A 144,179-nucleotide genomic window follows, 5' to 3' on the forward strand; every position below is an offset into this window, starting at 1 on the left:
GCATCAGTCCACATTGCATTTTTTACGTTGCAGTGATTATCTATTTGCATCAATAAAAATGTTGGGAGCTTATCGTTTAATTTATAGCTCCCCTGCGAAGCGTCGCATTAGGCAGCGACCAAGAGCGCAAGCCATTTCCGACCCACTGTGCACCTAACCGGCTGGGCAACAACCTGTCATTTCAGGGAGCCCCACACCTGGCCCCAGCTGCTATGACAATCATGTTGTGAGTTTCTCAGTCCTATACTGTCATGTTCTTTCAACAACCCTCTATCCCCTATACCTGTTATACTGTTGTTTACAAATAAACCAATTTGGTTGTTTTCAGCATTGTAATACCTAATGCATTGCAGAAGCTACTCAAACAGCCAGTTAAAATAATACAAAATACATTTTATTGTGAAGCGTTTCATGTTGGTCATTGTCCCATCAAGTTGCTACCATTCTGTATGATGTACAGAAGAGACCTGAGAGTGATGCAGATTGTAACCTCTACTTTCCGTACATTTTCAGGTCTCTGAATACCCTTCTCTGTAAATGTGTTTTCTTCCCACCACCCAGATAATCACTCCTTCCCCTCAGAAGTATCAGCAGGACAGAACCTGGTGTAGTGTACCCTCTTGGAAGAACCCCCTTCAACTACACCACAAAGAGGTTCAGGACCAAGCCTGTTACAGCTGACTCCAACCCAGGGTGAGTGTGTGGTTATTGGCAATGGCACTCTCCAAACTGTCCATGATAGGAAAACACTGATTATCTATTGTATAAATGCATTGCATGTATCAACCTTCAAATAGATTGACCACTAACAGCTGTTTTTTCTGATGCAGCCCTTGGGCATATGCTCATGACACTACTCAGAGCCAGAAGATTTTTTGGCCTATGAACTTTGGCTCCTCAGACTGGGGTAGACTGCCCCCGACTCAAGAGGAAAGCCTTGAGAACAGAAGTGGGTTTATTTTACTCTGCATTACTATACAAAGTAATAGAGATTCTTGTAAATGTATCTTCAGCAATAACATCTATGCCATTGCATGTTTGTCTTACATAGCTGCTTTGTGACAAGGAGTTTGCCAAGCAAAGGACATATCTACAGTTGTTGTACTCCTAACTCTGCAGGGGGTCAACCTGACAAGCATAAATAAAGTGTTTTTATATATCAGCTTTAATATAGATATTCACCATTCTCTCCAGGTATACAAAGTAAACAACAAAGTTGCCGGATTTTTGCCCTCATGTGTATTTGGTGATTGGCTAAAATGTGTCACTTGGGTAAATTAAAGGTTTTCATGTTCAAATACAAATCAAAACATTGATTTCCTACTCATTATTTATCAATGACTGAACTCAATTTGGAAATGTTACATATTTTCTTTCACGACAGAACCACTCCACAAATTTGAAAAAAAAAATGAATGGCAAAATGTTTTTTTCTCATGAATGTAACTAGTGAAGAATGTCATATTGAGCAGTATTTGCCCTGTAGAAAGCTGAGAGGTGAGAGTCGCTCACTACAGATGTCCACTTCTCATAGAGGCACAGAACCGTTGACTGCTTCTTACAATTGATCCTTTGTTGTGTCTGACAGATAGAAGTCCGAATTAGTAGCTAAGTGTAGTAAACATTCACTTCTTCCTCCTCACTTTGGGTTTCTTGACCGGCCTCAGGTATGGATTGTCAATCATGTTTTCTTCACTGGCCTTCACTGAGGGAACCACACCCCCAGGGGGCAACATGGAATTCTCCTTATCAGCTCCAGGATCATCCTGAATTTGAAACGAGGGTTAGATGAGGGAAATTAACTTAATTTAAAAAATAGAAACTAATTTACAACTAGCCATGCCATGGACTCCATATTAGAGATGGATACTAGCAGTGTCATCCCAATAAGGATGTAGCAATCAACACCAGCTACAGTTGAATCATACATTGTGTATACCAAACATTAGGAACACCTTTCTAATATTGAGTTGCACCTCCCCACCCCTTTTGTCCTTAGAGCAGCTTTAATTCATTGGTGTTTCAAAAGCGTTCCACAGGGATAATGACCAATGTTGACTACAATGCTTCTCACAGTTGTGTCAAGTTGGCTGGATGTCCTTTGGGTGGTGGACCACTCTTGATACACTCGGGAAACTGTTGAGCATGAAAAACCCAGCAGCGTTGCAGTTCTTGACACAAACTGGTACGCCTGGCACCTACTACCATACCCCATTCAAAGGCACTTAAATCTTGCCCATTCATCCTCTGAATGGCATACAAACACAATCCATATCTCAAAGCTTAAAAATCCTTCTTTAACAAGTCTCCTCCCCTTCATCTACACAGACTGAAGTGGATTTAACAAGTGACATCCATAAGGGATCATAGCGTTTGCCTGGATTCACCTGGGCAGTCTACGTCAGGGAAAGCAGGTGTTCCTTGGTTTTTCTCATGAAAGGTTCATTCTGTATAGGTGTAACCACATTGCACAGCAGATAATATAACTCTGGGTTAAATATTTCCCTTGGCCCCGACTCACATTGAGGTTGTTGCCTGGCGTGTTCTCGCTGTCGGTCTGGTCGTCCTGTTCAGAGGAGTCCGTCTCCTCCAAAGTCTGCAGCTCCAGTTCTGAGGGCAGTAGGGCACTGAGATACGGGATGGAGCTGGGCCGCGCTGCGATCACTGGCAATCACAATAACAAAGGCACAAGTATTATTACCAATGCAAACACAGACACACAACACTGTCTGTACTAAGAAATTAGATTAGTGGGAACTGAAAACTTTTTTTACAGATTGAGAAATAATGAAGGGAAACATATAACAGAATTAGAATCACGTGTGACCACAACGACGAGCGCTCGCTCACAAGGAAAGGCAGTGATGTCATCCTTGAAAAGGCTCTGTGTTTCTCCGGTCTTGGCCATGAAGCGTGTGAGAGCTCGCTCCACGTCTCTCCTCTGAGAGGCTGCCTTCTCTCGCACCACCTGGTAATCTGACACAGGCTCCCGAAACGTCTGTGACAGAAAGACAACAGGGAGGAAACTCACTCATCTTTCAAATCTTTTCACTAGACTACTGAAAAAAGTGCAAAAGTATATTAATACTAAGATAAGTATGTTTCTGGCTGGGAAAACTAAGAAGTGTGGTTAACTCACTGGAGTTTTGATGTAGGTGTGGGGATCAGGGAACTCAGGGAAGTGGCTGGGTATGTGGGAGGGATGAGTGCGTTTCTGTCCAGCGATCAAGGCCTTCGGGATCACAGGAGCATTCGTTACTGGAGCTGAATAATACACACAAATTGTCAGGTAGGCAACTAGGCATCACAATTACTTTCATTCTAGGACCAGTCACTAGTGCTCTATAGTGTTCTTGTGTTTTGTGCTCAGTTCTAGTCCAAGGGTGTTCACCTGGTCTTCTTAAAAATAACTGATCTCAGTCCTCTTAAAGTTAACTTTTCCGCTTAAAAAAGGCAAAATTACTGTTCTCTTTGTATTCACACTGTCCTTGCCTTTGAATGAGGACTCAACTCTTTTGCAACTACAGTACACCCATTTTGTGGTCCGAGTCCTATTTGCATCCACATTGCTAAGTTTAGAAAGGAACCAATATCTTTTTCCAAAAGTATCTATATCCACAGTAAAACGAGTCCTATATCGTTTTTGTCGGCTGAACTGAAAAAGCGTGTGCGAACAAGGAGATCAACAAACCTGACTCAGTTACACTGTCAGGAGGAATGGGCCAAAACTCACCCAACTTATTGTGGGAAGCTTGTGGAAGGCTACACAAAACATTTGACCCAAGTTAAACAATTTAAAAGGCAATGCTACCAAATACTAATTGAGTGTATGTAAACTTCTAACCCACCTGGAATGTGATGAAAGAAATCAAAGCTGAAATAAATCACTTTACTATTATTCTGACATTTCATTCTTAAAAAAAATTGGTGATCCTAACTGACCTAAGACAGGGAATTTTTACTAGGATTAAATGTCAGGAATTGTGAAAAACGGAGTTTAAATGTATTTGGCTAAGGTGTATGTAAACTTCTAACTTCAACTGTATATATATATATATATATATATATATATATATATATATATATATATATATATATATATATATATATATATATATATATATATATATATATATATATATATATATATAAATAATATATATACACCCTTTTTTTTCTTTTTTAAAACTAGGTCCTTGACTTTTCCTAAATAAGTCTATATATAAATTTAAGATCTGGAGTTTTAACCAGTTTGAGGAATGCATGCACGCACACACACACACACACACACACATATCTCTTTATGTTTTTTCTCCATTGCCCCTCCTTCTCCCAACAGTAGGGCCTGCTCTGCTCCTTCTGACAGTTGAAAGTGCAGTGCCCAGCTGATATTGCCTCGAAAGTGAACCTAAACTATACTGAAACTAATTTCACACATAAAATAAAAAATGAAGTAAATTATGAAGGGGAGAATGGGTGAGCTGATGAGCGAGGGGATACGAACGATGCATAATTATGTAATCACCAATTGTGAATGAAGAACAGGGTGGGCCATTCTATTGTATTGATCCATTCTAATTATAGTCTTAAAATCGTGTGTACCCAATATCAGTCCACCGAATCCAAGCAGTTATCAGTCTACTCTGGCCTGCTTGGAGTAGATTACATAGTGAGAGCGTGCATAACTGTACACGCTGAACAGCTTTCAATATCTGGGAAAATATCCACATCTGGCAGCAGGTGAGCGAGTGTCAGAGACCTTACGTTGGCAAGGCGAGAAATGTCACCATGGACATTTCTTAACTTCACTATGATTGGATAACAATATGCTTGCAAAGAAAACAAGTCTGTCCAGCACCATGAACAAAGTGAGATGGGACCTCCCTCTGCACAAAATAAGGCACCAGCACAGCTGTTGTTACAACGGTGCTGAAGAACGGCAAAACTATTGGAACACAATAAAGAGAAAACCGGAGACTATTACGCACTACAACCAAAGAAAGGTCCTGTGTAGCTCATGTGGTAGAGTATGGCGCTTGCAACGCCAGGGTTGTAGGTTCAATTCCCACGGGGGACCAGTACAAAAATGTATGCCCTCACTACTGTGCGTCACTCTGGATAAGAGCGTCTGCTAAATTACTAAAAAGGTATGTCAAGCAAAAGTTACAAAAATGGGGTCAACTGTTAGGACAAGGGATAACAGCTAAATGAAATCAAATCAAAGTTTATTTGTCACGTGCACCGAATACAACAGGTGTAGGCCTTCCAGTGAAATGCTTACTTACAGGCTCTAACCAATAGTGCAAAAATGGTATTAGGTGAACAATAGGTAAGTAAAGAAATAAAACGACAGTGAAAAATAACAGCAGCGAGGCTATATACAGTAGCAAGGCTATAAAAGTAGCGAGGCTACATACAGACACCGGTTAGTCAGGCAGATTGAGTTAGTATGTACATGTAGATATGGTAAAGTGACTATGCATATATGATGAACAGAGAGTAGCAGTAGCGTAAAAGAGGGGTGGGTAGTGGTGGTGGCAGATGTGTTGCTACCTATTAAAATCTCTGGCCACTAGGGGTGAGTGGTTTCCTGTTTGCTTATTTCCTTATACAGCTGACTGAGTGCTGTCTTAGTGCCAGCATATGTCTGTGGTGGTAACTAAACAGCCACGAAAAATATAGCTGAAAAATCTTTAGGTAAGTAGTGTGGCCTGCAATTTATTACAATATACTCTACTTCAGGCGAGCAAAATCTAGAGACTTCCTTACATTTCGTGCACCAGCTGTTTACAAATATGCACAAACCACCCCCCTCATCTTACCGGAGGGTGCTGTTCTATCTTGCCTGTGCAGCGTATATTCCACTAGCTGAATATCCATGTCATCATTCAGCCACGATTTCGTGAAACATAGGATATTACAGTTTTTGATGTCCCGTTGGTAGGATATTCGTGATCGTACCTCATCTAATTTATTGTCCAATGATTGCGCGTTGGCGAGTAGTATTGACAGTAACGGAAGCTTTCCCACTTGCCTTCTCCGGGTCCTCACGAGGCATCCGGCTCTTTGTCCTCTGTACCTGCGTCGCTTCCTCTTGCAAATAACGGGGATGTCGGCCCTGTCGGGTGTTTGGAGAATGTCTTGTGCGTCCTGCTTGTTGTAGAAAAAAATCTTCCTCTAATCCAAGGTGAGTGATCGCTGTCCTGATATCCAGAAGCTCTCTTTTGCCGTAAAATACAGTTGCAGAAACATTATGTACAAAATAAGTTACAAATAACGCGGGGGGGAAAAAAATCACATAATAGCACAATTGGTTGGGCGCCCATAAAACTGCTGTCATTTCTTCAGTTGCCATTTTAGGAATCTAACTTTTGCCATTGCATAGAAATGCACACAATATAAGCACGAGCTGACAATAATTGACTGCTGTCATATCGACATTCATTTTAATACTATTATTGTTTGTGTCGAGTTTCACTATTTATTTAAGGCCACTTGGCCTTATAATGGTGTTTAAGCCACTGATGTTTTTTGCCGCGTGTATTTTGACTGTGCGTTCTGGTGGCTGGGGTATTTTTTGGGCATTATAAAAATTAACTTACTGTGTTCCAACGCATATGCTTTCTGTCTCATAGTTTTTAACAATGGCACTCCATGAATAACATTGATTGAACACGTATTTTATATATTTTTTTATACATATCTTATTCTTATGTTTTTTCTTATTTTTTTTTATTCAACTAGGCAAGTCAGTTAACAACAAATTCTTATTAACAATGACGGCCTACCACCCGGCCAAACCCTCCTCTAACCCGGAAGACGCTCGGCCAATTGTGTGCCGCCCTAATGGAATCCCAATCACTGCCGGTTGTGATACAGCCTGGGAACGAACCAGGGACTGTAGTGACGACTCTAGCACTGAAATGCAGTTCCTTAGACCGCTGCACCACTCGAGAGGCCAATGTTACCTAAGAACTTCATAAACACAACCAAATGATTCCTAACAGTAAAGACATACTAACAGTAAAGACATACTCACGGGCAGTTATAACCATCCTCTGTGATCTCTTGGCATACACTGGCAAAGTGTTCACATTGAAACCTGTTGTGATACATGAGAGATAAGTTGATGAAGGCAAATTAAATAGAGATTTCATTTTCAAGCTGCAATTAGCATCTTTCCTGAAGTTAAACTCACCCATTTCAATGAGTGTGACCACAGTGTCAGAAAGGGTGGGAGTGATTCTGGCTGTGTGTTCACAGTACGCCTTGGCACAACGTCCCACTTCAGATATGTCTCAAAAAGCATAGGGAATAGACACCAATTAGTGGTCAGTAATACATACAATTCTGATTATTTCTTAAAAAGCCTAGTCGCTTGACATGGCTTGTTGTTTAATTCAAGCCAGCAAATGGTTATTGTTAGTTTAATCCCAAAATGAAAACATTTATAACATTATCAATAACAACAAAACAATGCTTTGCATACAGCTCTGGATCATCTCAGTGAGTGATTCCACGGCCGCCTTCTCTGCGCTTTCGAACCCACACTCTGTCAGCAGCGAGCTCACCACCACTTGGAGGGTGCGACGCCGGGCAAGCTGGTAGTTCTCTGCCGGACTGGACGTCGCCTTACCACCCCCTGAACGCTGTAAAACAAACATATGTGGTGAGTGAGAAAACCCTTTCAATCAGGGATAGCAAACTACAATAGCTAGTTATACGTTTAGTCAGCATTGTTGACGTCAACGCCAGTTTACAAAACAGCAAGTCAGCCACCAAAGCTACCTACAACATTCGTTTAAACGTAACGTTAACTAGTGAATGGCTTTCATTTGATGAGCCCCCCCAAATTATAGCGTATTTAAATTTGCTAGTTAACTATCGGCGTTACATAGCTATGACAAAATATTTTATTTACCCCTACTACAGCACTGAATCCACCCGCCATCACTGCAGGGTCTGCCATCTGCACGGTATATGGTGATTATTTGCTATCAAAAAGCTACAGACTTCACAAATGTACGCCTTTCTGACTAACTAATAAATTATCTAGCTAACGTTACTGTAGCTAGCTAGGTACAGCCAGAAAAAAAACATTAACGTCATTTCCGGCAGGACAGGCAGTTTCTGCTTATAAAATAGATTTGCTGCCACCTACTGCATGAACTGTCTAAAAGCAATTATAAACTGGGTGGTTCGAGCCCTGAATGTTGACTGGCAGCCGTGGTATATCACGCTTATGACAAAACATTTATTTTTACTGCTCTAATTATGTTGGTCACCAGTTTATAATAGCATTTAGGCACCTCTGGGGTTGTGACATATTGCCAATATACCACGACTAAGGGCTCTGTCCAGGCAATCCGCGTTGCGTCGTGCGTAAGAAAAGCCCTCTTATTGGCCATACACTACACCTTAAGCGTTCCTGTCCCTTTTCAAAATGTGTGTCCTCTCTGAAACCTATAGTATATAACCATTGGATTGCTGATGCTATGTATTGGCCAATGATAGTCTTTGAAGCCACTGACCTCCATATTGGTACACATCAGAAGGAGCAGTCCTTCAATGCAATGGATGGAATTCTACAATATTTAAATTAAATGTTTCAAGGACAGAATTACATGTTTTTATGTATTTCTTTCTTGTAGGGGGAACAGTAACATTGGACCTCTCTAAAAAAATAAATCTTAAGATTTTTTTATATATCTTTTTATTTATTTATGTTCAGTTCATATAAGTATGCATGAAGGTGTCTGTAATAGAATATACTTGGCAAAAACGAATGTAGACATTTATAAATGCATTTCTATAACTTTTTACACTAGTGGAGGAGTACAAAAATGCCTGTGCAGTGGCCTTAAAACAGAGCCCCATGTCAATCATCTAGGGTATATATACATTATTGGGAAGGCTACCTTGGGTTACTCAAAACACTGTTTGACATGAACCACATCATGACCCAGTGGTAACATAAAATAGGTTTATTAGGTCGCCAAAAGAAAATACAAATTCTCAATCAGTCATAGAGCTTCTGCTGCCCAGCAGCCAGTCATAACTGTAGCCTGTTGTTGCATCAGTCCATCCATCCATCCATTCAGTCTCTTCTCTTCTCATTGCTAATACGTCAAGGTGTCCCTAAACATGGCCAAATTATCATGATAAAATCACCAAGTGCAATCCATTTTGATTGCCAGGTGGATTTAGCTTATTTCACAACATTTTGTGTTCTAAGTGTTGGTTTCATTAGTGTGTGTAGAGTTCAATCAACATGAGAAGGAGATGCAGTGCATCTTCAACAGGCATGTGACCTAATAGACGCCCTCCTCTGACGACTTTCCAGTGGCTTCTTAGCATCAATCTCCGTTTGCAACTCATCCACAACATCAGGTTTGTCAGTGATTATCTCTGGCTCCAGCATTTGCCTCTTCTTCTCCTCTGTGATCAACTTCATAATTTCCTCGTCTAATGGTTCCTGTTCACAAAATGGCATGCAGACTGTTTCCACCAGCCCACCGACCACTCCAAACAATGCCAGGGTAGAACCCAGCAGGTACACCTTCATCATGCCCCGACTCGGCCTCTGGCTCAAGATCTCTTTAGCGAATGGAATGATCTCGTTTATGGTCTCCATTGTCTTAAGTTGAGTCTATGGAGAAAAAAAAAATACATTTAATAATTAATAGCCTATTCATGGCTCTGCAAACAAAAAATAACTAATTTGCTAAATGATTAGTATTGACCGCCGATCATTTTATGATCATCATAATGCATTAAGTAATATATCAGTGAAAATATCTCAAATATTCTGACAATGTAGATTCCACTGTATAATTCTAAATTAGATTGAATGAAGATTCCACAGAAAAGAGCAGAAAATATTTTAATATACTTACTTGTATAGGAACCTGTTAAATGATTTCCTTAGATTTCGTCTTAGTCGAGCATCCACAAACGAAGATGCAATGAGATGTGCTGGGTTTTATACACAATGAGATCCATGTCAACTCCCAAATAGTGTCAAATTATGAATATTCATGACGTTGGGTGTTTAGAGCAAGTGCAGTGGTGGAAGCAACTGCTTTGAGGCAATGTCTTCAATGTCTGGTGCAATTGGCATTTGTCCAGGGCTGTTTTAGAAACAGCCAGGAGTGGGTACAAAGGCAAGGTCATCGAAAAACCCCATCTTGCCAAAATATATTGTGCAAGTAATATCACGTGAGTCAAATGTGTTTGGGTCATGCAACATAGATGCAATGGTGTGGTTGGACAAGTTAAAGTGATGCTCTAGAGGTTTTGTATAATTTCAGCTAGTAGTTTTGAAAGTAGCGCTCACGAGGCAAAAAGGGTCCCTGAAAATTGTGCATAATTGTGTACTTCGTCATCCATTTCATATGATATGCTACATCCTGCAAAATATGATATGCTATGAATTCCAATTTGTATGATATGTTACGAATTTGTAAGTACTTAAGCTCCCGGACTGCATCTTTATTAAGTGTAGTAGTGCTGAAAAGGGTACTGTATTACTGCAGTCTTATCACATGAAAAGCAGTCATCACTAAGCCCTGAGTGTCAGCTTGACAGTGTATGATGCTACGTAATACAACTACAGAAACTCATTGATCCTGCTGCTTTTAAACACTGCTACGAGTGTGGCCTGTTAGTTCTACACTGACGTGTCATCAGAAAAAAATTAAGTTAAATATTAAATAATGTCAACGGTGAAAGTCCTGACCCTCTTTTGTGGGTCTCATCTGCCTGCAAAACTTTGAAGTTGAACTAAGCAAATAGTTCATCATAAGAGTAAAACTTGTGTTGCCTACTATTCTTTTATATTCTGGAATTGACAACTCCACAATGAAGAATAAAGATCAAATCAAATCAAATGTATTTATATAGCCCTTCTTACATCAGCTGATATCTCAAAGTGCTGTACAGAAACCCAGCCTAAAACCCCAAACAGCAAGCAATGCAGGTGTAGAAGCACGGTGGCTAGGAAAAACTCCCTAGAAAGGCCAAAACCTAGGAAGAAACCTAGAGAGGAACCAGGCTATGAGGGGTGGCCAGTCCTCTTCTGGCTCTGCCGGGTGGAGATTATAACAGAACATGGCCAAGATGTTCAAATGTTCATAAATGACCAGCATGGTCAAATAATAATAATCACAGTAGTTGACGAGGGTGCCACAAGTCAGAACCTCAGGAGTAAATGTCAGTTGGCTATTCATAGCTGATCATTGAGAGTATCTCTACCTCTCCTGCTGTCTCTAGAGAGTTGAAAACAGCAGGTCTGGGACAGGTAGCACATCCGGTGAACAGGTCAGGGTTCCATAGCCGCAGGCAGAACAGTTGAAACTGGAGCAGCAGCACGGCCAGGTGGACTAGGGACAGCAAGGAGTCATCATGCCAGGTAGTCCTGAGGCATGGTCCTAGGGCTCAGGTCCTACGAGAGAGAGAAAGAAAGAGAGAAAGAGAGAATTAGAGAGAGCATACTTAAATTCACACAGGACACCGGATAAGACAGGAGAAGTACTCCAGATATAACAGACTGACGCTAGCCCCCCGACACATAAACTACTGTAGCATAAATACTGAAGGCTGAGACAGGAGGGGTCAGGAGACACTGTGGCCCCATCCGATGATACCCCCGGACAGGGCCAAACAGGCAGGATATAACCCCACCCACTTTGCCAAAGCACAGTCCCCACACCACTAGAGGGATATCTTCAAGCACCAACTTACCATCCTGAGACAAGGCCGAGTATAGCCCACAAAGATCTCAGCCACGGCACAACCCAAGGGGGGGCGCCAACCCAAACAGGAAGATCACGTCAACGACTCAACCAACTCAAGTGACGCACCCCTCCTAGGGACGGCATGGAAGAGCACCAGTAAGCCAGGGACTCAGCCCCTGTAATAGGGTTAGAGGCAGAGAATCCCAGTGGAGAGAGGGGAACCGGCCAGGCAGAGACAGCAAGGGTGGTTCGTTGCTCCAGAGCCTTTACGTTCACCTTCACACTCCTGGGCCAGACTACACTCAATCATATGACCTACTGAGAGATGAGTCTTCAGTAAAGACTTAAAGGTTGAGACCGAGTCTGCGTCTCTCACATGGGTAGGCAGACCATTCCATAAAAATTGAGCTCTATAGGACAAAGCCCTGCCCCCAGCTGTTTGCTTAGAAATTCTAGGGACAATTAGGAGGCCTGCGTCTTTTGACCATACCGTACGTGTAGGTATGTACGGCAGGACCAAATCGGAAAGATAGGTAGGAGCAAGCCCATGTAATGCTTTGTAGGTTAGCAGTAAAATCTTGAAATCAGCCCTTGCCTTAACAGGAAGCCAGTGTAGGGAGGCTAGCACTGGAGTAATATGATCACATTTTTTGGTTCTAGTCAGGATTCTAGCAGCCGTATTTAGCACTAACTGAAGTTTATTTAATGCTTTATCCGGGTAGCCGGAAAGTAGAGCATTGCAGTAGTCTAACCTAGACGTAACAAAAGAGAGGTTAGACTAACACTACACATGTTGCTGAACATTGACCATCATTTGCATTTGGTTGATTGGTTTGTGTCCAGTGTCTGGTTGCTGAACATTGACCATCATGTGTGGTTGGGTGGTTTGTGTCCAGTGTCTTGTACATTAAACATCACCAGGAGAGGTTGACTTGTATCTAATGAGAATTATTTGATGTTAAAGTACCTCCCCCATAAAGATCAATCAAATTATCTCTGTGGCTACCCCTTTATTGGTTGGAAAGCCCTAGCTGCAGTGCTAGGTTCATTCCTAATCAAACAAAATTGTACAGATAGCTTTGTGTAAGTCCCAATGTTTCTGAGACCTCCTGTGTCAGTGCCTTAGCCTATGGGTGTCCACAATAAATGGGTGTATATATTGACATTGATGATAAATCGATGAGGTTACGTTGGATGTGTGTGAAGAACCATGCCCTTTGACATGATTTCCAAAAGGAGGACAAGAGGAGGAAGGCAGTCGTCTGGTTCTGTTGTGAAATAGTCTGTTCCCTATCACTCGTCACAGAGGGCCATGTGTTGTCATTTCAGCATTACTGAAATGGCACTGATGGCGATAATAAAATACGGATCATATTGTCAGACCTGGGTGACCGTTGAAAAGGCTTTTTCACACTCCAGACCCACTGACATTCTTCAAAATGTGACTGCCAGTCAGACCAAAGGTATAAAGTCCACTGTAAAATTGCGTTGTCACACATTGCTATCTGAAATCCTGGGATGCACACTCATGTTCTTTATTCTCATGCTATGTGCACAATAAACTCAACCTTTCCCTTCTCACTGGTTCTTGTCAATGGTAAACTCCCTATAAGTAATGTTGCATAATGTGGCTGCAATTATGCTGTCAGAAATACCCCTACGTGTAAGAGGAGAGCTCCACAAACTCTACACAGACTCTCTGTTTTAGTAGAGGCTCTGAACTGGCATGTATGTGACTGTGAAGAAACTGGGAGACTGGGGACCATTGACCCATATTTCTGGGTTCTGTGCCACGCTCTTTTGCCTGAATAGGAAGTCTGTCTCGCTTGCTGTGCTCCAAGTCAACTATCTTGGGGTTGGGAGGGGAGGGAGTTGGGGTGGGAAAGAGGGATAACACGCTGCATGTAGCGCTCATGTGGGGACCTTTTCATCCATACCACATGAGAAGAAAGGACAAAAGTACACCAACTGGGGTCAAACATTTTGTGTAGCCTTCCACAAGCTTCCCACAATCAGTTGGGTGAATTTTGGCCCATTCCTCCTGACAGAGCTGGTGTAACTGAGTCAGGTTTGTAGATCTCCTTGCTCGCAAAAGCTCAGTTCTGCCGACAAATTTTCTATAGGATTGAGGTCAGGGCTTTGTGATGGCCACTCCAATGCCTTGACTTTGTTGTCCATATGCCATTTTGCACAACTTTGGAAGTATGCTTGGGATCATTGTCCATTTGGAAGACCCATTTGCGACCAAGCTTTAACTTCCTGACTGATGTCTTGAGATGTTGCTTCAATATATCCATCTCATTTTTCTGCCTCATGAGGCCATCTATTTTGTGAAGTGCACCAGTCCCTCCTGCAGCAAAGCACCACCACAACACAATGCTGACACCCCCGTGCTTCACGGTTGGGATGGTGTTCTTTTGCTTGCAAGCGTCCCCCTTCTTCCTCCAAACATAACGATGGTCATTATGGCCAAAGAGTTCTATTTTGTTTCATCAGACCAGAGGACATTTCTCCAAAAAGTATGATCTTTGTCCCCATGTGCAGTTGCAAATCGTAGTCTGTCTTATTTATGGCGGTTTTGGAGCAGTGGCTTCTTCCTTGCTGAGCAGCCTTTCAGGTTATGACGATATAGGACTCGTTTTACTGTGGATATAGATACTTTGGTATGTGTTTCCTCCAGCATCTTCACAAGGTCCTTTGCTGTTGTTGTGGGATTGATTTGCACTTTTCGCAACAAAGTACGTTCATCTCTAGGAGACAGAACACGTCTCCTTCCTGAGCGGTATGACGGCTGCGTGGTCCCATGGTGTTTATACTTGCGTGCTATTGTTTGTACAGATGAACGTGGTACCTTCAGGCATTTGGAAATTGCTCCCAAGGATGAACCAGACTCGTGGAGGTCTACAATTTTTCTTCTGAGGTCTTCGCTGATTTCTTTTGATTTTCACATGATGTCAAGCAAAAAGTCACTGAGTTTGAAGGTAGGCCTTGAAATACATCCACAGGTACACCTCCAATTGACTCAAATGATGTCAATTATCCTATCAGAAGCTTCTAAAGCCATGACATAATTTTCTGGAATTTTCCAAGCTGTTTAAAGGCACAGTCAACTTAGTGGATGTAAACTTCTGACCCACTGGAATTGTGATACAGTTAATTATAAGTAAAATAATCTGTCTGTAAACAATTGTTGGAAAAATTACTTTTGTCATGCACAAAGTAGATGTCCTAACCGACTTGCCAAAACTATAGTTTGTTAACAAGAAATCTGTGGAGCGGTTGAAAAACGAGTCTTAATGACTCCAACCTAAGTGTATGTAAACTTCCGACTTCAACAGTATCTGATTTAATAACATTGGATTAGCTAACTGATTTAATAACATTGGACGACATAGCTGATTTAATAACAATGGATTAGCTAGCTTCTTTAATAACTTCCGCCGAAGTCGGGTCCTCTCCTTGTTCGGGCGGCGTTCGGCGGTCGACGTCACCGGTCTTCTAGCCATCGCCGATCCACCTTTAATTTTCCATTTGTTTTGTCTTGTTTTCCCACACACCTGGTTCCTATTCCCTCATTACTTGTCGTGTATTTAACCCTCTGTTCCCCCATGTCTTTGTGTGAGATTGTTTGTTGTAAGGACATGTGCACTTATGTCTGGTTTTGCGACGGGTTATTTTACCTGTATTTTATTGTTCTGGGTACAGCTTGTTTTGTGCATTATTAAAGTGCTCCAGTTGTTACCCATTTCTGCTCTCCTGCGCCTGACTTCCCTGCAGCCAGTTACGCACCGCTTACATATATATATATATTGTAACGGCTTTCGTCAGTGGAAGAAGGAGAGGCCCAAATCGCAGCGTGGTTAGTGTTCATCTTAATTTAATGATAATCAAAAACTGAACACTACAAATTACAAAACAACAAAAGTGAAAACCGAAACAGTTCTATCTGGTGCAGACACACAAAGACTGAAGACAACCACCCACAACACACAATAGAACACAGGCTACCTAAATATGGTTCCCAATCAGAGACAATGACTAACACCTGCCTCTGATTGAGAACCATATCAGGCCAAACAAGAAACCCCACATAGAAACAGAAAACATAGACTGCCCACCCCAACTCACGCCCTGACCATACTAAAAACAAAGAAAAACCAAAAGAACTATGGTCAGAACGTGACATATATATATATATATATATATATATATATATATATATATATATATATATATATATATATATATCGTGTGTATATACAGTATATACAGTGGGGAGAAGAAGTATTTGATACACTGCCTATTTTGCAGGTTTTCCTACAAAATGCCTTTCCAAAGCATGTAGAGGTCTGTAATGTCATAGGTACACTTCAACTGTGAGAGACGGAATCTAAAACAAAAATCCAGAAAATCACATTGTATGATTTTTAGGTAATTAATTAATCTCCATCACTCTCCTTCTTGGTAAAATAGCCCTTACTCAGTCTGGATGTGTATTTTGGGTCATTGTCCTGTTGAAAAACAAATGATAGTCCCACTAAGCGCAAACCAGATGGTATGGCATATCGCTGCAGAATGCTGTGGTAGCCATGCTGGTTAAGTGTGCCTTGAATTCGAAAAAGAAATCACAGACAGTGTCACCAGCAAAGCACTATCACACCTCCTCCTCCATGCTTTACGGTGGGAACCACACATGCAGAGGTCATCCGGTCACCTACGGTCTCATGGCGGTTGGAAGCAAAATTCTCAAATTTAGACTCATCAGACCAAAGGACAGATTTCCACCGGTCTAATATCCATTGCTTGTGTTTCATGGCCCAAGCAAGTCTCTTCTTCTTATTGGTGTCCTTTAGGAGTGTTTTCTTTGCAGCAATTTGACCATGAAGGCTTGATTCACCCAATCTCCTCTGAACAGTTGATGTTGAGATGTGTTACTTGAACTCTGTGAAGCATTTATATGGGCTGCAATCTGAGGTGCAGTTAACTCTAATGAACTTATCCTCTGCAGCAGAAGCAACTCTGGGTCTTCCTTTCCTGTGGCAGTCCTCATGAGAGCCAGTTTCATCATAGATGGTTTTTGTGACTGCAGTTAGTGATAATGGCGCCAAAGAACCAATTGTGCTATTGTGTGAGTTTTTTCACGCTATTTGTAACTTATTTTGTACATAAGGTTTCGGCCACCGTGTCTTATGACCTAAAAGAGCTTCTATATATCAGGACAGCGATAACTCACCCCGTACTGGATGAATACTTTTTCTTTAACGAGTCGGACAGGAAGGATTTACTTCAGACACTCGACAAGGCCCTCATCCCTGTCATTCGCGTGAAGAGAAGACACAGATACAGGGGACGCAGGTCTGGGTGCCCTGTGAGAATTCTTCGGTGAGCGGGTAACCCACCTCTACCATCCTTCTTATTGGCCATCGTCCAATCACTGGAGAATAAACTGGATGAGCTCCGTTCAAGACTATCCTACCAATGGGACATTAAAAACTGTAGTATCTTATGTTTCACCAAGTCGTGGCTGAACGACGACATGGATAATCTACAGTTGGCTGATTTTTTTCCATGCATCGGCAAGACAGAACAGCTGCCTCTGGTAAGACAAGGGGTGGCGGTCTGTGTCTATTTGTCAATAACAGCTGGTGCGAAAAATCTACTATTAAGTAAGTATCAAGGTTTTGCTCGCCTGAGGTCGAGTATCTCATGATAAATTGTAGACAACACTATTTACCAAGAGAGTTTTCCTCTGTATTTTTCGTATCTGTCTATATACCACCACAAACCGAGGCTGGCACTAAGACCGCACTCAATGAGCTGTATACGGCCATAAGCAAACAGGAAAACGCTCATCCAGAGGCGGCGCACCTACTGGCCGGGAACTTTAATGCAAGGAAACTCAAAACCGTTTTACCCAATTTCTACCAGCATGTTAAAAACTTCAAAGGGCTAGACCCCTTTTTTCTTCACTTCCTGCCTGAATGACGTGCCCAAAGTAAACTGCCTGTAGCTCCCGAAGCCAGGATATACATATAATTGGTACCATTGGAAAGAAAACACTTTGAAGTTTGTAGAAATGTTAAAATAATGTAGGATAATATAACAATAGATATGGTAGGAGGAAATCCAAAGAAAAACCAACAGAAATGTTTTTCTTTTGAGAGATCATCCTCTTAGAAATGCAAGACAAAGGTCATATTGTAAATAGCTCCCTTGATGCAATTCCTATGGCTTCCACAGGGTGTCAGCAGTCTATGTTCAACGTTTCAGGCTTGTAACTTCAAAAACTTATAAGAAATATCAGTTTTGGTAGAAGGTTTCGTGTTTGCGCGCGCCATGAAGACATTACGCACCTGCTAAAATCGGTTTTCTATTGAACATACTTCTTTCCGAAAAAAATATATAGTTTTATTACATTTTAGGGTATCTGAGGAGTAAATATAAATGTATTTTGACTTGTTGAAACAAAGTTTAAGGGTAGATTTTCGGATTCTTTTCTCTGCAAGTTGAACAACTGGATTACTCATATCGATGGCGCCAACTCAACAGACTTTTTGGGATATAAAAGAAGGATTTTATCTAACAAAACGACACTACAAATCATAGCTGGGACCCTTTGTATGACAAATCAGAGGAAGACTTTCAAAACGTAAGTGAACATTTTCAATGTAATACCTACTGTAAATCGGACAGTGCAGTTAGATTAACAAGAATTTAAGCTTTTAGCCGATATAAGACACTTATATGTATCTAAATGTTTAATATCCATAATTTTTATGATTATTTATTTGAATTGCGCGCCCTCCAGTTTCACCGGAAGCTGTCCCGCTAGCGGGACACCGATTCTTGAGAATTAAATGTGCAACCAGAGGGAAAAAAACTTTAAACCACCTTTACTTCACACACAGAGATGCGTACAAAGCCCTCCCTCGCCCTCCATTGGGCAAATCTGACCATAATTCTATCCTCCCGATTCCTGCTTATAAGCAAAAACTAAAGCGTGAAGCACCAGTGACTAGGTCAATAAGAAAGTGGTCAGATGAAGCAGATGCTAAGCTACATTACTGTTTTGCTAGCACAGACTGGTAATATGTTCTAGGATTCTTCCGATGGCATTGAGAAGTACACCACATCAGTCACTGTCTTCATCAATAAGTGCTTCGATGATGTCGTCCCCACAGTGACCGTACCTACATACCGCAACAAGATTACAGGTAACATCCGCACTGAGCTAAAGGGTAGAGCTGCCGCTTTGAAGGAGCGGGACTCTAACCCGGAAGCTTATAAGAAATCCTCAGACGAACCACCAAACAGGCAAAGCATTAATACAGGACTAAGATTGAATCGTACTACACTGGCTCTGACGCTCGTCGGATGTGGCAGGGCTTGCAAACTATTACAGACTACAAAGGGAAGCACAGCCACGAGCTGCCCAGTGACACGAGCCTACCAGACGAGCTAAGTAACTTCTGTGCTCGCTTTGAGGCAAGTAACACTGAAGCATGCATGAGAGCATCAGCTGTTCCAGACAACTGTGTGGTCACGCTCTCTGTAGCCGAAGTGAATAAGACCTTTAAACAGGTCAACATTAACAAGGCCAGAGGGCCAAATGGATTACCAGGACGTGTACTCCGAGCATGCGCTGACCCACTGGAAAGTGTCTTCCCTGACATTTTCAACCTGTCCCTGACTGAGTCTGTAATACCAACATGTTTCAAGCAGACCAACCTAGTCCCTGAGCCCAAGAACATTAAGGTAACCTGCTTAAATTACTATTGACCCGTAGCACTCACGTCTGTAGTCATGAAATGCTTTGAATGGCTGGTCATGGCTCACATCAACACCAATATCACAGAAACCCTAGACCCACTCCAATTTGCATACCACCCCAACAGATCCACAGATGATGCAATCTCTATTGCACTCCACACTGCCCTTTCCCACCTGGACAAAAGGCTTCTAAACAGCTTCTACCCCCAAGCCATAAGACTCCTGAACATCTAGTCAAATGGCTACCCTGCATTGCACAACTCCCCCACCCCCTCTTTACACCACTGCTACTCTCTGTTGTCATCTATGCATAGTCACTTTAATAACTCTATCTACATGTACATACTGCCACAACTAACCACTTTTACGCTCTGTTTATTATCTATGCATAGTCACTTTAACTCTACCTACATGTACATATTACCTTAATTACCTCGACTAACCGGTGGCCCCACACATTGACTCTGTTCCAGTATATCGCCTCGCTATTGTAATTTTACTACTGCTGTTTAATAATTTGTTACTTTTATTTTATATTTTTTACTTATCTATTTTTTCCTTTTTTCCTTAAAACTTCTTAAATTCTTGTTGGTTAAGTGATTGTAAGTAAGCATTTCACCATAAGGTCTACATCTGTTGTATTCGGCTCATGTGACAAATACAGTTAGATTTGATGAAGCTTTCAAAGTTCTTGAAATTTTCTGGATTGACTGACCTTCATGTCTTAAAGTAATGGACTGTTGTTTCTCTTTGCTTATTTGAGCTGTTCTTGCCATAGCCCTATATGATAAAAGACCAAGTCCAGGTTATCTTCTGTATACCTTGTCACAGCACAACTGATTGGCTCAAATGCATTAAGGAAATCATTTCCACAAATTAACTTTTAACAAGGCACACCTGTTAATGGGAATGCATTTCAGGTGACTACCTCATGAAGCTGGTTGAGAGAATGCCAATAGTGTGCAAAGCTGTCATCAAGGCAAAGGGTAGCTGCTTTGAAGAATCTCAAGTAGAAAAAATATTTTGATTTGTTTAACACTTTTTTGGTTACTACATGATTTCATGTGTTATTTTATAGTTGTGATGTCTTCACTATTATTCTACAATGTAGAATATGTGAAATAGGTGTCCAAACTTTTGACTGTTACTGTGTATAACATATAGATTACAGTGGGGGGAAAAAAGTATTTAGTCAGCCACCAATTGTGCAAGTTCTCCCACTTAAAAAGATGAGAGAGGCCTGTAATTTTCATCATAGGTACACTTCAACTATGACAGACAAAATTAGAAAAGAAAATCCAGAAAATCACATTGTAGGATTTTTAATGAATTTATTTGCAAATTATGGTGGAAAATAAGTATTTGGTCACCTACAAACAAGCAATATTTCTGGCTCTCACAGACCTGTAACTTCTTCTTTAAGAGGCTCCTCTGTCCTCCACTCGTTACCCGTATTAATGGCACCTGTTTGAACTTGTTATCAGTATAAAAGACACATGTCCACAACCTCAAACAGTCACACTCCAAACTCCACTATGGCCAAGACCAAAGAGCTGTCAAAGGACACCAGAAACAAAATTGTAGACCTCCACCAGGCTGGGAAGACTGAATCTGCAATAGGTAAGCAGCTTGGTTTGAAGAAATCAACTGTGGGAGCAATTATTAGGAAATGGAAGACATACAAGACCACTGATAATCTCCCTCGATCTGGGGCTCCATGCAAGATCTCACCCCGTGGGGTCAAAATGATCACAAGAACGGTTAGCAAAAATCCCAGAACCACACGGGGGGACCTAGTGAATGACCTGCAGAGAGCTGGGACCAAAGTAACAAAGCCTACCATCAGTAACACACTACGCCTCCAGGGACTCAAATCCTGCAGTGCAAGACGTGTCCCCCTGCTTAAGCCAGTACATGTCCAGGCCCGTCTGAAGTTTGCTAGAGAGCATTTGGATGATCCAGAAGAAGATTGGGAGAATGTCATATGGTCAGATGAAACCAAAATATAACTTTTTGGTAAAAACTCAACTCGTCGTGTTTGGAGGACAAAGAATGCTGAGTTGCATCCAAAGAACACCATACCTACTGTGAAGCATGGGGATGGAAACATCATGCTTTGGGGCTGTTTTTCTGCAAAGGGACCAGGACGACTGATCCGTGTAAAGGAAAGAATGAATGGGGCCATGTATCGTGAGATTTTGAGTGAAAACCTCCTTCCATCAGCAAGGGCATTGAAGATGAAACGTGGCTGGGTCTTTCAGCATGACAATGATCCCAAACACACCGCCCGGGCAACGAAGGAGTGGCTTCGTAAGAAGCATTTCAAGGTCCTGGAGTGGCCTAGCCAGTCTCCAGATCTCGACCCCATAGAAAATCTTTGGAGGGAGTTGAAAGTCCGTGTTGCCCAGCAACAGCACCAAAACATCACTGCTCTAGAGGAGATCTGCATGGAGGAATGGGCCAAAATACCAGCAACAGTGTGTGAAAACCTTGTGAAGACTTACAGAAAACGTTTGACCTCTGTCATTTATCTCAAGTATTGAGATAAACCTTTGTTATTGAACAAATACTTATTTTCCACCATAATTTGAAAATAAATTCATTAAAAATCCTACAATGTGAATTTCTGGATTTTTTTCTCTCATTTTGTCTGTTATAGTTGAAGTGTACCTATGATGAAAATTACAGGCCTCTCTCATATTTTTAAGTGGGAGAACTTGCACAATTGGTGGCTGACTAAATACTTTTTTGCCCCACTGTATATACACACATATATAGATATATTCACAACAGGACCGAGATTGGAAAACCCAGATCTAGGTCACTGTCTGAATTGGGTCAAATTATAACGACACAGGGCAAGACCCAGATGTAGACACATGAGGCAGATGGTTCGAGTCTCTGATATTTATTGAACAACAAGGGGCAGGCAAGAGGCAGGTCGAAGACAGGCAAAAGTTCATAAACCAGGTCAGAGTTCCAAACGGTACAGGGCGGCAGGCAGGCTCGAGGTCAGGGCAGGCTGAATGGTCAGGCAGGCGGACTTAGTGTCAGGGCAGGCAAGTGGAGAGAACTTTCTGCTTTTCTTAGAGGGACAGAAGATATACAAGCAAAAGCAATGATGTAGGATTGTTTATGTACACATTTTATTTGTTGATAAAGCTACAGAGAAAAAAAACTATGAGGACATATAGAATATATACAAAACAAGCTCCACTGAGCTTGGGACAGAAGCAACTCACTACCTTGTTTTAAAGGAGAAATAATACTATCAATAAAGTAATAAAATCATAATAATATTGCTATTATCGTAATCTCTTCAGCACACTATATTTGCAATGATATTTACAATCTCACCCTTCATTAATGTGAGTGCTGGAGTTGGTAAGTCAATAACTATGTATGAATGATATTTAAAATCAAATCAAATTGTATTAGTCACATGCGCTGAATACAACAAGTGTAGACCTTACAGTGAAATGCTTACTTACGAACCCCTAACCAACAATGCTGTTTCAAAAAAATACAGATAAGAATAAGAGATAAAAGTAACAAGTAATTAAAGAGAAGCAGTAAAATAACAATAGCGAGACTATAGACAGGGGGGTATCGATACAGAGTCAATGTGCGGGGGCACCGGTTAGTTGAGGTAGTACGTACATGTAGATAGAGTTTAAAGTGACTATGCATAGATGACAACAGAGAGTAGCAGTGGTGTAAAGAGGGGGTGGGGCAATGCAAATAGTCTGGGTAGCCATTTGACTAGATGTTCAGGAGTCTTATGGCTTGGGGGTAGAAGCTGTTTAGAAGCCTCTTGGAAGCCGCATGGTACAGAAGCCACATGGTATAGAGGTCCTGGATGGCAGGAAGCTTGGCCCCAGTGATGTACTGGGCCTTTCGCACTACCCTCTGTAGTGCTTTACGGTCAGGGGTCGAGTCGTTGCCATACCAGGCAGTGATGCAACCAGTCAGGATGCTCTCGATGGTGCAGCTGTAGAACCTTTTGAGGATCTGAGGACCCATGCCAAATCTTTTCAGTCTCCTGAAGGGGAATAGGTTTTGTTGTGGCCCTCTTCATGACTGTCTTGGTGTGCTTTGACCATGTTAGTTTGTTGGTGATGTGGACACCAAGGAACTTGAAGCTCTCAACCTGCTCCACTGCAGCCCCGTTGATGAGAATGGGGGCATGCTTCGTCCTCCTTTTCCTGTAGTCCACAATCATCTCCTTTGTCTTGATCACGTTGAGCGATAGGTTGTTGTCCTGGCACCACATGGCCAGGTCTCTGACCTCCTCCCTATAGTCTGTCTCATCGTTGTTGGTGATCATGCCTACCACTGTTGTGTCATCGGCAAATTTAATGATGGTGATGGAGTCGTCCCAGACCATGCATTCATGAGGGAACAGGGAGTACAGGAGGGGACTGAGCACACACCCCTGAGTTGAGGATCAGCGTGGTGGATGTGTTGTTACCTACCCTTACCACCTGGGGACAGCCCGTTAGGAAGTTCAGGATCCAGTTGCAGTTGCTGAATACTTTCCGAATGCACTGTACATCTGTATTCCCAGTCATGTGAAATCCACAGACTAGGGCCTACTGAATTTATTTCAATTTACTGATTTCCTTATACTGTATGAACTGTAACTCAGTAAAATCTTTGAAATTGTTGTATGGTGTGTTTATATTTTTCTTCAGCATATATTTCCTCTCCAATGTTTATTTAAAACATAAATACATTTGCACAATGAGCACTTGTTGTCTCAAACACATCGTTGCAGTTGTTAGTTAGCTAGCTTGCCATATTAGCAGAGACATGACATCAGTCAAAACACCTCAAAACAAGACAGCTGAAACGAACCACCTAGGATTCCCCACATAGCTGCTTCTTGTCATTGTTGCTAGCTATCTGACCATTCAGAATCATAACAACACACGGCCCTCCTGCCTCATCGATGTGCGTGCATCTTTTTCGTGACGTTGTCAGCCAACCCGTCTATATCAAAGCGAAACCATTACCATCATGATAACCTACAGGCAGTGAGTGCGGTATAGCAATACCAATCCCCCTGACTGAAACAAATGCAGACCCAAACAGATGGAGGCTGGGGTGGTGATGGGATAACAGACATGCATAGCGAGTAACGCATGTTACAGCAACAGCATGTCACCAAGAAAACCCAGGGTATGACTTGCGTGCCGAAGCCATCAGGGAATGTGTGTGGAGAACGTGGTCAACTAAATAGATCGCCATATTAAGGTAGAGTGAGTCATCCAATTGGCGAAAAATCAGCTGATACAAACACTCTGAACTGGCTTTGCTTTATTCATGTACAGTAGTCCTAGTTCTTCTTTACCTGTCTTTAAACAACATGGCACCACATCGCATCATCATGACGCAAACAAACCATCCCTGACATCCTCCTTCTTCAGGGGTTATAACACTAATTCTTATGTGACGAATTCTTTGTCCTTGGTATAATACATACAACCCCCAGTCCCTAGTGAGGTTATTGCCCCTCCTCCCAGGGATGCTGGACATCATAGAATACCTTGTGAATATACATGTATGTATATGTGCATCTGGCGGTGTACAGAATGTGTGTGTTCAGGGAATTCTCTAGGCACTGTTCAGAATTCTTTGGATTCTGGATCTCACTGGCCACCCTTGACCGTCATGAGAATCCACTTGCCAGTCACAGTGCCTGGGCTGGCCCACACAAAGAAAGCAGCCATGACCAAGTCAGCTGACTGACCTGCAGAGAAGAGACATACGCTTAGTCAAATGGAACAACACCTTGAGTTGAGATTATCTATATCTAATAGGTTATGTACATTATCCATATCTAGTAAGGAAGATGTCCTGTAAGATGATTTATTACATTCAATGAATCATGAAATAAATGTTATAAAGCCTTTGTACATCAACAGTTGTCACAAAGTGCTTATACAGAAACCCAGCCTAAAACCCCCAAAAGCAAGAAATGCAGATGTAGAAGCACAGTGGCTAGGAAAAACTCCCTAGAAAGGCTGGAACCTAGGAAGAAACCTAGGGAGGAACCAGGTTCCGAGGGGTGGCCAGTCCTCTTCTGGCTGAGCCGGGTGGAGATTATAAGAGCACATGGCCATTAAGGCCAGCTCGTTCTTCAAGATGTTCAAACGTTCATAGATGACCAGCAGGGTCAAATAATAATGACTGTATAGCACTGTAACAGACAATCTAATGTGTAGTATTTAAATATCTACCTAGTAAAAGTTTTCCACGCAAGCACCGTCCATAGACCCTTCACATGACAGAGCACACTCCAGTCTGGAAAGCCTGGCCGTTGCAGTTGGCCATCACCCTGTACCTAAAACAAGGAGAGGCCAAGAAGTCATCCATTAGAGATCACATATGGTTTAAATCTGGGCTATTCCCCACAATCTTGGATATTCCACACTGTTCAATGGTCATTCAGGCACAGTGAATGGAGGCTAGTCATCTTTTTAAGTAAATATGGGAGTCAGGGTTAGTGTTAGTGCTTACGTATTAAGGTTCGCAGGCTCAAAGTGATAGGTGTGTTTGCCCGTCTCGGCGAGGGTATGTATAGGCTACTGTAGTGAATAGTTGATTTCATGAATGTAAAATGTAATAAAATGTATGCACTCTACTGTAAGTCGCTCTGTGCTGGCTCGCTTTGGCTGATCTTACGGGGCTGGTGGCTCTTTATGTCTCTGGGTCTGTTCACTGACTGAGTGGTAGATATCATGGCTCTGTGCCATCTTTCCAATGATCCTGAAGGAGAGACAACAGAAAAGAACATTGTAATCTCCTGATGGTTTTAGCCTGGAAATCCAGACTAAATCCCTCATTAATTCAGTCTGGCATTTCTGTCATAGAAACTGAAACTGTTTCCAGGCCAGCCTGAATACACCTCACACTGGACACCTCAGAGTGCATGTTGTTGTAGATGTTACAGACAAAACAGATCTAGGCAATTGATGTTGTTAATCAAGGCACTCGCCAGGGATGCCTGAGAGCCTGCTTTGTAGTGAAGCGCATCTTAGGGTTCTTCTGCATCATGTTACGGATAAAATCTTTGGCTGATTCAGAGATGTCATTCCAAAAGGGAGAGTCAAACTCGTACTGCGCCTTCATGATCTTAGAGAACAGTTGTGTCTCAGTGTCCTCATAGAAAGGGGGATATCCACAGAGCCTAGAGAGACCAAATAATAATGTTGTGTAAATGTGTCATTAAGAAATTGTAGACTGTGTGTGTGTGTGTGTGTGTGTGTGTGTGTGTGTGTGTGTGTGTCATCGTTAAATGTCCACAAGGTGGAGCTCTAACCCCACCACGTTGATCATCCTAACGAGTCATCATTCTGAAAATAACCCTTGATTAGATGAACAAGCTTGGAGAACAACAAATGCACTTTTGCCTGCAAAGACCTGGTGACATACATAGTCTTTACATGAAATCAACTATTCACTACAGTAGCCTATACATATCCTGAGGTCTTCAATGATAGCAGTACTCACAGGATATAGGTGATGACTCCAATAGACCAGCAGTCCACTGCCTTGCTGTAGGGTTTCTGTGCCAAAACTTCAGGGGCTGGAGGTTGGGAAACATTAGAGTAAGTAAGAACGATTCTCCAAGTTCAGATAATTTAACTCAACTAGTGTTATATACTCTGTGTTTGACAGATAGATGATAGGTATAGGTTAACTATGTAGGTTTTGATTTGTTCTTCTTGTCTCCCCTATGTTTTTTAATGTGTTTCCTCTGACCCAGTTTCTCACCCATTCACACAGTTAACTATCTGTAAGGCCAAACATGTCTCCTTCCTTAACCACATATCCTGAAGTGCCGCAGGCTGTGGACACCATTATCCTCCATCTTGGACAGGCCAAAGTTACTGATCATGATCTTGGAGTTCTCATCCTGGCTGTAATACAGTAGGTTCTCCGGCTTGAGGTCGCGGTGCACGATGCCATTCTGATGGAGGTATTGTACGGCCTGGAGCACCTGTTAGACAACCCTGCTGGAATCCTTCTCTGAGTACATCCCCCGGTCCAGGATACGTCAAACAGTTCACCCCCAGCAACGCTACTGGGAGAACAACAACAACAACCGATAACAATTAGCCCTTAAAGCTGGCTCAACCTAATCTTAAACTCCAACCATTAAACTCCAACCATGAGCTAAGCATGGAAACATTACTCAGCCTAAAATGTTTGGATGACCAAGGCTGCATTTACACAGGCAGCCCAATTCTGATATTTTTCCACTAATTGGTCTTTTGACCAATCACATCCAATCTTTTCACATCAGATATTTTTCAGAGATGATTTGATTGGTCAAAATACCAATTAGTCAGACAAAGATCCAAATTGGGCTGCCTGTACAAGCACAGTCATATGCCCCTCATGAAGTAAAGGAGTTTAAGTCAACTAAGTCAAGTCAGCCTAACTCTAAACTCTATCCATGAGCTTCTGCTCATGTTCAGGCTCAAAGTTGGGAACATTCAGTATTATGCTTCTGCATTTGACTTGAGTGCTAAGTTGCGGTCTGATCCCAAACTCTGACAGGCAATTGTGGCTGTCATTAAAAGTGGAAATAACTACTATTTGTGGAGTGTGTGTAGGCTACTCAAGGGTATTTACAGGACATAATTAACATGATATTTTCCCCCTTCTACTGTATTATAAGGTAAAACGTATTGAACTTACAGCTGCATGACAAGGTAGAAATGAGAGCGACTTTCATAGACATCCTCCAACCCAACAACGTTATCGTGTTTGATCCTGGGAGAGAAGATCATGTTTAGCATGTGAGATGAAAATACAATGAAACATACAGTAGTTAAAGTCATGACTCATTCAGTTGAAATGGGGAATGAATTAAAACTAGTTTGCAACTCTTACTTTCTCAACACGGCAATCTCATTCTCCAGATTCTGAATACTCTTCTGCTTCTTCTTCACACACTTTATGGCAAACAGCTTGCCTGTCTTCTTCTCCTTCACCATGAACACCTCGGAGAACGCCCCCCTGGGAGAACACACAAACACATAGCCAAAGGGTTAGTTCAACTATTATAATGGTGCAATTACTACACAGGATCTGTGAAAACATAATCAAGTCTCTTGCTGAGAAAAACTCATCCACTTTCCCCTTTAGGAAGACACTGTGGGTCATGCACTCATAGGAGTTGATTGATGTCATGAAACTGAGGTGATATGTGAAATGAGATTAAATGTAATTTTCTGACATTCCTTTTAATTCTATTTTTTTGTAATTTCTTACAAATGAATTATTTTTGCTGTGGTGTAGGCTACAGTTCTTGTGGACCTGCAATAGGTTATAAATGTTTGCAATACACTGTCCCTTTCTAGGGAGTTTTTCCTAGCCACCGTGCTTCTACACCTGCATTGCTTGCTGTTTGGGGTTTTAGGCTGGGTTTCTGTACAGCACTTCAAGATATTAGCTGATGTACGAAGGGCTATATAAAATAAACTTGATTTGATTTTTGATGGTTTCTGTTGCACTTTAGGTACAGATGTAGGATGTTAATTTGAGCCAGTTTGCTACAGCAGGAAAATAGTCCTGCAGCAACAGGAAATGTGAATTATTATGTGGATTATAATTCATGGATTTTGTAGGTTTCTTTTTTTCGTCATGGAAAATCAAATCTGAAATTTCAAAGTGGAAATTACAAAGTTCAGAAGCCTTTTTAAACCTCAAGTACACGACAAATATCCTGCAACAGGGTGATCAAATTAAGATCCTACATCTATATCAGGTGGCCTCCAGTACATGCACCCTTTGAAATTACATCGGAGAGAGCTGCGTGATATCAAGAAAACATAAGTTAATACTGTGAAAAAGGTCCTATTAAGGTGTTAGATGGGGTTGAGTGGCTTAAGGGCTCACTCAATGTTGTGTCCTGTACAGTTTCCCAGCTATCTTCAGCATCGTCTGAGAATAGCTGTCCTGCCAACTGTATTAGCATGTTTATCCCTTACACAATGGAAACAGTGGCAGGCAGGCAGGCTCTAGGTGTAGATGGACTGAGAATGTGCAGCCAGCATGGATAGACCTCCGTCCCAAGCAACGACCAGGTCAAAGGGTCATACACAGCCTTGAGAGAGGGTCTGACTGACAGTAAATACTGTTCCGCAAAAGTGCTGCCCCCTTTCTGTTGAGTTACGCCACTGAAGCCGGTCTAAGGAACACGTGCAAGATGAGTGCACTGCAAGGTTTAGGTTACATTACCTAACTTGATTAGAAAGATAATTAGCAAACATTGCTTCAACTGCGGCAGCCTAAAAATAGTCAATACAAGTCCGAACAAGTCTCACTGCATGAAGGCAGGTGGAGTTATTATGACATCATTTCACATTGTCTCATTAACTCAGTAGTGCACAGAGCCCCAGGACCAAGGTCAGACATGCTGACGTCTTTATGTTTTCCAAAAACCACTGCATATTTTCCCAGAGAATCCCAAGATTCTCATTATGACCTTCAAGGGGTATTATCAATCAAACATCATCCGTGGCAATCCATTGGAATGCAAGGCAGCTATTAGTAAGCTTGTTGTCAGACACTCTCCTCACGCACAGTTTGAAAACACAAAAGTGAGACAAAATACACCATTAACTGTTGAAATAAAGTTAATATTTTCCAACCATGATAAGGGTAAGATCATGATAGGGATGATATCTACACCAGAGAGTAACAACAGTCTGTTTTTGTTGATGGTGCCATGTGGGTTTAACTTTATAAAGCCTAATCCAATGGACCTCCCTAATTCCCCTAGATAGATCTTTATGATAGAACATAGGAAGGAAATACAGTAGGGATTGCAGTCATTTGTTATGCTGATATATTTATCATCAAAGATAGTGTGTATGCTAATTAAATAATGAACATTTTCAAAGACACCTACATGTCCTGTCTCTCTAACATCGTGCTGGTGTTGAACAACAAATAATGGGATCATTTTTGTCAAATTGGTTACTTTTCCATCCATCAGTTTACCAAACAAAGTGGCAGGGTCATGCTGTTACAATTACAGATTGTATCTTTGATCTATACATTTGTATTACCAGACCAACATGTGCAGTAGCCTATTCATTGAAATAGGAATAGGATTTATTACTTTTCATCAAGGTTACATCATGCAAATGTATGTTTAGTATTTTACTGTTGATGCATTCATCTATACTTTTCATACACATGCAGAATACTGAAAATGGCACTGCATAGCCAAATCGCAATGGGTTTATGCATGCTCTCAGTGCATGTTGATTTGGCAAACATTAATTTTGTCACACCCTGGCCTTAGTATTCTTTGTTTTCATTATTATTTTTAGGTAGGTCAGGGTGTGACATGGGGAATGTTTGTGTTTTGTCGTTTTGGGTGGTTATATGGTAAAGGGGGTGTTGGGTGTAGTGTATGAGTTTGTGTTGAGTGAATGTTTCTAGGTATGTCTATGTGTAGTGTTTGTGTCAGCACTATATGTCTGTTTAGCTTCACGGTCGTCAGTTTTGTTATTTTGTTTAGTTCGTTTATAGTTGTTCGTTTCTTGTTTGTTTCTCTCTTCTTTTAATAAAGAAGATGTATTTTGCACACTCTGCGCCTTGGTCCAATCTCTCACAGCAAGACGATCGTCACAAATATTACTGTCAGACATTGAATATCAGTAAGTATTATTTGATAATTATAAATTATATATCAAGCTTTACAGCTAGCCATAGCCTATGTGCTCACACAACACCACAATGCAAGCACAGCACTCACAAGAAACAGGATGCAAATTGTTAATGACCACACTGGATTATAACAGCATATTGCAGATGTGAAGGACTCCTTCATGCCCTTGACCCTTCACAGGTTTATAGTATACATTAATCTTTCATAGGCTTATCCGGTACGGATCATTTGACAACTTGTCATAGCACTATGCAATGACAAAGGAGAAGCAATGTCAAACACAGCATCAATTAGTCATGTAAGGAAAACAAGGCATACCAACACATTTCTATGCAATGATTATAACACATATTAACCATTGTTTCTTTCCTGTTCAACATCAGAACTCGGTTTAACACACTTTAACCCTAAAAGCAGCAACATATATCTTTTTTTACCCCAAATTGGTAATGATTGAAAAGAGACACTTTGGAACGCTATGGGCTATCAAATCAGTTCCAATTGTATCTGAAAGATGAGACTCTCAACTTGGTATAGAGACATTGACTGGAAGCTAAGTATGTATTTTCCAGCAGCATACCACCCTGCATCCTGCTGCTGGCTTGCCTCTGAAGCTAAGCAGGGTTGTTCCCTGGAAGGGAGACCAGATGCTGCTGGCTTGCCTCTGAAGCTAAGCAGGGTTGTTCCCTGGAAGGGAGACCAGATGCTGCTGGCTTGCCTCTGAAGCTAAGCAGGGTTGTTCCCTGGAAGGGAGACCAGATGCTGCTGGAATTGGTGTTGGAGGGCCAGGAGGAGGCACTCTTTTCTCTCGTCAAAAAAAAAAATCACACTCCCCCAGGGCAGTGATTGGGGATATTTCCCTGTGTAGGGGTGCCCTCTTTCGGATGGGACGTTAAAAGGGTGTCCTTACTATCTGTAGTCACTAAAGATCCCATGGCTAAATTCCCAAGCGGGCCCTCATACAACCATGGCCACCTGTATATAGGTTTAACCTTGGTTGCAGAGATGAGTACTTGGATGCAGAGATGAGTACTGAAGAGCTGTTACATGATAATAATGATGAGGGTACAGTATTATCCTGTACTGAGCTCACCTCAGCTGAAGGGCTCACACTCGAGCCATACCAAGTTACCCAAGACCTGACGAAGAAGTTCACCCTAAAATAAATCTGTTGTACAACCTCACTGACAATCAAACCAAAGGTCCATTCTAGAGCTCATCTGTACCTAATAACACTGACTCAAAAATGACCATCACTTGTGTACTAGTAAACTATGCTTAAAGTCCCAATGCAGTCCCTAAATTGTGTTTTTAAATCATCACTGTATGCCTAATAAATCCACTGTGGGTTTATTTAATGAAAATAACTCCAGCATATATTTTGTTTCATTTATTTCACTTAGCCTATTTTGGCCATTCAAATGCTCAGTCTTATCGTGTGGGTGTTAGGAAACACATTTGAAGATATTTACATACACCGTTCTGATTGGCAGATGAAAAGTCATTGGTCTATTATAATCAGATCATATTGTGATGTCATGATCTGGGTCAAGAACTCCATCCCACCTGAACAGGCTGAAATTACAGCCATTTTTTTCAAACAGCTCTTACCCTTTTTGTGTATCATCATAATCTTCACAATTTCAGTGTTATGTCGACCTCATATTGTGAAATTGTCATAACATTTTTGGAACGTTTTGCATCCTTCCTCGCCCAGATTTCCAAGATGGCATCATACGCACTTGCCCAGCTTGCCATACTCACCCATTCATACTTAGAGCCCAAGGTTAATACTTTGGAGGACCCTTTGTAACTTTGGCCAGGTAATGTATATTGTAAGTGTTGTACGCAAGCACTGTAATCAAGGGTTCCTGTTAACATCAAATGAATCTCATGACCTCTTCTCCCTTTGCTGAATAATAAATATAGAGGATGAGGGTTCATATTTATACTAATAAAACCTGCATGAGATTAAAAAAATAGGTACATGTAGGAAATTCACCTTGGAAATGTACATGATTTTGCAAGGAAAGACAATTAGCAATAAAGGTTATAATAATAAAGAAACATTTGTAGTATAATGCTTCACCTGCCATCTTCATTTGGCCTGCAAATGGGGCTTTGTTTGGCATCAATTAGGCTGTGTTTACACAGGCAACACAATTTGGATCTTTTTCCAATAATTTGTCTTTTGATCAATCAGATCAACTCTTTTGGCCAATCAGATCAACATTATGCCAATAATTGGGCAAAAGATCAGAATTGGGTTGCCTGTGTAAACGCATCCTTGGTGAATCTGGCACATGATTATACAATAATTGAGCATCTAACTCATTAAGGCTTCAGGTCGGTTCATTTAGTTTGGTTGCAGAGAGTGGAGACATTTGCATAACACTTTAATAAGAGGCCTATTTCTCTGCAGGGTGGTCGTGTTGTGTGGCTAAGTGAGTTGGTCCACTTTGAGCTCACCTCTGCACCTCAGAGCACCAGCTCCTTCAGTAGGTGGCATAACCTCTTTTATTACTTCCAGTATTATATTCAGGTTATTAAAAAGAGTCCAAGAGGCTGGATATAGTTGTTTTGCACTGCTAGCAGGCATCACTGAGCATGTTCAATTTGATGTGAAACAAAATACAATACTTCTTTATACTAGATTATGTCTTGAAAGTCAATTCAATGCCAGTGCCATCAGAATAAACTGTAGATTACAGCCAACACTCGCTGAATTTATAGTTCATGGGCAATTTGTGAAGTCACGTCTCTACAAACTCTGTCACACAATGTATGTATGCTCTCTAGTGGTAACCATTAGGACCAACAACAAAACATGGAAACATGATGGAAAAACAGTCAACACACGTCTTATACAGCAAACAACTCCAATCCAATACTGTAAATATAATCTAATAACTAAGGGTTCTAGTCTATTCAATCTGTATTGTGTGGAAGTTCAGCATTACAGCATGATTGACATTTAAAGGCAAGGTTCCCGCGTTAGCGGAGACTGCATTCACGGCAAACGCTGCATATGTCCGATAAATCGGAAATTACCTTTACATTTCTATCAAACAATCTGTAACGCTTCAGCGATACATAGAGCCCTTAGTAAAAGGAGCTGAAACTGCATTATCTTTATTTGATTTTCTGCAAAGTACTGTCCTGGCAGCATAATAAGATACATAGGCCTAAGGCCGGGTCTCACTCACAACAGTTTTCCCTGTATTAAACTTGGCCATACTGTTAACATATATTTATTTACAGAGATTTGCAAATGACAAATGATGGCTAATGGTTATAGTCAACAACAAAAAAATACCCGGTCACTTCAGAATGTATTTCACCCATACACTATCATAGGCTGCGTTTAGACAGGCAGACAAATTCTGATCTTTTGACCAATCAGATCAGCTCTAAAAAAGATTGGTCAAAAAACGAATTATTGAAAAAGGGTCAGAATTGAGTCTTAGTACCACACATATCCACGAAGTGACCAATATATAAAATCCATCCAACATGGATTCCTAGAGAGCACCATTAACCCCTGAGAATATTTTATTTATTTTTTATTTAACTAGACAAGGCAGTTAAGAACAAATTCTAATTTACAATGACGGCCTACACCAGCCAAACCCAGACGACACTGGGCCAATTGTGCACCGCCCTATGGGACTCCCAATTACAGCCGGTTGTGACACAGCCTGGATTTGAACCAGGGTGTCTATAGTGACGCCTCTAGCACTGAGATGCAATGACTTAGACCACTGCTATATTGTAATTACTTTGCCACCATGGCCTATTTATTGCCTTACCTCTCTTATCCTACCTCATTTGCACATGCTGTATATAGAGTTTTTATACTGTATTATTGATTGTATGTTTGTTTATTCCATGTGTAACTCTGTGTCGTTGTATGTGTAGAACTGGTTTGCTTTATCTTGGCCAGGTCGCAGTTGCAAATGAGAACTTGTTCTCAACTAGCCTACCTGGCTAAATAAAGGTTAAATAAATAAAATTAAAAAAACTGTGCCACTCGGGAGAATAACATCAACTATCAATGTAACATGCAAAGCAATCCACAACATGAGCCACTGACAAGTGCTAACGAAGTAAAAAAAAAATATATATATATATAGTAATATCATATTATTTAAAGCCCCCATGCAGTCTTAATGTTCTTTTTTTTTTAATCATTACTGTACGTCTAATAAAATCACTGTTTTTATTTCATGAATATAATATTTTCTTTTTATATGCTCAGTCTGATCGTGTTGATACAAATGTTTGATACAAATATATTTACATACATAGCCTGATTGGTGGATAGCATCGTCTAGACAAGGGCTCGCCAACCCTGTTCCTTGAGAGCTACCGTCCTGTTTTTCTAACAGCTCTTACACAAAAAGGGCACTATCATTTCATAATTTCAATGTGTAATTTTGACATCAGTGTGGAAATATCATTTAAAAAAACTGGAAAAATCACATTAACTGCATATATATAATATATAATAATATATTATATATACACACACACACAACCATTCAAAAGTTTGGGGTCACTTAGAAATGTCCTTGTTTTTTAAATAACTTTTTTGTCCATTAAAATAACATCAAATTGATCAGAAACACAGTGAAGACATTGTTAATGTTGTAAATGACTATTGTAGCTGGAAACGGCTGATTTTGAATGGAATATCTACATAGGCGTACAGAGGCCCATTATCAGCAACAATCACTCCTGTGTTCCAATGGCACGTTCTGTTAGCTAATCCAAGTTTATCATTTTAAAAGGCTAATTGATCATTAGAAAACCCTTTTGCAATTATGTTAGCACTGAAAACACACTAAAACTGTTGTGCTGATTAAAGAAGCAATAAAACTGTCCTTCTTTAGACTAGTTGAGAATCTGGAGCATCAGCATTTGTGGGTTCGATTACAGGGTCAAAATGGCCGGAAACAAATAACTTTCTTCTGAAACTTGTCAGTCTATTCTTGTTCTGAGAAATTAAGGCTATTCCATGCGAGAAATTGCCAAGAAACTGAAGATCTCATACAACGCTGTGTACTACTCCCTTCACAGAACAGTGCAAACTGGCTCTAACCAGAATAGAAAAAGGAGTGGGAGGCCCGGTGCACAACTGAGCGGCGCTTAATTGGAGCCAATTTATTCCTACAACAGGACAATGACCCAAAGCACAGCTCTAAACTAATCAATAGCTATTTACGGAAGAAGCAGTCAGCTGGTATTCTGTCAATAATGAAGTGGCCAGCACATTCACCGGAACTCAACCCAATTGAGCTGTTGTGGGAGCAGCTTGACCGTATGGTACGTAAGAAGTGCCCATCAAGCCAATTCAACGTGTGGGAGGTGCTTCAGGAAGCATGGGTTGAAATCTCTTCAGATTACCTCAACAAATTGACAACTAGAATGCCAAAGGTCTGCAAGGCTTTAATTGCTGCAAATGGAGGATTCTTTGAAGAAAGCAAAGTTTGAAGGACACAATTATTATTTCAATTAAAAATCATTATTAATAACCTTGTCAACACCTCGACTATATTTCCTGTTCATTTTGCAACTTATTTCATGTATGTTTTCATGGAATATAAGGACATTTCAAAACACATTTTTATGGTCCAATCTCAAACTACAATTTTTTTTGTATTATATCTAATTTTGTCACTACATTATACAAAAGTAGAATTGCGATAATCTCATTACCATTGTGCTTAGCAGAACTAGCTGATTTAGGTTTACCAAAATAAATGAACATGAATCCAGAATCCATTTGAAACAATACTGTCCAACCCACAGAATATAATATCTCCACAATCCACCATGTGTTAAGAACATGCGACTTTGGGTCCTTGGCTTTGTATTGTCAGCAGGTCCTCAGTGAGGTTGGTGTGAGTTCAGCTGGCTGTGGTGGTCTCTCTATCCTGGGGCTGCTGCTGGAGCAGGACTGCCTTGACTGCGGATGGACTGCCCATGGGGACAGGCCAGGAAGGACAGCCAGTTCTCCAGGCCAGGGTCTGTGTCGTTGCATCTGGTCAGTATACTGTGCCTCAACACTGAGCACAACACTTGTTGAGAAATACCTTCACCAATCTTTGGCTTCACAAATGCAACGTTATGGGTCTGTCTGTAAGCAGCAAGTCTCTACTAATATATTTAAGTGGGTATGTAACTGCACATGTATTCATGTGTGTGTGTGTGTGTGTGTGTGTGTGTATGTATGTATGTATGTATGTATGTATGTATGTATGTATGTATGTATGTATGTATGTATGTATGTATGTATGTATGTATGTATGTATGTATGTATGTATGTATGTATGTATGTATGTATGTATGTATGTATGTATGTATGTATGTATGTATGTATGTATGTATGTATGTATGTAATGTATGTATGTGTGTGTGTGTGTGTGTGTGTGTGTGTGTGTGTGTGTGTGTGTGTGTGTGTGTGTGTGTGTGTGTGTGTGTGTGTGTGTGTGTGTGTGTGTGTGTGTGTGTGTGTGTGTGTGTGTGTGTGTGTGTGTGTGTGTGTGTGGCAGTGGGTGTACCTGTACGTGTGTTTGTGCATATACACTGAGTGTACAAAACATTAGGAATTCTTTCCATGACATAGACTGACCAGGTGAATCCAGGTGAAAGCTTTGATCCCTTATTGATGACACTTGTTAAATCCACTTCAATCAGCGTAGATGAAGGGGAGTAGTCAGGTTATAGAAGGATTTTTAAGCCTTGAGACAATTGAGACATGGATTGTCTATGTGTGCCATTCAGAGGGTGAATGGGCAAGATAAAAGATTTAAGTGCCTTTGAACGGGGTATGGTAGTAGATGCCAGGCGCACCGGTTTGAGTGTGTCAAGAACCGCAACGCTGCTGGGTTTTTCACGCTCAACAGTTTCCCGTGTGTATCAACAATGCTCCACCACCCAGCCAATTTGACACAACTGTGGGAATCATTGGAGTCAACATGGGCCAGCATCCCTGCGGAACGCTTTTGACACCTTGTAGAGTCCATGCACCAACAAATTTAGTATGTTCTGAGGTGTTCTTAATGTTTTGTACAGTTGGTGTATATTACAGTCCAAGTCACCCTCACGCCCAGTACACCTGTGCCCCCGCTGAGGCTGTAGGGTGTCTCTTGACCTCTAGCAGCGAGGTGGACTGCTGCTCATCAGTCTCCATCTCTTGTAGTCTCTTCTCGTCTAGGAAGGCCACCAGAGAGTTCCTCATGTCCACCACCTCCAGCATATCCTGCAGCACACGCTCCTCTTCTGCTTGCTGCTCCACCGTCTTCTCAGAATCTGGGGTGGACACGGACAGAACGAAAATGACAAACTTTGAACAGGAGCTGAACAGAAAGAAGTCTATCCGCACACTGTTTGCTGCTCCCGATAAGTGATCTTTCAACAATGCTATCAGTAGCTAGGTTTCCATCCAATTGGCGACAGACTTTCATGCAAATATTCTCAAATCCGCATAAAGAAAATATGTGCATTTTCCCATTAGTGGTGTATTTCCAAAAAAACTGACTTGTTACAGATAAAAAAATCAGTGCCTGATGATGTAGTGCACAAAAAATGTAAGTTTTCATGTAGCGAATAAAAATCTAAAGTTCAATGTGTTTCTATCACATTTTCTACTCTAGCAGTGTGTTAAATAGCAAATGTGCCTACTCTGGTCATGGCACATGTGCTCTAGCCAACAGCTGGCAGATAGTGCAGGTAGGCTCTGCGGCAGTGGAGGCTGGTGGGAGGAGCTATAGGAGGACAGGCTTATTGTAATGGCTGGAATGGAATATATGGAACGGTATCAAACACATCAAACATATGGAAACGACATGATGAGATTATGGATTATGACTGTCAAAACGGCAGTCAAGCATCGATCATCATGTCACCAAAATAAGACATTCAACACTGATTGGAAAGGGGCATCAAGCTCATACCATGCAGTTTCTCCACTGTTTTTTATTTGATTGAACCTTTATTTAACCATGCAAGTCAGTTAAGAACTAATTCTTATTTACAATGACGGCCTACCCCGAAGAAACCCGGATAACGCTGGGCCTATTGTGCGCAGCCCTATGGGATTCCCAATCACGGCCGGATGTGATACAACCTTGGTGAGATGCAGTGCCTTAGACCACAGTGCCACTCGGGAGCCACTGTGAAGTTCATCATAACTTATTTAATCTGTAGCCTAATTTAAACTGCATGGTTTTCCTGAGTCATAGCGTGAGGACCACACACCATGTCATCGTGTGACTCCAAGTTTACTTCGATATAATGGTTATTATATAAATATTTGCGCATAAAGGCATTTACACTGCCATTTCTCGCATAGTACATTTTTACACAAAAAAGATCCCACCATATTGAACGAACAAATTATCTGTCTGCTTTTATAAAATTGTACCGAAACTTCCTCTTTCCATCACAGCTCTTGTGATTTATTTTATATTGTATGACTTTAATCGCATAAAAACTGGATGGAAATGTGGTTAGTGACACAAATGCAACGTTTCGGTCTGTGTTTCACATTGAAATACAGTGAACATCATTAATATAAAGAAAATAAACAGTTTGTGTAGGCTAATTTACCATCCAGCTCGTATTGTCTCAGCTCCATCTCTAGCGTGCTCTGTTTGTCCTCCAGCTCTAGCTGTCGAGACCTGAGGGGCCAAGAGAAGGAAACACCAGCTGGATAAGAACAGGGTGACTCAACCTAGAAGACTGCTTCCGGCTGTTTACATTCAATGGAGCCTTAAAGTAAGCTGTGAGCAAACTCCCACACTGCCAACAGCTCACGAGGCAACAATACAAGGAAGTAACTGTTGAATAAGGGTCAGCATAAACAATAGTGACAGTGTGGAGAGAGGGACGTCTGCTGCTTTGTCCCCACTGGCTTGCTGGGAACTTATGTGCTAAACAGAAAACAAAGCTTTACTCAATATGTATTGAAATGTGATGAATAAAAACAAACAAAAAATAAAACAGGGCTATATACTTACGCCACTATAAGGTCTGACTCCTCAGAGACCAGAGTGTTCTTCTGGTGACCCAGATGGACCCACTGGTCGATCATCCCAGGAGAACCACAGCTGTCTGGGGGAGGAAACAGAGGGTGAATGTCAAAAGTATTTTCCACCATTTGTTGGTGAATATATGGACGAGGATTACAGTGCCTTCAGAAAGTATTCATACCCCTTGAATTCTGTGTTACAGCCTGAATAAAAAATTGATTAAATATAATTGATTAAATACCCCATAATATCAAAGTGAAAACATGTTTAGACATTTTTGCTAATTTATTGAAAAATACAGAAATATCTAATTTACATAACTATTCACACCCCTGAGCCAATAAATGTTAGAATCAACGTTTGGCAGCGATTACAGCTGTGAGTCTTCCTGGATAATTCTCTAAGAGATTTGAACACCTGTATTATACAATAGTTGCACATTATTCTTAAAAACAATTATTCATTGGTTGTTGATCATTGCTAGACAGCCATGTTCAAGTCAATTTAAGTCAAAACTGTAACTAGGCCACTCATTGTCTTGGTAAGCAACTCCAGTGTATATTTGGCCTTGTGTTTTATGTTATTGTCCTGCTGAAAGGTGCATTGGTCTAGAATTTCCTCTCTGATTTTGCCTTTGCTTAGCTCCATTTCATTTCTTTTTATCCTAAAAAAAACTCCATAGTCAAATTAAATCAAATTTTATTGGTCACATACACATGGTTAGCAGATGTTAATGCTTGTGCTTCTAGTTCCAACAGTGCAGTAATATCTAACAATTTCACAATAACTACCTTATTCACACAAGTGTAAACGGATGAATAAGAATATGTACATATAAATATATGGATGAGCGATGGCCGTGCGGAATAGGCAAAATGCAGTTAATGGTATAGAGTACAGTATATACACATATGAGATGAGTAATGTAGGGTATGTAATCATTATATAAAGTGGCATTGTTTAAAGTGACTAGTGATACATTTATTACATCAAATGATTAATTATTAAAGTGGCTAGAGATTTGAGTCAGTATGTTGGCAGCAGCCACTCAATGTTAGTGATGGCTGTTTAACAGTCTGATGGCCTTGAGATAGAAGCCTTTTTTCAGTCTCTCGGTCTCAGCTTTGATCCACCTGTACTGACCTCGCCTTCTGGATGATAGTGGGGTGAACAGGCAGTTGCTCGGGTGGTTGTTGCCCTTGATGATCTTTTTGGCCTTCCTGTGACATCGGGTGCTGTAGGTGTCATGGAGGGCAGGTAGTTTGCCCTCGGTGATGCGTTGTGCAGACCGCACTACCCACTGGAGAGCCTTGCGGTTGAGGGCGGTGCAGTTGCCGTACCAGGCGGTGATACAGCCCGACAGGATGCTCTCGATTGTGCATCTGTAAAAGTTTGTGAGTGTTTTCGGTTACAAGCCAAATTTCTTCAGCTTCCTGAGGTTGAAGAGGCGCTGTTCACCACACTGTCTGCGTGGGTGGACCATTTCAGTTTGTCCGTGATGTGTATGCCGAGGAACTTAAAACTTCCCACCTTCTCCACTACTGTCCCATCGATGTGGATAGGGGGTGCTCCCTCTACTGTTTCCTGAAGTCCACGATCATCTCCTTTGCTTTGTTGACGTTGAGTGAGAGGTTATTTTTCTGACACCACACTCCGAGGGCCCTCACCTCCTCCCTGTAGGCTGTCTCGTCGTTGTTGGTAATCAAGCCTACCACTGTAGTGTTGTCTGCAAACTTGATGATTGAGTTGGAGGCGTGCATGGCCACGCAGTCATGGGTGAACAGGGAGTACATGAGAGGGCTGAGAACGCACCCTTGTGGGGCCCCAGTGTTGAGGATCAGCGGGGTGGAGATGTTGTTTCCTACCCTCACCACCTGGGGGCGGCCCGTCAGAAAGTCCAGGACCCAGTTGCACAGAGCAGGGTCGAGACCCAGGGTCTCAAGCTTAATGATGAGTTTGGAGGGAACTATGGTGTTAAATGCTGAGCTGTAGTCAATGAACATCATTCTTACATAGGTATTCCTCTTGTCCAGATGGGTTAGGGCAGTGTGCAGTGTGATTGTGCCGTCTGTGGACCTATTTGAGCGGGAGGCAAATTGGAGTGGGTCTAGGGTATCAGGTAGGGTGGAGGTGATATGATGCTTGACTTGTCTCTTAAAGCACTTCATGATGACAGAAGTGAGTGCTACGGGGCGATAGTCATTGAGCTCAGCTACCTTAGCTTTCTTGGGGACAGGAACAAGGGTGACCCTCTTGAAGCATGTGGGCACAGCAGACTGGGATAGGGATTGATTGAATATGTCCGTAAACACACCAGCCAACTGGTCTGCGCATGCTCTGAGAACACGGCTAGGGATGCCGTCTGGGCCAGCAGCCTTACGAGGGTTTACACGTTTAAATGTTTTACTCACGTTGGCCATGGTGAAGGAGAGCCCACAGGTTTGGTAGCGGGCCGTGTCAGTGGCACTGTATTGTCCTCAAAGCGAGCAAAGAAGTTGTTTAATTTGTCTGGGAGCAAGACGTTGTTGTCTGCGACAGGGCTGGTTTTCTTTTTGTAATCTTACTTTGTCTCTATACTGACGCTTAGCTTGTTGATTGCCTTGCGGAGGGAATAGCTACACTGTTTGTATTTGGTCATGTTTCCGGTCGCCTTGCCATGATTAAAAGCAGTGCTTTGCGCTTTCAGTTTTGTGCGAATTCTGCAATCAATCCACGGTTTCTGGTTAAGGAAGGTTTTAATAGTCACTGTGTGAACAACATCACCGATGCACTTGCTAATAAACTCGCTCACCGAGTCAGCGTATACATCAATGTTGTTGCCTGAGGCTATTCGGAACATGATCGAACACCACATGATCGAAGCAATCTTGAAACGTGGAATCCAATTGGTCAGAACAGCGATGAACAGACCTGAGCACGGGCGTTTCTGTTTAAGTTTTTGTCTATAGGCTGGGAACAACAAAATGTCGTGGTCAGATTTGCCCAAAAGGAGGGCGGGGGAGGGCTTTGTATGCATCGCGGAAGTTAGAGTAGCAATGACCAATAATGCTGCTAGCTCGAGTCATTCGATATGTTGATGAAATTTAGGGAGCCTTGTTTTCAGATTAGCTTTTGTTAAAATCCCCAGCTACAATACATGCAGCCTCAGAATATATGGTCTCCAGTTTACAGAGTCTAGTGAAGTTATTTCAGGAACGTCGAGGTATCTGTTTGGGAGGGGGATATACACGGCTGTGATTATAATCGAAGAGAATTCTCTTGGTAGATAATGCGGTCGGCATTTGATTGTAAGAAATTCTAGGTCAGGTGAACAAAAGGACTTGAGTTCCTGTATGTTGTTATGATTACCCCACAAGTCGTTAATCATAAGGCATACACCCCTGCCCTTCTTACCAGAAAGATGTTTGTTTCTGTTGGCACGATGCGTGAAGAAATCGGGTGGTTGTACCGACTCTGATAACATATCCCGAGTGAGCCATGTTTCCGTGAATCAAAGAATGTTACAATCTCTGATGTCTCTCTGGAAGGCAACCCTTGCTCGAATTTCGTCTACCTTGTTATCAAGAGACTGGACATTGGCGAGTAGTATACTCGGGAGCGGTGAGCGATGTGCCTGTCTATGAAACCTGACCACAAGACCGTTCCGTCTGCCCCTTCTGTGGCACCGTTGTTTTGGGTCGCCTACTGGGATCAGATCCATTGTCCTGGGTGGTGGTTATTCCTGGTCGTAATGTTGGTAAGTTGACGTTGCTCTTAGATCCAATAGTTCTTCCCGGCTGAATGTAATAATACTTAAGATTTCCTAGAGTAACAATGTAAGAAATAATACATAAAAAACAAAATACTGCATAGATTCCTAAGAACGCGAAGCGAGGCGACCATCTCTGTCGGCTCCATCTTGCTATTCCTTGCCGATGACAAGTATACCCATAACATGATGCAGCCACCACCATGGTTGAAAATAGGAAGAGTGGTCCTCAGAGATATGTTGTGTTTGACCCAAACATAACACTTTGTATTCAGGACAAAGTTAATTCCTTTGCCAAAGTTTTTGCAATTTTACTTTAGTACCTTATTGCAAACAGGATGCATGTTTGGAATATGTTTATTCTGTACAGGCTTTCTTCTTTTCACTCTGTCATTATGGTTATTGTGGAGTAACTAAAATATTACTGATCCATCCACAGTCTTCTCCTATCCCAGCCATTAAACTCTGCACCTGTTTTGAAGTCACCATTTGCCTCATGGGGAAATCCCTGAGCAGTTTCCTTCCTCTCCAGCAACTGAGTTAGGAAGGACACCTGTATCTTTGTAGTGACTGGGTGTATTGATACCCCATCCAAAGCGTAATTAATACAGTGCATTCGGAAAGTATTACAGCCTTATTCTAAAATGAATTTTACAAAAATCAATCTACACACAAAACCCCATAATGCCAAAGCGAAAACATGTTTAGACATTTTTGCACATTTATTAAAAATACAAATCAGAAATACCTTATTTACATAAGTATTCAGACCCTTTGCTACGAGACTCCAAATTAAGCTCAGGTGCATCCTGTTTCTATTGATCATCCTTGAGTTGCGTCTACAACTTGATAGGAGCCATCTGTAATAAATTCAATTGATTGTACATGATTTGGAAAGGCACACATAAGGTCCCACAGTTGACAGTGCATGTCAGAGCAAAAATCAAACCATGAGATCGAAGAAATTATCCTAAAGCTCCAAGACAGGATTGTGTTGAGGCACAGATCTGGGAAAGCATTGAATGTCCCTATGAACACAGTGCCGCCCGGACAAACTGAGCAATCGGGGGAGAAGGGCCTTGGTCAGGGAGGTGACCAAGAACTAATTGTCACTGACAGAGCTCCAGAGGTCCTCTGTGGAGATGGGAGGAGCTTCCAGAAGAACAACCATCTCTGCTGTCCTCCACCAATCAGGCCTTTATGCTAGAGTGGCTAGATGGAAGCCTGCTTGGAGTTTGCCAAAAGGCACCTAAAGGACTCTAAGACCATGAGAAACAAGATTCTCTGTTCTGATGAACCCAAGCTTGAATTCTTTGGCCTGAATGCCAAGCCTCACGTCTGGAGGAAACCTGGCACCATCCCTACTTTGGAGCATTGTGGTAGCTGCATCATGCAGTGGGGATGTTTTTCAGTGGCAGGGACTGGAATACTACTCCACATCGAGGGAAAGATGAGCAGAGCAAAGTACAGAGAAATCCTTGATGAAAACCTTCTCCAGAGCGCTCAGGACATCAGACTGGGGCAATGGTTCACCTTCCAACAGGACAACGACCCTAAGCACACAGCCAAGACAATGCAGCAGTGGTTTCGGGACAAGTCTCTGAAAGTCCTTGAGTGGCCCAGCGAGAGCCCGGACTTGAATCCGATCTAACATCTTTGGAGAGACCTGAAAATAGCTGTGCAGCAAAGCTCCCCATCCAACCTGACAGAGCTTGAGAAGATCTGCAGAGAAGAATGGGAGAAACTGCCCAAATACAGGTGTGCCAAGTTTGTAGCATCATACCCAAGAAAACTCGAGGCTATAATCACTGTCAAAGGTGCATCAACAAAGTATTGAGTAAAGGGTCTGAATACTGATGTAAATGTGATATGTTTTTATTTTATTTTTTATAAATCACCCCCCAAAAATATATATACACATTTTGGCTGAGTCATTATGGGGTATTGTGTATAGATTGACGAGGGAAAAAACGATTTATTCCATTTTAGAGTAAAGATGTAACGTAACAAAATGTGGAAAAAGTCAAGGGGTCTGAATACTTTCCGAATGCACTGTACCATGTTCAAGGGTATATTGCTGTTATTTTTTTTACTCATCTACCAATAGGTGCCCTTCTTTGCGAGGCATTGGAAAACCTCTCTGGTCTTTGTGGTTGAATCTGTGCTTGAAATTCACTGCTCGACAGAGGGACCTTACAGATAATTGTATGTGTGAGGTATTTATTGAAAAATCATGTTACCCACTATTACTGAACACGAAATGAGTCCATGCTAACTGACGTGACTTAGTTAAGCACATTTTTACTCCTGAATTTATTTAGGCTTGCCATAACAAAGGGGTTTAATACTTAATGACTCAAGACATTTCAGCGTTTCATTTTTAATTAATTTGTAAACATAATTCCACTTCGACATTATGGGGTATTGCACCTTTTTGCTGTGGAATTATGTTTACAAATAAATTAAAAATGAAACGCTGAAACGTCTTGAGTCAATAAGTATTAAACCCCTTTGTTATGGCAAGCCTAAACAAATTCAGGAGTAAAAATGTGCTTAACAAGTAACATAATAAGTTGCATTGACTTACTCTGTGTGCAATAAGTGTTTACCATGATTTTTGAATGACTACCTCATCTCTGTACCCCACACATGCAGTGACACAAAATCTAAATGTAATCAATTTTAATTTCAGGCTGCAACGTAACAAAATGTGGAAAAAGTCAAGGGGTCTGAATACTTTCGAAGGCACTGTATATGATTGCTGAAGATTGAAAGAATAAAAAGTCCAGCTGTACATTGCTGGCTTACTAAAGTTAACCAAATACCAATGTTTCGGTGTAATTACTTCCATCAGAATATCAAAGGATCAAAGATGAAAAGTCAAATCCCTGTTGTTCAGGGCAAGCTTAGGTCAGTATTTTCCTAGTTATTGTTAGTGGTCATTGTGTTAGTTAGAGCAAATGGATCTGTCTGGGTTCCCACCTTCCTCTCCTCTGAGTACCTGCTCCAGCACCACACCTTTATCCTCCAGCTCTTTATACGTCACCTCGATCTCCTCCAGTCGCCTCTGGATAGACTGGAGAGTACAAGCAGAAGATGGGTAATATTGGATAAGCAGCAATCGTCAATACTGCGTCCAGTGTTAACTTCTTATGGCTGCAGGGGAAGTATTGAGTAGCTTGGATGAAAGGTGCACAGAGGTGCCCAGAGGAAACGGCCTGCTCCTCAGTCATAGTTGCTAATATTTGCATATTATTATTAGTATTGGATAGAAAACACTCTGAAGTTTCTAAAACTGTTTGAATTATGTCTGTGAGTATAACAGAACTGATTTGGCAGGAAAAAACCTGAGAAGTTCCACTTCCTGTTTGGATTTTTTCTGAGGGTGCTAGATTTTCAACCAAGCTCTCATTGAAATTACAGCGAGATATTGATGAGTTTTCACTTCCTACGGCTTCCAGTAGATGTCAACAGTCAATAGAACTTTGTCTGATGACTCTAATGTGAAGGGGGGCCGAAGGAGACAGGAATTAGTCACCACTGCCACGAGCTGACCATGCTTTGACCACGCGCGTTCATGTGATAGGCAGCTCTGTTCCATCGCTCAACTGAAGTCAATCTAATTCTCCGGTTGGAACGTTATTCAAGATGTATGTTAACAACATTCTAAAGATTGATTCAATACATCGTTTGACATGTTTCTACTGACTGTTTTGGAACTTTTGGACATTTTCGTCACGTTATAGTGGATGCGTTTTGTGACTTTGGAATTGTTTACCAAACGCGCTACCCAAAGTAGCTAATTGGACATAAATAACGGACATTATCGAACAAATCAAACATTTATTGTGGACCTGGGATTCCTAGGACTGCATTCTGACGAAGTTCATCAAAGGTCAGGAAACATTTATCATGTCTTTTCTGGTTTCTGTTGACCCCAAAATGGCGGCTAATTTGGCTATTGTTCTGAGCTCCGTCTCAGATTATTGCATGATTTGCTTTTTCCGTAAAGTATTTTTGAAATCTGCACAGCGGTTGCATTAAGGAGAGGTATATATATAATTCCATGTGTATAACTTGTATTATCATCTACATTTATGATGAGTATTTCTGTTGAAACAATGATGTTTTTGGAACTAGTGAATGTAACGCGCCACTGTAAACTCAGATTGTTTTAATATAAATATGAACTTTATCAAACAAAACATGCATGTATTGTGTAACATGAAGTCCTATGAGTGTCATCTGATGAAGATAATCAAAGGTTAGTGATTCATTTTATCTCTATTTCTGCTTTTTCTGACTGCTATCTTTCGCTGGAAAAATGGCTGTGCTTATTGTGGTTTGGTGGTGACCTAACATAATCGTTTGTAGTGCTTTCGCTGAAAATCATATTTGAAATCGACACTTTGGTGGGATTAACAACAAGATTACCTTTAAAATGATATAAAACACATGTATGTTTGAGGAATTTTAATTATGAGATTTCTGTTGTTTGAATTTTGCGCCCTGCACTTTCACTGGCTGTTATCATATCGATCCCGGTAGCGGGATTGCAGCCATAAGAAGTTTTAAAGGGATACTGCGAGATTCTGACAATTTTTTTTACTTACCCAGAGTCAGATGAACTCGTGGATACCATTTGTATGGCAAATCAAATTTTATTTGTCACATGCACAGAATACAACAAGTGTAGACCATACAGTGAAATGCTTACTTACAAGCCTTTAACCAACAATTCAGTTTTAATAAAATACCTAAAAAAGTAAGAGATAAAAGTAACAAATAATTAAAGAGCAGCATTGAAATAACAATAGCGAGGCTATATACAGGGGTTACCGGTACAGAGTCAATGTGCGGGGGCAACGGTGTTGAGGTAATTGAGGTAATATGTAGGTAGAGTTATTAAAGTGACTATGCATAGATAATAACAAAAAGTAGCAGCAGCGTAGAAGGGGGGGGGGGGCAATGAAAATAGTCTGGGTAGCCATTTGATGTCTCTGCATGCAGTATGAAGGAAGTTAGAGGTAGTTTCACGAACCAATACTAACTAGTGTTAGCGCAATGGCTGCACGCAGAGACATAAAAACTGTATCCACCACGAGTTCATAGGACTCTGGGTAAGTAGAAAAATGGCTTAATTGCCAGAACCTCGCAGTATCCCTTTAACTATCCCAAAGCAGAGCTGATTAGATAACTTGGTGAACTGGGAACTGACCTGGGCTTTGTGGAAGCGCTGCATCTCAGATGTCTTGGCCCGACGCGCCAAAGTCCTCATCTTCATCAGCTGTAGCTTCTCAGCCTTCACAGGGTCTGAAGGGACGATCTGGAACTAGACACAGCAGACTAAGTGTGAGTGTGTGTGTAGCTAATAATAATAATAATAATAATAATAATATACAGTACCAGGCAAAAGTTTGGACACACCTACTCATTCAAGGGTGTTTCTTTACTTTTAATATTTTCTACATTGTAAAATAATAGTGAAGACATCAAAACTATGAAATAACACATATGGAATCATGTAGTAACTAAAAAAACTAATCAAAATAAATTTTAGATTCTTCGAAGTAGCCACCCTTTACCTTGATAAAACCTTTGCACTCTTGGAATTATCTCAACCAACTTCACCTGGAATGCTTTTATAACAGTCGTGAAGGAGTTCCCACATAGGCTGAGCACTTGTGAACAAAAAAATCGAAAATTTGGACTCATCAGACCAAAGGACAGATTTCCACTGGTCTAATATCCATTGCTTGTGTTTCTTGGCTCAAGCAAGTCTCTTCTTATTATTGGTGTCCTTTAGTAGTGGTTTCTTTGCAGCAATTCGACCATAAAGGCTTGATTCACGCAGTCTCCTCTGAACAGTTGATGTTGAGATGTGTCTGTTACTTGAAATCTGTGAAGCATTTATTTGGGCTGCAATCTGAGGTGCAGTTAACTCTAATTAACTTATCCTCTGCAACAGAGGTAACGCTGGGTCTTCCTTTCCTGTGGTGGTCCTCATGAGAGCCAGTTTCATCATAGCGCTTGATGAAACGTTCAGAGTTCTTGAAATTTTTCAGATTGACTGACCTTCATGTCTTAAAGTAACGATGGACTGTCATTTCTCTTTGCTTACTTGAGCTGTTCTTGCCATAATAAATTGCCCTAATTTACTAAATAGGGCCATCTTCTGTATACCACCCCTACCTTGTCACAACACAAATTATTGTCTCAAATGCATTAAGAAGGAAATAAATTCCACAACTTAACAAGGCACACCTGTTAATTGAAATGCATTCCAGGTGACAACCCCATGAAGCTGGTTGAGAGAATGCCAATAGTGTGCAAAGCTGCCATCAAGGCAAAGGGTAGCTACTTTGAAGAATCTCAAATATAAAATATATTTTGATTTGTTTAACACCTTTTTGGTTACTACATTATTCCATATGTGTTATTTCATAGTTTTGATGTCTTCACTATTATTCTACAATGAATATGTGTGTCCAAACTTTTGTCTGGTACTGTATATATAATGAAATTCCATAGATGGAATTAAAATGCCAGCTAAACAAGTCCCAGTCCTTACCTTATCATCATATAAATCCATGCCATCTACTCCAAACATATCCAACTCATCATCATCATCATCATCATCATCATCATCATCATCATCATCATCATCATCATCATCATCATCATCATCATCATCAGCAGCAGCAGCAGCAGCAGCAGCAGCAGCACCACCATCTTCGGATACACTGTGGTGATAGTGTACTTCTGTGAAGATAGAGAAATAAAACAATTCATTCAGGACAGATATGAAGAACATGGGAATCAACAACTGCTGGTTGCTCTTTGGGGGTCCAGGTCAGGTATCTGGAAAGCACTTTTGTGACAACTGTTGCTGTACAAAGCCTATACAAATACATGCTATTTTTTAATAGATAGATAAATACTGTGGCAAAGCTGAGACAGTCCAACCACACCACTTTACAGGGAGCTTTACCTGGTTGGCTATTGAGGACGCTGAAGCGGTAGTCCCTCCTCGGCCGAGGGGAGGAGAGGTTCCAAGGGGAGAACTTGGAGCGGACCCTGCCGTGTTGACCCTGGCCCTCCTGAGGCTCCTCTTTCCTTCTGAAGCAGCGGCGGTTCCTGAGCTCCCGGATGTGTCCCGCCGGCCTCGGGCCCCCAATCCAGTAGCCCTCCTCCTCCTGGCAATCTGCAACTCAAATCAAACTCGATTTAACCCTCAAGCTACCAACTGTGGTAATTTTGAACATAACTTATCATCATACCTCAAAAGGAGTTACAGTGCATTCGGAAAGTATTCAGACCCCTTAACTTTTTCCACATTACAGCCTCATTCTAATATTGATTAATATTGAAATTGACCTCAGGTGCATCCTGTTCACATTGATCCTCATTGAGATGTTTCTACAACTTGGAGTCCACCTGTGGTAAATTCAATGTATTGGACATGATTTGGAAAGGCACACACCTGTCTATATAAGGTCCCACAGTTGACAGTGGATGTCAGAGCAAAAACTAAGCCATGAGGTTGAAGGAATTGTCCATAGAGCTCAGAGACAGGATAATGTCGAGGCACAAATCTGGGGAAGGGTACAAAATCATTTCTGCAGCATTGAAGGTCCCCAAGACCACAGTGGCCTCCATCATTCTTAAATGGTAGAAGTTTGGAACCACCAAGAATCTTCCTAGAGCTGGCCGCCCGGCCAAACCAAGAACCTGATGGCCACTGACAGAGCTCCAGAGTTCCTCTGTGGAGATGGGAGAAACTTCTCTGCAGCACTCCACCAATCAGGTCTTTATGGTAGAGTGGCCAGACGGAAGCCACTCCTCAGTAAAAGGGAAATGACAGCCCGCTTGGAGTTTGCCAAAAGGCACTTAAAGGATTCTCAGACCATGAGAAACAAGATTCTCTGTTCTGATGAAACCAAGATTGAACACTTTGGCCTGAATACCAAGCGACATGTCTGGAGGAAACTAGGCACTGCTCATCACCTGGCCAATACCATCCCTACGGTGAAGCATGGAGGTAGCAGGATCATGCTGTGGGGATCTTTTTTAGCAGCAGGGACTGAGCAATCTACAGAGATCCTTGATGAAAACATGCTCCAGAGCGCTCATGACCTCAGACTGGGGGGAAGGTTCCCCTTCCAATAGGACAACGACCCTAAGCACACAGCCAAGTCAACGCAGGAGCGGCTTAGGGACAAGTCTCTGAATGTCCTTGATTGGCCCAGCCAGAGCCCGGACTTGAACCCGATCGAACATCTCTGGAGAGACCTGAAAATAGCTGTGCAGTCAACCTGAGCTAGTCCAACCCAACAGAGCTTGAGATGATCTGCAGCGAAGAACTCCCCAAATACAGGTGTGCCATGCTTGTAGTGTCATACCCGTGAAAACTCGAGGCTGTAATCGCTGCCAAAGGTGCTTCAACAAAGTACTGAATAAAGGGTCTGAATACTTATGTAAATGGGATCAGTTTTCATTTTTTATACATTTGCAAAAATGTAAAGAAAAATGTTTTTGCTTTGTAATTACAGTGTATTGTGTGTAGATTGATTAGAAAAAAACAACTATTTAATACATTTTTGAATAAGGTTGTAACGTAACAAAATGTGGAAAAAGTGGAGGGGTCTGAACACTTTCCGAATGCACTGTATATTCAATCCTCCGCATTTAAAATCCTAACACTTTTACAGTTAAAACACAGTAGAAGAGATCAAAACAAACAAAAGCAATAATAGAGAGGAGGAATACCTGGAGATTTGGGTGGGCTGGGACCCCCTGCTGTGGCTGTTGAAGAGGAGCAGGAGGAAGAACCAGGTGTCTCTGAGTCAGAGTCCAGGCTGAAGCTCAGGTTGACTAATTGGTTATTCTCCTTGTCAGTGAGCTGCAGCTTCCGCTGGGACTGCTTCGCCCTGGAGTCAGAGGCTGGGGTTGACTTGGGGGTCCCTTTCTCTCCTGCTGCTCCGAGGGACCCCTTCTCCCCTACATGGGCCGGTGACATGTCCCTTTTTGGGGTGGGGAGGACGGTGCGTGGTTTGGGTACAGGAGGGGAGGCCTGAGGGCTGGAGATTTCCGAACAAGACAGACGAGGTTTTGGGACAGGGGTCGGGGGGTATGAGGGGGGATCCTTGACCCTCTCCTTCCCCTCCTTTTCTTCCTCCACCTCACTGGCCTTAAACCCTTTCTCCAGGAAAACGTCTATGGGTGGATTTGGTGGGACATGGGGCTCCTCTACAGGATTCGATTGTTTGCTGCTGGGGTGCTCCTCACCCTGAGGAGCCATTGGTTTAGGAAGACCCAAGTCTAGAGAGTACTCTTCATCATCATCTTCAGAGGGACAAGGTGAGTGCTCTTCACTGGAGATCCCATTCACACCTCTCTCCTTCTCATTGTGATCTTCTATTGTATCCTGGAAGGGAAGAAATTCAATGAATGGAAGAAGCACTGTATCATTGGCATTGTATTATGTGATTAAACATTCCTCTATAAATGAATGGTTAAAGCACAATGTCCTGTGAAATGAACTAGTCTTGTGAGTCAAAAGCAATGTATTACATAGACAAGTAAGCCACAAGCTGGCAACATGGTATGCAACAGAACGGTTTAATTTCCCATCTGCTCAAACTCAGAACAGAGACCCACCTGAACGGATGGGCATTGTTCCCCGTTCTCCATCTCTAGTTGTTCAGAGTGCAGCTCACAGTAGAACTTCCCTGAGGGCACATGAGAAGGAAAACAGCTTTCAGAGAATCTGGATCATGTTAGAGAGAGACGCTACTTGATAACCCTTTCTCCTGTTCCCCTTTTCACATGAACCATAAAACATGTAAAAGGGTATCTTTCATTAATCTTTCATATGGTGCATAAATAAATAAAACTGTGCTGTATATATCACCCGGAAATGTAAGTTTTAACTTCCTACAGGTACGACAGCTTTTAGAATAGACATAGCTATATTCTGTTTCTGTATTGACAAAAGAGGGAGTAATTTGCAGCCTTTTTGCGAACAGACCAAATTTAACATAACATTTCACACAAAATATTTTCCATGCTTGAGTAAATAATAACCATGGAAGTCCCACTTGTACAATATCATGATGTTCCATTGTACAGTAACATGACGTTCTATTGTATAGTAACATGATGTTCTATTGTACAGTAACATGACGTTCTATTGTATAGTAACATGATGTTCTATTGTACAGTAACATGACGTTCTATTGTTCTACTGTACAGTAACACAACGTTCTATTGTATAGTAACATGATGTTCTACTGTACAGTAACATGACGTTCTATTGTTCTACTGTAGAGTAACATGCCGTTATACTGTACAGCAACACAACGTTCTATTGTATAGTAACATGATGTTCTACTGTACAGTAACATGAAGTTCTATTGTTCTACTGTACAGTAACATGATGTTGTATTGTTCTAGTGTACAGTAACATGATGTTCTACTGTACAGTAACATGCTCTATTGTACAGTAACATGATGTTCTACTGTACAGTAACATGTTCTACTGTACAGTAACATGATGTTCTATTGTTCTACTGTACAGTAACATGATGTTGTATTGTTCTATTGTATAGTAACATGATGTTCTACTGTACAGTAACATGACGTTCTATTGTTCTACTGTAGAGTAACATGCCGTTATACTGTACAGTAACACAACGTTCTATTGTATAGTAACATGATGTTCTACTGTACAGTAACATGATGTTCTATTGTTCTACTGTACAGTAACATGATGTTCTACTGTACAGTAACATGACGTTCTAGTGTTCTACTGTACAGTAACATGCTCTATTGTACAGTAACATTATGTTCTATTGTTCTACTGTACAGTAACATGACGTTCTAGTGTTCTACTGTACAGTAACATGCTCTATTGTACAGTAACATTATGTTCTATTGTTCTACTGTACAGTAACATGACGTTCTATTGTTCTACTGTACAGTAACATGATATATTGTACAGTAACATGATGTTGTATTGTTCTAGTGTACAGTAACATGATATATTGTACAGTAACATGATGCTGTATTGTTCTAGTGTAAAGTAACATGACGTTCTACTGTACAGTAACATGATGTTCTACTGTACAGTAACATGCTCTATTGTACAGTAACATGATGTTCTACTGTACAGTAACATGATGTTCTACTGTACAGTAACATGACATTCTACTGTACAGTAACATGACGTTCTAGTGTTCTACTGTACAGTAACATGCTCTATTGTACAGTAACATTATGTTCTATTGTTCTACTGTACAGTAACATGACGTTCTAGTGTTCTACTGTACAGTAACATGCTCTATTGTACAGTAACATTATGTTCTATTGTTCTACTGTACAGTAACATGACGTTCTAGTGTTCTACTGTACAGTAACATGCTCTATTGTACAGTAACATTATGTTCTATTGTTCTACTGTACAGTAACATGACGTTCTATTGTTCTACTGTACAGTAACATGTTATATTGTACAGAAACATGATGCTGTATTGTTCTAGTGTAAAGTAACATGACGTTCTACTGTACAGTAACATGATGTTCTACTGTACAGTAACATGCTCTATTGTACAGTAACATGATGTTCTACTGTACAGTAACATGATGTTCTACTGTACAGTAACATGATGTTCTACTGTAAAGTAACATGACGTTCTACTGTACAGTAACATGATGTTCTACTGTACAGTAACATGCTCTATTGTACAGTAACATGATGTTCTACTGTACAGTAACATGATGTTCTACTGTACAGTAACATGATGTTCTACTGTACAGTAACATGATGTTGTATTGTTCTAGTGTACAGTAACATGATGTTGTATTGTTCTAGTGTACAGTAACATGATGTTCTACTGTACAGTAACATGATGTTCTACTGTACAGTAACATGACATTCTACTATACAGTAACATGACGTTCTAGTGTTCTACTGTACAGTAACATGCTCTATTGTACAGTAACATTATGTTCTATTGTTCTACTGTACAGTAACATGACGTTCTAGTGTTCTACTGTACAGTAACATGCTCTATTGTACAGTAACATTATGTTCTATTGTTCTACTGTACAGTAACATGACGTTCTATTGTTCTACTGTACAGTAACATGATATATTGTACAGAAACATGATGCTGTATTGTTCTAGTGTAAAGTAACATGACGTTCTACTGTACAGTAACATGATGTTCTACTGTACAGTAACATGCTCTATTGTACAGTAACATGATGTTCTACTGTACAGTAACATGATGTTCTACTGTACAGTAACATGATGTTCTACTGTACAGTAACATGATGTTGTATTGTTCTAGTGTACAGTAACATGATGTTGTATTGTTCTAGTGTACAGTAACATGATGCTCTACTGTACAGTAACATGATGTTCTACTGTACAGTAACATGATGTTCTACTGTACAGTAACATGATGTTCTACTGTACAGTAACATGATGCTGTATTGTTCTAGTGTAAGCAACATGACGTTCTACTGTACAGTAACATGTTCTACTGTACAGTAACATGATGTTCTACTGTACAGTAACATGTTCTACTGTACAGTAACATGATGTTCTATTGTTCTACTGTACAGTAACATGATGTTGTATTGTTCTAGTGTACAGTAACATGATGTTCTACTGTACAGTAACATGGTGTTCTACTGTACAGTAACATGCTCTATTGTACAGTAACATGATGTTGTATTGTTCTACTGTACAGTAACATGATGTTCTACTGTACAGTAACATGATGTTCTACTGTACAGTAACATGATGTTCTACTGTACAGTAACATGCTCTATTGTACAGTAACATGATGCTGTATTGTTCTAGTGTAAAGTAACATGACGTTCTACTGTACAGTAACATGATGTTCTACTGTACAGTAACATGATGTTCTACTGTACAGTAACATGTTCTACTGTACAGTAACATGATGTTCTATTGTTCTACTGTACAGTAACATGATGTTGTATTGTTCTAGTGTACAGTAACATGATGTTCTACTGTACAGTAACATGCTCTATTGTACAGTAACATGATGCTGTATTGTTCTAGTGTAAAGTAACATGACGTTCTACTGTACAGTAACATGATGTTCTACTGTACAGTAACATGCTCTATTGTACAGTAACATGATGTTCTACTGTACAGTAACATGTTCTACTGTACAGTAACATGATGTTCTATTGTTCTACTGTACAGTAACATGATGTTGTATTGTTCTAGTGTACAGTAACATGATGTTCTACTGTACAGTAACATGACGTTCTATTGTTCTACTGTAGAGTAACATGCCGTTATACTGTACAGTAACACAACGTTCTATTGTATAGTAACATGATGTTCTACTGTACAGTAACATGATGTTCTATTGTTCTACTGTACAGTAACATGATGTTCTACTGTACAGTAACATGACGTTCTAGTGTTCTACTGTACAGTAACATGCTCTATTGTCAAGTAACATTAAGTTCTATTGTTCTACTGTACAGTAACATGACGTTCTATTGTTCTACTGTACAGTAACATGATATATTGTACAGTAACATGATGTTGTATTGTTCTAGTGTACAGTAACATGATGTTCTACTGTACAGTAACATGGTGTTGTATTGTTCTACTGTACAGTAACATGGTGTTCTACTGTACAGTAACATGCTCTATTGTACAGTAACATGATGTTGTATTGTTCTAGTGTACAGTAACATGGTGTTCTACTGTACAGTAACATGGTGTTCTACTGTACAGTAACATGGTGTTCTACTGTACAGTAACATGATGTTCTACTGTACAGTAACATGATGTTCTACTGTACAGTAACATGATGTTCTACTGTACAGTAACATGATGTTCTACTGTACAGTAACATGCTCTATTGTACAGTAACATGATGTTGTATTGTTCTACTGTACAGTAACATGATGTTCTACTGTACAGTAACATGATGTTCTACTGTACAGTAACATGATGTTCTACTGTACAGTAACATGATGTTCTACTGTACAGTAACATGCTCTATTGTACAGTAACATGATGTTGTATTGTTCTACTGTACAGTAACATGATGTTCTACTGTACAGTAACATGATGTTCTACTGTACAGTAACATGCTCTATTGTACAGTAACATGATGTTCTACTGTACAGTAACATGGTGTTCTACTGTACAGTAACATGATGGTCTACTGTACAGTAACATGATGGTCTACTGTACAGTAACATGATGCTCTACTGTACAGTAACATGATGCTCTACTGTACAGTAACATGATGTTCTACTGTACAGTAACATGATGTTCTACTGTACAGTAACATGATGCTCTACTGTACAGTAACATGGTGTTCTACTGTACAGTAACATGATGTTCTACTGTACAGTAACATGATGTTGTATTGTTCTAGTGTACAGTAACATGATGTTCTACTGTACAGTAACATGGTGTTCTACTGTACAGTAACATGATGTTGTATTGTTCTAGTGCACAGTAACATGATGTTGTATTGTTCTAGTGTACAGTAACATGATGTTCTACTGTACAGTAACATGATGTTCTATTGTACAGTAACATGATGTTCTAGTGCACAGTAACATGATGTTGTATTGTTCTAGTGTACAGTAACATGATGTTCTACTGTACAGTAACATGATGTTCTAGTGTACAGTAACATGATGTTCTATTGTACAGTAACATGATGTTCTAGTGCACAGTAACATGATGTTGTATTGTTCTAGTGTACAGTAACATGATGTTCTACTGTACAGTAACATGATGTTCTACTGTACAGTAACATGATGTTCTATTGTACAGTAACATGATGTTCTAGTGTACAGTAACATGATGTTCTACTGTACAGTAACATGATGTTCTAGTGCACAGTAACATGATGTTGTATTGTTCTACTGTACAGTAACATGATGTTCTACTGTACAGTAACATGATGTTCTATTGTTCTACTGTACAGTAACATGATGTTGTATTGTTCTAGTGTACAGTAACATGATGTTCTACTGTACAGTAACATGATGTTCTACTGTACAGTAACATGATGTTCTACTGTACAGTAACATGCTCTATTGTACAGTAACATGATGTTGTATTGTTCTAGTGCACAGTAACATGATGTTGTATTGTTCTAGTGTACAGTAACATGATGTTCTACTGTACAGTAACATGATGTTCTAGTGTACAGTAACATGATGTTCTATTGTACAGTAACATGATGTTCTAGTGCACAGTAACATGATGTTGTATTGTTCTAGTGTACAGTAACATGATGTTCTACTGTACAGTAACATGATGTTCTACTGTACAGTAACATGATGTTCTATTGTACAGTAACATGATGTTCTAGTGTACAGTAACATGATGTTCTACTGTACAGTAACATGATGTTCTAGTGCACAGTAACATGATGTTCTACTGTACAGTAACATGATGTTCTACTGTACAGTAACATGATGTTCTACTGTACAGTAACATGCTCTATTGTACAGTAACATGATGTTGTATTGTTCTAGTGCACAGTAACATGATGTTGTATTGTTCTAGTGTACAGTAACATGATGGTCTACTGTACAGTAACATGATGTTCTACTGTACAGTAACATGTTTTATTGTTCTATTGTACAGTAACATGATGTTCTATTATAGAATCTTGTTTAAAAAAAACTATCCTGCTTCTAAAAGATTCAAAAAGCTCATTGGGACCCTATAAATAACATTTGTTACTAAAATTGCAGATTACCCACTAGTCTATTGACCTGAAAAAGAGTACCCGAGTATAGCCTGTGGTACAAGCGGTGCTCACTACTCACCAGTGTGCTGGTTGAAGGTATACCCGCCCAGTCTAAGGGTGGTGCCGCACTGATGGCAGGTGAAGCAGCTACGGTGGAAGAACTTTCCCTCAGTACTGATCCTCTCCAGAACATAGACCCGCTGGCAACAGAAGTAACACTCCTCATTGCTACTGATGCCTGGCGTCAGGCTCGGTTCAGGGTCAGGGTTCACAGGGTCAGGGTTCACCGTAGGGGCTGAGAGAGGAGCTAAAGGCTGGGGGGGAAGAAATTGAGAGCAACGGTAATATTTTTACAGTAGTTCAATAACATAGCACAAAAACACCTGCTTATGGTTCAACATTAGGGAGTTGTCCTGAAGGCCAAAGAAAGACGCACAATACCAAATGACAAATCTGATGGGCTCAACAACTCTTCACTCTGTACATGTCTCTGGGTTCTGTATCCCAGTAGTAATCAAATAGAGGAACAAAGCATAGAAACACATTATAGTATAGCAGTTGGAGTAGTCCTGAAGTCTGCAGATACATCCATCAATAAAGGGAAAGGTAAGCTCTGTACTGTATGTGAGCCTCTGATAATAAGGATATCATTTGTATTCTAGACACTACTCACATCCTTTTCCTCTCCCATCATCCTTTTTTCTTCTTTCTTGCTTGCCAGTCTCTCCTGTGTAAAAGAGAAAACAGTCATGTGACCACATTTATGGTTTAAATTACAGTAACTGAATAACCTCAAAATGACCAATGCTTTAGATATTATCTTGCATGTTTGAAAAGTATCTTTGCCATTACAGTTGATTTTGGAAAAGGCCAAAAAAGGCCCAAATAAATTGTAAACCTCATGCAGTATGGTCTTATTTATAATACAGAACTAAAACAATCAAATGATCATTAAAAATACTGTAACTAGTGAAAATTGAATGTACAATGAAAGTATAATCACAAGAAACAAACTCAAATGACAAGGCATAAGAATTTGAGGTTCTCATCTAGAAAACTCTGATATTAAGTACATAATCTAGCTACAGTAGTCTCAGCAACAACATGCAGCTGCTTGTTTAAGCTCACCTCGCGGCTCTGCAGGGAGTTGCATGAAAAAGAATGACGTCCATATGAACTTGAGGTTGGCCTACTCTCCTTTTCACCCAAAAGACAACTGGTTTTGCACAAATGTTCTTATCCAGTCGATCCCCGATATTAAATAAACACTAAACAGCCAACTACAGTGGTCTCAGTGACAACATGCAGCTGCTTGCCTGAACCTTACCTTGCGTCGCTGCAGAGAGTTGTGCTTGAGGTTGTTGAGGAAGACCACAGCAGCCCGAAAAGACAGGGTCTTGGATGGCTTCAGGGGAAAGCTCTGAGGTTCTGCAGCAGAGAGAGAAATACACACAAGCTTTAGTGTCCTCCTGCTCTGTTCTGGCGGAACAACAAACATGCTCATCTGTGTGTCAGCCAGCCAGCCGATCCCCTTGCATAGTGATACTCTACCTCCAGCATCACAGAGACAAGACAAAGCCAAGCGGAGCAACCGCTCTCCAAGCCTGCTTCCAAATGCTGGATCCCCACTGAAAATCTCTCTCCTACACACTCTGCTAGTATTTACCAGAAATTGCTCCGGCAGCAAAAACAGCCCGGGAAAATCTGTACTCCTCACAGGAATAGTAGCTAGATCTCTTTTAGGTGAGGCTGAGGCTAGTCCCACCCGAGCCTGATAAGCCATTTCCTCAGAGGCTGATGCTGTTTGCTTTGGCTGCTGCCTGGCTTACCCACCGACCTCAGGAGAGTGGCACAACCCTGGCAGCCAATCAGGGCTGGTTATGAGCTCAGCCCCAGCTACTCTAATCATAGGCATGCTGGGTAATGCTCTTAAAGTGACAATGACAGCCCTCTCCCTTTTATCAACATCAAACACATTTCAGAGGGAAAAACACCTGAGCCCTTATACAAACGGGGTTACATAAGCTGTGTACTCTCTAAACAACTGACTTGGGACCAGATTCAATTCCTCTCACTAATAATACACTATTGATACAGTTAATCTTGCTCCAGCGTTTTAAGAAATGCCAACTAGAAATATGCCAATAAACATCTTCATGTAATGAATACAACTATGCTCAATGACAAGATAACAATGTCACAGTAACAGAAAAGTATATAAATATACATAATGTAGTCTCGTGAATACAGACCAACACCACTTTCTTGTTCCAGATAGCTGGAGTCAAGGCTACAAGTGATCAAACAAACAATCACAGTGATTATTACGTAACATGTACGACAATCATTGCCCTAATGCAGGTATTCCCAAACTGGGGCATTGTAGGGGGTACGCCAAATTACGTCGGGGGTACGCAGTATAAAAATGTGATTCACATTTTTTTTAATGTAAAAACAAACAATGGGGCTATACATTTGGGTGAGGTTTTTTTCTCGCCTGAGTAGCCTCGTTTCACTGCCGAAAATGAAATTAAACCATCTAGTGTTCAGAAAAATAACAACACAATGTTAAATACAGGTATCCTAGTCAAATAATGAACATCCAATCACATTAACCGCTACTCTCTCGCGGAAATTCCACTAACGGTCAGTATGTAGCTAAACGTAGCTGCTGCTCATGTTGGTATCTGTACTGATGGCGCAAAAGCCATGACAGGGAGACATAGTGGAGTGGTAACGCGTGTGCAAGCAGTTGCTCCCGACGCCACTTGGGTACACTGCAGCATCCACCGAGAGGCTTTTGCTGCCAAGGAAATGCCTGACAGCTTGAAAGACGTTTTGGACACTGCAGTGAAAATGGTTAACTTTCTTAAAGCAAGGCCCCTGAACTCTCGTGTATTTTCTGCACTATGCAATGATATGGGCAGCGACCATGTAACACTTTTACAACATACAGAAGTGCGCTGGTTATCAAAGGGCAAAGTATTGACACATTTTTTTAAATTGAGAGACGAGCCAAAAGTTTTCTTTATTGACCATAATTTTCACTTGTCTGACCGCTTGCATGATGATGAGTTTCTCACACGGCTGGCCTTTCTGGGTGATGTTTTTTCCTCGCCTGAATGATCTGAATCTAGGATTACATGGACTCTCCGCAACTATATTCAATGTGCGGGACAAAATTGAGGCTATGATTAAGAAGTTGGAGCTCTTCTCTGTCTGCATTAACAAGGACAAGACACAGGTCTTTCAATCATTCGATGATTTTTTCAAGCTTACGGAGAATGTCTAATGTGATGTAGGGAAGCACCTGAGTGAGTTGGGTGCGTAATTACGCAGGTTCTTTCCCGAAACGGACGGAACAAACAACTGGATTCGTTATCCCTTTCATGCCCTGCCTCCAGTCCACTTATCGATATCTGAACAAGAGAGACTCATCGAAATTGCAACAAGCGGTTCTGTGAAAACTGAATTTAATGAGAAGCCACTGCCAGATTTCTGGACTGGCCTGCACTCAGAGTATCCTGCCTTGGCAAATCGCGCTGTTAAGACACTGATGCCTTTTGCAACCACGTACCTATGTGAGAGTGGATTCTCGGCCCTCACTAGCATGAAAACTAAATACAGTGTGCGGAAATTATTTAAGACTGAGACTCTCCAATACAACCCAACATTGCAGAGTTATGTGCATCCTTTCAAGCACACCCTTCTCATTAACCTGTGGTGAGTTATTCACAATTTTCAATGAACAAATAAGGTTTTATATGTAAGATGGTTAAATAAAGAGCAAAATTATTGATTATTATTATTTGTGCCTTGTCCTATAAGAGCTTTTGTCACTTCCCACAAGCCGGGTTGTGACAAAAACTCACACTCATTCTTATGTTTAATAAATGTATCGTATAGTGTGTGTGTGGCAGGCTTACAATGATGGCAAAAAACAACATTTGAGAGTGCGCTGAGCCTGGTGCTAGAGGGGGTACGCTGCTGGAGGTTGAATGTTTGAAGCGGTACGGGACTATAAAAAGTTAGGGAACCACTGCCCTAATGCATACCTTTAGTAGGTGTCCTTTCATTGAATGCATCGTGGATCTGTGTGAGGTAGTGCACCATGGAGAGCTTGTCTAGCTGTCCCTTGAAAGACATCTCACTGGCTGACATTATGGGAGGGATGCCCAGCTCTCTCTCCAGGAAGTTGAAGGCCAGCTGGTTATTGTAGACTGCATTAGACTCCTCCAGAGAGGACATGTCACTGTGGAGGGAGAGGTTAGGGATAGCTACTATGTTGACCGAGGGCATGTTCAGGAGGGCACACAATAGAACAACTATTTGTAACAGAACACAGAAGTTTGTTTTCTTATTGGACAGTTAGTACCATGAATAACTTGAACAGGAAAAGTCCTTCAGACCAATTAAATTTGACTAGGCTTATGGGTAAGTTTTTCCTTCTGTAGTACTACTTGTGCATTTGCTTTGCTACATAGGTGGTGGATACGTTGACTTGACCCCCTTGTAAAGCCCAGAGACTCACATGACATGGGGTCTGAAGGTGTTGATGAGGGCACACAGGGCCAGGCCAGACCTCCAGGACTGGTTCAGATCTTTCACCTTCACCCTGTCGTGCCCTGCAGTGTGCTGCTGGCACCACTTCAAAAGCACCTCAAATGCTCCAACTGAATCTGGGCCATGAACACACATAGGAACACTGCATTAGGACGATGAAACATAGTGACATTGCATCAAGGCAGGCATTGAAATAATGCTGTGATTCATACACAGACAGTTTCCATTCCAAGTTGGGCATCTAAGGATGCAACAGAAAGGTCTTAGCCATTGCTATTTAATTCGGAATTTTAACACCCCTTGAATTATCCCAAAAAATATATACAACAATTATTTGATTAAAACAATTATTTGGCCGCTATGCCAGGGGTGGGCAATTCCAGTCCTCGAGGGCCTGATTGGTGTCACAGTTTAGCCCAAGCCCCAGCTAACACGCCTGACTCAAATAAATCACATAATCATGATCTTCAGTTTAGAATGCAATTTGATTAATCAGCTGTGTTTGCTAGAGATGGATTACCTGAACGTGTACTCAAATAATGCGTGGACCAACTGGCAAGTGTCTTCAAAGACATTTTCAAGCGCTCCCTGACAGACTCTGTAATACCTGATTGTTTCAAGCAGACCACCATAGTCCCTGTGCCCAAGGAAGCAAAGGTAACCTGCCTAAATGATTCCTGCCCCTTACCACTCACGTCGGTAGCCATGAAGTGCTTTGAAAGGCTGGTCATGGCTCACATCAACACCATCATCCCAGAATCTCAAGACCCACTCCAATTCGCATACCGCCCCAACAGATGCACAGATGACACAATCTCAATCGCACTCCACACTGCCCTTTCCCAAAAGAACACCTATGTGAGAATGCTGTTCATTGACTACAGCTCAGCGTTCAACACCATAGTGCCCACAAAGGTTATTACTAAGCTAAGGACCATGGGACTAAACACCTCCCTCTGCAACCGTATCCTGGACTTCCTGACAGGCCACATCTGCCACGCTGATCCTCAATACTGGGGCCCCTCAGGGGTGCGTGCTTAGTCCCCTCCCTGTTCACCCATGACTGCATGGCCAAACACGACTCCAACACCATCATTAAGTTTGCTGACGACACAGGCCTGATCACCGCCAACGAGAGACCTGGCAATGTGGTGCCATGGCAATGTGACGAAGACAAAGGAGCTGATCATGGACTATACGAAAAGGCAGGCCGAACAGGCCCCCATTAACATCGACGGGGCTGTAGAGTTTCAAGTTCTTTGGTGTTCACATCACCAACAAACTATCATGGTCCAAACACACCAAGACAGTTTACAAGAGGGCACGGCAACACCTTTTCCCCCTCAGGAGACTGAAAAGATTTGGCATGGGTCCCCAGATCCGCAAAAAGTTATACAGCTGCACGATCGAGAGCATCCTGACAGGTTGCATCACCGCCTGGTATGGCAACTGCTTGGCTTCTGACTGTAAGGCCCTACAGAGGGTAGTGGGTACGGCCCAGTACATCATTGGGGCCAAGCTTCCTACCATCCAGGATCTATATACTAGGCGGTGTCAGAGGAAGGCCCCAAAAATTGTAAATGAGGCCAGTCACCCAAGTCATAGACTGTTCGCTCTGCTACCGCACAGCAAGCAGTACCGGAGCGCCTAGGACCAAAAGGCTCCTTAACAGCTTCTACCCCCAAGCCATAAGACTGCTGAACAATGAATCAATCAAGTGGCCACCCAGACTATTTACATTAGACTATTGACACGCCCCCCCCCCCCCCCCCCCCCCCCCCTTTGTTTTCACACTGCTGCTACTGGCTGTTTATTATCTATTTATAGTCACTTTACCACTACCTTCATGTACAAAATAACTCGACTAACCTGTACCCCCACACATTGACTTGGTACCGGTACGCCCTGTAAATAGCCTCGTTATTTTTTATTTAACTATTTTTATTTTAGTTGAATTAGTAAATATTTTCTTAGATCTTTCTTGAACTACATTGTTGGTTAAGGGCTAAGGGCTTGTAAATAAGCATTTCACGGTAAGGTTGTATTCGGAGAATGTGACAAATAAAATGTGATTTGATTTACTGCTACTAGCCCATACAAACGCATTGAATAACAAATTCACTACATGGAACAGATAATCGCCCCCCCCCCCCCCCAACAAAAATCTAAGGGCAGTTTGACCTGAAGTGTCTGACCTATATCTATTTGAGAGATATAACTAAGATCAGGAAACATCATAGAATTTTTTTTTTTTTTACATGTATTTAATGGGTTGTAGTTTCTGCGTGCCCATGATCTCAGCACAGCACACCTGTGCCAAAACCAAAATGAATCACACCCCTGCCCCTCATGCATTATTGCTTTAGTAATGTGAAGCCAGACTGACCTTGTCGCAGGTGAGACCACTTGCCTTTCGGCTTCTTGGTGGGTCGGCCAGGATTAAGGTGTTCTTCCACGTCATAGAGGCGTTTCACCTTCGTAATGTATGCAAAGAGAGGGAATACCAAGAAACAATAGAGTTGAGATCAACTTCACACCGAAGCCAGAACATAGTAGCCTGGTAACATATGCGTTTGTTTGTGCTGTCTTGCCAACCTCTATGGTCATTGTCAAGCAACAAGCATAGGAGTTGGCTATACAGCACAAACAGATCTGGTACTAGGCTAAGAACACAGCAGGCTTCATAAAGGCAGAAGCTGGGGTTTGGTTTGATGCAGTGTAATTGATCTGGTAGCTTGTGAAAACTCTCCAAAGCCTTTTAGATCAATACTCCTCTAGTGGGGGGGGGGGGGGGGGGGGGGGGGGGGTTCGGCTCACCACAAAATACAAACACACAGCAGTTTCCTGACAATGCATGAATACTATAGGAAATATACACCAAAATGGGGGAGCAGCACTGATCTATTTCAAAACGTGTTTACAATGTTACACAGCACAATATACAGTATATTTATTTTACTAGCGTTGATACAGTGAGGAAGTCATACCCTTTCGTACTATCGTACCAACCCAAACCTTACTGAGCTGACCTGGTTACGCATCCCCTATAGTTGCTGTAACCATGCTGAAAAAAGGAAATGTCAAAGCCAGCACTGTGCATTTCTAGGCAGCCCAATAATGTGAATCAGGCATGAGTGTAGCTTTGTGTCGGCCCTGACTACAGAAATAGAAGGAATAGATTATATTTATGTTTTTGACCTGGATGGCCTTGACGGAGTTGAGGTTGACGTGCTGGTAGCGTGTAGCCGGGTCTATGCTGAAGGCGCTATATTTCTTACAGGTGTTCTCTGGCGTGGTCTGGGACAAGAGCTGGTAGATACTCTCTCTATTCAGTCAGAGGGAAAGACATTTTAAGAGATAGTTCTACCTCAGAAACTCACTATGGAACTGAAGAAGCTCAAACTAAGGAACAGAAGATTCCGATGGGTTTGTACAGTAAGAATTTTTACAAGCAGCTGCCTGTGAATTAATGGATGTTCAAAGATATACAGTTACAAGACTAGAGTTGCATTACTAGTTGAAGAATTCTTTCTGAAAGGCCCAGCCAGTGTAGTCCCTTCTATACAGTGAAGAGGGATGGTCACATGCTTTTAAAGGTGGTGTTATTGATCATATAGGAAAACACTTCTTTACCGTTCAGCAAGGACTTCCATGTGGGGTCTTCCCTTGCCCCAGCTCCTAACCATCCATGCTGTGTCGAAGGCAGCCAGGAACCCACGGGCAATACCTGTTCCCAGAGGCCAAAACGGCTATGAACACACACACACACACAAACACAAACACAAACACACACACAACCTTTAGAATTATTAATTGACATGATAACTTGTCAGATTTAAAAGGAAATAAAGGTAAAGGAAGGAAATAAAGGTATGATGCTCTGTGCTGATCTAAAATAGATTAAATAAATACAAATCCTCAATCTACACACAATGCCCCATAATGATGAACCAAAAACAGGTTTTTAGAAATGTTTGCAAATGTATTAAAAATAAAAAACAAATACCTTATTTACATAAGACCCTTTGCTATGAGACACGAAAGTGAGCTCAGGTGCATCCTGTTTCCATTGATCATCCTTGAGATGTTTCTACAACTTGATTGGAGTCCACCTTTGGTAAATTGAATTGATTGGACATGACTTGGAAAGGTACACACCTGTCTATATAAGGTACCTTAGCAAAAACCAACCATGAGGTGGAAGGAATTGTCGGCAAAGCTCAGAGACAGGATTGTGTCGAGGCACAGATCTGGGGAAGGATACCAAAAGATTTTATGTGGCCTCCGTCATTCTTAAATGGAAGAAGTTTGGGACCACCAAAACACTTCAAAGAGCTGGCTGCTGGGCCAAACAGAGCAATCGGGGGAGAAGGGACTTGGTCAGGGAGGTAACCAAGAACCTAAAGGTCACTGACAGAGTTCTAGAGTTGCTCTGTGGAGATGGGAGGACCTTCCAGAATGACAAACATCTCTGCAGCACTCCACCAATCAGGCCTTTATGCTAGTGGCCAGACAGAAGCCACTCCTCAGTAAAAGTCACATGACAGCCCGCTTGGATTTTGCCAAGAGGCACTTAAAGGACTGACCATGAGAAACAAGATTCTCTGGTCTGATGAAACCAAGATTTGGCCTGAATGCCAAGTGTCACGTCTGGAGGAAACCTGGCACCATTCCACATTGAAGCATAGTGGTGGCAGTATCATGCTGTGGGGATGTTTTTCCATCGGAAGATCTTGGGATACTAGTCAGGATCGAGGGAAAGATGAACGGAGCAAAGTACAGAGAGATCCTTGAGTGCTCAGGACCTCAGACTGGGGCAATGGTTCACCTTCCAACAGGACAACAACCCCAAGCACACAGCCAAGACAATGCAGGAGTGGCTTCGGGACAAGTCTTTAAATGTCCTTGAGTGGCCCAGCCAGAGCCCGGAAAATAGCTGTGCAGCGACGCACCCCATCTAACCTGACAGAGCTTGAGAAGATCTCCAGAGAAGAATGGAAGAAACCCCCCAAATACAGGTGTGCCAAACTTGTAGCGTCATCCCCAAGAATAATCGAGGTTGTAATCGCTGCCAAAGGTGCTTCAACAAAGTATTGTGATTTCAGTTTTTTTATTTCTAAATTAGCTAACATTTCTAAAAACACAATTTTGCTTTGTCATTATGGGGTAGCGTGTAGATTGATGAGAGGAAAAAAACATTTAATCAATTTTAGAATAAGGCTGTAACGTAACAAAATGTGGAAGAAGTCAAGGGTCTGAATACTTTCCGAATGCACAGTGTACACTAAGTGTACAAAACATTAGGAACACCTTCCTAATATTGAGTTTCACCCCCTTTTGCCCTCAGAACAGCCTCAATTTGTCAGAGCATTGACTCTGCAGGGTGTCAAAAGCGTTCCACAGCGATACTGGCCCATGTTGACTCCAATGCCTCCCACAGTTGTGTCAAGTTGCTGGATGTAATTTGGGTGGTGGACTATTCTGATGCACACAAAAAATTGTTGAGCATGAAAACCCAGGAGTGTTGCAGTTCTTGACACACTCAAACCGGTGTGCCGGCACCTACTCCGTTCAAAAGCAATTCAATATTTTGTCACACATAAACAATCCATGTCTCAAGGCTTCTTTAACCTGTCTCCTACCCTTCATCTACACTGATTGAAGTGAATTTAACAAGTGGCATCAATAAGGGATCATAGCTTTCACCTGGATTCACCTGGTCAGTCTTTGTCTTGGAAAGAGCAGGTGTTCTTAATGTTTTGTACAGTGTACAGTTGAAGTCGGAAGTTTACATACACTTGGAATCATTAAAACTTGTTTTTCAACCACTCCACAAATGTATTGTTAACAAACTATAGTTTTGGCAAGTCGGTTAGGACATCTACTGTGTGCATGACACAAGTAATTTTTCCAACAATTGTTTATAGACATATTATTTCACTTACAATTCACTGTATCACAATTCCAATGGGTCAGAAGTTTACATACACTAAGTTGACTGTGCCTTTAAACAGCTTGGAAATTTCCCGAAAATGATGTCATGGCTTTAGAAGCTTCTTATAGGCTAATTGACATCATTTGTCAAATTAAGGTGTACCTGTGGATGTATTTTAAGGCCTACCTTCAAACTCAGTGTCTCTTTGCTTGACATCATGGGAAAATCAAAAGAAATCAGCCAAGACCTCAGAAATAAATGTGTAGACCTCCACAAGTCTGGTTCATCTTTGGGAGCAATTTCCAAACACCTGAAGGTACCACGTTAATCTGTACAAACAATAGTACGCAAGTATAAACACCATGGGACCACGGAGCCGTCATACCGCTCAGGAAGGAGACGCGTTCTGTCTCCTAGAGATGAACGTACCTTAGTGCGAAAAGTGCAAATCTATCCCAGAACAGCAAAGGACCTTGTGAAGATGCTGGAGGAAACAGGAACAAAAGTATCTATATCCACAGTAAAACAAGTCCTATATCGACATAACCTGAAAGGTCGCTCAGCAAGGAAGAAGCCACTGCTCCAAAACCGCCATAAAAAAGCCAAACTATGGTATGCAACTGCACATGGGGACAAAGATCATACATTTTGGAAAAATGTCCTCTGGTCTGATGAAACAAAAATAGAACTGTTTGGCCATAATGACCATCATTGTGTTTGGAGAGAAAAGGGGGAGGCTTGCAAGCCAAAGAACACCATCCCAACCTTGAAGCACGGGGGTGGCAGCATCATGTTGTGGGGGTGCTTTGCTGCAGGAGGGACTGGTGCACTTAACAAAATAGATGGCATCGTGAGGAAGAAAAATTATGTGGATATATTGAAGCAACATCTCAAGACATCAGTCAGGAAGTTAAAGCTTGGTCGCAAATGGGTCTTCCAAATGGACAATGACCCCAAGCATACTTCCAAAGTTGTGGCAAAATGGCTTAAGGACAACAAAGTCAAGGTATTGGACTGGCCATCACAAAGCCCTGACCTCAATCCCATAGAACATTTGTGGGCAGAACTGAAAAAGCATGGCCTACAAACCTGACTCAGTTACACCAGCTCTGTCAGGAGGAATGGGCCAAAATTCACCCAACTTATTGTGGGAAGCTTATTGTGGGAAGCTACCTGAAATGTTTGACCCAAGTTAAACAATTGAAAGGCAATGCTACCAAATACTAATTGAGTGTATTTAAACTTCTGAACAACTGGAAAGCTTAAATAAAAAGTTGTCTGTACTATTATTCTGACATTTCCCATTCTTAAAATAAAGTGGTGATCCTAACTGACCTAAGATGGGATTTTTTACAAGGATTAAATGTCAAGAATTGTGAAAAACTGGGTTTAAATGTATTTGGCTAAGGTGCATGTAAACTTCCGACTTCAACTGTGTGCACGCATGCACGCACGCACGCACGCACGCACGCACGCACGCACGCACATGTCTGTGCCGGAGCATAAGTGTAGGTGTACGCATAAGTGAATCAAGTCCTCCAACACACTGACATGACCTCTCACCTCTACCAGGCAGTCTCCCACCAGGCCCATGAGTAGTTTCTTGCCCTTTCTCTCCCTGACCAGAGAGGCGTTCTCAGCTCGGTGCATGCAGGTGAAGTCGAACATGGCCACGTCAGGCTGGCCAGCGTGGTTCTGGGCAAACTGCATGTCGGGCAGGCAGTGGCCCGTGGAGAACTGGGCAGCATCGTAGGTGTAACGCAACAAGGCCTCCTGGTCCACATTTACCTGGGCCAGAAGCTTATCGGCATCACTAAAGTCCTGGAGGCAGAGGGAACATATTGGAGGTGGTCACCAAAGAGATATATAACTGTTTTATATCTATGCTGGTCACAGAGGGAACAACATCAGTAGTGGAAAAAGTACCCAATTGTCATACTTGAGTAAAAGTAAAAGATACCTTAATAGAAAATGACTAAAGTAAAAGTGAACGTCACCCAGTAAAATACTACATGAGTAAAAGTTTAAAAAAAAATGGGTTTAAAATATACTTAAGTATCAAAAGTAAAAGTATGAATCATTTCTAATTACTTATATTAAGCAAACCAGTAGGCACAATGTCTGCGTTTTCTTTACATTTACTGATAGCCAGGGGGACACTCCAACACTTAGACATTGCTTACAAACAAAGCATTTGTGTTACGGAGTCCGCCACATCAGAGGCAGTGGGGATGACCAGGGATGTCCTCTTGATAAGTGTGTGAATTGGACCATGTTCTCTCCTACTAAGCATTCAAAATGTAACAAGTACTTTTGGGTGTCAGGGAAAATGTATGGAGTAAAAAGTACATACTTTCTATAGGAATGTAGTGAAGTAAAAGTACAAGTTGTCAAAAATATTAATAGTAAAGTAAAGTACAGATACACCCAAAAAACTACTTAAGTAGTACTTTAAAGTATTTCTTACACCACTGAACAACATATCATCAAATAGAATAGAAATCGTAAATGAATACATCTCTATAGGGGACATATTGGAAGTGGTCAGTGCTTGAAGTGGAATAAAATGGGGATACCTAGTCAGTTGTACAACTGAATGCCTTCAACTGAAATGTGTCTTCTGCATTTAACCCTCTGAATCAGAAAGGTGTGGAGGGCTGCCTTAAAATCGACATCCACAAGGCCCGGGGAACAGTGGGTTAACTGCCTTGTTCAGGGGCAGAAGGACAGATTTTTACTTTGTCAGTTTAGGGATTTCGATTCAGCAACCTTTTGTTTACTGGCCCAACGCTCTAACCACTAGGCTACCTGCTCTAACCACTAGGCTACCTGCTCTAACCACTAGGCTACCTGCTCTAACCACTAGGCTACCTGCTCTAACCACTAGGCTACCTGCTCTAACCACTAGGCTACCTGCTCTAACCACTAGGCTACCTGCTCTAACCACTAGGCTACCTGCCACCCAGTACTTATTTTAGGGGCTGGTACTCATTTACATTTTTACAGTACTGGTGTTGTTACTAGCAAATAATCTATAAGAAGTGCCAGTACTCAAGCAGAAGAAAATTGGAGGAGCTGGTACTCTGTACAACTGAAACAGACAGGCCTAATTCAAGTACTGGGGTGGTGGTGGCACACATCTGAGATGTCTATCACTGACTAGAATCTAGATGCTGCTTTATGTGAAAACATTGGGTATAATCCTTCCACGTAGTCTAGCCAAGCATTATATGCTCCACATAAAGAAATTAGCATACACAGTGAATCAATTGGAAAAAATAGAATACTCTACTGGTATGTCAATATGCTTTTTTTAAACAAAATGGAACAGTGACAAGAACTAAAAAATAAAAACATAATCATGCACAAATACTGTATATAGAATGATTACTTAACAGTTATTGAGCAGAACAAGAGGACACAGAGGAATATATATATATTTTTTGGGGGAAAGTCAGTTTGAGCTCTAATCATTGAAGACAAAACAAGATGATCTAGCTTAGTCCCTCCAGACTTGTAGTGTGAGAAGAGGGAGTGAGCAGGTATACAGTAGCATGGCTGGGGAGACCCAGTGCTGACCCTGTGCTGCACAGACATCCATTCCATTACAAGTGTTTATTAGCATCTAATCCCTTACAGCAGGAAAGGCCCCCAGCCTGTCTGGGGAGGACTATATTGGGAAGCAAAGGTCAGAGGAGCCAGAGATGGATAATAGACTAGAGAAATAGATGGGTTGGTGGTTTAGTAATAAAACCGACACATGCGCAACTATGGGGCAAAACAGACGGAGCTGGCTTAGACTGTTGACAACATGTAAACTATATTTAGTCTAAAATACATTTGCACAATGAGTATTTGTTGTCTCTCAAATACATCGTTATAGTTGTTGGTTAGCTAGCTAGCGAATTCTAGCCATATTAGCATGGATGTGACATCAGTCAAAACAAGACACGGTATCAATAACAAGATATGAGCCACCTATGATTCCCCACATGGCAGCTTCTTGTCATTGTTGCTAGCTATCTGACCTCTAGAGGCCTAGTATGGAGGTGCTGCTGCTGGTACTAATGGATGCATTTTCCTCACCTGTTTAATGACCCCCATCTTTAACAGGCTCTTCTTCTTGGCAGTCATGACAAAGTAGTGGGTGTCGTCTTTATAGTAGACTATGTTCTCCAGATCAATACCTGGAGGGAGAGAGAGAGACACACACACAGAGAGAAAGACAAAGAGAAAGAGAGAGAGAGAGAAAGAGAGAGAGAGAGAGAGAGAAAGAGATAATGAGAGAGAAAGAGAGAAAGAAAGTGAGAGAGAAAGAGAAGAGACACACACACAGAGCAGACACAGAGAGAGAGAGAGACACAGAGAGAGAGTGATTAAGAGGAGGATAAAGAGGGACTGAATGAGTGAAATAAACTAGTTACAAGACAATGACAGGACAAGTGAAACAGCAATGGAACACAGGAAATTACACAGGAAATTGACAAAAAGAGGAAGAGGGACAGCAATTAAAAGACAGCACTGTCACTCCTTCTCTGTCACCATGCTCACCCAGCCTGTATGTTATTCTTTATTCCGATCCCCAGTCGCTGACACCATAGCAACCACCAGTAGAAGTGTTGGCACTCGTAGCCCCAAACCCGGGACGTAGAATATAATAGAATCCTACCCGTCTCTGTGAGCAGGTCCTGGAAGAACTTCTGGTTGTAGATACGTGCCACACCGCTGATCTCTGCCACCTGGGCTTCGGCTGCAGTGTGACGGTTGATGAAGTTACACGTGATGCCAATGGCCAGCTTCCCTCGCAGCTCCTTCCTCTTGAAGCCTGGGGAGTGGGGACAAGGACAGAAGCACATGCAGCCTGAAATAAGGTTCATATAATTGAGTGTTTCGGTTGAATACATCCGTTCTATCGGAGCTACAGTAGAGTGTGTCCTATCTCCTCACCATCAGGGATGAAGTCATATGATAACATACTGGTCTAAAGTGTGTACAGTCTGTTCGGTAGGAGGACAGTGTGAGTATGTCCTCTCTCCTCACCATACGGGACAAAGCTTCCTCCTCCTGCAGATATGAAGACATCAAACTGGAACTTCCCAGCAGAGTGATTGTCAGGAAACAGCTTTGCCATCCAGCCTGATGGAGACATACAACGACAGAGGGAGAGAGACAGGAAGAGCAAAGAGTTAAGGTATATTTCCACTCACAGTGGACACTCCGGACAAATATTTAAAACTGCTCTACAAGCTTTTACTACCACAGAAATATTTTGTATTTTATCCTTTAATACATGGGGGGAACGGGTCTAGATGTACCTGTGGCTCCTGAGGGCTCCACAAATCCTTTGAATTCCACCCCTGTGTGAACCTCCACCCCCAGGAGAAGACACACTTTCAGCAGTATCAGCTGGAGCTGACGGATGCCTGAAAGATACAGACGCGTACAAATATGTATGATATTGTCACACAGGGAATTAAAACAATCCTCTTCAATTCAAACAGTTGACTGATGTACGATAATACAGACATACTCAGACACTATGTTCAAGAACCTTAATAGCATCATAGTAAACTGATAAGAGATTGGTTTGATTTAGTCATACGTAATAAATAAAGAATTTTGATTGGCATTATGACACCAACAAATCAGGTTGATCTAGTATGGTACTGGTGGACATACTGATGTGATCCAGAGCTCCCGTGCAAAATTTGCCGTAGAACTTCTTGGCAGCCAGCCCACGCAGGTCATAGATGGTGTAGGGCCACAGGTGCAGCACGTTATTCCGGGAGAAAGAGTCTCTCTTCTCTAGTACCACCACATGAGCCCCCAGCAGAGCCAGCTCTATGGCTGTCCTGAGCCCGCACGGCCCTGCACCTAGCACCAGGCACTGAGGAGAGGGGAGAGAGAGAGAGATGGGGAGAGACAGAAGAGAAATAAAAAAGGAGGAAGAAATGAGGAAGGAGAGACTAAGCTCTGCAGGGATGAATGCACCTTGACAGTATTAAAAGGAGAGACGGTACTCTGCCAAAGTAGATCCACAACACTGATGTAGAAACCTTAACCACTACATAGCCACCGTCCTTGTACAAACATATTTTACTTCAGAGAACTTCCTGAGTATTTCTTTTCTTCTCTTAAATGAGAATAAATAAATACACGCCTTGTTTTTGGCACAGACTTCGCCTTGCTGGTAGTCTTGGTGTTGGGCCCGCTTGTCTAGCTTGACCCAGAGGGACTTGGCCTTCCAGTAGTTGAGCCTCTCCTTGAGCTTGGTGAAGAAGCTCTGGTAGTCCCTGGGGTCCACCTGTAGGTGGTGGCAAAGCTCTGAGAAAAAACGCTGCACCTCCTTACAGGTCTGGGCTTGGACGAACTGCTCAAACAAGGCATGGGACGGGTTGGTAGAGTCCTGGTTGGCCATGGTAGTGGATGGTGAGGCGCACCGGTGCCTTGGCTCAGAATCTCTGGAGTTTACTGTGGAGAAAGCAAATACCAACACCATGAGAAAACTACAATATATATTGTAGTCATCTTTCCTTTTCTGTGAATACAAATACATTATAAAAATTATATTTGTTATAGTAATAAAGTTGTCCTCTAAAGAAAAAATAACTGCACTCAGTTATCGCACTTAATATAATGAAAGATTAGTCCTGCAATATTGCTGTTGAGGTTATATATGGAGGTGGTCCTGAGGTCTAAATAACAGATACGACTGGTGACAATTCCCTCTGTCTGAAAATATAACACTGAAATTAGATGTTTTCAAAGTCACCTGAGTCCACGTCATCACTAACTTCCCCCACCATGTGTTCTGTGTACAGTACATTTGTGGTCTTTATGACACCTCCCTAAGGTTGTGAATGATACCATGATGGGTGTTTGAACTTAGTGACAATATATTTCACACAACTAAGATAGTGGTTAGTGGACATTTGAAAGTAAAATACGTCCCTTTATCCAAAACATGAACCCGATCTTTTTGTTGTTATTGCATTAAACAGGTTTGCTCAGGATTGAACCTCACAAGTAGAAATCAACGTCAACAAAACAAAGGAGATGATTGTGGACTTCAGGAAACAGCAGAGGGAGCACCCCCCTATCCACATCGAAGGGACAGCAGTGGAGAAGGTGTAAAGTTAAGTTCCTCACCGTACACATCACAGACAAACTGAAATGGTCCACCCACGCAGACAGTGTGGTGAAGAAGGCACAATGGCGCCTCTTCAACATCAGGAGGCTGAAGAAATTTGGCTTGTCACCCAAAACCCTGACAAACTTTACAGATGCACAATTGAGAGCATCGCCCTCAACCGCAAGGCTTTCCAGAGGGTGGTGCGGTCTGCACCGGGCGCAAACTACCTGCCCTCTGTGACACCTACAGCACCCCATGTCACAGGAAGGCCAAAAAGGACATCAACCACCTGAGCCACTGCCTGTTCACACCGCTACCATCCCGAAGGCGAGGTCAGTACAGGTGCATCAAAGCTGGGACCGAGAGACTGAAAAACTGCTTATATCTCAAGGACATCAGATTGCTAAACAGCAATCACTAACTCAGAGAGGCTGCTGCCTACATTGAGACCCAATCACTGGCCACTTTAATAAATGGATCACTAGTCACTTTATACAATGCACTCTAAGTAATGCCACTTTAATAATGTTTACATATCTTACATTACTCATATCACATGTATATACTGTATTTTATACCATCTATTGCACCTTCGCCATCACTCATCTATATACTTACATGTACATATTCTCATTCACCCTTTAGATTTGTGTTTATTAGGTAGTTGTTGGGGAATTGTTAGATTACTTGTTAGATATTATTGTTAGATATTACTGCACTGTCGGAACTAGAAGCAAAAGCATTTTGTAACACTCGCAGTAACATCTGCTAACCATGTGTATGTGACAAATTGATTTTATTTAGAAACTCTAGATGTTTTGCCTGTCCTCTTCACTGTACGAACAAAACACAACATTCACTTTGAGGACAAATATACAGTACAATGGAGGACATGTGCCAATCAGCCTCAGGCCAAGTGTTCTCTCTCAATTGTGAGGATACTACTCTAAAATAAACACTTCCTGTATTTGTGGTCCAACCACTTTTGTATCTGCCAGAGGGAACAGAGAGAAAAGTGGTTAGCCACATCACACTGATCAGAAGTGTGATAAACTCCTGGCCACACACACACACTGGCCTCACACACACACACACACACACACACACACACACACACACACACACACACACACACACACACACACACACACACACACACACACACACACACACACACACACACACACACACACACACACACACACACACACACACACAATACAGAAGCTATCCGCCCTATTTAAACAACTGGTTAGAAATAAATCACATTTGCTCTGAACAGAGTGATGTCAAGAGATTTGAAAAGCTCTTCCTTAGTATCACATACTGGAAAAACATTGACATGTCAATGAGATAACATTTACACATACTATAACTTCCTGGTTGTGACATGACATTCAGCATCATCTGCTACACACCTGAGACAGATAGACAAACCCTACTGGTCAGAGTGGGTGAAGGGCTTTTTAAAACCACAGAGAGCTGTAAAAAGATGTGCTTGTGAGAGAAATATAGGCTACTGTTAATCAAACATAAACCAAGAGCTATTCATTCAATGGACTGAGATTGTCCATGTGAATTCTGTGGATGTAGAGAATAGGGTATTATCACAGGCTCTACTCTAATGTGTGTAGGCCTATGAGTGGAAAATCCTCATCCTCTCTGTACATTAACTCCCTCTAACTCTATACTGGAGCCTTTTTCATATCAAATTGTATTGGTTGCGTACACATATTTGCAGATGTAGCAGGTACAGCGAAATGCGTGTATTTCTAGCTCCAACAATGCAGTAATATAAATCCCCCAAATAAAAATTGAGAAACATCAGAATGATCAGTCAGTGTCCAGAATTTACAGTGCAATCGGAAAGTATTCAGCCCCCTTGACTTTTTCTGCATTTTGTTTCGTTAAAACCTGTTGAGGACAGAGGGCGCTGTTTTCACTTTGGGGGAAAATCGTGCCCAATTTAAACGGCCTTGTACTCAATTTTTGCTCGTACAATATGCATATTATTATTACTATTGGATAGAAAACACTCTCTCGTTTCGAAAACCGTTTGAATTATATCTGTGAGTAAAACAGAACTCCTTTTGCAGCAAACTTCCTGACAGGAAGTGGAAAATCTGAAATCGATGCACTGTTCTAGGGGCTGCCTATTAAAGTCCTTGATATTTATTAGTTTAGATGCACTTCATACGTCTTCCACTAGATGTCGACAAGCAGTGAGAGAAGAAATTGAGTGTGTAACTTGATCTGGGCTCGAATTATAGCTCTTGGCATGACGTGTCACCAGTTTCCTGTTTTCTGGAGAGAGCGAGGAGGGACCTGGATTTGCCTTCTGATAAGCTGACGTTATGGACGACTAATATCTCCGGCTTTGATTTTATTTGATACATGTGACAATATCATCGTAAAGTATGTTTTTTCAATATAGTTTAATCAGATTATTGAAATTTTTTCGGGAGTTTTGCCGTGTTCCGTTCTCTTCCGTTTGTTGACGATGGAGAGATTCGTGCCACTTGGCAAGTGTGCTTGCTAAATCGAGAGGGAAAAAGGCCGTTCTAAAACCAAACAACGATTGTTCCCGACAAAGGACCCCTTGTACAACATTCTGATGGAAGATCAGCAAAAGTAGGACCCACTCTATGATGTTATTTCATATATCTGTCGTACAAGTTATTTTTAGAATTCTAACACAGCGATTGCATTAAGAACTAGTGTATCTATCATTTCCTATACAACATGTATTTTTTAGTTATGTTTATGAATAGTTATTTGGTCAGAATATGTGTGTCAGAAAAAGTGTCAGAAAAATATTCGGACGTTGTGGGAAAAAGATGCTACGTTAGCACAACGTTAGCACAATGTATAACCACTGATTTCAGCTCTAAATATGCACATTTTCGAACAAAACATAAGTGTATGTATAACCTGATGTTATAGGACTGTCATCTGATGAAGCTTATGAAAGTTAGTCAAAATTATATATCTTGCTGGTTTATTCGCTATCGCTAACGTGCCTATTGCTATCGCTAACATGCCTTGATGAATGAATGCGGTAGTGTGGTAGGCTATTGTAGTAAGCTAATATAATGCTATATTGTGTTTTCGCTGTAAAACACTTACAAAATAGGAAATTTTGGCTGGATTCACAAGATGTTTGTCTTGAATTTGCTGTACACCATCGATTTTTCAGAAATGTTTTATGATGAGTATTTAGGTATTTGACGTTGGTGTCTGTAATTATTCTGTCTGCTTTCTGTGCAATTTTTGATTGTAGCTGCAATGTAAACTATGATTTATACCTGAAATATGCACATTTTTCAAACAAAACATAGATTTATTGAATAACATGTTATAAGACTGTCATCTGATGAAGTTGTTTGTTGGTTAGTTTGGTTGGTTCTTGGTTAGTTAGGTTGGCTTTGTGCATGCTACCTGTGCTGTGAAAAATGTCTGTCCTTTTTTGTATTTGGTGGTGAGCTAACATAAATATATGTGGTGTTTACGCTGTAAAACATTTTAAAAATCGGACATGTTGACTGGATTCACAAGATGTGTATCTTTCGTTTGCTGTATTGGACTTGTTAATGTGTGAAAGTTAAATATTTCTAAAAAATATCTTTTGAATTTCGCGCTCTGCCTTTTCAGTGGAATGTTGGAGGAGTTCCGCTGGCGGAACGCCAGAGCCAGACAGGCTAAGGCCTTATTACAAAAATGATTTAAATCAATTTTACAATGTTACAGCCTTGTTCTAAAATTTATTTAAAAAAATGTGTTTTCCTCAGCAATCTATACACAATACCCCATAATAACAAAGTGAAAAACGTTTAGAAAAATTTGCAGTGCATTCGGAAAGTATTCAGACCCCTTGACTTTATCCACATTTTGTTACGTTACAGCCTTATTCTAAAATGTATTCAAGAAAAACAATTCCTCATCAATCTACACACAATACCCCATAATGACAAAGCGAAAACATTTTTTGGGGAAAATGTGCACATTTATTACAAATAAAAAACAGAAATACTTTATTTACATGACATTGCGCATTGTGATCTTAGGCTTGTGTGTGGCTGCTCAGCAAGGATTTATACTGCCAATGTTTACGTATGGAGATTGCATGGCTATGTGCTCCATTTTATACACCTGTCAACAAAGGGTGCGGCAGAAATAGCCGAATCCACTAATTTGAAGGGGTGTCCGCATACTTTGTATATATAGTGTACGTCGATACTATTCTCAGAGCCAACCCGGGACAAGGAGTAGCAATGATCCAGGGTGTTCGATGCGCGAGTGGCACAGGAGATGTGTTCATAGAATTTCGGTAGCGTTTTCCTCAGATTTCCTTTATTAAAATCCCCAATTAAAATAAATGCGGCCTCATGGTATGCGGCTTCCAGTTTGCACAAAGTCCAGTGCAGTTTAGGGTTGGGCGGCATCCCCATTTTTTTATACTGTCATTTAGAGGTCGACCGATTAATCGGAACGGCCGATTAATCGGGGCCGATTTCAAGTTTTCATAGCAATCGGTTATCGGTATTTTTGGGTGCCGATTTGCCAATTTTTTTTTTTTTTACACCTTTATTTAATCTTTATTTAACTAGGCAAGTCAGTTAAGAACACATTCTTATTTTCAACGAGGCAGAACGACAGATTTTTAACCTTTTCAGCTCGGGGGATCCAATCTTGCAACCTTACAGTTAACTAGTCCAATGCTCTAACACCTGATTACATTGCACTCCACGAGGAGCCTGCCTGTTACGCGAATGCAGTAAGCTAAGGTAAGTTGCTAGCTAGCATTAAACTTATCTTATAAAAAACAATCAATCAATGACTGTCATTGCTCCAATGTGTACTTAACCATAAAATAAACATCAATGCCTTTCTTAAAATCAATACACAAGTATATATTTTTAAACCTGCATATTTAGCTAAAAGAAATCCAGGTTAGCAGGCAATATTAACCAGGTGAAATTGTGTAATTTCTCTTGCGTTCATTGCACGCAGAGTCAGGGTATATGCAACAGTTTGGGCCGCCTGGCTCTTTGCGAACTAATTTGCCAGAATTTTACGTAATTATGACAACATTGAAGGTTGTGCAATGTAACAGGAATATTTAGACTCATGGATGCCACCCGTTAGATAAAATACGGAACGGAATAAACGTTTTGTTTTGGAGGTGATAGTTTCCGGATTAGTCAAAGGTATATGGTTTAGAGAGAAATAGTCGACGCGTTATAATTCCTGTAATAACTTGAGGCTGAATGTGAAAGGGGTTCCTTCGTTATTTTACCGTTCATGTCTTCCATTGAGAATGTCTTGATCTACTTCAAATAAGGTCTGTGTTTCGTGCAGGCTTAAACCGCCTCGACGTTTTGATACCCGTGTAAATCTCACTAGGATAAGGTAACGTTTGTCAACATATTTTCATAAATCCACTCTACAAAAAAGTTTATCTTCACTTATATTTAGCCAATATTGATCAGAGGTACCTTGTCCTATGGATATCTACACACTTATAAAATTGGCACGGTGATGTAAGCCTACACGAAACACAGACCTTATTTTAAGTGAATCTAAAAATATCATATGGAATAAATGAAGGAACCGCTTTTCAGATTTTGCTAGAAGTTGTCATGGGAATTATGACTCGCACTTTGGTTGTCAATTCTTACCATGCCCATTATTAAAATAGGATTTCCTGCATATAGAAATTAAAGTTTTTGTTTTCAACATTCATCACAGGTAACTTAAACTCTATTTTTATTCAAACAGTTGAGAGTATTTGTCTCCTAAGCAGACTCTTCAGTATCATTGTCACTTCAGAGCTGTGTGCGTGTGTGTGTATTTATGTATTATATTAAGTTAAAATAAAAAAGTGTTCATTGTTCATTCAGTATTTTTGCAATTGTCATTATTACAAAAATGTGTGTGTGTATGATATATATATTTAAAAAAAAATTGTATTATATAAAATCGGCCAATTAATCGGTATCGGCTTTTTTTGTCCTCCAATAATCGGTATCGGCATTGAAAAATCATAATCGGTCGACCTCTACTGTCATACCATTTCTGTACCATATACAGTATTACCAGAAGTGCACACAAGACGTGCTATCTTTCAGTTTTTTTTTTTTGGGGGGGGGGGGGGGGGGGGGGTTACGCACAAAACTATTTAGGCAACAGGTAGCTTGATGCAGGAGGCGATTGAATATCTCTGCTGTAACCAAGAAGCTTGATATGACATCTAGCCACTTAAATCAAAGGAAGCAAACCAAGGAAGCTAAGGTAAGCGGAGGTAACCTGCCAAAATGATTACCGCCTCGTAGCACTCACACCGGTAGCCATGAAGTGCTATGAATGCTGGTCATGGCTCTCATCAACAGCATCCTCTCGGATACCCTAGACCCACTCCAATTCGCATACCGCCCCAACAGATCCACAGATGATGCAATCTAATCGCACTCCACACTGCCCTTTCCCACCTGGACAAAAGGAACACTTACAGTATCTGAGAATGCTGTTCATTGACTACAGCTCAGCGTTCAACACCATAGTGCCCACAAAGCTCATCACTAAGCTAAGGACCCTGGGACTCCCTCTGCAACTGGATCCTGGACATCCTGACGGGCCACCCCCAGGTGGTAAGGGTAGGCAACAACACGTCTGCCACGCTGATTCTCAAATCTGGGGCCCCTCAGGGGTGTGTACTTAGTCCCCTCCTGTACTCCATTTTCACCCACGAATGTGTGACCAAACACAACTCCAACACCATCATTAAGTTTGCTGACAACACAACAGTGGTAGGCCTGATCACCGACAATGTTGAGACAGCTTATAGGGAGGTCAGAGAACTGGCAATGTGATACCAGGACAACAACCTCTCCCTCAATGTGAGCAAGACAAATGAGCTGATCGTGGACTACAGGAAAAAGGAGTCCGAACAGGCCCCCATTAACATCAACGGGGCTGTAGTGGTGCGGGTTGAGAGTTTCACGTTCCTTGGTGTCCATATCACTAACGAGACTGAAAAGATTTGGCATGGGTCCCCAAATCCTCAAAAAGTTACAGCTGCACCATCGAGAGCATCCTGACCGGTTGCATCACCACCTGGTATGGCAACTGCTCGGCATCTGACCTTAAGATGCTACAGAGGGTAGTGCGTCCGGCCCAGTACATCACTGGGGCCAGGCTTCCTGCCATCCAGAACCTATATAATAGGCAGTGTCAGAGGAAAGCCCATAAAATTGTCAGCGACTCCAGTCACCCAAGTCATAGACTGTTTTCTCTGCTACCACATGGCTAGCGGTACCGGAGCGCCAAGCCTAGGAACAAAACACTCCTTAACAGCTTCATCAAATGGCCACCGGACTATTACATCCTCCCCTCCCCATTTGTTTTGTACACTGCTGCAACTCATTGTTTATTATCTACAGTTGAAGTCAGAAGTGTACATACACCTTAGCCAAATAGATTAAATGTCAGGAATTGTTTAAATGTAAGTAAAAATTCCCTGTCTTAGGTCAGTTATAATCACCACTATTTTAAGAATGTGAAATATCAGAATAATAGTAGAGAGAATGATTTATTTATTTCATCACATTCCCAGTAGGTCAGAAGTTTACATACATTCAATTAGTATTTGGTAGCATTGCCTTTAAAATGTTTAACTTGGGTCAAACGTTTCAGGTAGCCTTCCACAAGCTTCCCACAATAAGTTGGGTGAATTTTGGCCCATTCCTCATGACAGAGCTGGTGTAACTGAGTCAGGTTTGTAGACCTCCTTTGCTCGCACACGCTTTTTCAGTTCTACCCACAAATGATCTATAGGATTGAGGTCAGGGCTTTTTGATGACCACTCCAATACCTTGACTTTGTTGTCCTTAAGCCATTTTGCCACAACTTTGGAAGTATGCTTGGGGTCATTGTCCATTTGGAAGACCCATTTGTGACCAAGCTTTAACTTCCTGAGTGATGTCTTGAGATGTTGCTTCAATATATCCACATCATTTCCCTGCCTCATGATGCCATCTATTTTGAAGTGCAACAGTCCCTCCTGCAGCAAAGCACCCCCACAACATGATGCTGCCACCCCCGTGCTTCACGATTGGGATTGTGTTCTTCAGCTTGCAAGCCTCCCCCTTTTTCCTCCAAACATAAGGATGGTCGTTATGGCCAAACAGTTCTATTTTTGTTTCATCAGACCAGAGGACATTTCTCCCAAAAAGTATGATCTTTGTCTCCATGTGCAGTTGCAAACCGTAGTCTGGCTTTTTTATGGCGGTTTTGGAGCAGTGGCTTCTTCCTTGCTGAGCGGCTGTTCAGGTTATGTCGATATAGGACTTGTTTTACTGTGGATATAGATACTTTTGTACCCGTTTCCTCCAGCATCTTCACAAGGTCCTTTGCTGTTGTTGTGGGATTGATTTGCACTTTTCGCACCAAAGTACGTTCATCTCTAGAAAACAGAACGCTCCTTCCTGAGCGGTGTGACGGCTGTGTGGTCTCATGTTGTTTATGCTTGCGTACTATTATTTGTACAGAGGGATGTGGTACCTTCAGGCGTTTGGAAATTGCTCCGAAGGATGACCCAGACTTGTGGAGGCTTACAATTGTTTTCTGAGGTCTTGGCTGATTTCTTTTGATTTTCCCATGATGTCAAGCAAAGAGGCACAGAGTTTGAAGGTAGATCTTGAAATACATCCACAGGTACACCTCCAATTGACTCAAATTATGTCAATTAGCCTATCAAAAGCTCCGCAAGCCATGACATAATTTTCTGGAATTTTCCAAGCTGTTTAAAAGCACAGTCAACTTAGTGTATGCAAACTTCTGACCCACTGGAATTGTGATACAGTGAATTACAAGTGAAATAATGTGTCTGTAAGCAATTGTTGGAAAAAATACTTGTGTCATGCACACAGTAGATGTCCTAACCAACTTGCCAAAACTATAGTTTGTTAACAAGAAATGTTTTGGAGTGGTTGAAAAACGAGTTTTAATGACTCCAACCTAAGTGTATGTAACTTCCATTTTTCAATTGTACATGTACAAATTACCTCAACTAACCTGTACCCCCGCACACTGACTCGGTACCGGTACCCCCTGTATATAGCCTCGTTATTGTTATGTTAGTGTGTTACTTTTTATTTTATATATATACACTGCTCAAAAAAATAAAGGGAACACTTAAACAACACAATGTAACTCCAAGTCAATCACACTTCTGTGAAATCAAACTGTCCACTTAGGAAGCAACACTGATTGACAATAAATTTCACATGCTGTTGTGCAAATGGAATAGACAAAAGGTGGAAATTATAGGCAATTAGCAAGACACCCCCAATAAAGGAGTGGTTCTGCAGGTACCACAGACCACTTCTCAGTTCCTATGCTTCCTGGCTGATGTTTTGGTCACTTTTGAATGCTGGCGGTGCTTTCACTCTAGTGGTAGCATGAGACGGAGTCTACAACCCACACAAGTGGCTCAGGTAGTGCAGCTCATCCAGGATGGCACATCAATGCGAGCTGTGGCAAGAAGGTTTGCTGTGTCTGTCAGCGTAGTGTCCAGAGCATGGAGGCGCTACCAGGAGACAGGCCAGTACATCAGGAGACGTGGAGAAGGCCGTAGGAGGGCAACAACCCAGCAGCAGGACCGCTATCTCCGCCTTTGTGCAAGGAGGAGCAGGTGGAGCACTGCCAGAGCCCTGCAAAATTACCTCCAGCAGGCCACAAATGTGCATGTGTCTGCTCAAACGGTCAGAAACAGACTCCATGAGGGTGGTGTGAGGGCCCGACGTCCACAGGTGGGGGTTGTGCTTACAGCCCAACACCGTGCAGGATGTTTGGCATTTGCCAGAGAACACCAAGATTGGCAAATTCGCCACTGGCGCCCTGTGCTCTTCACAGATGAAAGCAGGTTCACACTGAGCACATGAGCACATGTGACAGACGTGACAGAGTCTGGAGACGCCGTGGAGAACGTTCTGCTGCCTGCAACATCCTCCAGCATGACCGGTTTGGCGGTGGGTCAGTCATGGTGTGGGGTGGCATTTCTTTGGGGGGCCGCACAGCCCTCCATGTGCTCGCCAGGGGTAGCCTGACTGCCATTAGGTACCGAGATGAGATCCTCAGACCCCTTGTGAGACCATATGCTGGTGCGGTTGGCCCTGGGTTCCTCCTAATGCAAGACAATGCCAGACCTCATGTGGCTGGAGTGTGTCAGCAGTTCCTGCAAGAGGAAGACATTGATGCTATGGACTGGCCCGCCCGTTCCCCAGACCTGAATCCAATTGAGCACATCTGGGCCATCATGTCTCGCTCCATCCACCAACGCCACGTTGCACTACAGACTGTCCAGGAGTTGGCGGATGCTTTAGTCCAGGTCTGGGAGGAGATCCCTCAGGAGACCATCCGCCACCTCATCAGGAGCATGCCCAGGCGTTGTAGGGAGGTCATACAGGCACGTGGAGGCCACACACACACTACTGAGCCTCATTTTGACTTGTTTTAAGGACATTACATCAAAGTTGGATCAGCCTGTAGTGTGGTTTTCCACTTTAATTTTGAGTGTGACTCCAAATCCAGACCTCCATGGGTTGATAAATTTGATTTACATTGATCATTTTTGTGTGATTTTGTTGTCAGCACATTCAACTATGTAAAGAAAAAAGTATTTCATAAGAATATTTCATTAATTCAGATCTAGGATGTGTTATTTTAGTGTTCCCTTTATTTTTTTGAGCAGTGTATATATATATATATATATATATATATATATATATACACACAGTGGGGCAAAAAAGTATTTAGTCAGCCACCAATTTTGCAAGTTCTCCCACTTAAAAAGATGAGAGAGGCCTGTAATGTTCATCATAGGTACACTTCAACTATGACAGACAAAATGAGAAAAAGAAATCCAGAAAATCACATTGTAGGATTTTTAATGAATTTATTTTCAAATTAAGGTGGAAAATAAGTATTTGGTCAATAACAAAAGTTTATCTCAATACTTTGTTATATACCCTTTGTTGGCAATGACAGAGGTCAAACGTTTTCTGTAAGTCTTCACGAGGTTTTCACACACTGTTGCTGGTATTTTGGCCCATTCCTCCATGCAGATCTCCTCTAGAGCAGTGATGTTTTGGGGCTGTTGCTGGGCAACACGGACTTTCAACTCCCTCCAAAGATTTTCTATGGGGTTGAGATCTGAAGACTGGCTAGGCCACTCCAGGACCTTGAAATGCTTCTTATGAAGCCCCTCCTTCGTTGCCCGGGCGGTGTGTTTGGGATCATTGTCATGCTGAAAGACCCAGCCACGTTTCATCTTCAATGCCCTTGCTGATGGAAGGAAGTTTTCACTCAAAATCTCACGATACATGGCCCCATTCATTCTTTCCTTTACACGGATCAGTCGTCCTGGTCCCTCCCTGCAGAAAAACAGCCCCAAAGCATGATGTTTCCACCCCCATGCTTCACAGTAGGTATGGTGTTCTTTGGATGCAACTCAGCATTCTTTGTCCTCCAAACACGACGAGTTGAGGTTTTACCAACAAGTTTCATCTGACCATATGACATTTTCCCAATCTTCTTCTGGATCATCCAAATGCTCTCTAGCAAACTTCAGACGGGCCTGGACACGTCTGGCACTGCAGGATTTGAGTCCCTGGCGGCGTAGTGTGTTACTGATGGTAGGCTTTGTTACTTTGGTCCCAGCTCTCTGCAGGTCATTCACTAGGTCCCACCGTGTGGTTCTGGGATTCTTGCTCACCGTTCTTGTGATCATTTTGACCCCACGGGGTGAGATCTTGCGTGGAGCCCCAGATCGAGGGAGATTATCAGTGGTCTTGTATGTCTTCCATTTCCTAATAATTGCTCCCACAGTTGATTTCTTCAAACCAAGCTGCTTACCTATTGCAGATTCAGTCTTCCCAGCCTGGTGCAGGTCTACAATTTTGTTTCTGGTGTCCTTTGACAGCTCTTTGGTCTTGGCCATAGTGGAGTTTGGAGTGTGACTGTTTGAGGTTGTGGACAGGTGTCTTTTATACTGATAACAAGTTCAAACAGGTGCCATTAATACAGGTAACGAGTGGAGGACAGAGGAGCCTCTTAAAGAAGAAGTTACAGGTCTTTGAGAGCCAGAAATATTGCTTGTTTGTAGGTGACCAAATACTTATTTTTCACCATAATTTGCAAATAAATTCATTAAAAATCCTACAATGTGATTTTCTGGATTTTTTTCTCATTTTGTCTGTCATAGTTGAAGTGTACATATGATGAAAATTACAGGCCTCTCTCGTCTTTTTAATTGGGAGAACTTGCACAATTGGTGGCTGACTAAATACTTTTTTGCCCTACTGTATATATTATTTCTTATACTTTAGTTTATTTGGTAAATATTTTCTCAACTCTTCTTGAACTGCACTGTTGGTTAAGGGCTTGTACGTAAGCATTTCACGGTAAGGTCTACACTTGTTGTATTCGGCGCATGTGACAAATAAAGTTTGATTTGATTTTAAATACATAGCTGGAGCCCTAAACTGGATATAATTTATTTGACACATCTTAGATTTCTTATAGTTATACTTAACTTAAGCAGTGGAGTAGTACACACCCCTGCAGACCCCGGGAATATACACGGAGGTGACGCTGACCGAAGAAAATTTTCTGGGGAAGTAATGTGGTCGGCATTTAATGGTGAGGTATTCCAGATCGGGAGAACAAAAGGATTTGAGTTCCTGTACGTTACCACAATCACACCATGAGTAGGTAATCATGAAACATACGCCAGGAGAGTTCATTCTTCCTGTCCGCACAATGGACAAAGAACCCCATTGGCTGAATGGACAAGAAAATATATCTGGGGAGAGAGATGATTCAGTAAAACAGAGTATGTTACAGTCCTTGATGTCTCTTTGGTAGGAGATCTTCTCCTGGAGAATGTGTACTTTATAGTCCAGGGACTGAACGTTAGCGAGTAATATGCTGGGCAGAAGCGAATGGTATGCACGCCTCCCGAGTCTGACTAGGAGCTCCTTATTCCTCTTCACCAGAATAAGGGTTTTAGTGCAGCCCCCGGGATGAATGGAACTGCCTCTGGTAGTTCAAACACAGGATCCAATTCAGAGAAGTCTAATTTCTGGTAGAATTTCTATTGACCGCCGATCTAATATCCAAAAGTTATTTTCGGCTGTAGGTAATAATTCAAAAAACATTCTAAGTAAATAATGTGAGAAACAACAACAAACATGCTGTTGGCTAGGTGCTAGAAACAGGGCAACCATGTATTTCCTGATTTCTCTTTGGCCCTCATATAGTTGCACTGTCATAGAGCTAAATCTAACTACCATGGCCTGTCCTCAACCCTGTCTCATCTTACACCATCAAATTATTACTGCTGTTCACAGCTTAGATGACTTGCAATTGACTGGCCAATATATCCGACAACAGTCCCACTCCTGCCAACCTATGTGTAACTGGTCTGGCTATGTAGCTGTGTGTCGTGTTTGAAACCTAAAGGACAGCTCGTCGACAGCTTGATGTTATCTATTGATCTAGCATAGTGTCACGCCCTGGCCTTAGTTATCTTTATTTTCTGTAATATTTTGGTTAGGTCAGGGTGTGACAGGAGGGATGTTTGTGTTTTTGTCTTGTCTTGGGTGGTTGTAGTGTCTAGGGGGTTTTGTTAGAGTGTATGGGTTTGTGTTGAGTGTAGGTTTCTAGGTATGTCTATGGTTGCCTGAATGGTTCTCAATCAGAGACAGCTGTCATTCATTTGTCTCTGATTGGGAGACATATTTAAGGCAGCCATAGGCATTGGGCTGTTGTGGGTAATTGTCTATGTTGAACGTTAGTAGCGTGTGTGTGCACTTTTGTTTATAGCGTCACGGTCGTTTATAGTTTTGTAAGAGTGTTTCGTTTCGTGTTACGTCTTCGTCAAATAAAAAGGAAGATGTATTTCTCTCACGCTGCGCCTTGGTCCACTCATTCACGTAAAGACGATTGTGACACATAGAGTAAATTAACTGCCCTACAAAAGGCAAAACGCAGTAACTATGAATTTAGTCAAAATCTTTGATCGGTTGTAATGGTCAGGTATATTATCTGATTAATGTGGTATTTAGTTTCCTGACACAAGAACAAGCCAGTTGATCAGAATATATCATGGATAATCAAAAATTGCTGTCTGTCGAGAAAGAAGACTTTGAAGTCAGATTTTGCATTTAAAAAATGACCTATTAGTTCCACTGCAATGACTGCAGAATTTACAGTTGAAACCCTATAGCTGTAGGATCGAAATCTTCAGTTTTGTGACAAACAGTCACACAGAAAGAAATGCCATCTATCAAATTACTCAGGAACTTGCTGCACTGGAGATGACTAACCACAATCAAATCATGACCAACATCATTACCCAGTAATGATTCAATTCATAACCAAAAAGCTCTTTGACAAGTCATGCATTAAAACAGTAGTGACTGGTATATCATACTGGTACATGCCATACAGCTGGCACTACCAGAGAAGCACACACACACAAACTAAAATGGTCGTGTTCAGACAATGATTAATGCTTCATTGATTAACAATGATTAACAGCTTGCATGTGGGCACAAAAGTCTAGGTTAAAGTCCCTCTCTCAATAGACCTCCTTAGGGAAACAAATAAAAAAAGTGTGTCAAATACAGTAACAGTAAATGGTGGTGTGCAACTCGAATGTCCTACCATCCTACTGTCCCCAGCTTTTCATCATCATCTCATCTTCTCTCAGTCATGTGTCTGTCACACTCTTATGACTGTTTGCTCAGCCTGATTTGGGATGTCATATTGTGGTACTTGTTATTGGTCATGCAGCAGACTTCTAACAGATATTATTGAACAGTTGGCACCAGGGACACAAGCATTCTGCTACACCCCAATAACATCTGCTAAATACAGTGTAACCAATCAAATTTGACTTGATTTTGATTTGATCAAGCTATTTCATTCTTCTTCATACTCAATATCTGGATGATATAATTTAAGATAGAAGAGCAGTAGTATACTTGCTCATACTGTCGAAAGACAGATGATATCCTCAATGTAGAGTTGGCTACTGTGGTGGAAGATAGATAAAAAGCAGACCGGTCAAACCTGTTCTCAACTATTGTGGTGATGTGGGTAAGAATGCTACACTACAAAACACAGAGAATCTGACTGGTACAAACACACCATTTAGAGTCAGGAATTAACCATTACAGGTTCTACTGAAACACATCTTGGCATGACAAATATGAACATAGCCAAGAGAGAAAAAACCTGAAGAGTGAGGAAGAATCTTCCTTATGAAGTAGACTGACAGAGCAATGATCAAGTTATTTCAATACTTTTGAGAAAACAACAGTGGAAAATGTTTGTTGACTTACCCTGTCACAAGGTCGGCTGAGAACAAAGGCTCTGCCAATGCTGTGTATATTGTCAGGATGCTGGATGCCTCTGTGACATGACAGTGCAGCCGAAAGTTGGAACCAGAAAGGGCCATGACAGCAGAACAGTAGCCACAATATAAATTCAAGAGAGAAAGTGAAAGAGAGAGAGGAGAGAGAGGGAGAGATGGGGGATGGAGAGAGGGAGAGATGGGGGATGGAGGGAGGGAAAGAGAGGGGGGAGAGGGAGGGAAAGAGAAAGGGGAGAGAGGGGAAGGGAAAGAGGGGGTGAGGAAGGGAAAGACAGAGAGGAAGGGGGGGCAGTAGAGAGCGAGAGGAAGGGGAGAGATAGAGAGAGATAGGGAGGGAGGTAGAGAGAGATAGGGGGTAAAGAGAGATTAAAAATAACAGTTAATGGTGTTGCTGAATAATATGGTGTGTGCCAATCCTCCACAACAGAACATTCTGATTACTATTTATAAATAGCCCAGTATCTGAAAATTTTAATTGAACCTTTATTTAACTAAGCAAGTCAGTTAAGAACAAAATATTATTTACAATGACGGCCTACCGGGGAACAGTGGGTTAACTGTCTTGTTCAGGGGCAGAACGACAGATTTTTACCTTGTCAGCTCGGGGATTCGATCCAGCAACCTTTCGGTTAATGGCACAACCACTAGGCTATCTGCCGCACAACCACTAGGCTATCTGCCGCCCCAAATTACTGGACTCGGTTGTGTCTATCCCTGAATTCAGTCAGTACGTTATCGAATAAAATGCATCAACACAACACATTTTAAAAACAGATGAATACATTACCTTGTCGAGTAAAGGTATAAATAGAGCGTAATCATGCAGTTAGAACTGTTCGGTCAATCCGTTTTTGTTCAGTGGAGGTTAATTCCCGAAAGAAATCGGTCCGTGTATTGTCCGTTCATTGGTTATACCATTGAAATCAGGAAGTGAAAACCCGAAATCGTTCATTTGCTCACCTACGGCTGTACGCGCGCCCAGCAGATATCATGATAACTTTTTCGTGAGTTTCTGCCAATTATGCAATGTCAGGGTATTGCTTCACTTAAAGTAATATAACACTAACATTTTCACGTCATTGTTTTTATGTTGTTCTCTATCATATCGTATATTGAATGAAGATGTGACAAACAGGTCTACAATAGCCTACTATAATATCTATTCTAGGCTACTCAATAACATAAAATATGTATTTGACATTATTTGTTTAAAATGTTTACAACACATGACATCAGGAATGATATGTTCAAAACCTCTAAAAATGATATCAGGTTAGTATCTCAAAGATATGCAATTAGACCAATCTAGCTCAAAGTAAGTTTTGGAGATAATGACAGTGAGTCACTGCACCTTTACCTCCACCCTGTATAAGCTCACTGAAAGGATGCCATCACTTCAGAATGAAACGAAAGCCTAATGGGCTCGAGTTGTAGGCCTGAAGTTCAATTTGCCATCCAGTCTGTTATGGATAAGGAGAATAGAGCTCGCCGGCTTGCAGTCCTAAAAACTGGAAATGAGTTACCTCTGGTTCTTTCAGCCATTCCTACGGGGAAAATGAATGGGAAAATAATAGGGTTTTGGGATAAACGATGAAAATAAGGTCTGAGGTTAACACAGACTTAGGACATCTTATATGTTTTGTTCTATGAGATAATCAATCATGACCTTTAGGAATTATGTTCTTTATGTGCTTTTTTAAAATTACATAAATGCTTTCAAATTCACAAAAAGTGACGGTAACTGATAAAAAATGATCTCATAGAACAAACCGTATAAGATCTCATAAGCCTGTGTTCTCATAGACCTTATTTTATGAGTTTATCTAAAAACCTTCCAAAAAATGTATTTTCCTATAGGCTTTGTACAACAAACCATGGCAGAGTTAGGGCCCACAAAAATACACCATTACTATTTCTCTCCATGTGTAGCTAGACACCATTTCCTGTCAATGGGTAAGCATCAATTGACTCACTGTCTGGTTACCATCAATATAAGAAACATAATTTATTGCATTTTCAACAAATTACAACGTGACAGATTACAGTTGGCAATTTAAAAATGTTATCCCAACATTGCCATTTGAATTTTAAACAATGTACATTAGTATTTATACAATAGCAAAAACATTGCCTGAAATTCTAAAATGTTCCACTGAATGCAGTGAAAAAGAATATACACAGGAATATCACAAATCCTAAAACTGCATAGGTTGAGGAGAAAGACCCAAAGAACCCAATGGAGACATGTCCTTGGTTTTTCACGATGATGGAACAATAGGGATTACATTAGGATTAAGACAACAGCCTAGTCAATCTGCTGCTCCATATGTTCACAGGACATGAAATAACAAGTCAGATTAATAATAGCAGTCTTATAGAAGATTAATAATTCATGTCTGAGGAAAAACAGTGTATGCATTTATAGTGGTTTAGGAAATCTTGGCATTCTCCAGGATTTGGTCTTACCTAAATAAAAAAGGTTGCATTTATAATGTAAGTCTTCTATCCAAAGTTAGATATACACTATGCTGTACCATAGTACATCAGATGTCTTCTATAAAAACACTGACATTCATTGTAACAATAACAGAGGAACAGTTCATAAACCAGCCTCCCCATCAATGTCCTTAGAAATAGGAGATGTCGACATGTAAATGTACAGTTGTGGCCAAATATATTGGCACCCTTGCACTTTCTTAAATAATTCCCAATTTATTCTAAATTTTTTAAAAATAAAACATTTAGTAACCACTAACTCAACATTGTAGAACCAATCATATTTTTGTAAACTTAAGTTTACAATTTTAATTGATAAAATAAAGACAAATCGCATCGACAAAATTGTCACCCATAGCTAGTACTTGGTTCCACAGCCTTTGGTCAAGATAACTGCAGACAAACACTTCTTGTAGCCACCACCTTTCTACTGGCAATTTGGCCCACTTTTCAGCAGCAAACTGCTCTAATTCTTCAATATTTGAGGGGTGCCCTCAACCAAATGCCCTCAACCCTCAACCAAATGCTGAGGGGTGCCCTGCATCAGATTTTGCCATAGGTATGTGATGTTTCAGATCTGGACTCTTCTTCGCTGGCCACTCCAGAACAGTTCAGCATCCCTTCTTAACCATTCCTGGATGCTTTTTGATGTGGGTGTTTGGGGTTGTTGTCCTGCTGGGAAGACCCAGAACCTTCAATGGAGACCCAGTTTTTGGACAATGGGTTGAACGTGGAACAAAAAAAACCCCACCTGATAATCTCTATTGCCAAAGAGCTCCGATTTTGTTTCATTGGTCCACAGAACATTTCCCCCAGGATTTATGCTTGTTTAGGTGGGTTTTTGTTCAATAGGGCTTTCTTTTGTCTCTTTCAGCAGTGGGGTCTTTCTATATTTACCAATGACAAAAATTAAGCATTCAAAGAAAAAAAAAACTCCCTAATATCAATTATATGGGAAGGTTTAATCATACTGTGGGGTTGCTTTGCGGTCTCTGGTACTGGGGGACTTAAGTGTGCAAGACATCATGAAATCAAGGTGTTTTGGAGTGCAATGTTTGAAAAACTGTCTCTCTGTTAAATGTTGTGGGTCATCCAGTATGACAACCACAACAAACACACATAAAAAGCACCAAGAAGAAACACTGGACTGCCCTGGAGTGGTCAGTCAAGAGTCCCAAGTCTGAATCGCATCCATAACCTACTGCGAAAGCTGAAATCATCAGTTGTTGGAGGGCACCCATCAAACATGAAAGAATTAGAGCAGTTTGTTGCTGAAGACTGGGCCAAATTGCCAGTAGATAGATGCAGCAAACTACAAGAAGCCTTTGTTGGCAATGGCTGTGCAACCAAGTACTAGCTATGGGTTACAATTTTGTCAATTTCATTTTTCTTTATTTTCTAAATTAAAATTGTAAACTTAAGTTTGCAAAAATGAAATGGGTTCTGCAATGTTGAAAATAACAAGTTTTGGAGACAAATCTCTTTTTCAATTTAAACTTATTTAGGAAGAAATAGGGAATAAATTAAGAAAAGTGCAAGGGTGCCAATATATTTGGTCCCAACTGTATGATTCAGTTTTGATAGCAGTTGAGCAATTGAGTTGACTACAGTTTTTGATAGCAAAAATATCATCAGACACACCTTTATAGGTTATATAAAAAGGTGTTCTCTTATTCTGACAAGATGAAGAGATTGTTTTCAATGAGTCATTATTTATTTTTTTGATTGCAGAGTACCACAGAGCTTAGTTTTACAGATAGATGGACACAATATGAACACAACGTATAAAGATAAAAGTGGAACAAATAAAGATGTAATTATATAAAGAAAATACACCACTTTCTTCAGCGAAAGATGTACCATAGACATGATGGCCAGTGGTAGAATGATGCTGAAAATAGACAAGACAAACCAAAAGTATCTTTAAAATTAATAAATTACCAACAGGATATATACAAAAATATTAGCAATGAGGATATTTATGTACAATTTCCCAATGACAGTGGATATTCAAAATGCCAATTCAGCTTCCCAAGCAACTGGAAAGCTCAGTCCACATATCTTCAGAATCATCTCTCCATCATTCAATGAAAACAAAACCACATTAATTACCTCCAAAATGACCAGCAGCTGCACTAATAACACTTTTCAAAGAATATATTGTGAAAGGTCTTATGGTTACTCCTTTACTGAAAATAACTGAAAACCATTGCAGAACATTGACTGGGTTTTAATCTGAATGTTTGAACAACCAAAAACGTAAAATGCATTCCTTAGATATTGGATGGAAAATGGAAGGTATTATTAGGTATGCAGTACACAAGTGTTTGAGCATGATTCACAAATAAGTCGATTATCATTGAAGTATATAACTACAGAAAAACGCTTATTGAACTTTGTAGATATAAAAGTTAATCAAGAGTAATAAAAATACACTTTAAACAGAAGAGAGTAAAAAATAGTTGTTTTGATCATTGGCACAAAAACATTGCAGCAGGATTCATGGTCCCAGTCCTGAGAGGAGACTGTTCATCAGTAGCCTTTTGTCTTCTTCTAGAAAAGTTGTAGAGAATGCAAATAAACAATCAAATCATTCCCATCTCCTCTTCTTTAGGAGTGCCTGAAGAGGTGTTCCATGTATAGAAAGTCTCTGCGAAGTCGAAGTCCCGCCCACCTTCTCAAACTGTCAGTAGTACCATAAATGCTTAGTCAAGAATGGCTACAATGTAGAGGAGAAATATTCACCTGAAATGCCTATGACCTGATAATAATGTCAAATATTCCAGTTAATTCAGGTTTGATAACTAAATTAATCAAAAACATAACATACAGTAAGTGATATCCTGAAAAAAGTACCCCTCAGAGTTACTTCTCAAGCAGTCTGTGGGTATAGATTGGAAGACAGCGTCCAGCATACCACAACAAGAAAACATCCTCAAACATCAACATTATAGAAAAGAACCAATTGGAATATGAGAAGTCAGTCGATTATTTAGCCCTCCAAAGGTGTAGCTATAAAGAGATGCATTGAAGTGGTGCATACAGTAGGTGGCTACTCATGTCAAATGTCTGATGATGCGTTTGGAGTTACCGCACAACGTCAATAGGAGCATACAGTAACTGACAGGCATGAACATAACTCAAAATAAACCAGTAGATTCCTACTGTTCTTTTCAAATCAGAAGGATATCAATAAGATAACTAAATCATGATATCATCACAATGAGTAATGCTAATGGTAGTCAGGAGTGTGTGTGTGGCAATTGGTAGTTCAGTTCCAGGTGCACAACAGCGGTCAGAGCTTCAGAGGTTAGTGTGGTTGTATCCAGAGCACTGTTCCTCTCTTCCACCCTGAGCCCTTCTACAGCACTACAGGTTCTCTCCAGGCTGGTACTGGGGCTCAGTGGAGGTGAAGTAGTCTTCCAGGAAGCCCTGCAGGTACTCAAAGGTGGGCCGCTCCTCAGCGTCCTTCCTCCAGCAGGTCAACATGAGGTCGTGGAGGGACTCAGGGCACTCAGCTGGACAGGGCATCCTGTAACCACGCTCCACCTGGTCCAACACCTCCCGATTCACCATGCCTGGGCGATGGAGTTGGAGACAGAGAGAGAGGGTGAAGGGAGAGAGGAGAACACAAACATCATTATACAGGGACACTCGCAGGCACAGAATGATGACCCCAAAGATACTCAGTCAACCTTCATGGTTTCAAAGGATAACAGTGTCATCACATAGGAAGTCTTGCTTGCCAGCACTGTGTGTCTTTGGCAAGTAGTCAAGGAACGTGCTCCGAGAGGGATAAGCAATTCGATCAAATATGGTATCTGTTAACTAAGTGACATTATAGAAGAGTCATGGTAGCTACCTGGATATGGCACTCTGCCTTTAGTGGCCAGCTCGGTCAGCAAGACCCCGAACGACCAGACGTCAGACTTGATAGTGAAGCGGCCATACAGAGCAGCTTCAGGGGCTGTCCACTTGATGGGGAACTTTGCTCCTGCAACAAGAGAGACATACATTAAACTAGAGACATCTCAGTAATATCTGAGGACAGCATTCCATAATATCTGAGGACAGAGACAATAGAAAGAGAGAGATGGTAATCAACGCCCTCTAGTGGCATTACCCTGCCTGGCGGTGTACTCGTTGTCTTCTATGAGGCGAGCCAGGCCGAAATCAGCCACTTTACACACCATGTTGTCTCCCACTAGGATGTTGGCAGCCCTGAGGTCTCTGTGGACGTAGTTCATCCTCTCTACGTACGCCATCCCTGAAGCAATCTGAAGAGGAGACACAGGTTTAGCTTTGGCTGACAGTGTGTGTGTGTGTGTGTGTGTGTGTGTGTGTGTGTGTGTGTGTGTGTGTGTGTGTGTGTGTGTGTGTGTGTGTGTGTGTGTGTGTGTGTGTGTGTGTGTGTGTGTGAGAGAGAGGGGTACATAATTTGACTAGACAGTATTTTCCATATCTAAACTCTTACCTGTGAGGCCATGTCTACCAGCTGAGGAAGGCGGAGCATCTTGCCCATGTCTCCCTTCAGGAAGTCCAATAAGCTCCCTTGTCCCATGTACTCAGTAACAATATAGATGGGTTCTTCAGACACCACAGCATAGAGCTGGACAAGCTTCTCATGTCTCAGCTTCTTCATGACCTGAGCCTCCTGGAGGAAGGCCTCGGGGGACATGGTACCTGTCTTCAAGGTCTTGATTGCTACCCGCGTCGTACCATTCCACGTGCCTTCACAGACGAAGGTTACACAGTTATGTCGTTGAAGTAACAATTGTCATCAGATCATGTTTTTAAAAATAATGCCAACTGCCAAGGAAAATGTTTTGATGCAATGATAAATGCACTCCATAGACATTTGAGGTCCTCTACATGGCAATACGCCCTGCTTTGTCAGATCGGTTTAGGGAGTCGGCTGAAGATCAGGAGAATCACACTGATTCCTACAGTAGCTGATTAAATCCCAAAGACAGTAGTGATAGTGGAGAGAGACTGTCTTACCCATCCAGACCTCTCCGAAGCATCCCTGTCCCAGTTTGAGGTCGAGGCGGAGGGAGTCCCTGGGGATCTCCCAGGCATCGCGCGCTAGGCCCTGGGTCTGAGGCTTCAGTACAGGACACACCTCTGTCAGACAGTGGCATAGTCCGTCTGCGTGCTCTGAGAGGAAGGGAAGGAAACATGTTGAGTTCCAATATCATCTTCTGGTAGTGTTACTGTTAGTTGTTCTTCACACTTGTACAGCAGTAAAGAGGCTCCATTTTCTATTTTTGTTAAGAAAGAATGACTCACTGTGGTAGTGTGCGACAAGCTGCTGTAGGTTGTTAAACTGAGTGCGTGAGGTGATGTAGAACCCTCCACTGTCCAGCTTCCTGATCTTGTAATGTTTCACGTTCAGCCCTTTAGTGTTGTCATAGTCCAAGACTGACAGACAGTAGGCACCTGGGGAGGGGAACATAAGAGAGGAAATCAGTAAAGAAAGCAAGATAACCTTGGAGTGGAAATATTGCTTCCTCCTTTATTCTTCATTCCATTAGCTGATGCCTTAGGCGACTTCTAGTCTCCCTGAGTTCCAAAGGAAGAGTAGTTTGAATGGGTCCTTTTGTGTTGACAAGTTCCTTTCCCTTGTGACAAATCCCACAAAAACTAAGCAGTAGCCAGTCTCTCACCAGAGGGCAGCACCAGCCCAGTGAGCCAGCTTGATGATTGAACTCAAAGCCTGGGAATTCTCCCCTCCTTCCCTCTCTGTTTGAACTAGGCGGAAGGGCTTGTGGTTGTCGAACAGAGCCAACATGATTCCTTATTCTACATGTTATCGCGAAGCATGTTTGTTCTACATAACATATTTCTATCTGAACGCTTGTTCCCCTCCATTTTCCCTGCTGAACACGCCCCTGGGTCTACAATGACCTACTTCTGTCCCACTAAGTCACCGAGGCCTCCCCACTGCTCCCACTCAGCTACCGGCAGGGTATCCCCCCCGTTCCCCTTTTTACCCTCCCTCTCTCCGTTGAGCTTGGCCACGCACGCACACAGCCCATGGAGAGTGTGTAATATTACCATGGTAGTGCAGTATCAGAGGCATCACATCTAACCTTTCCCCAGTTGCCCTAATGCTTCACTTTAGTCTACAACAGCATTCATCTAGTAAACAGCACAGCAAGGCACAAGAACTAGAACAGTGATGAACAATGTCTTATCAGACATTGTTTTTTTTCATTTTTGTCAATTTTAAATTAATTTAAAAAATTTAAATGCTTCCCCAATCTCTATTCTTATCTTACAAATCTGAGTTTTTTTATTGATAAAAAAAGCTGCAAACAGCACCTTTAAAAGAACATGTTTACACAGCTACACTGCTTCATCCCAAGAAAAATGACAATGCCAATGGGCCGGCATTTCAATGTGGTCTTAATTGTCAGTAGAGACGCTTTGTGATGTGTTTCCACTGGAGATGCTAGCCTTAGACATTCACCTTTGGTGGTCTCGCTCTCTCTCACCAAGAACGTTCCTTTCCTGTTCTCCAGACCCAACAGGAGCCGCTCCGAATCGCGGCGTGTGATCTTCCCAAAATACCACCTAGGGAAGAGAGGGGAGAGAGCACGAGACACGGGGACCAGGTTGAGAGGAGAAAAGGTGTGTCTTTCTGAGAGAGAGAGAGAGAGAGAGAGAGAACCGCCCGTGCTGGTTTCTGAAAATAAGTGACTTGTAAACTCCTTCTGTGCATGCCCCAATCAAATAAGTATTGCATTCTGATTACTGCCCCTTACCTGGAAGCCATAGGCAATCTGAGATGACTGGTAGGATAAAGGTGAGAAATGGAATCATTACACAGGTTAGTTTGTTTGTGTTATTGGAATGTGTGTCTATGCATGTCAGATTGTACAGTATGTACGCCTTCAAGGTGCATTCCATTTTCAATTAAATACATAGAGAGAGAAGAAAAGGCGGGAAGGATAAATAGATAAGAGAGAGAGGGAGAGATTTACTCTTCTGCCTGGATGGAGTCAGAGGGAGCCACATAATTGCTGGGGATGTAACCGCTTTCTCCCGTAGTCAGAGATCGAGCCAGCCACCAGTCCCCTTCTCTGTGGAGACAAGGATAACAGAATATCACTGACGTTCTACTTTCCACAGAGGGATTCTATTTCACTTGGAGTGATTCTAAAGACAGGACTCAGTGAAAAACGAACACACATTCCTCATGAGTAAACTCAACAACAGGAGGAGATTATTTACAATATCCATAGATTACAGGGAGGTTTCCAGGACTGGTCCTAGGAAATCAGCCCTACAACTACTAGGAATACTAATGGAATGGATTCACAAGGGATTCAGACACCAAAGTGCACTGTGACACAATTAACCAAATGCAGGGAAGTTATCATCATGTGAACCAGCTACTATGATGCGTTAGTGACATGAACACACTGAGACACAAACACACAGTACATTCACAATGGGACACACAAAGACAACAGAAGCATCACTAACCTGCTGTTCAACTTTCTCCTAAATACAATTATGAAGGTATGCGATGGAGAAATAGTTTGGGGAGATAGAGAGGAGATGCGAAGGAGGTGGGTTGGGTTAAAAAAAGAGACAGAAAGTGTGTTAGCAAAGTCGATTTGTAGAGATACAGTGAACAGAACAGAAGAATCATTACAACAGTAGTTATCCACCACACCCTCATCCCAACACTACAGCGGAAGCTATAGGCCTAGCTCACCATTAAACCAGAAGTTGGTCTAAAGCTTTCACATCAAAGCAGGGTTTTCATTGATTTTATAGACAGAAGAGATTAAAAGCAGCGATATTTAAAACAGAGAACAGAAGAGGTGATTCGAAGCACAAAAATGTGGTGTAGACCTAATATCAATTTCAAGAAAGCCTAATGATACATATCAAGTGCAGAAATCATAACATTTTACATTGACATATTAGTCATTTAGCAGACGCTCTTATCCAGAGCGACTTTAAGGAGCAATTAGCGTTAAGTGCCTTGCTCAAGGGCACATCAACCAATTTTGATCCAGCGACCTTTCAGTTACTGGCTCTTAACCGCTAGGCTACCTGCCGCCCCTAAGCTACCTAAAGCTAAGACAATGGGTTTGGGTCATAAATAAGAAATAATAATGAAACATTATCTATGTTTTTATAATCTCGGGGGGGTTCAATAGTTTTATGTGTTTGACCTGGGAACACTGTAGGTCCCGTGTGGCTCAGTTGGTAGAGCATGGTGCTTGCAACGCCAATGTTGTTCGATTCCCACAGGGGACCAGTACGAAAAATAATGAAAATGCATGCGCTCACTACTTACTGTAAGTCGCTCTAGATAAGAGCGTCTGCTAAATGACAAAAATATAAAAATGTAAACACTAAGAGTAAAGCTGCATCAGCTTCAGTGGTAAATATTATTATTATTATAATAACAACAACAAACTATCATTATATTGTCCTCAGCTCAGGCCTTCTAGGTCAACACTTGTTATAGCTGCAGTATTGGGGGCTCACTAGAATAATATGGTCCACTGCATTTCTATTGATCAGAGACGTATCACAGACTGACTCCCTATGATTGGTTACATTATCAGAATGAATGAACAGTAATTTTTATCATTTGAACAAGTACATTTTAGTTATTTAGCAGAAACTCTTATCAAGCAATCAGTGCATTCAACTAAGGTAAAAAAATAAGGGGCTAGTTGCAACAAAATAAATATCAGCCTCCAAGTAGAAGCACCAGTGAGACATACAGCTGTGCTTTTGTGAATGAGAAAAAAGTAAATCTACAACAAAACCCTGTCAGCTCACACAAAACAGATCCTTATGAAGGGAGTCTGTTCCTATGGTTACGGGCTGTACAGAGGGGGGACTGACACGCGGTTTGGGGGCAGAACAGCCAGCCAGCGCAGTGAGAGATCAGTCATGCAGAGTACAGTGTGTGTGTACAATGGGTGGATCTAATCCTGAATGTTGATTGGTTAAAAGGGCATTCCAGCCGGTGTCTATTCCACAAGTTACCACTGGCTAAATATAGGACGTTAAAAATTTACTCGGTTCCATCTGACTGCGCAATCCACTGTCTCATCAGCCCAGCCAGGCAACTTATAAACTTGATCTCCACTATAAAAAGCATCTAGACATTATCTCACATTTCTTTTAGACTAAATCAAATCAAAGTTTATTTGTCACGTGCGCCGAATTCAACAGGTGTAGGTAGACCTTACGGTGAAATGCTTACTTACAGGCTCTAACCAATAGTGCAAAAAAGGTATTAGGTGAACAATAGGTAAGTAAAGAAATAAAACAACAGTAAAAAGACAGGCTACATACAGCAGCGAGGCTATAAAAGTAGCGAGGCTACGTACAGACACCGGTTAGTCAGGCTGATTGAGGTAGTATGTACATGTCGATATGGTTAAAGTGACTATGCATATATGATGAACAGAGAGTAGCAGTAGCGTAAAAGAGGGGTTGGCGGGTGGTGAGTGGCGGGACACAATGCAGATAGCCCGGTTAGCCAATGTGCGGGAGCACTGGTTGGTCGGCCCAATTGAGGTAGTATGTACATGAATGTATAGTTAAAGTGACTATGCATATATGATAAACAGAGCGTAGCAGCAGCGTAAAAAGAGGGGGCACACAATGCAAATAGTCCGGGGAGCCATTTGGTTACCTGTTTAGGAGTCTTATGGCTTGGGGGTAAAAACTGTTGAGAAGCCTTTTTGTCCTAGACTTGGCACTCCGGTAACATTTAGTTTTCAACAGAGGAGATGTCTATAAACCTTGCTGTCTGTCTCTACAACATTTGCAACATTGTTTCAATATTCAAATTTGATCTCCAACTGTCCCATAGTAATGAACGTGATGAGACAGACAGGCAGGCAGCTTTTTGAAGTGCAGTTAGTTTGCAGTCTTTCCAGCTTCAGTTGGAAGTGATTGTGTTAGCTGTGTTGTTGGCTAGCTCCTCTAAACAACAGTGTCCTGACACGAGAGCACATTTTCTATGCCAGGTGAAATCACGCCTCATTAGCTCATTGTTATGGATGTCTCCAAATAAATGTCACTAGAAAACAGCCTATGCAAATGCAGCTACTGTTATTCTGACTGCACTGTTTGACGGGACTGTAAGTTAGCCGTAGTTGGCTAGCTAGCAAGCAAGGGATAAGAACGTTGCAAGCCAGTATGGCAATAGAACATTTAGAACGAACAACTGGGTCGCGTCCAGATACAGAACACTTAACGACTGGGTCGCATATCTGGCAACCGAACGGATAGAAGGAAGAACAACCAGCCGGCTTGGGTAGCAACCCTAGATGTGTCGGGACTATATCTTGTGGAAGGATGAAATTGTATGAATAAATTATCACTTTTAATGAAAATATGTCAATCATTTTTTGAATATGTTGGTAACCTGTTGTATAAGTGATAATGCCCTTGAAGCCAGTGTTTGGAGGATATATCGGCACGGTTCCAATATATCCTCCAAACACCAGCTTAAGTCTATTTCTTAAACTGCATTGTTGGTTAAGGGCTTGTATGTAAGCATCTTACGGTAAGGTCTACTACACCTGTTGTATTCAGCGCATGTAAAAAATACAATTTCTTATGCGTCTATCCATGTAGGTGTGACATTATCCTCATCCCAGTGTGTGTGTGGTGTTGCCTCACGTGTTGTTTACTATCTGTAGCCGCTCGCCCTTCCTGAAAGACAGATCAGAGGCAGTGCGAGACTCGTAGTCATACAGCGCCACGAACGTCGTCACTCCTCCTGTGGGGGAGAGAGCAGACAGACACTTATCTCAAGGGAGAGGGTCATGAAATATTAAGTGATATAGCAATACCATGTTTAAAAATACACCATATGTACAATTCAGATATCCCCGAAAACTGTGTTTCAAATTGTACTAAATAAGATTTGCATATACTAGTCAGTAGCATCAAATATATGGCATCCAATGGAGCTTGAGCCGTTTTATATAACAATCATTCCTTTAGTGAAATTAAATGATTTAATAATGTATTTCTATGCCATACTAGGTTATTAGTGGGGTATCTGGGCCCTAGGGTCTTACCTGCGAGTGTCCCTCTGTTAGGAGACGTGACGCTACTGGTGGACTCTGCACCCCCAAACAGGGCCAGCTCCGGGGTATTGGTCAGGGGCTGAGTGGGCTGGCGTGTCCCGTCCACTGCAGGGTTCCGATTGGATGTGAGGGTGTGCTGGGCAGGGCTGAAGTTGAGGCTGCTAGCCCCTCCTCCCGAGCTGATGTCTTTGGGCTTGCTTTTGGTTCCCCCCATGGCCTAGACCTATAAGACAAACAGACAGACGAATGAGCTTCTGCAATTCAATAAAAAAATATATAAAGTGTCTATTGAAATAGAACACAGTTCACTAGTTAAACCTAGTTTTTTTCCTTTCTACATGGATGGTAAAGGCTTAGAATAGCTACAGTATTTTTTGCCGTCTACCCTCTCACACTAGGCCTCCCCTCCTAGGCAGCTTAGCAGAGGGCAGGGCCAAGAGTGGAAACTGAAGTACATGTGAAGTCACACAGTTGCTATGTTCTAACTACAGCAATACAGTATCATGTGCAGTAATAATACATGCTAAACCTAAGCTTCCCTAAGGATGGGCTTGTAGCTGCCAGTCCTTAGCTACCACACAGGAATCCATTGCTATGAGACCCTGCCCCACTCCCATCCTCCATATACCTGTCCCACCCCATACACCTGCCCCACCCCCATCCTCCACCCCCTGCCACCACACCCACAACCCAGCATAGCAAACAGAGAGGTTTCTTCCCCCCCAAGAGAGATGATTGAAAATGAAATGCATGACATGTGTTACAGAAATGACAGAATGGTCAAGAGCATGCTAAGAGAGCAAAAACTCAGCTACTAAAGTACAGTGCCTTCGGGAAGTATTCAAGTATTCCTCAGTAAAAGGCACATGACATCCCGCTTGGAGTTTGCCAAAAGGCACCTAAAGACTCTGACCGTTCTCTGGTCTGATGAAACCAAGTCTCAACTCTGGCCTGAATGCCAAGCGTCACGTCTGGAGGAAACCTGGCACCATTCCTACGGTGAACCATGGTGGTAGCAGCATCATGCTGTGTGGGCGGGAACGATTTTATCAATTTTAGAATAATGCTGTAACCTAACAAAATGTGGATAAAGTCAAGGGGTCTGAATACTTTCCCAAGGCACTGTATATATGGACATGGCTGTGTAGGCCATCATGGCTGTCATCATAGCTTTGTGCCACTGTGTGGCCTCCAGTATTCAGTGGCAGAGCACATATTGTTCTCCGCCATCATGGTTTTGCAGTGGCACTACAACACTAGTCGATGGTACAGGGTGCCGTCCTCGATAGCCTATTAATGAGTCAGGATCAATAGACTCCCTCCTAGTCAGATCAAAGGGCTGGTTGTACAGTACGGTACCCAACCTAACCCCTTATTCACACCCTCCTACCACCCAGTGAATAGTGTGACCTGGTGCTGTGTCATCGCTCGAGGTCATTTGCTCCAGATGAATGCTGTGATCATGTTGCCCAAGGTGACTAAGTCCATCTGGCCATGCGGCTACATATGGGCTCATAAACATAAAGGGCTAGAGTTCAATTGAGCATAAATATTTACACGTTGCTGAATCAGTGCGTATAAGTACTGTAGCAGCTGTACACAAAACAGTTATCTATTGAGATAGATGTTCTCAATGAGAATAACCTGGATTAAAAAAGTAGATGTTCTCAATGACAAGAGTATACCAATGACAACTGAGGAGTGTTTACACTATTTAACACACAATTAAAGGGATACATCAGGATTTCAGAAAAATCCCCAGTCAGATAAACTCGTAGATACCATTTTTATGTCTCTGTGTCCAGTATGAAGGAAGTTAGAGGCAGCTTCTCAAGCTAATGCTAACTAACGTTAGCGCAATGACTGGAAGTCCCTGGGTATCTGCTAGCATGCTAGACTTCCAGTCATTGCGCTAACGTTAGTTAGCAACTTCCTTCAAACTCCACGCAGAGACATAAAAATGTTATCCACGAATTCATCTGACTCTGAGGAAGTAGATAGTCATTGCCAAAATACAGAAGTTTCCCAAAGTAAGGTGCTAAGATCACTTGAAGACTCTTGCTCTCTACTCCTCCTCAGGGTCCTGCCTGTATTCTTAGAAACTCCAGTTATAAACACATGAAGCATTTCAGTCTTCTCTAATCACAGTTTAGTGCACAAAATCATTACACCAGGATAATTTAGGGACCCAACCCTCCACTACTGTCATGGATGGATATAGGCCTAGCAGTGGGGATTTGCTACAGATAGATACTAATTTGGAGAGAAGAGGCAGGGCCAGGGATTGGGATGTTTTTTTCAAAGTCCTAGCAGTAGTCACCTAAAATAGAAAGTGTCATGTTGACTAGAAATAAGGTAATTACTGGTAGCGTCTTGTTTTGCTTTTGCTTGTCTGGGGATCAGCTATTTCTATGACCTAGAACAGACATCTCTATGGTTATGGTAGCAGTAGGTGGGCTAATGAGCCCTGTTACCAGGGCCTTTATTTAACTAGGCAAGTCAGTTAAGAACAAATTCATTTACAATGACGGCCTAGGAACGGTGGGTTAACTGCCTTGTTCAGGGGCCGAACAACAGATTTTTACCTTGTCAGCTCGGGGATTCGATCTTGCAACCTGGCCCAATGCTCTAACCACTAGGCTACCCTGCCACTCCTAGTGCTATTCATTACTAGTGCTATTCATACTAATGAGAGGGCTGTGACAGTCATGGAATTTTAAATGGCGGTTATTGGTCAGCCAAATGACCGCGGGGGTCACCGTAATAACCTTTTGAATAGCATTTTATTTATTTTTTTACAGCAGAAATGGACTTAACCGCACGAATGCCCGGCCGCCCCGTTTTCAGTCAGCTGTTCGTGCCACACAGTTTTTATTTTAATTTTATGACAGCCATCATCTGGAACCGCCGGTTACACGGTTATTGTGCCAGCCCTACTACAGCTACTTTCAGTTTTGTGGATCTAACTATGGAGTCAGTCAGTGTGTGGTAGTGGTCTCATTCAACAGACGGACATATGTCTTACTGGAAGCCTGCTAAGCTAAAGCAGGAAAGCAAGGCTGAGACAGAGGCAGCAAGGCTGAGACAGAGGCAGCAAGGCTGAGACAGAGGCAGCAAGGCTGAGACAGAGGCAGCAAGGCTGAGACAGAGGCAGCAAGGCTGAGACAGAGGCAGCAAGGCTGAGACAGAGGCAGCAAGGCTGAGACAGAGGCAGCAAGGCTGAGACAGAGGCAGCAAGGCTGAGACAGAGGCAGCAAGGCTGAGACAGAGGCAGCAAGGCTGAGACAGCATCAATGTGCAAAATAGTACGCAGCATCATCTGGATATGTACGCAACAAAAGTTACACATTCACCTTCTGCTACCATTTCTGTCAAGCAGTCTACACATACAGTTTGACGCATACGTTCGATAAATCCAACGTATGCGCCATACAGAACGCACTGCATCTGCAATGCAATGCTGCAAGGAAAACGCAGCATTCCGTTGGAAATTAATGTAATTCTGGTGTACCAAAATGCAATGACGCTGTTGGTGTGTTCGAAGCGTAAGACAGCAAGGCTGAGACTCCAACTCTCTGGGAAGCTATGTACTGAAGACACATGCTGGAAAAATGTATGGCACACAAAGAATAACACCCATCTCTCAATTTGTGAGACCCATCCATGCTTCACGTCTGTCGGAGAACACACACACCTGGCAGGCAGCCAGGAGATTGGAGACGGAGGCCCCCAGCCTCTTGCTGCTAATCAAACAGCTGAGGAGATTCATATGGATCAGAATTACACTACAGCAGCAGCCCATCTAGCTTGTCATCCGCCATCTTTCTCACAAACACCCACACAGACACTTTTCATGAGGTAGAAAAGCTGAACCAGCGGGGATCATTACATTTCTAGCCCAGCCGGCGTCAGGGTGTGGGAGGGGACTAGTTGTTGAGAGGGAATGGGGGCTGGTGGGTAGAGAGAGGGGGTCAATGAGGATAGAGAGGCGGTCGATATGTCCCCCAAGGGTATGTCTGTACAACGGGATAGTTCTACTGTAAAGTAGCTAACAGTCTGGTCAGGTTAGAGAGCACACTCAGGCAGACACAAAGAGGACGGGTGGCACAGCAAGCTGGTCTTTGTGTGTCTCATCCAATAGAATGGTTGCACGGTTAATAACACATTTCCTCTCCCATTTCACCATATCAAATAAACCCTCCATATTTCACACAACTGCCACTTTTATGATGGAGTTGTTATTTGAACGATATGTCGCAGGTATTTATTCAGCATTATAAACTGGGTGGTTCGAGTCCTGAATGCTGATTGTCTGACAGCTGTGGTATATCAGACCATATACCACAGGTATAACAAAACATACATTTTTTCTGTTCTAATTACGTTGGTAACCAGTTTATAATAGCGTTTAGACACCTCAGAGGTTTGTGGTATATGATCAATATTCCACAGCTAAGGTCTGTATCCAGGCACTCGCGTTGCGTTGTGCATAAGAACACTTAGCCATGGTATATTGGCCATTACCACGCCTCCTCGTGCCTTATTGGTTAAATATACATTATAGCTTGTGAATATTCTGAAGCCATGTTATTTCTCAATACTAATTCAGCTTTAGACTATACCAACATGAATAGCTGCTTAAAATACCATGTGATTACATTTCTTTCTCCCCATTTTCCGTCAAATAAAACAGAATTTCATCCCATTAATATCTAGCCAGTGGTGTTCTATCACAATACTCATAAACAAAACTCCAACAAAGCTTGTTTGTCAGATCTGACCAAATCTACCCATGTCTCAGACAGCTGAGTAAAGTCTCTAAGTCTTGGCTCTAAGTCTTGGCTCTGACACTACTGGTCAAACAAACAAGTCTATTGTCAGCTCACACTCACAGCAAACCCTGCAATCAAACACAATATGCCTGATTCACATCATATACATCCTACCCGAACCACACTGTGCTGGCTCGGCCCTACCGTATGGTTTGAGTCAGGCTGCACTGTGCTGGCTCGGCCCTACCGTATGGTTTGAGTCAGGCTGCACTGTGCTGGCTCGGCCCTACCGTATGGTTTGAGTCAGGCTGCACTGTGCTGGCTCGGCCCTACCGTATGGTTTGAGTCAGGCTGCACTGTGCTGGCTCGGCCCTACCGTATGGTTTGAGTCAGGCTGCACTGTGCTGGCTCGGCCCTACCGTATGGTTTGAGTCAGGCTGCACTGTGCTGGCTCGGCCCTACCGTATGGTTTGAGTCAGGCTGCACTGTGCTGGCTCGGCCCTACCGTATGGTTTGAGTCAGGCTGCACTGTGCTGGCTCGGCCCTACCGTATGGTTTGAGTCAGGCTGCACTGTGCTGGCTCGGCCCTACCGTATGGTTTGAGTCAGGCTGCACTGTGCTGGCTCGGCCCTACCGTATGGTTTGAGTCAGGCTGCACTGTGCTGGCTCGGCCCTACCGTATGGTTTGAGTCAGGCTGCACTGTGCTGGCTCGGCCCTACCGTATGGTTTGAGTCAGGCTGCACTGTGCTGGCTCGGCCCTACCGTATGGTTTGAGTCAGGCTGCACTGTGCTGGCTCGGCCCTACCGTATGGTTTGAGTCAGGCTGCACTGTGCTGGCTCGGCCCTACCGTATGGTTTGAGTCAGGCTGCACTGTGCTGGCTCGGCCCTACCGTATGGTTTGAGTCAGGCTGCACTGTGCTGGCGCGGCCCTACCGTATGGTTTGAGTCAGGCTGCACTGTGCTGGCTCGGCCCTACCGTATGGTTTGAGTCAGGCTGCACTGTGCTGGCTCGGCCCTACCGTATGGTTTGAGTCAGGCTGCACTGTGCTGGCTCGGCCCTACCGTATGGTTTGAGTCAGGCTGCACTGTGCTGGCTCGGCCCTACCGTATGGTTTGAGTCAGGCTGCACTGTGCTGGCTCGGCCCTACCGTATGGTTTGAGTCAGGCTGCACTGTGCTGGCTCGGCCCTACCGTATGGTTTGAGTCAGGCTGCACTGTGCTGGCTCGGCCCTACCGTATGGTTTGAGTCAGGCTGCACTGTGCTGGCTCGGCCCTACCGTATGGTTTGAGTCAGGCTGCACTGTGCTGGCTCGGCCCTACCGTATGGTTTGAGTCAGGCTGCACTGTGCTGGCTCGGCCCTACCGTATGGTTTGAGTCAGGCTGCACTGTGCTGGCTCGGCCCTACCGTATGGTTTGAGTCAGGCTGCACTGTGCTGGCTCGGCCCTACCGTATGGTTTGAGTCAGGCTGCACTGTGCTGGCTCGGCCCTACCGTATGGTTTGAGTCAGGCTGCACTGTGCTGGCTCGGCCCTACCGTATGGTTTGAGTCAGGCTGCACTGTGCTGGCTCGGCCCTACCGTATGGTTTGAGTCAGGCTGCACTGTGCTGGCTCGGCCCTACCGTATGGTTTGAGTCAGGCTGCACTGTGCTGGCTCGGCCCTACCGTATGGTTTGAGTCAGGCTGCACTGTGCTGGCTCGGCCCTACCGTATGGTTTGAGTCAGGCTGCACTGTGCTGGCTCGGCCCTACCGTATGGTTTGAGTCAGGCTGCACTGTGCTGGCTCGGCCCTACCGTATGGTTTGAATCAGGCTGCACTGTGCTGGCTCGGCCCTACCGTATGGTTTGAATCAGGCTGCACTGTGCTGGCTCGGCCCTACCGTATGGTTTGAATCAGGCTGCACTGTGCTGGCTCGGCCCTACCGTATGGTTTGAATCAGGCTGCACTGTGCTGGCTCGGCCCTACCGTATGGTTTGAATCAGGCTGCACTGTGCTGGCTCGGCCCTACCGTATGGTTTGAATCAGGCTGCACTGTGCTGGCTCGGCCCTACCGTATGGTTTGAATCAGGCTGCACTGTGCTGGCTCGGCCCTACCGTATGGTTTGAATCAGGCTGCACTGTGCTGGCTCGGCCCTTCCGTATGGTTTGAATCAGGCTGCACTGTGCTGGCTCGGCCCTTCCGTATGGTTTGAATCAGGCTGCACTGTGCTGGCTCGGCCCTTCCGTATGGTTTGAATCAGGCTGCACTGTGCTGGCTCGGCCCTACCGTATGGTTTGAATCAGGCTGCACTGTGCTGGCTCGGCCCTACCGTATGGTTTGAATCAGGCTGCACTGTGCTGGCTCGGCCCTTCCGTATGGTTTGAATCAGGCTGCACTGTGCTGGCTCGGCCCTTCCGTATGGTTTGAATCAGGCTGCACTGTGCTGGCTCGGCCCTACCGTATGGTTTGAATCAGGCTGCACTGTGCTGGCTCGGCCCTACCGTATGGTTTGAATCAGGCTGCACTGTGCTGGCTCGGCCCTACCGTATGGTTTGAATCAGGCTGCACTGTGCTGGCTCGGCCCTTCCGTATGGTTTGAATCAGGCTGCACTGTGCTGGCTCGGCCCTACCGTATGGTTTGAATCAGGCTGCACTGTGCTGGCTCGGCCCTACCGTATGGTTTGAATCAGGCTGCACTGTGCTGGCTCGGCCTTACCGTATGGTTTGAATCAGGCTGCACTGTGCTGGCTCGGCCTTACCGTATGGTTTGAATCAGGCTGCACTGTGCTCATGCGCAAGACACTGTGCTTGCTACGGACTGAGGTCGACCAAAACTGTCTCTTCACACACACCGCCTCTCCACGGATGACAGCCACCGGGAAATATGGAAATGGATCATTAAAGTCATGAAGCGACCACCATGTTTGGGCGGGAAAAGGGAAAAAGAGAGAGAGAGAGAGAGAGAGAGAGAGATAGCGAGACATACACAGAGCGAGAGACAGCGAGAGAGACAAAGCGAGCGACAGAAACACACAGAGAGAGAGAGTGCGTGTGAGAGAGAGACACAGCGAGAGAGAGTGAGGCAGCGAGAGAGACAACAAAGGGTGAGAGAGAGAGAGCGAGAACTATACCACCCAGATTCTGCCTTTCTGTGTGATAAACCAGTGAGGTCTAGTCTGTGCCCCATTGGTCTAATAAGCCTGAAGTAACTAAGCACTCAGCACCTGCTCCACCCACTACAAGGCAGAAATAAACCCAGCAAAATCCCTCTGGCAACAAGGCATGGGGGGGGGGGGGGGGGGGGGGGGGTGATGGATTTGCTTAATTATGCACAAGAAACCAGCAACGGATACAAAATCCTTCACGTCTCATGGGCTTTGGCTGAACGGGGGATTCATCATTTAATTTAGCTGCCGGGTTGTCTTCTGTATATTCCGTTTTTTCCCCCACTCTCATTTTTATGTTTCTTCTGAAAGGATAACAATGTTAATCTCTGAATAAGAAAGTGAAACAGACAATTCAAAGGCTATTGTGTCATTCATCTATTTAAGACGGCGCATTAAACCGCTTCTTTGTCTGAACATTTCCTATTAATTCAATAACACATTCATAACATTTCCCTGATGAATTCAGTTAATGTTTCTGTAAAATAAACCTGAATCCCCTTTTTGATCATCAAGCAGTCTTCATTTACTCATGAATAGTGGTCCTGTGTAACGCCAGGGCTGTGGGTTTGATTCTCGCTGGGGCCACCCAAATGAATTTGTTTGCACATTTGTAAGTCGCTTTGGAGAAAATAGCATATGGCATATTCTTATATTACGAAAGTAATAAAACAGCATACAGGCTTGATTCTATTTGTTCAGGCTAAGATTGAAACACTATAGCCAACTATAATGATGATAGGTTGTTGACAGTAAGTGAGAATGTTTAAGCCAATATGTACATAGTATTGCACTCTCATTCCAGTGAAAGGAGAATCACCTGTGGGAAAATAGAGACAGAACTTCAAAGAGAGCCCCCCCCCGACCCCCCCCCACCCCCCCGCAAAAAAATCTGTCATTGTGGCCTTGCTGTGACAGTCAGTCTGACATCAGTGGTGAGGTTTGACATTAAAGCCCCATCCTATCCACTAGCCTTCCTTCCGTAGTGACTTCTCCCATCACACCTGTGACAGAACAACAGGTTGGCGAGATATGCAATATAAATGTGATGGCTTTGCATGAGTCAAGACATGAAACATTGTTTTAATATGCTGTATGCATCGGAGCCCTGGACAGCTCTGCAGTCTGTACTGATGCTTTTAGGATCAGGCCAGGAAAAACAAACATGTACTCTAGATGTGCTTTTTCCTTCTCTTGGCGTGCAACTTATAGTACATCTAACCACACAGGTTCTAGACAACAAATCAACATACAGAATGACTCTGTCCCGTTACATAACATGTGACCTGCATCCCAGGCTACTACCATCTTTACCAGCTGGAGACAAGTCTGAGCCACAGATATACTCAACAGGGATGCTGAAGAATAAAATTCAGAGAAAGACATATCAAAAACGGAGGTACTGTAGATCAAGAATCGACCAATCGGATCCCAGGTAAAATATCCCTGAGGGTTAGGTTTCATGTCATTGCTCAATGTTCTTATTTAGGCGGAAGGTACACATCAACTTCTAGAGAAGAAGAGTTGAGGGGGAGCAGGTAGACTAGCAGTTAAGAGTGTTGGGTCAGTAACCAAAAGGTTTCTGGTTTGAATCCCTGAGCAGACCAGGTGAAAAATGTGCCGATGTGCCCTTGAGCAAGGCACTTAACCCTAATTTCACCTGTAAGTCGCTCTGGATAAGAGCATCTGCTAAATGACGTAAACATATGGGGAGGGCATCAAGTGAACAAAGACTAGGCCGCATTAAACCTGAGGGGTGTACTATGACACGAGATAGCGAGCTAACTTTGGTGAACTCTAACTCCTCTGAGTTCAACTCAAATCGGGATAACATTTGACACAAAAGTGGCAACGAATCCTTCAGAACTAACCTGCTCCGGGGCAGGGTAACTCGGGGGTAATGCTGCATTCGTAGGTGGGAATTTACCACTTGTGAAGTTGTAAATATAAGTTGGATGCATTCACGTGCTTTGATGTTGCATTTAACAGCCGAATATGCTGTTATCAAGGTAATTTCCTCAGCATTGGATCAATGAAGAGTTCAGCATTTGACTCGCTGGGCTTATCCACGTGTGACATGCAAGTGCAGTTACAAGCCTGACTGGATGTAACGGCAGCTGGAGGATCAATATCCACCTTCATAAAATGGATGAAGCTGGAGCAGGAATGTGAAGCTAACTGAAGCTGGCTAGATTTATAGAATCCTAAGTAAATCTAGCTAGCATCGTAGAACAACCCAGTGGGGCTGTGTCAGAAAAGTTTTCTAACCATAAAATCCTTGCTTTCTCCAGTCCTTGTTTCCTCCATTGCAAGCTCAAAGTTAATTGGATGAGGTCCGAGGGAGTGACCTTTGACCTCATCCAAAGCACTTTGAGAGGAATTGAAAACAAGGACAGAGGAAACAAAGATTTGATGATTTCAGACCCAGCCCTCAAATCAGGCCTTTGAAGTATTCATTCATCTTAATGCTCTCTATGTAATTACTCCAGGGAAAGCAGGAAAAGTGGGAGGCTTTGGCCTTGGCCCTCCCTGCGTCACTGCCCACCGATTGCAGCCCTAATCCAGCTGCTTGTTCTCCCCAGATTATCAACATCAATTCCGTAATTGCATTTGGATATGCCGTGATGACATTCCATCTGGGGAGTCAGGACTAGATGTAACTGAACAACATTGGTTACAATACATTTTAAAGGACCGGCTTCAGACCCCTTGACTTTTTCTACATTTTGTTACTTTTCAGTCTTATTCCAAAATGGATTAAATCAATTTAAAAAAAACTCAATCTACACACAATACCCCATAATGACAAAGTTTTTTTGCAAATGTATTTTTTGCAAATGTATTAAACATTGTCCGAGACAGGATTGTGTCGAGGCACAGATCTGGGGAAGGGTACCAAAACATTTCTGCAGCATTGAAGGTCCTCAAGAACACAGTGGCCTCCATCATTCTTAAATGGAAGAAGTTTGGAACCACCAAGACTCTTTCCAGAGCTGGCCGTCTAACCAAACTGAGCAATCAGGGGAGAAGGGCCTTGGTCAGGGAGGTGACCAAGAACCCAATGGTTGCTCTGACAGAGCTCTAGAGTTCCTCTGTGGAGCTGGGATAACATTCCATCTCTGCAGCACTCCACCAACCAGGCCTTTATGATAGAGTGGCCAGACAGAAGCCACTCCTCAGTAAAAAGGCACATGACAGCCCACTTGGAGTTTGCCAAAAGGCGCCTAAAGGCTCTCAGACTATGAGAAACAAGATTCTGTGGTCTGATGAAACTGTGGTCTGATGCATCACGTCTGGAGGAAACCTGGCACCATCCCTATGGTGAAGCATGGTTTTTCAGTGGCAGGGACTGGGAGACTAGTCAGGATCGATGCAAAGATGAAAAGTACAGAGAAATCCTTGATGAAAACCTGCTCCAGAGCACTCAGGACCTCAGACTGGGGCAAACATCACTAAGCACACAGCCAAGACAACGCAGGAGTGGCTTCGGGACAAGTCTCTGAATGTCCTTGAGTGGCCCAGTCAGAGCCCGGACTTGACCCCGATCGAACATCTCTGGAGAGACCTGAAAATAGCTGTGCAGCAACACTCCCCATCCAACCTGACAGAGCTTGAGAGGATCTGCAGGGAAGAATGTGAGAAACTCTCCAAATACAGGTGCGCCAAGCTTGTAGCGTCATACCGAAGAAGACGAGGCTGTAATCGCTGCCAAAGGTGCTTCAACAAACCACTGAGTAAAGGGTCTGAATACTTATGTAAATGTGATTTCTATTTTCTATTAAGTATCAAACATTTCTCAAAACCTGTTTTTGATTTGTCATTATGAGGCATTGTGTGTAGATTGATGAAGAAAAATACAAATTTAATCAATTTTAGAATAACCTAGCAAAATGTGGAAAAAAGTCAAGGGGTTTGAATACTCACTCCAGGCAGCTACTGCAGCCGAGCACATATCTCATCCTGCCTAGACAAATCCATCTACTGCAGTGTGCTAAATACACGCAGGCACCCTACAGTAAATCTCCCCTACAGACTCCACAGAGCTTGGACTCAGTCAGAGAATTCATTAAGTAACTTAAGTCGTGCTTATCCTGCTCAGACAGAGCTGCTCTGGTTCATAGCCCTTAACAAAGTTCAGTTACAGAATGTGGGTTTTTCGTTATTTTCCCCACAAACAAGAAGCTTTTTCTACTATTTCTCATTTTTTCCCCTCTTTGCATTGTTGGGAAGGGCCCGTAAGTAAGCATTGCACTGTTACTCTACGAAGCACGTGACAATTGTTATTTTATTTGAAATGGTTAAATGTCACGCAGTGTTTACACATCCCTCCTCTATTCGATTCAGCCAACCTACACCCCGGTAACAAGACCTAGCCTACCTCCACTATGCACGCGTCCTATTCATTAAGCCATTAATAGGCTAATTATTTCTATGTAGTTTCAATGGAGTCCATCCACACACACCATTTAACACTCTCAAGCTTGTTGTGTTCAAACTCTTTTCATATGATAGTGTGTGTGTATCAAGTCAAACCAGGAACACTCAAAGCCAAATAGCTGTCCCATGTTTGGAAGGGCCAAAGGTAAACATCCACCCACAGGGAGAGGAGGACACTGGCTGCTAGTGAGTGTTGACCTGAGGACAGCAGGGCTGTCAGCCCAGAAAGAGACCCTCCTCTGCTCTCCAATCACTGAGAGACACCAGGTCAGGATGGGGAGTTAGTGGAGCCAATATTTACCTCTCAACACAGAACACACCAGCCGTTGCCATGGAGGTGATTCCTCGCATTCTACAAGCAGCAGCTCTGATGCACTTGTACGCTCACACTTATTCGTCAGAGAAACGTGCAGAAAATGGTAGCAAGCTTCTAAGATAGAGAAAAACACAGCCTTTATCCTTTTTTTCATTTTCACTCTTAGGAGACTACTGTACTGTGGTTCTTAATAGGATCAGAGCCTGTGAGTCCTGATCCTTTCCACTGTTCAAGTGTGTGTGTGTGTGTGTCAGCAGCACTGATACTTCTGCTTTACCCAATCTAAGTTCATGTCACTAACTGTTTTCAAAACAAAACATCCATTCAGTGTCACCATAAAAAAGTCAAACTGCCCTCAAAAAAGGCTGAGGCTGGTTGGTCTTAAAACCCTCTCCCTCCACAGGCAGGTTACATATTTACGACTTGAAAATCAACAAACGAGCCACTGGTCTGGCAGGGTTCCCAGGTCCATGGTTTTTCTAAAGGCCTGTTATGCCCGGTGCCGAATCTCACTGCAACACATATGAAATCATTTTGGAATTGAGGCTCAACTCGAAAATATCTAGTCCATTTTGTATTAGGAGGGGATTTGTTTAGAGGACAGTTCCTGTGACGTCATGGAGGGAGGGAGGAGCGTCGTGGAGGGAGGGAGTGCTGAATGAACCAAAACAGAAGTGAATGTTGAAGTCTCAAAGTTAACTTCACATCAAGCAACAAAAAGGTTAGGATATTTCTCACAATTTTCATCTTTCCCTACTTTCCTCCTTTTGCTTTCTTTAATCATTCACTTTTTTATTTTAGTCATTTAGCAGACACTTTTATGCAGAGTGATTTACAGGAGCATTTCGGGTTAAGTGCCTTGCTCAAGGGCACAGACATTACTCAGTCAAGTTACTCATTATAGGACTAGAGGTCGACAGATTAAATCAGCATGGCCGATTAATTAGGGCCGATTTCAAGTTTTCATAATCGGTAATTGGCATTTTTGGATGCCGATTATGGCCGATTACATTGCACTCCACGAGGAGACTGCGTGGCAGGCTGACCACCTGTTACGCAAGTGCAGCAAGGAGCCAAGGTAAGTTGCTAGCTAGCATTAAACTGATCTTATAAAAAACAATCAATCTTAACATAATCAATAGTTAACTACTCATGGTTGATGATATTACTAGTTTACCTAGCTTGTCCTGCGTTGCAAATAATCAATGCGGTGCCTGTTCATTTATCATTGAATCACAGCCAACTTCAACAAATGGGTGATGATTTAACAAGCGCATTCACGGAAAAAGCACTGTCGTTGCACCAATGTACCTAACCATAAACATCAATGCCTTTCTTTAAATCAATACACAAGTATATATTTTTAAACCTGCATATTCAGTTAAAAGACATTCATGTTAGCAGGCAATATTAACTAGGGAAATTGTTTCACCTCTCTTGCGTTCTGTGCAAGCAGAGTCAGGGTATATGCAGCAGTTTGAGCCGCCTGGCTCGTTGCAAACTGTGTGAAGACCATTTCTTCCTAACAAAGACCGTAATTAATTTGCCAGAATTTTACATAATTATGACATAACATTGAAGGTTGTGCAATGTAACAGCAATATTTAGACTTAGGGATGCCACCCGTTCGATTAAATACGGAACGGTTCCGTATTTCACTGAAAGAATAAACGTTTTGTTTACGAAATTATAGTTTCCGGATTTTACCATATTAATGACATAAGGCTCGTATTTCTGTGTTTTATTATATTAAAATGAAGTCTGTTTGATATTTGATAGAGCAGTCTGACTGAGCGGTGGTAGGCAGCAGCAGGCTCGTAAGCATTCATTCAAACAGCACATTCCTGCGTTTGCCAGCAGCTCTTCGCAATGCTTCAAGCACAGCGCTGTTTATGACTTCAAGCCTGTCAACTCCTTAGATTAGGCTGGCAATACTAAAGTGCTTATAAGAACATCCAATAGTCAAAGGTATATGAAATACAAATTGTATATTTCCAATAATAACTACAACCTAAAACTGCTTTAACTGGGAACATTGAAGACTCATGTTAAAAGGAACCACCAGCTTTCATATGTTCTCATGTTCTGAGCAAGGAACTTAAACGTTAGCTTTTTTACATGGCACAAATTGCACTTTTACTTTCTTCTCCAACACTGTGTTTTTGCATTATTTAAACCAAATTGAACATGTTTCATTATTTATTTGAGACGAAATTGATTGTTATATTAAGTTAAAAGAAAAAAGTGTTCATTCAGTATTGTTGTAATTGTCATTATTACAAATGTGTGTGTGTGTGTATATATTAGGTTGACCGATTATAATTTCACTGCCGATACAGATTATTGGAGGTCCAAAAAAAGCCGATACCGATTGATCGGCCGATTTATATACAGCGGGGCAAAAAAGTATTTAGTCAGCTATCAATTGTGCAAGTTCTCCCACTTAAAAAGATGAGAGAGGCCTGTAATTTTCATCATAGGTACACTTCAACTATGACAGACAAAATGAGAAAAAAAATCCTGAAAATAACATTGTAGGATTTTTTATGAATTTATTTGCAAATTATGGTGGAAAATAAGTATTTGGTCGAAAACAAAAGTTCATCTCAATACTTTGTTATATACCCTTTGTTGGCAATGGCAGAGGTTAAACGTTTTCTGTAAGTCTTCACAAGGTTTTCACACATTGTTGCTGGTATTTTGGCCTATTCCTACATGCAGATCTCCTCTAGAGCAGTGATGTTTTGGGGCTGTTGCTGGGCAACACGGACTTTCAACTCCCTCCAAAGATTTTCTATGGGGTTGAGATCTGGAGACTGGCTAGGCCACTCCAGGACCTTGAAATGCTTCTTATGAAGCCCCTCCTTCGTTGCCCGGGCGGTGTGTTTGGGATCATTGTCATGCTGAAAGACCCAGCCACGTTTCATCTTCAATGCCCTTGCTGATGGAAGGAGGTTTTCACTCAAAATCTCACGATACATAGCCCCATTCATTCTTTCCTTTACACGGATCAGTCGTCCTGGTCCCTTTGCAGAAAAACAGCCCCAAAGCATGATGTTTCCACCCCCATGCTTCACAGTTGGTCTGGTGTTCTTTGGATGCAACTCAGCATTCTTTGTCCTCCAAACACGACGAGTTGAGTTTTTACCAACAAGTTCTATTTTGGTTTCATCTGACCATATGACATTCTCCCAATCTTCTGCTGGATCATCCAAATACTCTCTAGCAAACTTCAGACGGGCCTGGACATGTACTGGCTTAAGCAGGGGGACACATCTGGCACTGCAGGATTTGAGTCCCTGGCGGCGTAGTGTGTTACTGATGGTAGGCTTTGTTACTTTGGTCCCAGCTCTCTGCAGGTCATTCACTAGGTCCCCCCGTGTGGTTCTGGGATTTTTGCTAACCGTTCTTGTGATCATTTTGACCCCACGGGGTGAGATCTTGCATGGAGCCCCAGATCGAGGGAGATTATCAGTGGTCTTGTATGTCTTCCATTTCCTAATAATTGCTCCCACAGTTGATTTCTTCAAACCAAGCTGCTTACCTATTGCAGATTCAGTCTTCCCAGCCTGGTGCAGGTCTACAATTTTGTTTCTGGTGTCCTTTGACAGCTCTTTGGTCTTGGCCATAGTGGAGTTTGGAGTGTGACTGTTTGAGGTTGTGGACAGGTGTCTTTTATACTGATAACAAGTTCAAACAGGTGCCATTAATACAGCTAACGAGTGGAGGACAGAGGAGCCTCTTAAAGAAGAAGTTACAGGTCTATGAGAGCCAGAAATCTTGCTTGTTTGTAGGTGATTAAATACTTATTTTCCACCATAATTTGCAAATAAATTCATTAAAAATCCTACAATGTGATTTTCTGGATTTTTTTTTCTCATTTCGTCAGTCATAGTTGAAGTGTACCTATGATGAAAATTACAGGCCTCTCTCATCTTTTTAAGTGGGAGAACTTGCACAATTGGTGGCTGACTAAATACTTTTTTGCCCCTGTGTGTGTGTGTGTGTGTGTGTGTGTGTGTGTGTGTGTGTGTGTGTGTGTGTGTGTGTGTGTGTGTGTGTGTGTGTGTGTGTGTGTGTGTGTGTGTGTGTGTGTGTGTGTGTGTGTGTGTGTGTGTGTGTGTGTGTGTGTGTGTGTGTGTGTGTGTGTGTGTGTGTGTGTGTGTGTGTGTGTGTGTGTGTGTGCGTGTGTGCGCGCGCGTATATATATATATATATATATATTTTGTAATGATGACAATTACAAAAAAATTAAATTGGCATTGCTTTTTTTGGTCCTCCAATAATCGGTATCGGCGTTGAAAAATCATAATCGGTCGACCTCTATATAGGACACATCAAATACTTAATCACAAAGCATCATGTGACAAAATGAGAGAGTCTAGCGAGAGCAGAGAAAAGCAACTTCTATCACACTCCCTGCAACCACGATTCAGAGACATAGCAAAGTCAGTAGAGGACAATTCAAACTATTCTGTGACAACATGAGAGTGTGGCAAGACGATAGCAGAGCAGAGTGCAGAACACCAGGCTCACTCCATCTCTGCAGTGAGCCTCCCAGCCCAGCCTGGCCCATCTGATCTGAATCACAAACAAGTCCCACATCAGCTGTGTGTGTGAATCATCCACAGATTAGACCTCTGTGGGCATGTCAAATCACATGTTAAACAGCACCGTTTCCCACGCAACTTTGACTGACTGAGCCATAGGCCTAAACCTATCCCAACCCAGACTGTGCTGTACCATTCCTAGCGGCTTACAAGAGGCTCTTAAGAGACAGACATGGAGAATTAGGATCCTTTCCTCAGCTTCAACTTGGTTAGTTTACACAAGTTCGGGATGTGGATTTGGTAAATAACTCTTTCCTTTTCTGATGATGCGTAAACTGTTTAGACTATGAAAGAGATAAATCCGAGGGTGCCAAAAGTGATAATCACTGCTGAACTAATAAAAAGGTAGCAAACAAAAACAACTTATGTGGACAGCTTCAGAGCAGCAGCTCTCTTAAAAATAGATTACAGTTAGCAGAGGCTACTGTTTAACAGTAAGGAAGACACTGGGGAGGTGTGACAGCAGTTCATCATCTTGTTGTGTTAAAGGACAGCTTTGAAGTAGCCGTTATAAGAGCAGTTGTGCCATTCCTACATATGAGAAATGACAGTTATAAAGAGCAGTTGTCAGGTTACAGTTGTCTTGTGAAACCGTGTTAATACAAAAGCGTGTTCGGTGTCCTGGCCTCAGGATTCATGGCTGCCATCTTGGCCATAGATCTTCAGATAAATATAGAGACTGAAGCAAGCAACCGAAGCCTAAGTCACTTTCTCCTGCCTGAAAGTAAAAGGATCTTAACCTCACTAGGGTAGGGGGCAGCATTCGGAATTTTGGATGAAAGTAAACTGCCTGCTACTCAGGTCCAGAAGCTAGGATATGCATATAGATTTGGATAGAAAACACTCTAAAGTTTCCAAAACTGTTAAAATAATGTCTGTGAGTATAACAGAACTGATATGGCAGGTGAATACCTGCCCTATTTTTTTCAAAGGATGTTTTTCCATTGAAAGCCTATTCACCATACAAAGACTTATGACATAGTTCACGAGCCCTATGGCTTCGCCTACATGTGGCCAGTCTTTAGGCATTGTTTCAGGCTTTTACTCTGAAAAATGAGGGAGATACAGCACTTTCAATGAGAGGACAGTGGAAATTTCCAGACATGAGTCCAGCGCATGACCGGGAGAGCGCCTTTGTTTCTCCTTTTCTATTGAAGAAGCTATTGTCCGGTTGAAATATGATCGATTATTTATGACAAAAACAACCTGAGGATTGATTTTAAACATCGTTTGACATGTTTCTACGAACTTTTATTGTACTTTTTGGATTTTTCGTCTGTCTGCTGTGACCGCGCTTTGTTCCAATAGATTACTTAACTAAAAAAGCACCAACAAAACGGAGGGTTTTGGACATAAAGAGGGACATTATCGAACAAAACAAACATTTATTGTGTAACATGGAGTCTTCGGAGTGCAACCATATGAAGATCAAAGGTAAGTGATACATTTTATCACTATTTCTGACTTTTGTTACTCCTCTTCTTGGCTGCTAACTGTTTGTAATGATTTGTCTGCTGGGCGCTGTTCTCAGATAATCGCATGGTTTGCTTTCGCCGCAAAGTCTTTTTGAAATCTGACACCGAGTTTGGATTAACAAGAAGTTAATCTTTAAAAAGATGTATAACACTTGTATGTTTCATGAATTTTTATAATGAGTACTTCTGTTTTTGAATTTGGCGCTCTGCAATTTCATTGGATGTTGGCCAGGTGGGACGGTTACGTCCCACACCCCCGAGAGATGTTAAAGGGATGGTTCATCGAAATTTATAACTGAACTGCCTCTTTAAGCATCTGGGCCTCAGCAATGTGACTGCACTGCAGTGACCTTTGCGTGTGTATTATGTTCTATAGAGACCATAAGAAGCGCCATATTGTTCCACTATGATATATTTAGACTAACAATACAATGGTTGATTTATTGTTGAAATCTGCTTTGCCATAGCTTCACACATGAATCTTGGAAGCCTTAATGGAAGTCTGTGTAATGTTTGGGTACCCTATGTTCTTCTGCCATTACCCCCAAACGATCACATCTCCTTCCCAGCTCTTTCCCTTCATCTAAATATGGTCATGTGTTTGAGGGACAAGTAGATAGAGAGCAAGAGCGACAGAAGAAAAATATAATCCTCTAAGGGTTTAGGTTTCTCCCATTCTTTCTCTCTCTCCTTCGCTCTCTCCCTCTCCAATCCTTTCAGGAGATTTCCAAATGGAAATAAAATAATCCAATTCCTTCCACAACCTAAGATAGCACATGACAAAACCAAAAAAAATCCTCTGTTTCCCGGCTTCCAAAATGTTATTGAACTAGTCAATCCTAAGTATTGGGAAAACACACAGATCCTCTTAAATCAGTCCCTGAAATCCCCACCCCAAAAAATATTTTCATTTGTCTGACTTTTATTGATCCAGCCTCACAATGAAGTGTTTTACCGTTTTCTTTTCAGGACAACCAGGGCTACAAATAGAACACAAAACAATTTGAGTTTTTTTTGGCAAATGTCAATTAAAACAATTAGGTCAGCCAGAGCAAAAATCTGATAAAAGTGAATTTATATGAATGATGTAAGAAACATAAATTGTTTTCTCAGTGGGAAATGAATATCCAATTATCCAACTGTGTGGAGTTTGGAGTTTGTGACAGCAATTATGTGAGCTTATTACAGTATTATAGACACTATGTCCTGGGATTTCCTATCTACACGTATGTAGAGCATCCCCTTCCCTTCAAATGACTCATGTAGCTTGTGAGCGTCATAGAGCAAAACATGTTACATGTGCGTGTTTGTGAGAGTCTCAGCTTTTCATAGAGTAATAGTTTGTAGCTCAAACCAAAACACTTTCTGACTCTACATACGTTTCTGTAAAAAAAGACCCGGCCCCTTCGGGATCTTGCCCTTGTCTCAAAAACACTGCTTTACGGTAGCCCCCATTAATCACACAGACCAATGGTACCAACAGATGCAGAATAAATAGTCTAATCCAAATGGTACAACCCAGAAGTCTGGAGCTGAAACAAATCATGTTTAAAAAGGTGTTAGAAGTCCTAAATCACACCAGTGGAACTCACTGGGTTAAAATTGTATTGAAAGTAAAACATGTTTTCATCACTATAGTTTTGTTTGTTCACATTCTGAACACTGTCAGATCAGATTAAAATGAGATCACTATGCAACAAATGTCAGAGGCAGAAACTAGGATAATAAAGAGAACCAGTCAAAATCTCTGTGTAAAAACCTACACAAAGCACCGAGATGCTTTGAAGTATAACCTAGCCCTTCAATGACCCTTCTTCTTAATCTTATTTTAAAAAGAGGAAACTTCTAAGCAGCTAGCATCCACCGAGACTGGAGGGCTGCATGCTTCACCAACTGAGGGCTTTGACTGTTTAACTTCTGATTTAGGCAGAAGTGCCTAGTACTGTTACCATTTAAGAAAACTCCATGTACCTCTGAAATCTAAGGCCCCACCAGGAAACCATATAGATGTAAAATGGCAGTTCACAGCAACTCTAAACATAATCATGTGTGTGTAAACACAAGTCCAAATATTAGTCTCCATTACAGGTATGAGGAATGAGACAAGCAGGTGCGCGTGTATTGAAGAGGTGTGCGCGTGTATTGAAGAGGTGTGCGCGTGTATTGAAGAGGTGTGCGCGTGTATTGAAGAGGTGTGCGCGTGTATTGAAGAGGTGTGCGCGTGTATTGAAGAGGTGTGCGCGTGTATTGAAGAGGTGTGCGCGTGTATTGAAGAGGTTTGGTGTGTGCGCGTGTATTGAAGAGGTTTGGTGTGTGCTCGTGTATTGAAGAGGTTTGGTGTGTGCGCGTGTATTGAAGAGGTTTGGTGTGTGCGCGTGTATTGAAGAGGTTTGGTGTGTGCGCGTGTATTGAAGAGGTTTGGTGTGTGCGCGTGTATTGAAGAGGTTTGGTGTGTGCGCGTGTATTGAAGAGGTTTGGTGTGTGCGCGTGTATTGAAGAGGTTTGGTGTGTGCGCGTGTATTGAAGAGGTTTGGTGTGTGCGCGTGTATTGAAGAGGTTTGGTGTGTGCGCGTGTATTGAAGAGGTTTGGTGTGTGCGCGTGTATTGAAGAGGTTTGGTGTGTGCGCGTGTATTGAAGAGGTTTGGTGTGTGCGCGTGTATTGAAGAGGTTTGGTGTGTGCGTGTGTATTGAAGAGGTTTGGTGTGTGTGTGTGTATTGAAGAGGTTTGGTGTGTGTGTGTATTGAAGAGGTTTGGTGTGTGTGTGTATTGAAGAGGTTTGGTGTGTGTGTGTATTGAAGAGGTTTGGTGTGTATGTGTATTGAAGAGGTTTGGTGTGTGTGTGTATTGAAGAGGTTTGGTGTGTATGTGTATTGAAGAGGTTTGGTGTGTGTGCGTATTGAAGAGGTTTGGTGTGTGTGCGCACACGTGTCAGTGTTTCCCCTATATTCCTTTAGCAGTAGCGGGCCGCCCTGCTAAATCGTTGCCACCACTCCATAAGATAAACAAATAAATAACTTTTTCAGTGTTAGCTTAAACGTCTAAAATCATATACAGTATATAGAAAAGTAATGGAGCATATATTTTTTAAATAAGACCATCTTTGAGAACTAACAATCACCAACATAAAAACTAGGCAGTCACGGATAATCAAAAAAATTGAATGGCATGGGTCCCTCATTGGTTTTGTTATAATGTTTGAGTCACTGATGTGTAGATATGCAGGAAATTATCTGCACATTTTTTTTTTCTCTAAGCCCCATGGCAAAATGTGTAGAATTGCAGAACATGTGCATTAAAACCGCACCATTTTGTCTCTGTGGCCAAGAAGATGGCCCCATTGTCCACGCCCCACACACACACACACTAACTTTGCTACTGCTTTTGGAAAAACTCCTAGGGGAACACTGTATGTGCATGTCTGTATGTGTACTCTCAGGTGTCTGTACACTCAGGTTTGTGATTTCAGTGTGAGCCCCAGTCATGTCTGTGGAATGCAGAGTGAAGAATGAGACAAGTCCTGACACCACTCCATCTCACACACCATACGAGGAATGTTCTGAGAGCAGGTAGAGGCACCCTACACCCAGGACGTGGATAGACGTTCATGATGCCACAGGCCACAGATTCAATCACAGAACATCCTAACATCCCGCACCGTCAGCCAGGGACGTTTCACAACAACCTAGAGTAGGAAAGACGTTAGTGTTTCCATTCCTGAAACCAATAAGCAGTACTAAACCAAAAGAAGATTGATTGTTGTTCTCGTCAACAGACTTCCTCAGGCTAGTGGATGTTTGGATTTAGAATCGACTGAATCAGGTGACACAGTGTTTGGTTCGTCACTTGTCTGGAAATATTAAACATTTCCTTAATATTTTCCCTTTGAGGCTGCCAAGAGCACTTCCTCAGTCAGACAAGAACTATCCTTAAGCAGAATAGAAGAGGTCAGAAAAACATAAATTACCTTTCTACAAAAGTACAAACATTCATTATAGATTTGCACCAAGATAAAGCTATACATGTCTAATTATTAAAATCAGGTGACCTAGATTAGGTTTGGAGTGAAAACCTACAGGATGGTAAGGTAGTCTCTCCAGGAACATGGTTGGAGAGCCCTGACCTATTCTCTTGCCAGTAACTGCACCAATGGGACCTGTACAATGAACATATTTGGGGGAGGGGGAAGCCAATATGGCTACATTTGATGGTGTAGATGCTGAACCACACTTTTCTAATGTTTGTCAATAGATTCAGCACTTTGTAACAGATTGGAATGCTTCTCCAGCAGAGTCAGTGGTAGATAAACAAGATGACAATAAAACAACAGCTGAGGCCCTCCCTACATGAAACAAATGTGATCGTCACGCATGATCATTAAAATATAACAGGTCTCCTCCACACCTATTTCCATAACCTAACATAGCAAGCGTAAAAGAAAGGCCTGAAACTAGATCCCCTACATACTGGTCTTTACAAGAATAAAAAAGAATTAAAAACTGTCAGGGGAGGTTCTCTTCTGCACCAATCCAGTAAATGTGGAGGAGGAGTTAAGAGTGTTGGCTTTGTTAACATCCAAAAGCGGAAGTCGTGTCACAGGCTCTCTTTTCATTTCCCCTGAAAACCGGAACATCCGGTTGTTGGGTCCTCGGCAGAGGCTAGCATTTTCATAACAGATTTTAGGGCGAGGGCCCCATCAATGAACCGATTTCTAGGTGAAGACCAGGGTAAACTTAATTTGCTTAGAGGACAGCAGGATTGTGTTCATTAGGCACTAAATGTAAGGAAACAGACAAACAGGGAGGAACTACCTGGTCTTACTCAATAAGAAACGCTTGGTTGTTTTTCATTGCAAAATATTTTGCTACAGTGTGCACTAACGAATACACCCCAGGCATGTAGTCCCTCCTCACAGGACAGAACATGCAGCTGTAGCTGTATAGCTTCCAGTCCACAGGGCGTGGCTGCTGCTGCTCAGCTCACACAATTCAAATTTCAAGTTTTATTAGTCGAATGTACAGGATACGCATGATCCAACAAAATGATTACCTGCAGGTTCCTTCTCGAAAATGCAATAAGAAATAACAGATAAGAATATGAAGATAAAGTAAACGGAACAAAAATAGAAACGTAACATGTAAAGTTGGTCTCATGTTTCATAAACTGAAATAAAAGATCCCAGAAATGTTTCATACGCACAAAAATGCTTATTTCTCTCAAATGTTGTGCACAAATTTGTTTACATCCCTGATAGTGAGCATTTCTCCTTTGCAATATAATCCATCCACCTGACAGGTGTGGCATATCAAGAATCTGGTTAAACAGCATGATCATTACACAGGTGCACCTTGTGCTGGGGACAATATAAGGCCACTTTAAAATGTGCAGTTGTCACAGAACACAATGTCACAGATGTCTCAAGTTGAGGGAGCGTGCAGAGCTATTGCTAGATAATTTATTGTTAATGCCTCTACCATAAGCCACCTCCAACGTCATTTTAGAGAATATTACAGTACGTCCAGGACCGCCACATCCTGCCTCTTCACCTCGGGGCCGTCTGGGGGGGGGGAATCTGAGGAGTATTTCTGTCTGTAATAAAGCCCTTTTGTGGGGAAAAACTTGTTCTGATTTCTGGGCCTGGCTCCAGTCATGTGAAATCCATAGATTAGGGCCTAATTTATTTATTTCCTTATATGAACTGTAACTCAGTAAAATCTTTGAAATTGCTTCATATTTTATTTAACCAGGAAGGGCTCATTGAGATTTAAAATCTCTTTTTCAAGAGCGTCCTGGCCAAGATAGGCAGCACCAAGTCATTAGAAAAATTACAGACAAACATTAAAAACTACAAGTAAGCTAGTAAAACCCATAGAATTCAATAGAGTATAACAAAATCAAAAACATTGACAGGTCAGGGAATCAGTCTCAAGATCATTCATCAGTGATTTAAAAATACCAATTGAGACAAGTTCCTCCAGTTTAAAAGTATTTTGTAAGGCGTTCCAAGACGATGGCGCAGAGTACATAAAAGCCCTTTTACCAAATTCAGTTCGGACATTTGGAACAGTTAGCAGGATAAAGTCCAGCGAACGAAGAGAGTACCCACCACATTTCTGAACAATAAAAATGCCCAAATAAAAAGGTAGTAAACCCAAAATGGCTTTGTAAATAAAAGTATACCAGTGACAGCCTACGAGTGACTAGAGAAGGCCAGCCAACCCTGGTATACAAAGTGTAGTGGTGCGTAAGGGTTTTGCAGTTTAAAATAAATCTCAAAAGTGCCATGGTAAAGAGTGTCAATTGATCTCAAACACTGAGCGGAAGCATTCATATATAAAATATCCCCATAGTCTAGTAAAGGCATAAATGTAGCTGATACTAGCCTCCTTCTGGCTTCAAAAGTAAAACAGGCTTTATTCCTAAAATAAAATCCCAATTTCAGCTTCAATTTTTTTGTAAATTGTTGAATATGCATTTTAAAAGTGAGGCCGTCATCAATTAAAATTCCAAGATATTTATATGAGGTTACAGTCTCAATCTCATTGTCCTGACAGGTAATAATAGGTGAAAAGTTCAGAGGTCTATTTCTTGCTTTAGAAAACACCATTAGTTTAGTTTTGTCAGTATTGAGGATAAGCTTCAATTGACACAAGGTATGTTGAACAGTATAAAAAGCAGATTGCAAGTTATGGACAGCTTTTGGCAGTAAAATATAATAATACATGTTAGCCTAAGTATAATACAAGAGAAGACAATTAATAGTCCAATATTTACACATGTATTGGGGATGGGGGGCAAGTGTATATATTGAGCAGTATAATAAGAGTCTGGTAGCAACTGCATGAATGTACATCCAGTAGCCAGTTTATTAGGTACACCAACACAAAAATGGTTTGCTCCTACACACAGTGAGTCACGTGGCTGTGGCTTGCTATATAAAGCAAGCAGACAGGCATCCAGTTACTGTTCGCTTGAATGTTAGAATGGGCAAAACGAGTGACCTAAGCGACTTTTGAGCGTGGTCTGACCGACGGTAAGGGAGAGAAGAGCTCGTGGCTGGGGTGTGTGGGGGTCCTTGATGATGCTGCATACCTTCCTCAGGCACCATTTCAAGTAGATGTCCTGGATGGGTGGGAGCATGGTTCCAGTGATGAACTGGGCCGTCTTCACCACCCGCTGGCGGGTGGAGGGCCTTGCGGTTGTGGATGGAGCAATTCCCGTACTAGGCTGTGACGTTCTCGATGGTGTAGCGGTAGTATTTGGAGAGGACCCAGGACGGCATGCAGAATGTCTTCAGCCACCTTAAGTTGCACCCTCGATAAGATTGATGAGGAAGAAGAGGAACCCAGGGAGCGGCTTTCACACTCACACAGATAAGCATTAGGGAGGACTACGGCCACCGCTCAGGAAAACTGCTCCTGCCTGACAGCCATGTGAGGACTATGAGGAGTGGAAAAGGTTTTTAGTTTAAGATAGATAGGGGCGGCAGGTAGCCTAATGGTTAGAGCGTTGGGCCAGTAACCAAAAGGTTGCTAGATTGAATCCTCGAGCCGACAAGGTAAAAATCTGTTGTTCTGCCCATGAACAGTGGGCAGTTAACCCACTGTTCCTAGGCCGTTATTGTAAATAAGAATTTGTTCTTAACTGACTTGCCTAGTTAAATAAAAGTAAAATAAAAAAATAGAGGCTACTCTTCACGCATTAGTGATTAAATTCCTAGACCTCATACACACAAAATTCCCATTGACCTTTTTCTCCCTGACCTGCCTTGTAGTGGTTGTTCTCACCTCATAGTCCTCACGGGAATCACATTCATGCAGTCCTCGTCTGTCTTTTGTTCCAAGAGACACTAAAGCCACACTCTCAATCCAGAAAGGAGAATTGTGTGTTTCCATTCCCTTGAAAATGAGAGGATATGAGATGGTGTCTTCTACCTACATCCTCTTGTACTCATAATGACATGGTACTTCAGATCAGTAAACACAAAAAGTGTTGTGCCTTCAATTAGATTACATCTGCAGGGAAAAGGATAGCAAGTCCAACTTGAGGGGGTCATTTTGTCAATACAACATTTACATAAAACCCATTTCAATATAGTGATTTTCAGGCAGGGGACCCTGAGAGGAACAAAGATCAAGGCTGGTCCAGCATCTCAAAGAGGATTGAGTATGAATATCAATGTTCATGAATCCTTTATTTAACCAGGCGAGTCCCATTGAGATAGGAGTCTCTTTTTCAAGTCAGCCTTGGCCCTGAGGAAGCAATCAGCAAGCAGTCATGCAGTCATATAACTTGACTTAGTGGCCCAGCTGTGACTGCATAGACACAGAGAGACATCTCTCTGAATGAAAAGGAGCCTTTTCTTGTGAAGAGAACTGGTGGGAGTGAGAAGAAAATCCAAACAAGACCTTTCGACTGATAACCCTCCCGTCTCTACTCCCAAGCAACAGTGGAGGGATTGAGATTAGATGTATGGACCCGTTCACACTGTTCACAGAGCACGCTAGGCCAGAACAGGAAGTGACTAGCTTCAGTAGCCTGGAACCCTGGGAGGAATGAGAGGACAGTCCCTCCTCTGTTCTGTTCCACTCAATGAACCACAATCAGATACTCCATTCAAATGTCTCCAGCCACAGGGCGTCAGATAGAGTTGAAGTCAGAAGCACCTTAGCCAAATACATTTAAACTCAGTTTTTCACAATTCCTGACAATTAATCCTAGTAAACATTCCCTGTTTTAGGTTAGTTAGGATCACTACTTTATTTTAAGAATGTGAAATGTCAGAATAATAGTAGAGATAATTATTTATTTCAGCATTTATTTATTTCATCACATTCCAAGTGGGTCAATTAGTATTTGGTAGCATTGCCTTTAAATTGTTTAACTTGGGTCAAACGTTTTGTGTAGCCTTCCACAAGCTTCCCAAAATAAGTTGGGTAAATTTTGGCCCATTCCTCCTGACAGAGCTGGTGTAACTGAGTCAGGTTTGTAGGCCTCCTTGCTCACACAAGCTTTTTCAGTTCTGCCCACAAATGTTCTATAGGATTGAGGTCAGGGCTTTGTGATGGCCAGTCCAATACCTTGACTTTGTTGTCCTTAAGCCATTGTGCCACAACTTTGGAAGTATGCGTGGGGTCATTGTCCATTTGGAAGACCCATTTGCGACCAAGCTTTAACTTCCTGACTGATGTCTTGAGATGTTGCTTCAATATATCCACATCATTTCCCTGCCTCATGATGCCATCTATTTTGTGAAGTGCACCAGTCCCTCCTGCAGCAAAGCACACCCACAACATGATGCTGCCACCCCCATGCTTCACGGTTGGGATGGTGTTCTTTGGCTTGCAAGCCTCCCCCCTTTTTCTTCCAAACATAACAATGTTCATTATGGCAAAACAGTTCTATTTTTGTTTCATCAGACCAGAGGACATTTCTCCAAAAAGTACAATCGTTGTCCCCATGTGCAGTTGCAACCCGTAGTCTGGCTTTTTTATGGCTTTTTTGGAGCAGTGGCTTCTTCCTTGATGAGCGGCCTTTCAGATTATGTCGATATAGGACTCGTTTTACTGTGGATATAGATACTTTTGTACCTGTTTCCTCCAGCATCTTCACAAGGTCCTTTGCTGGTGTTCTGGGATTGATTTGCACTTTTCGCACCAAAGTACGTTCATCTCTAGGAGACAGAACGCATCTCCTTCCTGAGCGATATGACAGCTGCGTGGTCCCATGGTGTTTATGCTTGCGTACTATTGTTTGTACAGATGAACGTGGTACCTTCAGGCATTTGGAAATTGCTCCCAAGGATGAACCAGACTTGTGGAGGTCTACCATTTTTTTCTGAGGTCTTGGCTGATTTCTTTTGATTTTCCCATGATGTCAAGCAAAGAGGCACTGAGTTTGAAGGTAGGCCTTGAAATACATCCACAGGTACACCTCCATTTGACTCAAATGATGTCAATTAGCCTATAAGAAGCTTCTAAAGCCATGACATAATTTTCTGGAATTTTCCAATCTGTTTAAAGGCACAGTCAACTAAGTGTATGTAAACCTCTGACCCACTGGAATTGTGATACAGTGAATTATAAGTGAAACAATCGGTCTGTAAACAATTGTTGGAAAAATTACACATGCACAAAGTAGATGTCCTAACCGACTTGCCAAAAAATTAATTTGTGGAGTGGTTGAAAAATGAGTTTTAATGACTCCAACATAAGTGTATGTAAACTTCCGACTTCAACTGTATCTTGCAAAGAGTGCTGGGTGAGTGACTACTATCAGATAGCTGCATGCAGAGAGGGCTGGGTGAGTGACTGCTTATTATAATATACAGTGGTTTCTAAGCTGAACACTTAAACAATATCGATTTAACATTGGTTTGACTTTTACATATGGAGTTACCCTTAAGTAAATCTTCTGACGTAACTCATGTGACGTCCTGCAGGCTGTTCACTGCTCAGCTGACTATGACCTGGAAGTGAAACTTGGTAATACTGTACACTTCAGGTCATAAGTCTGGTTCCCTTTTACATGCACACGTCCACGCCCTGAAGATGGGTTAGGACTCACGTGGCCAGGGCTCTCTTGAAACATAAGTTGTCCTCTTCCACCATTTATGATTAACTACCCCAAACAAAGCCCAGTTCAACAGAGAAAGAGAACAGGTGGCATTTCCCCCTCCCCCCCACCATTAAAATGGCTGCCCTTGAAAATCACTGGGCACTAATTAGTACTAAAACTGGGCCAGACAGAGCAACATAAGTTTGGTGTGTACGTCTGTCACATGAAAAATTCAATGAGTTCAGTGGGAGGCTGTCGCAGTCCTCGCGCCAGCAGCCCAAAGTACCAATACAACTGCAGTGAGTGCTGTAACTGAATTATAAATCCAAAGGCCAAATTGAAGTGAGAATGTTCTAGGCATTGTTGGCATCAGATAAGTGTTTTGTTTGTTAAGAACTCCTCAATAAGCCATCAGGGAACGTTGTGCTGTTCTACTTGGACCAACACAGCACATGTCTACGCTTGTGTCTGGGTTTTTCTTTTCACCATCCCGCCATTTGTGCATCACTACAATCCTATTCCTCAGGCCCAAGAACCAGCCCCTCTACTCATAACATTATAGTCAATTAAGTTGTTAGAACTTTACGCTAATTAATCCTCGTCTGACCTGAAGGAAACCTTCAACTAGGTTGAAATGACGTTTGCAGGCAAACTAGCCTGTTCTGTTTACATTTTATTTGCCTTGTTTGCCTCCTACAGCTAAATAAGGTTCACTCTCAAATAAAGGTAACAATATACGGTCAAAACTTTATTCATAGTAATTGTCACTCCTCAAATGGCTCTACAAGGCCCCTCGAAATGCCCTTTCCATTAAGTGCACAAGGACATTTTAACAGAGCCAGTCACAATTGTTGCATAGGCAGATCATTCTCAAGGCTTGGACGCCTGGCTTTGGAAACAAGCTAGTCATTGACTCCCGCCAGGCCCAGTGTAGTGTACTACTCTGTCAAAAAGAATGCTTCAGTATATAGGGGGAACAAAGGGGTCAATCCACCAACTAACAGGACATTCTGCCACTTTGCAGTGATCTCATTGGAGCCAACAAAGTTCCAGAGGTTTCACTGAGGGACATTCTTTCGAAGGATTCCAAGGGGCATTTCCTTTATCAATGGCGCCTACATCAACCAGGGAAGATTCAGTTAGGCATGTTGATGAAACACTTATGACTGACAGGCAATCTGAAAAGACCTGCAGAGAGAGAGAGCATGCCTGCCAAGAAAGCAGCAAAATCATATGGAATTCTCCCATTGTTTTAGTACAAAATAAACACATTTAATGAAATTGTGTGACTAAAACACTGCAGTGCTTTTCTCGTCATCATGTATGATTTTGGGCATTAGAACTAAATCTCCTTGGAGCATACGTTTGGTTTGCGTGTCAGATTTTTGGAGACAGAGGAGCAGATTTTGGGAAGGGATATAGGCTAGCCTATACAGAGACTAATAGCTTCAGAATGCTCTTGCCAAACAACAGAATTCCTCAATAATGCAGAAACAGAGACATATTCTCATCATTACAGAAACAGAGACATATTCTCATCACGACAGAAACAGAGACATATTCTCATCATTACAGAATCAGAGACATATTCTCATCATTACAGAAACAGAGACATATTCTCATCATTACAGAAACATATTCTCATCATTACAGAAACAGAGACATATTCTCATCATTACAGAAACAGAGACATATTCTCATCATTACAGAAACAGAGACATATTCTCATCATTACAGAAACAGAGACATATTCTCATCATTACAGAAACAGAGACATATTCCATATTCATTTAAGGATGTGTCCTTCAATTCATCTAATCATCCACAGTTTACAATGTACTGGCCAATTTAATGGCACATTCTAAACAAAAATAGAATTCCTTGGGAAATGTTAAATTCTTTGTGATTCTAAAATTAACTGAGTGAATTCCCGGAGAGACAATTCCAGTGGAGATTTTGCCTTTGTTTGTTCATACATTATCTAGACTTCAGATAGATCAAAAGGTACAAGACAACACTCAGTGGGGGTGGAAACAAAGTGAATGTATACTGTGTAATGTGTATGTGTGTGTTTTAGAATTATGGCAACTCTGTGTTGAATAAATACAATTGCCATGGGGCAAGGCAATCCTATTACTTCATCAAGTGTATACCACTCCCAATAGTCAACACTGAAACCAGTTGTTTGATGTCCTTAGTCATAGCCATTCTCAATAAGGAAAAAACGTATATGTTCAAAAACTGAAATGAGACATGTTACGCTTCATCAAGAGTCAATATTTGGCTTGTTGACTCATCTTGAGTAGGAGAACACTAATCCTGAGCATATGACACAGCCCATAGTTTAGAAGTAGGCTATAGCCACCGGCAGAGAGCTGGTGAGAGCTCTATGGCCTATATAGCTACACTTTATTACATATCTCTCTCTTTCTCTCTCTCTCACACACACACACACACACACACACACACACACACACACACACACACACACACACACACACACACACACACACACAGACTAGTGTATTGCTGATTGACATATCTTGGCATAAATATAGCTACTTGAAGAGCCAATAATGTGATGGTCAATGGAGTTCCATAGCTTTGTCCCAATCATAAAACTAGGTACTTAATAACTATGTAAAATGTTAGGCAACAATTAGCCTACTTTCATTAAGACATTAATTATTGGATTAGAAAGACCCTCCGAACACCCTGATCCAGCGAGCTATTTCACATTAGCTTTATTAGAAGCATTGCGGCAATGTTGAGTTCAGAACATATTTGATTTCAATGCAACTTGACGGCCAGGATACATTGTTTATGTTCAATCATTGGTTTCATCATATACAAAAATAACAAGTCACTTACCCTGACGAGTACCAGTGTATTGCCGTTGCTTGTTTATTTACCAGATGGACAATAGTTCATCGAATGTAACGACAAAATGTCACAGACTCCGTCATCGAAGTAAACCCAAAAATTATAACCGATTTCAGACGACGTTCACAGCAGAGAATCGATGGTCGAAATGATGCGGAGGGATCCCATTCAACCGGAGGGGCGGGCTAGACCAAGACGGGGAATGCCTGAGAATCAGGGCAGCAGTCGGAACTAGTCTGATTGCGGCAATCATTTGAATCCCTAATTACGAAAGAGAGTATCCAGCTCTTTGCCAACTGCCTTGAAATCAAAGGATAGATATGAGTAGATTTTGTGGTAGAAAAATATCTAGGCTACTGCGTTCACTGCTGCGGGTAGTAGGCCTATCACACACACAAGCAAAGAGAATTCAGGACCAAAACATTGACAGTGAAAAGGAGGGGAGGATGGGGTAAGACGTCCGCATGCTTCCCATTCGAAACAGTTAGTGCATATATTATGACGACATTTTATGACGTTTTGGTCTTCGGCAAAGCACTAAGTGTATAAAACTTAGTGCACTGTGTTCGTAACAGATTCTAGTTTTGGGAACAGAAATATTTATTGCGATGAGAAAATTATATCGGCCCAGTTTCAACCTCTCCTCCTTCCCACAACTGGACTTTCTTTCCCTACCAAACGTTGTGCATCTTCTTCTGTGGGGATTATTGGTGGTTGGCATCCAACATTATGGTGAATTACTGCCACCTACTGTACTGTACTGTACTGGAGTGTGGGCCAGAGACAGGGAGAAACTAAATCCTACCTGCCAGGCATGTAGCTCTTGAAAAAAGATAACCAAATATTTGAGACTATATCTAATGCCATACTTCTCAATATACTTTGATTTCCAGTATCCCCTTTTCCCTCATACTATATCTCAGCCTCTCTCTTTCTCTCTGATACTGCCCACACTGTAGCAATACATGCTCCACGGTCTCTGTTTCCTGGCAAATAATCACACTTTCCTGTTGGATGCTTTCCTCTCACATTTAAGAGTTATTCAACCGGCTGTGTCCAACCTTTAATTTGGTAAAAATAGCCTCCTCTCTTCTGTCCCTTCCTGCCGTCTTCCCCTCCCCGACTTAACTCTGTACTTGAAATAAATGCCTTCCCTTAGTATCTCTATTCCACTGCTCCCGCCATCTCCGCACCATCACTGTCCATATCAGGCTTTTTGCCTCTGCCTTGCTCATTGAAACTACAACAGCCCCACTACTAAGTGCTTGTTTAGCCAGTACATCAACTGCCTCGTTCCCCTCCACCCCCACATGGGCTGGGATTCAAGTAAATCTTATCTGTATACCCATCTGTCTAATCCTGCCATGGGTTTGTACCACGTCATGAAGCAGATCTTGTCTGCTACGTGATATAAAGGACTGGAGACTCATCAACACTGCACATGAATCAGAGCAAATACCTACTCTGTCTGGCTTGACTTCCTCCATCCACTGCAAGGCCAACAGTATGGCCATCAGCTCCTTTGTATATATACAGCCAGATGATCTGTAACGTTTCCGGACTGCCATCCCACATTCCTGCACTATAAATGCTGACCCAGTATGTCCTGTCCTTGGATCTTTTGAACCATCTGTGAAAATGGCCACAAAATCCTGATAGACAGTATTCAGATGTCTCTTAAACAAATGAGATAGATCAACACCCTCCCTATCTTTCTATAGTCTCTTCAACACTTCTAGATCAACTACTGGAGGCATGAGTAGCCATGGTGCATATACAGGAATAACTACCATTGGAGTAAACTCCATTCCATACAGTCCCATCTCCTTCGTCTGGGTATTACCCACCTACCCAAAGCTTGTGTTATGTATTCGCTCATGTTCTCAGCATGCCTGTAAAATCCCTTTCGCATGATGAGACACCCCATGTCCCTGTAGGTTGACCCAATCATTAATTGCCAGCTGCTGTCTCCTAATCTGCAATGGCATATTCCCCATCTCCACCTGTAGTGCAGACACTGGGGATGTCCGAAATGCTACACTACATATTCTGAGTCCTTGCCCCTGTATGACATCTAGCCTTTGTGACATCTAGTCTATTACAGATCGAATCAATGCAGCATACATGGTCCTCAATGAGGAACGCCCAGCCCCCCACTCCTTCCCTATCAGACACCACGTCACATTTAGCACCTTCTTACAATTTTCCGACCACTCTCTCAATGTGTTCTGTCCAGGTCAGTCTAGTGTCAAGTATACCCCAAGGAACCTGAAGGCCTCCAACCCTCTCCAAATTTCTCCCATATAACCTCATGCATACCTCATCTCCCACCGTCCTCCTGGTAAACACAGTCTGAGTTTTCTCTATAGAAAACCTGAATCCCCACATTAATGCCCACCCCTCTACTTCATCAATTGCTTCCTGTACCTTCCTGACTATGTCTGGCACATTTCTTCCTCTCTTCCATAAGGCCCCATCATCTGCAAATAACGACCTCCCAATATCCGTCCGTACCTGAGAGTAAAAATCACTGATCATGATTGAGAACAACAGAGGACTAATCACATTCCCCTGCGGTGTATCGTTATCCACCAGGTAGATGCCTGATAGAGACTCCCCACCCTCACCTTCCAAACAGGAAATCCTTTGTCCGTTCTTCCTCCTACCCCCACAATATCAAGCTTGATTAACAACCCCTCCTTCCACATCATATCATACGCCTTCAGCACATCAAAAAAGACATCTGTGATGTGTACGCCCAGGAACTTAAAACTTTGCACCTTCTCCACTGCTGTCCCGTCGATGTGGAAAGGGGGGTGCTCCCTCTGCTGTTTCCTGAAGTCCATGATCATCTCCTTTGTTTTGTTAACGTTGAGTGAGAGGTTGTTTTCCTGACACCACACTCCGAGTGCCCTCACCTCCTCCCTATAGGCTGTCTCGTCGTTGTTGATGATCAAGCCCACTACTGTTGTGTCGTCTGCAAACTTAATGATTGAGTTGGAGGCGTGCATGGCCACACAGTCGTGGGTGAACAGGGATTACAGGACGGGGCTGAGCACACACCCTTGTGGGGCCCTAGTGTTGACGGTCAGCGAAGTAGAGATGTCGTTTCCTACCTTTGCCACCTGGAGGCGGCCCGTCAGAAATTCCAGGACCCAGTTGCATAGGGCGGGGTTGAGACCCAGGGCCTGCAGCTTGATGATGAGCTTGGATGGTACTATGGTGTTGAATGCTGAGCTGTAGTCAATGAACACCATTCTTACATAGGTATTATTTTTGTCCAGATGGGAGAGATGGGAGAGGGTCTGTTGGGGCGGTAAGCAAACTGAAGTGGGTCTAGGGTGGCCGGTAAGGTGGTGGTGATATGATCCTTGACTAGCCTCTCAAAGCACTTCATGATAACAGAAGTGAGTGCTACGGGGCAGTAGTCATTTAGTTCAGTTATCTTTACCTTCTTGGGTACAGGAACAATGGTAGCCATCTTGAAGCATGTGGGGACAACAGACTGGGATAGGGAGTGATTAAATATGTCCGTAAACACACCAGCCTGCTGGTCTGCGCATGCTCTGAGGACGCGGTTAGGGATGCCGTCTGGGCCAGCAGCTTTGCGAGGGTTAACAAGTTCAAATGTTTTACTCACATTGGCCACGGTGAAGGGGGGGGGGTGCTGTCTTTGTTAGCAAGTTGCGACAGTGGCACTGTATTATCCTCAAAGCGGGCAAAGAAGGTGTTTAGTTTGTCTGGAAGCGGTACTCTAAGCAGAGTACTTGGTCCGTAGTTCCCTCTGGAGAGCCTTGCGGTTGAGGGCGGTGCAGTTGCCGTACCAAGCTGTGATACAGCCCGACAGGATGCTCTCGATTGTGCATTTGTAAAAGTTTGTCAGGGTTTTGGGTGACAAGCCACATGTCTTCAGCCTCCTGAGGTTGAAGAAGCGCTGTTGTGCCTTCACCACACTGTCTGTGTGGGTGGACCATTTCTGTTTGTCTGTGATGTGTACTACCCTTCCTGATCCCACTCTAATGTGGCGACACTAGACCCCTGCTCTCCAGGAAGTAAGTTAGCCTCTCCGTAATCATACGTTCCATGATCTTACATACATGTGATATTAAAGCTATTGGCCGATAGCTTGTTTGCCTTGTTGGCCTTGATGTGTTCTTCCCTGGCTTCAGGATTGGTACCACTACTGCCTCCTTCCAGCTGCCCGGTAGTTTCCCTTCCTCCCACACTCTGGTGTGCAACACCAGTACCTTATCCAGTGCCTCATCACTAAGATGGGCCAACATAACATAGCACACTTCATCTTACCCATGTGAAGTTAACCCAGCCTTACCCATTGTCCTTTTCACCTCTGCAATGGTAAATGGTGCATTCAACACATAATTTACATCCTCCTTCTTATCCAGCACTCCAGGATTCTCCTCTCTCATTAACTATCTCTCCCTCTGCTCTCCTCTGACAAATTTGCCGAGTTATGCACTTAGACCAAAGCTTTGGCCTCAGCTTCATCTCTGCCTTCTCCTCATCTCTTACTGCCACATTCTTCAACACTGGATAATCCCACTCCCTTCTGACCCCACTCATGCTCTTAATCATCCCCCTACTCTTCTCCCACAGGTGTCACCCTTCCAATAGTGTCACGGAACCGACGCCAACATGACCTCTTTGCCTGACGAATAGTTCTCCTCACCAGGGCCTGGGTCTGCTTATACTAAATCAGATATTGGAAGTTATGCATCTTTGACAGTACTCTAAATGCCCTGTTCATACATTGCCCCACACTCATCCGTCCACCATGGGACTGCTTTCGTCCTCCTCCTCCCTGAACTCTTAGGTATAGCCTCAGTAGCTTCCCCACACTAACACTGTTCTCACCCAGTTATTTATACTATCCACATCCCCTCTCGTATCCACCCAAGCCATCACCTGCTCACTCAGCTTCTGAAACTGATCCCACTTGTATGAACTACACTCAATGTAGTATTGCTTGATGGCAGGTAGCCTAGTGGTTAAGAGCATTGAGCAAGTAACCAAAAACTATCTGGTTCAAATCCCAGAAATAACTAAGTGAAAAATCTGATAATGTGCCCTTGAGCAAAGCACTTAACCCTAATTGCTCCTATAATTTGCTCTGGATAAGCGCGTCTGCTAAATTACAAAAAAAAAATGTTTTTAAAATGTTAATGAGAGAATAGTCTATGGTCGTGTACCCCTGCTCAGGCATTGCATACCACTGTAATGAACAGAGGGAGACGGAAAGCTGGTTTCAAGCGCAGAGCGCAGCAGGTGTTTAATGGAAAGGACCATAGGAGGAGGCAGGTAGCTGAGTCCAGGGGCAGGAAAAAGGTCATACACGGTAGGTCCAAAAATGTCAACAGTACAGGCAGGGAATAGGCAAAAGGCGTTGTAAGTGAGGCAGGCAATAACTATCAAACATGGGAGGAGAGAAGGACGGGAAAACACAGCGCTCCGAAAAAGTGTGTCTCAAAACAAACCATACCTCACAGTGATGGGGTGCAAGGAACTGAACTAAATAGTGTGTGAGGATGACATGCAAGTATTTGAACAGGTGATTAGAA

The 144,179-nt window shown here is 42.2% G+C and overlaps 4 protein-coding genes and 1 pseudogene across 9 annotated transcripts; all 5 read right to left on the minus strand.

The window, feature by feature from the left end:
- Positions 1-372: 372 nt before the first annotated feature.
- On the minus strand, positions 373-8,106 carry LOC129829759 (transcription initiation factor TFIID subunit 8-like). 3 transcript variants are annotated; one of them, XM_055891653.1, is made up of 9 exons: positions 7,922-8,106; positions 7,490-7,649; positions 7,199-7,285; positions 7,040-7,102; positions 6,035-6,150; positions 3,140-3,232; positions 2,851-2,998; positions 2,522-2,664; positions 373-1,766 (listed from the first exon to the last, which is right to left on the minus strand). In XM_055891653.1, exons 1-9 carry the CDS (start codon positions 7,967-7,969, stop codon positions 1,626-1,628), a joined length of 999 nt encoding a protein of 332 aa, XP_055747628.1. In that variant the 5' UTR covers positions 7,970-8,106; the 3' UTR covers positions 373-1,625. The 3 variants fall into 3 exon arrangements, with proteins under 3 accessions (XP_055747628.1, XP_055747627.1, XP_055747629.1); XM_055891652.1 differs by having other exon boundaries at positions 7,199-7,297; positions 7,922-8,105; XM_055891654.1 differs by lacking the exon at positions 6,035-6,150 and having other exon boundaries at positions 3,140-3,264; positions 7,199-7,297; positions 7,922-8,102.
- Positions 8,107-8,969: 863 nt separating this feature from the next.
- On the minus strand, positions 8,970-10,007 carry LOC129829364 (G0/G1 switch protein 2-like). Its single transcript, XM_055891030.1, has 2 exons — positions 9,897-10,007; positions 8,970-9,649 (listed from the first exon to the last, which is right to left on the minus strand). Exon 2 carries the CDS (start codon positions 9,632-9,634, stop codon positions 9,296-9,298), a length of 339 nt encoding a protein of 112 aa, XP_055747005.1. The 5' UTR covers positions 9,635-9,649; positions 9,897-10,007; the 3' UTR covers positions 8,970-9,295.
- Positions 10,008-24,307: 14,300 nt separating this feature from the next.
- Positions 24,308-28,564, minus strand: LOC129829799 (calcium/calmodulin-dependent protein kinase type 1D-like; annotated as a pseudogene).
- Positions 28,565-34,316: 5,752 nt separating this feature from the next.
- LOC129829760 (F-actin-monooxygenase mical1-like) lies at positions 34,317-93,807 on the minus strand. Of its 2 annotated transcripts, none has more exons than XM_055891655.1 (26): positions 93,616-93,807; positions 92,797-92,866; positions 76,418-76,728; positions 75,937-76,144; positions 75,573-75,680; positions 75,298-75,393; positions 74,927-75,082; positions 74,344-74,444; positions 71,821-72,078; positions 67,956-68,071; positions 67,521-67,647; positions 66,709-66,796; positions 64,291-64,438; positions 63,815-64,011; positions 61,087-61,187; positions 60,433-60,486; positions 59,839-60,073; positions 53,644-53,714; positions 52,753-53,410; positions 50,975-51,193; positions 50,555-50,745; positions 49,202-49,315; positions 46,966-47,059; positions 40,224-40,317; positions 39,814-39,884; positions 34,317-38,514 (listed from the first exon to the last, which is right to left on the minus strand). In XM_055891655.1, exons 3-26 carry the CDS (start codon positions 76,673-76,675, stop codon positions 38,306-38,308), a joined length of 3,972 nt encoding a protein of 1,323 aa, XP_055747630.1. In that variant the 5' UTR covers positions 76,676-76,728; positions 92,797-92,866; positions 93,616-93,807; the 3' UTR covers positions 34,317-38,305. The 2 variants fall into 2 exon arrangements, with proteins under 2 accessions (XP_055747630.1, XP_055747632.1); XM_055891657.1 differs by having other exon boundaries at positions 50,975-51,187; positions 93,616-93,806.
- Positions 93,808-94,808: 1,001 nt separating this feature from the next.
- On the minus strand, positions 94,809-139,075 carry LOC129829761 (proto-oncogene tyrosine-protein kinase Src). Of its 3 annotated transcripts, XM_055891658.1 has the most exons (13): positions 138,592-139,075; positions 106,400-106,631; positions 105,996-106,095; positions 102,816-102,833; positions 102,311-102,409; positions 102,092-102,118; positions 101,797-101,900; positions 100,614-100,763; positions 100,326-100,481; positions 99,799-100,055; positions 99,448-99,601; positions 99,187-99,318; positions 94,809-98,902 (listed from the first exon to the last, which is right to left on the minus strand). In XM_055891658.1, the coding sequence occupies exons 2-13, from the start codon at positions 106,620-106,622 to the stop codon at positions 98,694-98,696; spliced, it is 1,629 nt and encodes a 542-aa protein (XP_055747633.1). In that variant the 5' UTR covers positions 106,623-106,631; positions 138,592-139,075; the 3' UTR covers positions 94,809-98,693. The 3 variants fall into 3 exon arrangements, with proteins under 3 accessions (XP_055747633.1, XP_055747634.1, XP_055747635.1); XM_055891659.1 differs by lacking the exon at positions 102,092-102,118 and having other exon boundaries at positions 138,592-139,074; XM_055891660.1 differs by lacking the exons at positions 102,092-102,118; positions 102,816-102,833 and having other exon boundaries at positions 138,592-139,074.
- Between the last annotated feature and the right edge of the window lie 5,104 nt (positions 139,076-144,179).

This window comes from Salvelinus fontinalis, chromosome 31 (assembly GCF_029448725.1).
Source record: "Salvelinus fontinalis isolate EN_2023a chromosome 31, ASM2944872v1, whole genome shotgun sequence".
NCBI lineage: Eukaryota > Metazoa > Chordata > Actinopteri > Salmoniformes > Salmonidae > Salvelinus > Salvelinus fontinalis.

Bases quoted from the DNA above. Each gene is read 5' to 3' on its own strand.
- LOC129829759 (XM_055891652.1), bottom strand. From the start codon at position 7,969: ATGGCAGACCCTGCAGTGATGGCGGGTGGATTCAGTGCTGTAGTAGGG. The intron at 7,103-7,198 runs GTGAGTTTAACT...GTATCACAACAG, and splicing joins GGTCACACTCATTGAAATGG to GTTTCAATGTGAACACTTTG. The intron at 6,151-7,039 runs GTGAGTATGTCT...TACAACAAGCAG, and splicing joins GAGGATGGTTATAACTGCCC to GACGCACAAGACATTCTCCA.
- LOC129829364 (XM_055891030.1), bottom strand. From the start codon at position 9,634: ATGGAGACCATAAACGAGATCATTCCATTCGCTAAAGAGATCTTGAGC.
- LOC129829760 (XM_055891655.1), bottom strand. From the start codon at position 76,675: ATGGCCAACCAGGACTCTACCAACCCGTCCCATGCCTTGTTTGAGCAG. The intron at 40,318-46,965 runs GTGGGAACCCAG...TTCCTCCCCCAG, and splicing joins GGTACTCAGAGGAGAGGAAG to ACAGCTGTGGTTCTCCTGGG. The intron at 39,885-40,223 runs GTAAGTATATAG...TTGGCCCCTCAG, and splicing joins GAGTCAGACCTTATAGTGGC to GTCTCGACAGCTAGAGCTGG.
- LOC129829761 (XM_055891658.1), bottom strand. From the start codon at position 106,622: ATGGGGGGAACCAAAAGCAAGCCCAAAGACATCAGCTCGGGAGGAGGG. The intron at 106,096-106,399 runs GTAAGACCCTAG...TCTCCCCCACAG, and splicing joins TAACAGAGGGACACTCGCAG to GAGGAGTGACGACGTTCGTG. The intron at 100,482-100,613 runs GTGAGTCATTCT...CCTTCCTCTCAG, and splicing joins GCTTGTCGCACACTACCACA to AGCACGCAGACGGACTATGC.